This window comes from Peromyscus californicus, unplaced genomic scaffold, assembly GCF_007827085.1.
Source record: "Peromyscus californicus insignis strain IS unplaced genomic scaffold, ASM782708v3 Scaffold_7__1_contigs__length_154581171, whole genome shotgun sequence".
Lineage (NCBI taxonomy): Eukaryota > Metazoa > Chordata > Mammalia > Rodentia > Cricetidae > Peromyscus > Peromyscus californicus.
Window position 1 is genome coordinate 101,651,872 of NW_026294595.1, and position 116,536 is coordinate 101,768,407.

General features: G+C 46.8%; 4 protein-coding genes and 1 long non-coding RNA gene across 7 annotated transcripts; 3 read left to right on the plus strand and 2 right to left on the minus strand.

The window, feature by feature from the left end:
* Positions 1 to 401: 401 nt before the first annotated feature.
* Positions 402 to 31,266, plus strand: Snrnp200 (small nuclear ribonucleoprotein U5 subunit 200). The gene is made up of 45 exons (XM_052724472.1): positions 402 to 568; positions 992 to 1,155; positions 2,178 to 2,349; positions 3,840 to 4,032; positions 4,665 to 4,720; positions 4,984 to 5,082; positions 6,055 to 6,207; positions 6,378 to 6,477; positions 6,742 to 6,878; positions 7,307 to 7,390; positions 7,469 to 7,642; positions 7,986 to 8,123; positions 8,498 to 8,653; positions 9,211 to 9,381; positions 11,376 to 11,569; positions 11,768 to 11,891; positions 13,470 to 13,619; positions 14,032 to 14,142; positions 15,062 to 15,193; positions 15,349 to 15,537; positions 15,883 to 16,080; positions 16,689 to 16,841; positions 16,957 to 17,037; positions 17,384 to 17,467; positions 17,864 to 17,970; positions 18,481 to 18,599; positions 18,885 to 19,039; positions 19,129 to 19,318; positions 19,489 to 19,662; positions 21,085 to 21,245; positions 21,866 to 22,093; positions 22,391 to 22,582; positions 22,677 to 22,855; positions 23,014 to 23,165; positions 23,966 to 24,074; positions 24,757 to 24,865; positions 25,256 to 25,445; positions 25,537 to 25,701; positions 25,876 to 25,997; positions 26,221 to 26,364; positions 26,460 to 26,636; positions 26,909 to 27,069; positions 27,152 to 27,233; positions 28,169 to 28,261; positions 28,363 to 31,266. Exons 1-45 carry the CDS (start codon positions 524 to 526, stop codon positions 28,504 to 28,506), a joined length of 6,411 nt encoding a protein of 2,136 aa, XP_052580432.1. The 5' UTR covers positions 402 to 523; the 3' UTR covers positions 28,507 to 31,266.
* Ciao1 (cytosolic iron-sulfur assembly component 1) lies at positions 29,428 to 35,994 on the minus strand. The gene is made up of 7 exons (XM_052724474.1): positions 35,699 to 35,994; positions 35,231 to 35,379; positions 34,845 to 34,956; positions 34,657 to 34,745; positions 34,265 to 34,466; positions 33,211 to 33,298; positions 29,428 to 31,682 (listed from the first exon to the last, which is right to left on the minus strand). The coding sequence occupies exons 1-7, from the start codon at positions 35,835 to 35,837 to the stop codon at positions 31,442 to 31,444; spliced, it is 1,020 nt and encodes a 339-aa protein (XP_052580434.1). The 5' UTR covers positions 35,838 to 35,994; the 3' UTR covers positions 29,428 to 31,441.
* Positions 35,995 to 36,152: 158 nt separating this feature from the next.
* On the plus strand, positions 36,153 to 49,938 carry Tmem127 (transmembrane protein 127). 3 transcript variants are annotated; one of them, XM_052724477.1, is made up of 4 exons: positions 36,153 to 36,300; positions 36,627 to 37,010; positions 45,037 to 45,201; positions 46,160 to 49,938. In XM_052724477.1, the coding sequence occupies exons 2-4, from the start codon at positions 36,767 to 36,769 to the stop codon at positions 46,465 to 46,467; spliced, it is 717 nt and encodes a 238-aa protein (XP_052580437.1). In that variant the 5' UTR covers positions 36,153 to 36,300; positions 36,627 to 36,766; the 3' UTR covers positions 46,468 to 49,938. The 3 variants fall into 3 exon arrangements, with proteins under 3 accessions (XP_052580437.1, XP_052580436.1, XP_052580435.1); XM_052724476.1 differs by having other exon boundaries at positions 36,693 to 37,010; XM_052724475.1 differs by having other exon boundaries at positions 36,153 to 37,010.
* On the minus strand, positions 48,042 to 58,631 carry LOC128101401 (uncharacterized). The gene is made up of 4 exons (XR_008215083.1): positions 58,519 to 58,631; positions 56,195 to 56,380; positions 50,281 to 50,458; positions 48,042 to 49,882 (listed from the first exon to the last, which is right to left on the minus strand). It is a non-coding gene; the product is annotated as an uncharacterized LOC128101401 (long non-coding RNA).
* Positions 58,632 to 59,161: 530 nt separating this feature from the next.
* Stard7 (StAR related lipid transfer domain containing 7) lies at positions 59,162 to 87,081 on the plus strand. Its single transcript, XM_052724473.1, has 8 exons — positions 59,162 to 59,763; positions 71,554 to 71,762; positions 72,035 to 72,084; positions 75,857 to 75,967; positions 76,047 to 76,129; positions 76,653 to 76,752; positions 83,572 to 83,656; positions 85,257 to 87,081. Exons 1-8 carry the CDS (start codon positions 59,465 to 59,467, stop codon positions 85,439 to 85,441), a joined length of 1,122 nt encoding a protein of 373 aa, XP_052580433.1. The 5' UTR covers positions 59,162 to 59,464; the 3' UTR covers positions 85,442 to 87,081.
* Positions 87,082 to 116,536: the final 29,455 nt, after the last annotated feature.

Consider the following 116,536-nt stretch of genomic DNA (forward strand, 5'->3'; position numbering starts at 1 on the left):
GTTTGGGGTAGGTTGAATGGGACAGGGAGCATTTCCCCAATTTCTCAATACAGAAGAAAAATCCAGGCAGTTATTAGACATGTAAGTTAAGTTTCTCCTTCAGCTTCCTTATCCTTAATAAACGGAGCTCCTAAGCTTCCGTTTGTCTGCAGGTGACGGCGATCTGAGAAAGCAAAAAGTATTGCAGAAAGGGTCTTTTCACATCACACTGAAAGGCGTTTCGGCCTTGGCTTCGCAATACGTATACGTGCTTGGAACCATAGTCCGCAGGAGCGTGTGTCTTGTCGGTCCACGGAACCCGTGACCCGGATGTACTATTGTCCGCAAACTCCGCCCAGAAGCCATGCGTATTCACCGGAAAGTATCACTTTTAGCGTGCGTCCCGGAAGCGGAAGGAAGTCCGTTTCTTTTCTCTGTCCCGTACGTTTGTCCCGCGTCGCTCCTGCTGGGCCGGAGCTGTTTGTCGAGGCGGTTCGCAGCGTGTGGAGGAGTGGAACCCTGAGTTCCCGCAGCATCGGCCGCCATGGCGGATGTGACTGCCCGTAGTCTGCAGTACGAGTACAAGGCGGTGCGTGAAGTCTCGGAGGAGGGCTGCGGGCGAGGGAGGCCGTGGATACCCACAAACACGGAGGGGAAATCAGATCTGGGTGAAGGCTGGATTAAAACACGACGGAATAACCCCAGTGGAGTTTAGGGGTTTTTTTTTTTGTTTTTTGTTTTTTTTTTTCACAGTCTTCTTAGCGCTAAACCCGTCCCTTCTACTCGTTATCCCCAATCTGCTCAACACTTTACCTAAATGTGAGTTATTATGGATACTGTTAGGAACGTTGATCGTTCACTTTACCATTCCAGTGCTTGTACATAGCCGTTATATGATACTATTTCTTCTTAAGGGGATTATTCTTTTATTCCGGTATTTTTCCATCTTCTGGTGTCACTGTGGTAACAGAAATCGAAACTTTACATATTTGATAAAGTGTGATCTTTTCAGAACTCAAATCTTGTGCTCCAAGCTGACCGCTCTCTTATTGACCGTACCCGCCGGGATGAGCCGACAGGAGAGGTTCTGTCCCTGGTTGGGAAGTTGGAGGGAACCCGTATGGGAGATAAGGCTCAACGGACCAAACCACAAATGCAGGAGGAAAGACGGGCCAAGTAGGTACCAAGGGGATGTTATATTTTCCTTCTAATCTAAAGCTCATCTTTAGCATTTATTTGAACAGTAGTTTTGTTGAAGTTCCCTTGGAGGATTAGCGGCGTTTGTACAACACAGGGAAACCTCTGCAAGGTTTAAAACTTCTTTGGATTTGGATTCAATGAAGTGAAACAAAAATCTGTTGATACCTTTTGTTTCTGATTCATAGATGTTAATTTTCTTCAAGCTAATTAAAAAAAAAAACTTGTTTTATTTTTAATTATGTGGGTGGGTGGGTGGGTGGGTGGGTGGTGGTGTAATTTGGACATGCATGCAAATGCCTGTGGAGGTCAGAAGATGGTTTGGGATCCCCTGGAGCTAGAGTTTGAGGCAGTTGTGAGCTGCCCAGTGTAGCGACTGGGAACTGAGCTCTGGTCCTCTCCAGAAGAAGAAGTTAGCTCCTAACTACCTGAGGCTTCTCTCCAGGCCCGTCACCAGCTGTTGTCAAGACCCTGGTTAGTCCCCGACTCCTTCCTGTGGTTGCCACTTCCCGGTGCCCTTGTTTTGTTGTTCCTCCTCTTTTCATCTTGGTCGATTCATTTCGAAAGTTCCATGTCCTCTAACTGTGTTTTCTTTCTCCTCTCTCTTTCTGTGGAGTCTTAACAGTCCCCAGGCCCTGTGTAGTTTGAGTGGTTATAATTGAGAAGAGTTGTTGAGATTTGAGAAGAAACATTGTTCCTTGGCCCTTCACTCAGAATCTGGCTTCTTTTCTAGTCATTTACTAGGAGTCACTAGAAGTAGATTCCCCTGGAGCCTAGCTTCTCTGGCTAGTAAAAGGTTAAAACAGTAAAAACTAGTCGAAATACTATTGTATAATCTCCTCCTGAGGATAAAGAGATGCTTATTCAAGTGATTAAGGTCAAGTAGGAATTACTTATTTTGACTCATGTTCCTGCCTGCACATGTTCGATGTACAGAAAGGGTGAACTTGGCTTGGGAAAGAAAAGTTCTCCCATTCAGCATCATATTATGTGTCCATTAGGAGAAGAAAGCGTGATGAGGACCGGCACGACATCAACAAGATGAAAGGTTATACCCTGCTCTCAGAGGGCATTGATGAAATGGTGGGCATCATCTATAAGCCCAAAACTAAAGAGACTCGGGAGACCTATGAGGTGCTGCTCAGCTTCATCCAGGCTGCTCTTGGAGACCAGGTGAGGCTGGAACCAGAAGATGAGACCTTTTGTTTGGAAAGAGAGAGGGTGATAGCATAAATATGTTGGTTAAATTATTAGTTACATGTATTCTGTGTGTGTGTTACTGCATGCATGTGGAAGTCAGGACAACTTTCAGAGTTGGTCCTTTCTTAACTCTGTGTGGGACTCAGAGATCCAACTTAAACTGCTGGGCTTGGTGGAGAGTACCCTTACCTGCGGAGCCATCTTGCTAGTCCAACCAGAAGAATCTTAATCTGGATTTTCCCAGCAGGGAACAGAGCAATATCATTTTTGCAAAACTGGCTAATACTTCCTGAGCACTTATTGTATACAGGACAGACAGAACGTTAACTGAATATGTGCTTTTAACATTCATTTTCAATTTTATAGAAGAGAAACATGAGATACCTAAGTCAAAGAGATAGCATTTGTCAGTCAGAACGTGAATCCAAGTGGTCACTATCCAAAATCTGCCCTGAACCATTGCACACTTAGGAATAGTTTGGAGCCTTTATGAGTTCTCTTGTGAGGTAGGGAATAGAGGATGTGTGAACAAAGAATTAGTGCAAGTGTGACAGGATAGAGGAAGGCTGCCGAGTGCCTTATTCTCATAGAGGTGTGTGGCAAGCTGTTGTGGAAGTTTGTTCTGGTTCTGAAGAACACCTCCCTACCTAGTGTCCCTCCCCTCCCCACCTCCTTTCTGGGGACTGACTCTAGGATCGCAAGCATTTTAAGTACATGTGGTACCACTGTGCTAAATCCTCAGCAGCTTCCTATAGTCTTTATTTTATTTTATTTTTGTTTGTTTGTTTTGTTTTCAAGACAGGGTTTCTCTTTGTAGATGACAAGGTTTCTTTCTGTAGCCCAGGCTGGCCTCAAACTCAGAGATCTCTTGCCTCTGCCTCCTGAGTGCTAGGATTAAAAGCTGTGTGCCACCACTGCCCAGCTGTCTTTTTAAATTTTATTTTGTTTGTGTGAGACAAGGTCTCATGTAGCTCAGGCTGACCTCAAACTCAATGTGTATTCAAGAATGACCGTGAACTTCTGGTTCTGTTGCTTCTTCCCAAGTGCTAGGATTACAGGCACATGCCACTGTGTCTTGTTGATGAATGTGGTCAAAGCCTGGGATACTGCAGATTTTCTTCCTTTTCTTTTTTTCTTGTTCTTTAAGTTGCTTTTCATGTGTATGACTGTTTTGCCTACATGTATATATGTGCACCATGTGTGGCTGGTGCCCCCGGAGATCAGAAGAAGGCATCAGATTTCCTGGAACTTGAGTTACAGTTTTTTGAGCCATCATGTGGGTGTTGGGAATTGAACCTAGGTCCCCTGCAAGAGCAACAAGTGCTCTTAACTTTTGAGCCACCTCTCCAGCTCCTGTAGTTTTGAAGATACATGCTTCTTTATTTCCTATATAAAGTCACAAATCTGGTCAGTTTCCTTCTACATATCATTGTAGTAAATGTTGTTTGTATTTTTTTCTTTAGCCTCGTGATATCCTTTGTGGGGCAGCTGATGAAGTTCTGGCTGTCCTGAAAAATGAAAAGCTTCGAGACAAGGAGAGAAGAAGGGAGATTGACCTGCTGCTGGGTCAGACAGATGATACCAGATACCATGTGCTAGTGAACTTGGGCAAAAAGATCACAGACTATGGTGGAGACAAGGAGATCCAGAATATGGGTACTTGAGCCCTTTGTGTCCTGATCATATTTTGTGGTTGTTGGCCTTTCTTAATGAGGCCATCAGCATCATTGTTAAAATTTCAGAATAGCATTGTTTTTATAACCTATTTTATGTTGCTTGAAGAGAATGGCTAATATGCCAGATGTGTTGGCACAGCCTTATAATCCCAACAAGTCAGCCTGGTCTATATAGCAAGTTCTAGGTCTGCCAGGGCTCGATAGAAAACCTCAGCTTTAGAGAGAGAGAGAGAGAGAGAGAGAGAGAGAGAGAGAGAGAGAGAGAGAGAGAGGACTCACTGACACTAGAATCCCTTGATTCCAGCAGCCATTTCTTGGTTTTGGTTGTGAGCCTAAGCATTTAATGGTTGAGCTATCTCTTCAGCCCTGGAAGCCATTTCTTCTTCTGAGACTTACTGTGTAGAATGTGGGAGAGAGCAGGGAGGGTTTAGGAGCTGAAGAAGCAGAGTAGGGCAGAATCCAGGTTGGCAGGTTGGAGAGGCCTGGGGGCTGGCTTTCATGTTGTTTATGTCTGTGTTTCCGGCCTGAGAATAAACAAGCCAGGCAGTTGAGGAAATGGGTTCAGGTGTCTGCTAATCACTGCCTTCTTTTTGTGATTCCTTATCCCCTCAGATGACAACATTGATGAGACCTATGGTGTGAATGTACAGTTTGAGTCTGATGAGGAGGTGAGTGATGAAGTAAATGTACCCCATCTGTTTTGTGACGTTACCAAGGTGATGGGGGCCTGTCTCATGTACTGAAATCCCTAGCGTAATGAACTACTAGTAAATTAACAGTGTATAATAAACCAGAGAGACCGGAAAACTGGCGAAGGACTGAAAAATGCCATCCTCTGGGCACAACACAGCTGTTGCAGTCATGAACTCACAACAGCTGCAGTTACTACTCTGGGCCTGTAGTAAGTCCGAGATTGGGGTTGTCTCCATAGGAAGGTGATGAAGATGTGTATGGGGAAGTCCGAGAAGAAGCTTCTGATGATGACATGGAAGGAGATGAGGCTGTTGTGCGCTGCACCCTCTCGGCTAATGTAAGTACAGTCTCTGTCCTGCTGTAAGCCAGCTAATTTCTGGGTGTAGCACTTCCTCCTACTAAAAAACACACTGGGCTATGCTTGTTTTTTGTTATTTTGTGGGGGAGGGGGCAGTACCGGGGATTGAACCCAGGGTTTGGGCATGCTAGACAAGTGCTCCACTACTGACTGATTCTCATCTTTTTGGGTTGTGGAGCCTTTTGTTGTTTTGAGACAGGAACTTGCTCTGCAGCCCAGACTGGCCTCAAACTTTTGATGTCTTGTTCTCAAGTATTGAGATTATAGACATGCCCGTGCCTGTTCCAGATTTTCTTTTGATGGATATTTGATTTTTTTAAATTTGATATGTAGATAATACTGCAAAGACAACAATATTAAAGTATTTTTGTTTGTTTGTTGTCCTGGGGTTGAACTTACTGTCTTGTGCATGGTGAATGCTCCAGCAGTGAGTTACACAGCTCCAGGCTTTAAAGAAACTTAATTTTTTTTCTTTTATTTTGAGAAAGGGCCTCACTAAGTTGACTAGGCTGGACTTAACACTTACCCATGCAGGCCTGGAGCCACTAACCTGAGGGGCGTGTGTGTGTGTGTGTGTGTGTGTGTGTGTGTGTGTGTGTGTGTGTGTGTTGTTTTCTGAGATAGAACTTGATGGACAGCTCAGACTGATCTGGAATTTGGAATCTCCTGCATCAGCCTCCTCAATACTGGAATTACAGATGTTCTACCAAGCTCAGTTTGAGCCTTAAACATTTAGCATTTTCATTTTCTTAGGATTTTAGTCAGTTGTTACTCTTCCCAAATATGTGGGTTAATGAAATCTTAGTATGGTGTGCGCCTGAATTCAGTGTAATAGAGCTGTTTCCTTCCGGAAAGGCCTTAGAAGGTAGCCTGTGGGATGACAGGTAAGGTTGTTGCATGATGTTAATGATGAAGAGACCTAGTAAGCCCAGTGCCTGCTTTCCTTGTAAGCTCGTAGCTTCGGGAGAACTGATGAGTTCGAAGAAGAAGGATTTACACCCTCGGGATATTGATGCATTCTGGCTGCAGCGACAGCTCAGTCGTTTCTATGATGATGCCATTGTGTCGCAGAAGAAGGCAGATGAGGTGTTGGAGATTTTGAAGGTATGGCCAAGATGGTATTTCTATTCCGTGTATCTTTTCGGAAAGGGTCAGTGTTTAGAAGATAGCTGTCCTTACCACAGTACCACCAGTGCAGGGCCACCAGTACAGGGCCAGTGTTTGAAGTAGCGGGTGGCTGTGTTCTTACTGTTGGTGTTATTCGCTCTCTCCAGACAGCCAGTGATGACCGAGAATGTGAGAACCAACTGGTTCTGCTCCTTGGTTTTAACACTTTTGACTTCATTAAAGTGTTGCGGCAGCACAGGATGATGAGTGAGTAGACAGTGCACTTTTCTTGCTTGCTCTGTGTGTGTGTGTGTGTGTGTGTGTGTGTGTGTGTGTGTGTGTGTGTGTACATTCAGTTGTGGCTGGATTGTGTGTGGGGGGGGCACAGGTCTGTCCGTCCACACATTCAACTGTGAATAGATTGTGTTGCTTCTTGGACTTCAGCATTTAATGACCTTCTTTTTGCTCAGGAATAAACGTTATTTCATTCTCTCTGTCCCACTTTCTCTCTTTCCCTATCGTGTTTGGCAGTTTTATACTGTACCTTGTTGGCCAGTGCTCAGAGTGAAGCTGAGAAGGAAAGGATCATGGGAAAGATGGAAGCTGACCCAGAGCTTTCCAAGTTCCTCTATCAGCTCCATGAGACTGAGAAGGAAGACCTGATCAGAGTGAGTCCTGGTTTGTTTTCTCACTCCTTTCAGTGTCTGGAGGTAATAAAGCCTGTCTTTGGTTCCCTGGAGTTTGTCAGGTGTAAAGTCGAGTCAGCACACGCATCGTTATGGTTGTGGCACTGTCTTCTCCTAGCACCATGGGGACCAGGAAAGGAACATGCTTAATATAGAACTTGAACTTCCATGCCTTGGGTGTAGCCTTGGTGGGTAATTGTAGACTGTCTACCTCTGACATCCTGTTTAGAACATTGTACCTTCATTGTGTTTTTTTCCTTTTTTTTTTTTTTTTTTTTTTTTTTTTGTGGTATCTTTGGGTTTGGGGACACAGGTAGCACCTGTGAGTGAAACCCAACCCAGAAGGGACTAGAAGGGACAAGAACCCAGGGGAGTGATGATCATTGTGCTTTTCTCTTTCCCTGCTTTAGGAAGAAAGGTCCCGGAGAGAGAGAGTCCGTCAGTCCCGAATGGACACAGATCTGGAGACCATGGATTTGGACCAGGGTGGAGAGGTGAGTGCTGGGCTATTCCCAGGCTGTGGTGGATGGGAAGCTCACCTGCTCAGCCTGTCACTGTTTCCCTGTTCATAGGCTCTGGCTCCACGTCAGGTTCTGGATTTGGAGGACCTTGTTTTTACACAAGGGAGCCACTTCATGGCCAACAAGCGCTGCCAGCTGCCTGATGGGTCCTTCCGACGCCAGCGGAAGGGCTATGAGGAGGTGCATGTGCCTGCTTTGAAGCCCAAGCCCTTCGGCTCAGAAGAAGTGAGTGAACTGCTTTTCTCAATTCTGTTCTGTCTCTTCTTTTCCAGTTTGGCTTTTAGCCATGGACTAAAAATGTTATCTTGTCTCAAGGATAATACATTCTGGAGGTGGAAACTGTTCCAGAGTTTTCTGATTCTGAGACAAGGAAGTAATAGTGATCTCTCTGGACAGCTTTATAATGGAGAATTCTGAACAATGATTGCCAGGGAATAAAGTTATGGGGAATCACAAAATGATATCATAGTAATCTTACAAGAATGGTAATTTTATAAGAAATCTTACAAAAATGAACAGCCTGCTGGAGGATCCATAGCATAAAGTGTGGGGACATTTCTTCCTCTAGCAATTGCTCCCTGTGGAGAAGCTACCAAAGTATGCCCAGGCAGGATTTGAGGGCTTCAAAACACTGAACCGGATCCAGAGTAAACTCTACCGTGCTGCCCTGGAGACAGATGAGAATCTGCTGCTGTGTGCTCCTACTGTAAGCATTGTCCTGCCGATTTTTCTGTCTTGGAAAGTTTGGGTGGCAAGTCGAATCTTAATCTTTACACTAGGCTTTATTCTTTGTGTTTTTTTGAGGTAGGGTCTCACTATATAGCCCTGGCTATCCCAGTACTCACTATGTAGAACAGGCTGCCCTTAAGCTCACAGAGGTCTGCCTGTCTTTCTCTGCCTCTGCCTCCCGAGTGCTGGGATTAAAGGGGTGGCATACCATGCCTGGCTATTCTCTATTCTGTTGTGGAAGACATGGGGCAATCCAGCGGTCAGTTCTCTCTCTGGTTTGGTGCTAGCCCGTGGAAGTCAGGCCAGTAGCCATAAGCAGATGAACAGACCTTGTCTCTGACCTGCCTCTAGGGTGCTGGGAAGACCAACGTGGCCCTGATGTGTATGCTGCGAGAGATAGGGAAACACATCAACATGGATGGCACGATCAATGTGGATGACTTCAAGATTATCTACATAGCTCCTATGCGCTCCTTGGTGCAGGAGATGGTGGGCAGCTTTGGAAAGGTAAGTCGCAGCTTTTTTAGAAGATACTTGCCGAAGATGTCCATGAAGTGGGGAGGGGTCTATGTGTCACTGTTTCTTTGGTTAGGGAATCTTTGGGTATTTTTTGCCATTTCCAGGTAGAACTTGACCCAAGTAATTTCTGAAGCAAAAATATCTTGGCCTCTCTTACATGGACTCCATCTTTCTTTGATCATCTCCATAGTGGTTTTGGAGTCATTGTATCTTAAAGTAGTTCTGGCACATGGATATGGTCAATAGCTTGTGGGTTGTTACTCCGGTTCCATTTTCCTATATGTGTCCATTTTCCTGCTTCATGTAGGACTCCTAGAGATCCTTTGCCTCATCTACCTGAGTGGAACTGAACTTGTTTAAATAATATTTGTTCATCTTTCCTTATTCACCAGATACTTAGCTTCTCCCAGTCCCCAGCCCAGAAGCTGCTGCCAGGCCCTTCAAGCACCATCTACCCGACTTTGCACACATTAGTCAAGCCCCTGCCACTGAGCTGTACTTCCAGCCCCATCATTTGTCACTGCTGATGATCCTTTCTTCCCCAGCGACTGGCCACATATGGCATCACCGTTGCTGAGCTGACTGGAGATCACCAGCTGTGCAAGGAAGAAATCAGTGCCACACAGATCATCGTCTGCACCCCTGAGAAGTGGGACATCATCACACGCAAAGGCGGGGAGCGTACCTATACTCAGCTGGTGCGGCTCATTGTCTTGGTGAGTGGGGAGAGTGAAGGGAAGGAGAGACCAGCTGTGGTCAGGGAGTGTTTGCTGCTCTTGTGGTGGGGTGAACCTGGGAGAGCAGGGCCTAAAAATGAGGTGGACTAAAGTCTCCTGCAACAGCCAACTTTATTCAGAGCATCGGGCAATTTATACTCTGAGGGTTAAGAAGATTCACCTGAGTAAGGTGTTCAGTCACAAGGACAAGCCATACATGGCAAAAACGTATTTCCCCTTAGAGACACATGACCAACAAGAGTGGAAGTCAACTCACTCCTGCCCACTACACCTGGGAGGAGCACAGAATACATTCCAAGAGCAGTTCGGTGATTTTGAGGAAACTGAGGTCACCAGACTCTTGTTTTCTCATAAGCGACTCAAAATTCTCACACAACTCCATTATTGGACTGTATTCTGACAGGGGAGGATTTGCTGTTTACCAGTTCTGTTTCTCAAGGCCTTTCTCTGTGCACTTTCCTTCATAAGAGCCATTGAGAGCTTTACTGTTACCATTAGCCCAGAATCTGAATGGCCCAGAAGCTTCCCTCCCAGGCAGCACGTGATATTTGCCACGTTCCACTTACCTCACCCCCCCCCCCCCCCCCCCCCCCCCCCCCCCGGTGTTTCGAGACAGTCCTACCTGTAGAATCTGAAATATTTTGAATCAAATGGAAACACAAAAAAATAGTTTTGTCCTCCCAAGAACATTGAAATGCTTTATGAACAACAATCCGTTGTCACACAAGACAAGTAAGGAATTGGGTCACTGCATTCCATGTACATAGAAGCAGCCACAGGAAATGGACTTTGAGCCAAGTGTTGATTGTTTTGTTTTGTTTTTTTCGAGACAGGGTTTCTCTGTGTAGCTTTGGAGCCTGTCCAGGAACTCACTCTATAAACCAGGCTAGCCTTGAACTCACAGAGATCCACCTGCCTCTGCCTCCCGAGTGCTGGGATTAAAGGCGTGAGCCACCACTGCCCGGCTGATTCTTGTTTTTTTTTTTTTTAATTAATTGCATTTGTTTGTTCTCTGTGATATTGTACTGTGTGTGTGTGTGTGTGTGTGTGTGTGTGTGTGTGTGTGTGTGTGGAACACACATGAGTGTAGGTGAGAGTACAACTTGTGAGAGTCAATTCTCTCCTTCCACCGTGTGTGTTCTTGGAATCAAGCTCAAGCCATCAGAGTTGGCAGTAAAGTACCTTTACTCACTGAGCCATTTCACCAGCCTCTGAGGGTTGATTCATTACGGTGTCTAAGAAAATAGTTCATGCTGTGTTCAGAGTGGGAGGTGGCAAGCTGTGGCATCACATTTTTGATTCATTGAACACAGTCTTTTTGTTTTATTGAACACGGTCATGTGGACTGGTTTCTGTATTATCTCTAGCTACTCTTGTCCTGTGTGTTGCTGTGGCAGAACTGAGTATTTGTAACAAGGGTTACGTGGCTCACAAGCCTATGGCATTGCGTGTGCGGTACCTGAGGTCCATTAGAAAAGTTTGCTAACCCTTCTTTAGAGCTTTGCTCCTCCATGCCTCTCCTACAGCATAGCTGCTCCCTAGGAGTGCCGAGTCCCTGGCCTGCCCACATCCGTGCGTTCTATTTACATTTCCACATGTCCAGGTCTTCCAGTGCATACTGTATGTGAGAAGCACTGCTGTCGGCAATGTGAACTTACTGTAAGTGAAGCCTGGTGAAGTTTTTGTTCTTGATGAAGAGACCTTCCCAAAAGTGAAGGCTTGATTGATACAGCCTGGTCAGAACCATCATATATTTGTAGGGAGATACATGGTAAAGTGGAGGACTGCCTCACAAGTGTCTAAGCAGTCAGTGCTAATTCCTACTAAAAGCTGTCTTTGTTCTTTAGGACTCTGGCGTGAGGCTCCCTTTTTTGTCTTCATTAGGGTCTTAGGCTATATATACTTCTACAACAGACTAGTCTCAAGGGAGGAGGTATAGCTGTGGTACAGTTTGCTGTCTTTCGATTCCTTAGGATGAGATCCATCTTCTACATGATGACAGAGGTCCTGTCTTAGAAGCTTTGGTGGCCAGGGCCATCCGAAACATTGAGATGACCCAAGAAGATGTCCGACTCATTGGTCTCAGCGCTACCCTCCCCAACTATGAAGATGTGGCTACCTTTCTGCGTGTTGACCCTGCCAAGGGCCTCTTCTACTTCGACAACAGGTATAAGAAGAGACTGGAAACTTGTTACCAAGGTGTCTTCCTTTCCTCTTCCCTTCTCTAAGGAGCACACTAAAGGAGTTTTAGGGGTCCTGTGTGTATTTTAAAAAGCATTATTGCTTCTAGGTCAATGGAAAGTTACTTTTTTCCCCACAGTATTCTCTGCTGGAAATCTCATTTGTATAACTCTTGAACTTCTAGCTTCCGCCCAGTGCCTCTGGAACAGACATATGTGGGCATCACAGAGAAAAAAGCTATCAAGCGTTTCCAGATCATGAATGAAATAGTCTATGAGAAAATCATGGAACATGCTGGAAAAAATCAGGTTTGTTGATGCTTCTTGAACCTTTTCTGTTTTTGACATAAGCAAAATTGACAAGATAATAGCATGACTTGCCAATGGTCATAAATGACATGAGTTATTACTACAAAAATTGCCTTAAAATATAGACAGGAGCTGGGCGGTGGTGGCGCACGCCTTTAATCCCAGCACTCGGGAGGCAGAGCCAGGAGGATCTCTGTGAGTTCAAGGCCAGCCTGGTCTACAGAGTGAGTGCCAGGACAGGCTCCAAAACTACACAGAGAAACCCTGTCTTGAAAAACAACACACACACACACACACACACACACACACACACACACACACAGGTATCAAAAATAAAGCTGCAAATTAAAATCTAGTGAAAGCAGTCCAGTGAGATGACTCTGCAGGTAAAGTGCTTGTCCCTAAGACTGGTGACTTGAGTCTGATCCCCAGAAACCGCATGGTGGAAGGTAACTCCTCTGACCTCTATAGGTGTGCTGTGGCATGCACGAATGTTACACACACAAAATAAATAAATAAGCAACAAAAAAACCCAAACACACTGTGGGGCATGATGGTGCATGCCTTAGAGTTCAAGGCCAGCATGCTCTGCATGGTGAGTTCCAGTCTAGCCAGGGATATATAGTGGAACCCTGTCTCAGACAGAACACTAATGAAAGTACATTTTGTTTGGAAGTTGAACAGAGCTTAGGCAAGAGGTGTAAGAGGTTATGCATTTCTTTTTCTGATGAAAAGCACAGGAGTTTATAGGACAAGACTTCAGGACTAGATCTTAGGAGGACTATATTCCTTATAATATGGTGCTAGTTTCAAACTTACTCCCTAAATCTTTTTTATAAATAACGTAATTGTTTTGCTATTTTCTTTTTTTTAAATTTATTTTTATTTTATGTGCATTGCTCTTTTGCCTGCATGTATGTCTATGTGAGGGTGTCAGATCCCCTGGAACTGGAGTTACAGACAGTTGCAAGCTGCATGTGGTGCTAGGAATTGAACTCGGGACCTCTGGAAGAGCAGCCAGTGCTCTTAACTACTGAGCCATCTCTCCAGCCCCATAGTTTTACTATTATCTTACAAACACATCTTTATTTGGCTTAGACTTGGTAGGCCTCTGAACATAGTCTTAGTTGAGGTCTCTGAATCGTCATACACTGCCTATTTAAGTTTGCTGTTCAAGGTAGAATTCTAGGGTTAGATTAGTTTCTCAGCTGTAAGACCGTGTCACTATCCTTGGTAAATTCCTTTTCCTTGAGTCATTCTGTTTTGTTCTTTTGAGACATGATTTTGCTGTGTATCCTGGGCTAGGCTTGAACTCTCTGAGTAGTCAGACTAGCCTGGCTTAGCCATAACCTACAGTGCAGGAATTATAGGTGGAGTCACCATGCCCAGCTTCCGTTTGGGTAGCGTCAACCTTGTTAGACTTTTTTCCAATCCAGCATGTGTTTTTGCCATCAACTCTTTCTAAATCATGGCTTCCAGTTAGAGTGGAGCAGCCTCTGCTTCCTGCAGCTGGTGCCCTGGTGCTGTGTGAGCCGTTGCTGAAAGCACATGCCTTAGCTATACCCCAATTCTCCTTAGGTGCTGGTGTTTGTCCACTCTCGCAAAGAAACTGGGAAGACAGCCAGGGCAATCCGTGACATGTGCCTGGAGAAGGACACCTTGGGTCTGTTTCTTCGAGAGGGTTCTGCCTCCACTGAAGTCCTTCGTACAGAAGCAGAACAGTGCAAGGTAAAAAGGGGCTACCTGCTTTTCAGGCTTGTGCCTGGTGACTGGGTCCGTATTGCCGGATAGATTCCTTTGGGACTGTACGCACCAAGTGCTACTGTTTCAGATAGGTTAAGAGTAATTGGGGGCTAGGGGGATGACTCAGCATATAAAGGTGGTGCCTGTTGCCAAGACTGATGGCCTGAGTTCAATCTCAGGGACTCATATAGTGGAGGGAGAGAACTGACTCCCATGGGTTTTTCTCTGACCTCCACATACCTGCCACACACAAACATACATACAAACATAAGTCCATACATTTTTGTAAAAAGTGACTATATGTAGTTATGGGGGCTCCTGTGCAAAGGTCTCCTTTGGCCCTGGAGGAGTTCCATAGGGAGGCTGGCCTCACTTTATGACTTTTTTCTGTTCACAGAACTTGGAGCTGAAGGATCTTTTGCCCTATGGCTTTGCTATTCATCATGCAGGCATGACCAGAGTTGATCGAACACTTGTTGAAGATCTTTTTGCTGACAAACATATTCAGGTGAGGAGCGGCAAAACTTGAAAGAGCAGGCGACGTAGACTTTAGAGCATCTGAAATGTCAGTAGCTCTGCCCTTAGTGGGATCCTTAGACTTTTTTTTTTTTAACATTCATTTATATGTATTGTGTGTGTGTGTGTGTGTCTTGCATGAGTTTATGTGCACTATATGCATGCAGGTGCTTTCTGAGGCCAGAAGAGGGCACTAGATCCCCTGGAGCTGGAGTTACATATTGTTGTGAGCAGTTTTGGTTTCTGGGACCTGAAGCCCAGTCCTCTGCAAGAGTAGTGCATGCTCCAACCACTGAGCCACTCTCCATCCCTAGACTTTTTGGTATCTGGACCAGCTAGCCCAGGCTGGAAGGTTGTGGTAGTTATGCTGTCTCTCCCAACACTTCATATACTGCATGAGGGATGATGGATGGGTCATAGAACTCTACACTATAATTCATGGGGTCAGGACCACATTCTTCCCTCTTCCAGGATGGTGGATTTCCAGTATCTTGTAACTAAGTTGATTAATACAAGTCTAAGTTTCTGACCTTTAAGTGTCTCTGGAACCTTGGTATATTAATTAATTAATTAATTTTTTTTTTTGGCTTTTTCAAGACAAGGTTTCTCTGTGTAGTTTTGGTGCCTGTCCTGGATCTTGCTGTGTAGACCAGGCTGGCCTCGAACTCACAGAGATCCACCTGGCTCTGCCTCCCGAGTGCTGGGATTAACGGTGTGCGCCACCACTGCCCAGCACTAATTCTTAAATATAGAAGGGACTAAAGCAACTCTTTTTTGCTCCAGTGTCACACTGAGCACTGAGGGATACATCTACTCCTACCTCCAGTTAAGTTCAGAAGCCAGATAAGCCAGGGATGTGACCCTGCTGTGGTAGTGTATGTTTTCCTCATTGCCCTCCTTTGCCTCTCCAGGTTTTAGTTTCCACAGCAACTCTGGCTTGGGGTGTAAATCTCCCTGCACATACAGTCATCATCAAAGGCACCCAGGTGTACAGTCCAGAGAAGGGGCGTTGGACAGAGCTGGGAGCACTGGATATTCTGCAGGTACAGAGCCTCTGAGATGATTCCCAACAGGATGAGCATCCTGTGCCTGGAGCACAAGGATGTAGGAAAGATGGCAGATCAAGGCCAAGTTCTAAATGTGTAGACTCTTGTCAAAAGCTCTGCTATGACATTTTCTTTTATTGATTCTGACTTAGATGCTGGGCCGTGCTGGACGACCTCAGTATGACACCAAGGGTGAAGGTATACTCATCACGTCTCATGGAGAGCTACAGTACTACCTCTCTCTCCTCAACCAGCAACTTCCTATTGAGAGCCAGATGGTATCCAAGCTGCCTGACATGCTCAATGCGGAAATCGTGCTGGGGAACGTCCAGAACGCAAAGGTAGGGCAGGCTGTGACTTGGAGCTTATGCTCTTCCTCTGTGCCTCAAGAGACTTGGAGTGTGTGCCTCCTGTGAGGATGCTGAGGGCCAGCAGCCGTGTCTCGAACTCTGAACCACACACCTCATGCAGGGCAAGCTTCTTGGCTTTGTGACAGATAGTTCGTTTGTGTTTAAGATACTTGAAAAGGGTTTTTTTTTTTTTTTTCTTAATTGAAATACTGAAAACATCCAGAAGACACTGTAAATTGTGTCCTTGTGCTTGAAAATTAATGTTCAGGCTATTTGTGGGGCTTTTCTTTGGAAATTAGCAGCTCTTCATGCTAAACTCCATGAGCTGTCTTGCAGGATGCGGTGAACTGGCTGGGCTACGCTTACCTGTACATCCGAATGCTCCGGTCCCCGACCCTCTATGGCATCTCTCATGATGACCTCAAAGGAGATCCCTTGCTGGACCAGCGCCGACTAGATCTTGTTCACACTGCTGCTTTGATGCTGGACAAGAACAATCTGGTCAAGTACGACAAGAAAACAGGCAACTTTCAGGTGATTAGCATGTGTTTTTTTGAGAACATTTTAGCAAAAATTGAGGCATCTGTGTACTGCCTGTCTAATTACCTGTTGTCCTGAATGGGGATTAGATTGGGCTCTTTGAGCTATCAATTTAACTTTCAAATTTCTACTTACTTTTAAAATTTTACTGTTTATGTATGTGCATGAGTGTTTTGCCTGTGTGTTTGTCTGTGTACCTCAGCTGTGCCTGGTCCTCACAGAGGCCTGAAGAGGGCACTGGCTGCTCTGGGACTGGAGAGGATTGTGAGCCACTATGTGGGTACTGGAAATTGAACCACAGTTCTGGAAGAGCAGCCATCCCTCACTCAACCATCTCTCCAGCCCTTAGATTTTAAAAATGGTACATAGTTCTCCAAGTTTGAGTTGAGGTAGGTCATTCGGCCATTTGGTTTATGTGAACATCAGCTCTCCATAGGTCATTTTCTTGTTCCATCTTTCTTTTTGTGCCCGAGTCACTTGTGTTGGGCAGGCAGTTGTACCACAAGGAATTCATCCACTTGTCGTCTTAAGACAGTCACTTGATGCTAGAAGTTGGGGGCTGATCACTGGTCAGCCTTGTACTGAGTCTTCCTTCTTTCTAGGTGACAGAACTTGGCCGGATAGCTAGTCACTACTATATCACCAATGATACTGTGCAGACCTACAACCAGCTGCTGAAGCCTACTCTGAGTGAGATTGAGCTTTTCCGAGTGTTCTCCTTGTCCTCAGAGTTCAAGAACATCACTGTGAGGGAGGTGAGCCTATGAGCATGCCGGGACAGGAGTTGGGGTCCCTGCCAGGCTGCTGGATGGCTTCTTTCCTTGACCCTTGCCCTGTGGATTTTCTATGGCCTGTCTTTCCTTGTGGCAGGAGGAGAAGCTGGAGCTGCAGAAGTTGCTGGAGAGGGTGCCCATCCCTGTAAAGGAGAGCATCGAAGAACCCAGTGCTAAGGTAAGTGCATCTTCACTTTCAGATATGAATGTTCAGTTTCCAAAGGATGGACTTTGAACTTGGTTTCATACTTGGAAATTCGTGTATGAAGTACATGCACAGTTCTCTTTACTCTTTGGAGGGTGTTAGGGTTGACCTATCATGTGCTGTACTACTGACTGTGCCCCACTCCCCAGTTTCCTACTCTGCTGCCTTCCCACGTATGCTTTATATGGAATAATAATGATTTAACATGGAAATCAAGAACTATGGAAGTCCTGTTTGGCACATGCAGTGGAGCAGAAATGCAACTCCTTTCTCAGATTGTCAGTGACGGGCCTTGCTAGCTGTCCTTGCTTCTTTGCAGATCAACGTGCTTCTCCAAGCCTTCATCTCACAGCTGAAACTGGAAGGCTTTGCACTGATGGCTGACATGGTGTACGTGACACAGGTGAGGGCCAGGTGCACGAGTGATGAGCTGTGGGCCTTGAAGAAAGGTCCTTCTGCTTGTCCCAGCGGGCCAGCTGCTTGCCGCCACTTCCCCTGCTGAGCTTGAGTGTGTGGGAAGGACAGGCCTTACAAAGTGCTAAGAAGTTCTGTAGGTGCTTGTAGAGAGATCCACTGGGCACGTCATCTTCTCCAAGAAAAATGACTCCCCATTGTAGCTGTGGTGTTCATAAAAAATGACAAAATATTTTATTGATTACTCCATCTTGACCTGGAAGGGTAGGAGACAGAAACTTTTGCTTCTGAATTGGTCTGAGTGATTGCATCAGATCTTGTGATGGTCATGCCGTGGTAGACAGGCCACAGAGGTTTCACAATGGAAATACTTGTCTTTCCTCAGTCTGCTGGCCGCTTGATGCGTGCAATCTTCGAAATTGTCCTGAACCGAGGTTGGGCACAGCTTACAGATAAGACCCTGAATCTCTGCAAGATGATCGACAAACGCATGTAAGGGCTCAGAGAGCCAGAGGCTGTTCCCTGTGAGTTTGGGCCTCAGTGCATTTGATGTCCAGTCCTGTTGGCCAAGATGTGGCACGAACCTGGGTGAAAGTTGAGAAGGCAGTGCCCTCTAGAATACAGGTCTGGGGAGGTGGGGGAGAATAGCCAGGATTGGTTGTCTGGTCTCTCTCCTGGCAGTTTCCGACATCTTTCTTTCTTTTTTTTTTGGTTTTTTGTTTGTTTGTTTGTTTGTTTTTTTGAGACAGGGTTTCTCTGCGTAGTTTTGGTGCCTTTCCTGGATCTCACTCTGTAGCCCAGGCTGGCCTCGAACTCACAGAGATCCACCTGGCTCTGCCTCCCGAGTGCTGGGATTAAAGGCGTGCGCCACCACCGCCTGGCCCAACATCTTTCTTTAATGATAGGGTCTGTGTGGTTATTCTAAAGCGTTGGAACTGATGAAGGCGGTCTGTCCACAGCCCTAGAGAAAGAGTGAACTAGCTGTGTCTCCTTTCTGGATAGGTGGCAGTCCATGTGTCCTCTTCGCCAGTTCCGTAAACTTCCCGAGGAGGTAGTGAAGAAGATTGAGAAGAAAAACTTCCCCTTTGAGCGGCTCTATGACTTGAATCATAATGAGATAGGTGTGTAGAGTTATTGTCCTGTCTTGTAGCCCAGGCATCTTTCTGTCAGCCTCCTGCTCCCCAGGTCCTAGACCCTGGGCACTGGTACCCCGGGCTTACATCCCACTCTTGTACCAGCTCCCTCTTCAACTCAGGACTTTGAACCATTAGTACTGCACTGAGGCTAAAGCAGGGAACCTGTCTGCTGGTGTGGAATCCGCTCCTTTTCCACAGTTGCCCTACAGCCCTGTTTGCAGAGTTGCTGGACTGGCCCGACAGCAGCCCCAATGCCTTTACTTCCTCTAGGTGAGCTTATCCGAATGCCAAAGATGGGGAAGACCATCCACAAGTATGTCCATCTCTTCCCCAAGTTGGAGTTGTCCGTGCACCTGCAGCCTATTACACGCTCCACCCTGAAAGTAGAGCTGACTATCACACCAGATTTCCAGTGGGATGAAAAGGCAAGGTTTTGTTGGTTAGGGAGGGGGAGGGGGAGTTGCTGAATCCCCTCATTGGCGCATTCTGATTTCACTGGTGCTTGGGTTGGCAGGTCCATGGTTCGTCAGAGGCATTTTGGATTCTAGTGGAGGATGTGGACAGTGAGGTGATTCTGCACCATGAATATTTTCTGCTGAAGGCCAAGTATGCCCAGGATGAGCACCTTATTACGTTCTTCGTCCCAGTCTTCGAACCGCTGCCCCCGCAGTACTTCATCCGAGTGGTGTCTGACCGCTGGCTCTGTGAGTGTCTCCTGAGTCCCCTAGGAACATACCCTCCAAAGATAGTAGTGGACTGCTTGCCTCTGTGGGGAGAGGGATACAGACAGAGCCTAAGGTCTCTAGTGTTCGTGGATAGCGCTGTGGAGGTCTGCTGGAGGATGCTCCCTAACCTTCCATTTCTTCCCTGACAGCTTGTGAGACCCAGCTGCCCGTCTCTTTCCGGCACCTGATCCTTCCAGAGAAGTACCCCCCTCCAACTGAACTGTTGGACCTGCAGCCATTGCCGGTATCTGCTCTAAGAAACAGTGCTTTTGAGAGCCTTTACCAAGACAAATTTCCTTTCTTCAATCCCATCCAGACTCAAGGTAGGTGTCTGAGTCTCAGATATTTGCTTCCCATGCATGCCTTTTTTTCCCCTCTCCTTTTCTCTGCCCCCATCCCCAAGACAGGGTTTCTCTGTCTAACAGCCCTGGCTGTCCTGGAACTCACTCTGTAGACCAGCCCACTGGCCTTGAACTCATAAGAGATCAGCCTGCCTCTGCCTCTAGAGCGCTGGGATTAAAGGTGTGCGCCACCACAGTCCAGACCATGCGTACCTTTTAGGGTTGCCTAGTGATAAATGTCTTGTGCAGCTGGCAGAGAACCAGGCACTTAGTGGGCCTGGACCTTCTCAGCCTGCTGTGGCCTGCCGGAATAGTTTTCTCCCTACAAGTCCTGTTGACTGTTAGATTTGCTTTGCTGCTCTGCATCTCTCCCTAAGGAGGGTCAGGAGAGTAAGGTCTTTCCATGGTGTGCTGGCATTACTCCTGCTCCAGGTGTTGGTGCTGTTCCTGATGCTCCAGTGTTGAACCAGCGTGTGGCACTGATTGAGACCTCACTTCCTCATTAAAAATAATGACTTGTTCACAGAGCAGGCACTGTTCTAAGGACTTGGCTGAGCACAGGACCAGCGTTTTCTTTCCTCCTCCACCAGTCCTTTGAAAGGGTTACTATTTAGTGCATTTCATGATGAGGGAACCGAGGCATAGGAAGGAACTCTAATTAAATGAACCAGTAAATAGGTGAGCTTGGGTCTTTAACCCAGTCTTGATCCCAGGGCCTGGGCCTACCTTCTGTATTTGAGTACTTCTAGAGAATATAGGAGACTGCTGATAGGGCAGAGAAAGGTGTCCTGTCCTCTGTGTGTGTGTGTGTGTGTCCTGTCCTGTGTGTGTGTGTGTGTGTGTCTGTGTCTGTGTGTCTGTGTCCTGGTCCTTGAGGGGCAAAGATGCTGGATTTCTTTTGCTTGTTTTTTCTTGCCACAAATCTCCAGATCTGAACCTGATCTTGGATTTTTCCCTTCCCTGGTGAGAGACAGCTAGACGGGCCAGTGTCCCAGGCTTCTCTTTGTATTGCAGCTGGTTGACTGTGTCTCATGGTGTTCACAGTCTAGACCAGCCAGTGTTCCAGGCTTCTCTTTGTACTGCAGCTGGTTGACTGTGTCTCATGGTGTTCACAGTCTAGACGGGCCAGTGTTCCAGGCTTCTCTTTGTACTGCAGCTGGTTGACTGTGTCTCATGGTGTTCACAGTCTAGACGGGCCAGTGTTCCAGGCTTCTCTTTGTACTGCAGCTGGTTGACTGTGTCTCATGGTGTTCACAGTCTAGACGGGCCAGTGTTCCAGGCTTCTCTTGTACTGCAGCTGGTTGACTGTGTCTCATGGTGTTTACAGTCTAGATGAATGATCTGTTTAATTCTCCCCCCGCACCCCCCCCCCCCCATGTTCACTCTGCATCTTTTGGTTTCCAGTTTTTAACACCGTGTACAACAGTGATGATAACGTGTTTGTGGGGGCCCCCACGGGCAGCGGGAAGACCATCTGTGCCGAGTTTGCCATCCTGCGGATGCTGCTGCAGAATTCTGAGGGGCGCTGTGTCTACATTACCCCCATGGAGGCTCTGGCAGAGCAGGTGTGTAATGTGCTGTGGAGCAGGTGTGTAATGTGCTGTGGAGCAGGTGTGTAATGTGCTGTGGAGCAGGTGTGTAATGTGCTGTGGAGCAGGTGTGTAATGTGCTGTGGAGCAGGTGTGTAATGTGCTGTGGAGCAGGTGTGTAATGTGCTGTGGAGCAGGTGTGTAATGTGCTGTGGAGCAGGTGTGTAATGTGCTGTGGAGCAGGTGTGTAATGTGCTGTGGAGCAGGTGTGTAATGTGCTGTGGAACTGTGAATTTCCCAGAAGCCGTTCCACCTGTGATTCCAGATGCAGGTTTTCGCATATCTGACAACTGCATATCATTTCTTAAAGAAAAGCTGCCCCCCCCCCCCCCCCAAAAAAAGCTGCCCTGTCACTTAAAAGCTGGTGTGGACCATACAGTATTATGAATAGAGTATGGTGATACATGATTGTCATCCCAACTGCTTAGGAGGCTGAGGCAAGAGGTTCACTTGAACCCACAAGTTTGAGGTCAGCCTGGGCCCCCATCTCAAAACAGAAAAAGTAGTGTAAAGTATCTGGCTTCTCAGTTCTCCTCCTAGCAACTGAGAGATGCAGACATGACCTGCTGTTTTTGTCTCCCTCCCCTGCCTGCCAGGTGTACATGGACTGGTATGAGAAGTTTCAGGACAGGCTCAACAAGAAGGTGGTGCTGCTGACGGGGGAGACCAGCACAGACTTGAAGCTTCTGGGCAAAGGCAACATCATCATCAGTACCCCTGAGAAGTGGGACATCCTCTCCCGGAGGTGGAAGCAGCGCAAGAATGTCCAGAACATTAACCTCTTTGTGGTGGATGAGGTCCACCTTATTGGGGGCGAGAATGGGGTATGCTTGACTTTGCAGCATGGAGGAGGGGTGGGACCCACACAGTGACTTTACATTGGGCTTGGAGCCAGGGACTAGGGTCATCACAAAGATTTCTGCCTATCGCCTTATTCCAGAAGGTGATCTGAGCTTTTTTGGATAGAACTCTTAAAGAACAATAAGGTGAAGGTTGTCTCTTGGGGCAGGGGAACCACAGACAGGAGAGCCTGTAATTGGGACAGGCAGGTGGTTCACAAAGGGAAGCTCAGGCAGAAGATGGAGAACCCGGGCCTGGAATGACTCCTTCCCTTTTCCCAGCCTGTCTTGGAAGTGATCTGCTCTCGGATGCGCTACATCTCCTCCCAGATTGAGCGGCCCATTCGCATTGTGGCACTCAGCTCATCACTCTCCAATGCCAAGGATGTGGCTCACTGGCTGGGCTGCAGTGCCACCTCCACCTTCAACTTCCACCCTAATGTGCGCCCTGTACCTTTGGAACTGCACATCCAGGTAGGACCCTGTCTCTACTCCTCCATGGCCTCAGGGATCCCTCCTTCTTCAGGTCCAGTGACCTCAGTGTCTTGTCTTCTCCCTTTGTTTTCAGGGCTTCAACATCAGCCATACCCAGACTCGCCTGCTATCTATGGCCAAGCCTGTGTACCATGCTATCACCAAACACTCACCCAAGAAGCCTGTCATCGTTTTTGTCCCATCTCGCAAGCAGACCCGTCTCACCGCGATAGACATCCTCACTACCTGTGCAGCAGACATCCAGCGGCAGAGGTGGGGTGTGCTCTAATTTCTGGGGTGGGTAGGTGCACGAGGATCATGTTTAGTGAAGCTGCCCCCTGCTCTGGGTGTCCTGGGTGAGGCAGGGACTGAGGCTGGGCCCACTACATACTGCAATGCCTCTGACCTGTGCTTGTTCTTGTTCTGCCCAGGTTCTTACACTGTACTGAGAAGGATCTGATCCCTTACCTGGAGAAGTTAAGTGACAGCACGCTCAAGGAAACACTGTTAAATGGGGTGGGCTACCTACATGAAGGACTGAGCCCCATGGAGAGGCGCCTGGTAGAGCAGCTCTTTAGCTCAGGTAAGAAAACCTCATGGCAACCAAAGCTGTCCCAGTTGTATGTATTAAACTTTAGGATGTGGATGGCATTTCTCTTTTGAATAGTATTCATTTCACAGTGCTAACAGACTACTGTATGTCTTACCTCATTAGATTCCTCTTAAACGCGTATGATGTAGTTGAGAGAGATACCCCTCCTTGCAAGGTTAGAAAGCAGGCAGGCACATAAGCTGGTCCCATTTCAGAACCTGGTTTTCTGGGGTTTGGGGCCACTGGCCAGTAGACCTTAGTTCTGTGTGGATACAAGACTGGTGGGGTTAGAACTCGAGATGGCTGTGGATTTGTGATTCTTCTCTGGTTGGTTGCCTCTCGTCTGCTGCCCTTTGTTGACCTGTGGCATTTTATGCCTTGTTCACTGTTCTGGCGCTATGTGGCAGAGCCTTGGTGTAGCTGATCCCGCCAGTCTCTCACTCTTTGAATCTGCCTGGTTTGGGTGTGCTGAGAGTAAGTTTGGTTTTGCTGTCTTTGGCTAACTTACCATGATTGGGTTGGTGTTAGCTTTCACCATCAGAGGCTGATCCACCAGGCAGTGCGGGTCTTGCTTTCCCTGGGTTTGAGTTCTCTAGAATTGCTTTGTTTCTTCTAGGATAGTCAATAGTGTGGTGCTGCCTTTCCCCGCACTTCATTAGTGTCAGACCTTGTTCCTAGACAGCCTCACTCAGAGCTTTGAAATGGAGCACAAGGTTGGCCGCTGCCTGCCAGTGAGGCAGATAGTTTCTGGAAACCCTGTCCTCAGTCTTCCTCTCTCTTCCCATGCTTAGGGGCGATCCAGGTGGTGGTGGCTTCTCGAAGTCTCTGCTGGGGTATGAATGTTGCTGCTCATCTAGTGATCATCATGGATACGCAGTACTACAATGGCAAGATCCATGCGTGAGTATAGTTGCTGTGGACATTAACAGCTCCCCCTCCTAAAACCAGTGTAAATCTACAGACACAGTCTAAGGAACTAAACATAGTCTAGAGTCCCTGTAGATCAGGGTTAATTTTGGGGTCCCAGGAGGTAGACTTCTTTTTAGTCATTGTACCTCTATCTCAGCAGTTTGGAGAGAAGACCTTAGAGACAGCAGGAAAGGGGGGTTGTTAACCTACTTCCCACAAGGTCACACCTTTGTCGGTTTGCTGTTTCTCACAGCCTGAATAACTTTTTTTTTTTTTTCCAAAAATGCAGATTATTTTGAAATTAGTTTTGTGAGTTTAAAATGTCTGAATCTGGTTCTTGCTTTGGGATTTAGATTACTTTTTAATCTGAAACACACAGCCCTTAAACTTGACTTTAAGTGTGGTCCTTTAATAGGATGTTATTTTGCTTCTGGCCTTAGGTAGGTTTGCGGCTTTGGTTCAAGTTCATTGAGTAACACATGCATGACTCTTTCACTTAGAAACTAAAATAATGTGTAGGTAAGCAAATGAAATGCATCACTAAGCACACAGGTTCAGGACCAGTTTTGCTTTAGTTTGACCTTCTCTCCCTGCCTTCATCTTCTGTCCCTGTGGCTGAAGACAGACAGGCAGGCCTCCTGACATGTTTCCTGTTTCTCTCTTCTGCCCCCAGCTATGTGGACTACCCCATCTATGATGTGCTTCAGATGGTGGGCCATGCCAACCGCCCCCTGCAGGATGACGAGGGGCGCTGTGTCATCATGTGCCAAGGCTCTAAAAAGGTCAGTTAGGAGACCTTGAGCCTTTGAACAGATTCTCGAATCTTTTCTGAAATGTCTTTAATAAACTTTTCAGTCCTTTCTGTCAGTTGCTTTTGTAACAAGCTGGAGCCAACACAGAATTTTGTTCTTTGTTTTTGCTCCTGCTGGTGATTCCATGTCTCCACCGGTTAGTTGTCTTTCTTCATGCATTGCTTCCTGCTCCAGCTATGTGGCTTGGCGTGTCCCACTCCTGCTCTGTATTACATGAACTGTTTTCTAAGTGTCTCTTCTATTCGGCTGTTATATACATAATCACACAGAGGCCATTCATTCCCTGTTGGGTTGCCCTTCATCCTTTATGATCATGTTGTCATCGATTCTTTTTTAATGTCCCCCTCCCCCAATCCACAGGATTTTTTCAAAAAGTTTTTATATGAGCCATTGCCAGTAGAGTCTCACCTGGACCACTGTATGCATGACCACTTCAATGCTGAGATAGTCACCAAGACCATTGAGAACAAGCAGGATGCTGTGGACTACCTCACCTGGACCTTTTTATATCGCCGAATGACACAGAACCCCAATTACTACAACCTTCAGGGTCAGTGAACTAAAGAGCACACACTGCCCTTGGAGGTTTTCACAGCTCTTGCTAGGCAATATCTTGAGACTTCCCTCTTACATCTCCACAGGCATATCTCATCGTCACTTGTCTGACCACTTGTCAGAGCTGGTAGAGCAGACCCTCAGTGACCTGGAGCAGTCCAAGTGCATCAGCATCGAGGATGAGATGGATGTGGCCCCTCTGAACCTGGGCATGATCGCTGCCTACTATTACATAAACTACACCACCATTGGTGAGGACCAGTGGTGCATGGGCTTCTGAGTCTGTTGGGATGAGATGTGATAGCCAGTATTTGTCAGAGAGATGAAACTGCAAGAAAGCAGTGCCGCCAGGCAGTTGATTCTTGTTAGTCTGTTCCTTTCCCCCTCTCAATTGGCTCTTCCCACATTCTCTCATTTTCTTTCAGAGCTCTTCAGCATGTCTCTCAATGCTAAAACCAAGGTTCGAGGACTTATTGAGATTATTTCCAACGCGGCAGAGTATGAGAACATTCCCATCAGGCATCATGAAGACAACCTGCTACGCCAGGTGAGGGCATCTGCTTTAGAAGACCATTCAGGAGTAAAAATTTGGCCCATATACCAAAGCACATGGCTTCCTGTCACAAATACCCTCATACATTTCTCTTACCTCTCTCAACCTCATACAGCCTTCCCTCTAGAGTCGGGCAGGGCCACATGGTGTGTTTGACCTGAACAGGTCTCAGGTAGGGTCCTCTGTTTATCACCAGCTTTTTTTCTTTCCCATCTAGTTGGCTCAGAAGGTTCCCCACAAGCTGAATAACCCCAAGTTCAATGATCCACACGTGAAGACCAACCTGCTACTGCAGGCTCACCTGTCCCGAATGCAGCTGAGTGCCGAACTGCAGTCAGACACTGAGGAAATCCTTAGTAAGGTAATGTGGGTGGGGTTTGGAGGTTCACTGGCCAGTGGGGGCCTCAGAAGACTGGCTTCCCAGCCCACCTGCTCTTATATTCCCTCTCCATACAGGCAATCCGGCTCATTCAGGCCTGTGTGGATGTACTCTCTAGCAATGGGTGGCTCAGCCCTGCTCTGGCAGCCATGGAACTGGCTCAGATGGTCACCCAAGCCATGTGGTCTAAGGACTCCTATCTGAAGCAGCTGCCACACTTTACCTCAGAGCATATCAAACGTTGCACAGATAAGGTGAGCTAAGACCTAGAGTGCTGGGTGATGAGCTTGAGAACAGAAAGTCCTGATCTGCAGGTAGATTGTGGGAGGCAAGCATTAGCAGGGGAACTGGTTCCTTTGAAGGAGTCCCATCTGAATCGAGATGCTGAGAGGGGCCAGAGTGGTCTGCATTCTTTCTAAAGCTGTTTTTAGATGACTTGGCAGTGTGGGAGCAGCTCTTTAGAGCCAGTGGTACTTGCTTGTGGCATGTGTTCTCTGCTCCCCTGACCTCAGCATACCCACTATAGGGAGTGGAGAGTGTTTTTGACATCATGGAGATGGAGGATGAAGAACGGAACGCATTGCTTCAGTTGACTGACAGCCAGATCGCGGATGTGGCCCGCTTTTGTAACCGCTACCCGAATATTGAACTGTCCTATGAAGTGGTGGATAAAGACAGCATCCGCAGGTGAGACAGGAAGTGCCAGGAGTCCTGCCCTGGGGTCTCTGCCCACAACCACAGCGCTCATATATTGTTTTGCTTTCACCAGTGGCGGGCCAGTTGTGGTGCTAGTGCAACTGGAGCGAGAGGAGGAAGTCACAGGCCCTGTTATTGCACCTCTCTTCCCACAGGTATGTCCTAGCAGCTGGCTTTGCCACAAGTCCATTTGAGGCCTTGTTCACTAGCTAGGTCGTAGGAACAGGATACATTTCCTACCAGCCGAGAGGAGTCTGGGGGTAATGAACTCACAAGGCTGAGTATTCATCTCAGAACCATGGATTCTTTTTCTTTTTTTTGTCTTTAAACAATTTAGGTGGCTGGTCATTGTTAAAAACATCAGGCAGTGTTAGTATCTCTCTGACTTGTAAGATTACGTTTGTTTCTACAAATGGCCCCAGGACACTTGGACTTTTCTACTTGGTCTTCCAGTTATATTTCACTCAGGTTCTACTTGCATATTTGTTTTTAAATCAACAGGAAGAAAGTCTCATCTTCTTTATGTGGGAGCATTGAAGGTTGGGTGCAGCTGCTAGATAAACTTCATGTACTTCTATAGACAAGTTATTTAGGTTTCTAAGGAAAGTGCCACTGGGGCATATGGGCTCTACTGTGGCCAACAGAGAGGGCTTCTCCAGAGAGAGGATGTCAGGAGAGGTCCCACGGGCTTGCTTTGTATTCTCTCTGCTGCAGGTTTATCTCCACATTACGATTTTTCAGTTAGCTTGCCTCGCACCTAAGTTTCTTAAGAACTTTAAGTTTGTATGCCTCAAGGCTAAATTTCTAATAATATAGTTTAGATTCAGTGACAAGCGTTAAATAAAAAAGGTGCCTTAGGTAATGGAAATGAGGTAGAACTGAAAAGTTAGTCTAGCTGCTTATTTGAAGAGTAAGTCCTTTGGGGATATGTTTAGACTGCTTAAAAACTCTTAAGTCTATCAAGTTGTGTTTCAGGAAGCAACTGTGGAGAGCTTTAATCTGAGTTTTGTTACTGTTTCATAACCATTCTCACAGTTGATTGTAGTCATCAAGTTTTCTATGCTTAAGTTCTTGGCTTTGATCCCTGTAGAAACGTGAAGAGGGCTGGTGGGTTGTGATTGGAGATGCCAAGTCCAACAGCCTCATCTCCATCAAGAGGCTGACCCTGCAGCAGAAAGCCAAGGTGAGTGTGTGCACTCAGTCCTGCATCTATCCCTGGGGTTGGACAGGTGGGTTGCCTCCTCCCAGGTCCCCACTAACTTGATTTCTGCCTGTTCTCTTTAGGTGAAGCTAGACTTTGTGGCCCCAGCCACAGGTGGCCACAACTATACCCTGTACTTCATGAGTGATGCTTACATGGGATGTGACCAGGAGTATAAATTCAGTGTGGATGTGAAAGAAGCTGAGACAGACAGTGATTCAGATTGAGTCTGAGGCATTCTCTCGTGTGTGGGGACACTGAACCTGGAAACAGGAATATGGACAGTTCAGGGGGAACTGGTTTTGGAAACCAGGTCTGTCAGCCTGAGGTCTGTCCATTCAGGTTGCTGCTGTTCCCAGTTACTTTCCTACTCTGGACCAAGCAGTTCAAGCTCTGGGTCTAGTATTTTCAAGTGTCATGTCAAGCATAAACTATGTACAGTAGTTGGAGGCTTTTTTTTTTTTTTTTTTTTTTTTTTTTGTAGTTCCTTGAGTCACACATTCTAATAAATTGAAAAAAATGTTATGTCCTAAATTTTTTTCAACCAAACGTCCTGGCCAGAAAAACTCATTTTAGCACTGAATCTTCCTATCAAGTATGTGGAGGACAAACTTGCCCTCTACTGAAGGACAAAACAATGTCAGACAGCTAACTCCTGGGTCATGCAAATGACCTCAGCCTCCTTTATAGGTGTTGCAAAGTTAGCGGCATGGCAGTAGGAGCTGACTCCATCTTGGCCAACAGGTAGGGCTTCTCATGACCTGTGTTCTGAAATTCTTCCCTCCGTGGTTAAGATGCACTAGGCAGGGCCAGGCGGTGGTGGCACATGCCTTTAATCCCAGCCCTTGGGAGGCAGAGGCAGGCAGACTTCTGGGAGTTTGAGGCCAGCCTGGTCTACAGAGCTAATTCCAGGAAAGTCAAGGCTACCCAGAGAAACCCTGTCTCAAAAAATAAAACAAAAGATGCACCAGGTAGATATGACTCTAGTCTCCTTAAAATGTCCTCTTACCACATTCTCACACCTACAACTTCAGATGTTTGCTTTCTGTTCTTCATGAATAACCATGAATCACTGTGATTCATTTTCTAGGCCAGCAGTTTTCAAATGATGATTTCAAGACCCCTTACCCTTCAGAAAACTAAGAGCAGAGCCTCAAAAGCTTTTATTATCTAGGTTATATTCATTGATACTTGTTATAATAAAAATTAAGGCAGTCCATTTCAAAATAACCTCATTAACATATTTTAGGAAAAATAAATTCTTGAGGAAGAATAGCATGGTACAGTGTTGCAGTCATTTTACATCCTTTACATAGAAGCCAGTTAGGATCTTTAGCCACTTCTATGCCCATCTATTGTGTGCTCGAACTGAAGCATGTCAACTTCAGAGAAAAGAGTTTTCAAATAACTGGCTCTCCATTGCTACTATGCAAAACTGAATGTGAAAGTTTCCTAGAGGCAATGTAGGGTCTACAGCTGCATCCATGCATCTTATACTATTAAACCTACTACCCCATCTTAGAGTCACTGTCCGAATATAACATTTTCCAAATGACCCATGTAACACCAGTACATGGGTCATTTGGAGAACGACCTATGAAATTCCACAGATCTCAAGATGTTCATGCAGTTCACTACTCATTTGCTAATTTCATTACCACTAAAGTTTGTTACAAGTTTTCAGAAATTCTGTCTTTTAAACATTTACCATTAGCAGTGAACACTTAGTGAAAGGTTCAATGTGTTCATTTTTCAGAAACACAGCTAAAGAGCCAAGCCTAAATACTGTAATTTCCTAGTTCTGGTAAAGATGGCATGCCATGAATAGCTAACTTGGCTTGTAACAACGTCCAACTGCTTTTCCTTAAGACCATCTTACTTGTAGAGGGGCTAGATGGAATTTTCTCATTTGTCAGTATGAGAAGTGTTCTCAGGGGTCAGTGTTTAATAATAATTAGTCCTCTTTCTTGTCTAAGAAGCTAGCTCCGTTCCTACTGTGGGAACAAGACAGCGAAGACTGATGGCTATCTAACTGGTGCCACTCCTGGACCATGTAAGGTGTTGACCCTGCAAGGGACCTAGGACTCACAGGGATCTGCAGATTACTCTAGCCACTACTGTTCTGGATACTGTTTCTGCTGTCTTTCAAAAAAAAGCTAGTCACAATTGTACAGTGCCAAAAATTAAGTGAAGGCTCCAGCTTTGGAGACAACCCTCACCACTCTTTAGAAGGCTTATTAGACATTAATTACTCTTTTCCCTGAAAAACACCACATTGGCAGCACACACATGCCATAGTCTTTTACTTGTTTTTTTTTTTGAGACAGGACCTCTGTCTACTTGGCTGTCCTGGAACTCATTTTGTAGATCAAGTTGGCCTCTGCCTCCTGAGTGGTAGATTATAGGTGTGTGTCACCACACCCAGCCTGCTGATGTTTTTTTAGAGGGCCACAAGCTATTGTCTAAATGTTTTCTGCCCTTTACTGAAAATCAATTCTCTCTTTAGGGGAGTTCAGTTGCCACCACAGCATAATGTCTCAAGAGGCATATGAGGGTTTCTAAGGAAGAGCAGAGGTGTTCTTTTACTCTGAACAAACTTTGAACGTAACTGTTTTTTGAGAAAGGGTCTTGTATAGTCCAAACTAGTTTGAAACTTGTTATGTAGCCAAGGATAACCTTGAGCTTTTGATCATCCTGTCTTTGCTTGAGTGCTAGGAAGACACCATAACTGGCTTGCATGTCTTAAATGCAGGGACTTCTCTTAGAAATTGGGAAGGAGGGACCCATTTAAACAGTGGAATTATAAATGATAAATGACCTTATTTATAAAATAGGAAGTGGGGCACAGGTGGATTATTTCTATAAAGCTCATAATTTCAGAAAGCTTTCAAACACATTTTCCTATATACATACATAGTGATTATAAATACTCTATTTACCCCCCAAATGTAACACCATGCCCTAAATAAAGCAAAATTTGTAACACAGCGTACTTCTGTTCCATGGCTCTGTCCCATGGCTCTCTCACATCAAGGAAGGGAAACAGTGAATGGTCCTGTGGCTTCTACACATCCAAACAGAAGGCATAAAGCTAAATGAAGATTAAGGATCCTTCAGGTCCTCTTGATGACTAGGAAAGTCTTGGCCAAGTCAAGCTATAGCTCAGAGGCCTGCAGGTTGGTGATATTCCCAGAAGGCCACCTCCCCATCATCACTACAAGAGGCCAAGAGTCCTGGCTCCTTGGGATTCCAAGCCACACAGTTGACGTCCTGGGAATGGGCCTGACGCAGATGAGCCGTCAGAGAGAAGGTAGGCTGCTGTGGATCTGAGCCTGGATCCTCCTCAAACACTCGGATGGCATCATCCCCACACGCTGTAGCCAGGGCCCCTGTCAGCTGACACCTGGGAGGAACATACATGTCACTGGGTAAGCAAATTAGGGAGAAGTGTTCCACAGTCCCAGGCCTACCTTCTTCCCAAACCTAAGGCCTCAGCTAAGCTGTTTCACAGAAAAGCTTTCCTAAGCCATCACACCAACAAAGGCCCTCCTAGTCCTCAGGGGTTCCCATCTGGTTGCCCCAGCTACAGATGAGACCAAATCACACTTTCTCCACTTGGCGTAAGCACTTGCCCATGTCACTGCATCCTTAACCTCCTTTTAACACTGACATTAACAAGTTTCACCATAATTTAGTAGAACTTACTTTAAAATAAACATTGAAGATTCCCCAATTGCCCATCACTGTATAAAACTTGAATCTGGAATGTTCAATTGCCTGTTAGTAAGTTAAAACACCAGCAAAATTCCAATTGCTTGAGTGTTGTTTTTTTCTTCAAGACAGGGTTTCTCTGGGTAGCTCTGGCTGTCCTGGAACTCACTCTATACACTAGATCTGCCTGCTTCTACCTACTGAGTGGTGGGATTACAGGTTGCACCAGCACCACCCAGCAGGTTTTTTTTTTTTTAAAGGATTTTTTTTAATTGTTGTAAGATTTATTTTTCTTTTATAGGTATTTTTGCCTATATGTATGTCTGTGTACCATGTGTGTATAGTGCCCACTGAAGCCAAAAAGGGTGTCAGATCCCTTGGAACTAGAGTTACAGACAGTTGTGAGCAGCCATGTGGGAGCTGAGAATTGAACCTAGGTCCTCTAGAAGAGTAGCCAGTTTTCTTAACTGCTGAGCTATTTCTCCAGCCTCAAATAGGTCTAAATTTTTTGTTGTTTTGATTGCTTTTTTTTTTTTTTTTTCTGAGACAGAGTTTCTCTGTGTAGCCCTGGCTGTCCCAGAACTCACTCCGTAGACCAGGCTGGCCTCAAACTCACAGAGACAAGTAAGGTTAATTTTAAGCGGTTAAATACATATCCCTAAAAAACCAACCAAACAAACAAAAAACCAACTCCTTAGCTAAAAGTAAATTTCAATTTCTGCCATAAACTTAATGCTTGGGGGTAGGGTGGGGCTAATTCTCCATAAAGTCAAAATACTTGAGTCCCATTTCATGGCATAGATATTCCCAGACATAAAGCTTAGATATATCACAGATTTTTCTCATGGTTGGAATTATTTCTAAGATCTAAGACTCAGGCCCAGAGTGGCCTTTAACCTCCACTCTTCTAAGAATGGGGCAGCTTTTCTAGTCTCCGTAAGAATCAGTTACTAAAGCACAAAGTCCACAGTTACAAATGCACATATTCTATGATATCTCAGGATGTCGCAATGCTATGTAAATTCTAAGGGTTGGTGCTGCCCTCAAAACCTGGGATCTTATCCCAGAAACAGTCTTAGGTATAGTCATCTTCCTGCTCCTAGAACCCCAGGCCAGCCAGTTGTAAACCAGAATAGCAGGCCTAATCTGAACAAATGCAGAGCAGCACAGGTCATGCCATCTCTAAAACCCCTGCTATAGGAATGTGACTGAGGTCTTACCAAGCAATGTCGTAAATGGTCCTGGTGTGGAAGCCTGACAAAGTGCAGATACATTTCCAGGTGGGGTCAGAGCCACTGCATGCCACCCCTGTGCGACAGAACTTTCTTAAGTCCAAGGCATTCTGTGTCCTGAGCACCCCTACTATTGCAAAGGAGAACCTAATGTGCCCTTCCTCATCCCACTGCCAATCAATGAGCCTTCGTTCCAACTGTGTTCCCACCCTCCTTGTCTGCCTTACACACTGTTGTCACCCAAGGATTCTGAGAAGGAAGCACCCCTATTCCACTACAGGCTGTATCTAACCAGTTAATCTGCCTTTTAAGGCCACTCACTAGCCACCCACCCAACGTCACTCCTCCCTTCTAGTCCTCTGCCTTGCCTCAAGGAATCCTGTTCTTCACGTTGTTTAGATATTCCCACCATCAGTCAACTCATGCTGCTGGGTTTTCTTTTCTTTCTTTTTCTTTTCTTTTTCTTTTTTTTTTTTTTTTATTTTTTGAGTCAGGGTCTCACTATGTAGCTCTGGCTGTCCTGGAACTCACTATGTAGACGGTGGCCTTGAACTCAGAGATCTCCCAGCTTCTGCCTCCCGAGTACTGGGATTAAAGGCCTATGTTACCACCATTTGGCAGCTTTTTTTTTTGGTTGGGGGGTTTGCTGCTGGGCTTTCAACTGAGAATCTTGTGTTACAGTCTCCTGTTAAAAATTCTACATGCCAGCTGGGGGCGCACGCCTTTAATCCCAGCACTCGGGAGGCAGAGCCAGGCGGATCTCTGTGAGTTTGAGGCCAGCCTGGGCTACCAAGTGAGTTCCAAGACAGGCACCAAAACTACACAGAGAAACCCTGTCTCGAAAAACAAAAACAAAAACAAAAACAAAAAAATCTACATGCCATCTTCAAATTTGGTTAGAAGGCCTTGTTCCACAAAGCTATCCCCAGTTCTTTCAGTGCTTCCCTGGAGATCTCCTGTGACCTCATGAACCCAATTTGTGATTCATGGTAGACTATAAAACTCTAAGGAAAGTGGTCTCCTTTGACTCCTGGACCCTCACCTTGCTCATTGCCTGGTAGATACTGGCGCCAAATGCGCACAGTACGGTCATCACTGCAAGATGCCAGACGCTGGCCACTGGGGTCAAAGGCCAAGCTCCATACAGTGGACTCATGACCTTCAAGGGTCGCACAGCAGACCCAGTCGTCCCCTTCTTCCTGGTACAACTTCACTGTGTCATCATAGCTGGCAGAAGCTAAAAGCTGAAAGTGGAAAAGAGACCCAGCATTTGTCTGTATGGCCCAGGAGGTACCCATGGTTCCAGTATCAAACACTGTCTGGACAGGACAGTCCCAAAGATCCCTATGGAAGTGAGGGTGATGTTGAAGAGTGCAGGCAGGCCGGGCACAAGCCTCCACATCAGGGTTCTTTCCTACCCCGTCTGATGCTCACCTCCTGGCTTGGGTGCCAAACCACATGCTTAACGTCCTGTGTATGAGAGTTGAGGACACTGACACATTCATACTCATCCTCTTCGTCAACTGTGGGAGAAAAAAGAACCAAAGAGCTGACCCTGTCAGGAGCAGAGATGAAAGTCAGTGAGCTGGTTTTCCACTGTACCTAGAGACGTCTGGACTCACCTTCCCAGACCCACACACTCTTATCTCTGCTGCAGGTAGCCAAGAGGTTGCCAGATGGGGCCCAGGCCACTGACTTGACCTCATTTTCATGACCCTCAAGAGTGGTTACACACTGGAAAGGGAAAAAGATTGTGAATTAATGACAGCCAGGAGTCCCAGTAAAACATCTAAGATCACAACCTTGCTGCTGAGACAGCCTAGACGAGCTTCGACTTGTGGCAGTCCTCTTGCCTCAGTGTCCCATTGCTGGGATTTGGTGTCATGAACTACCATACCCAGCTACCATGTCTATGGTATAAACATTAAGTAAAGGCTGTCCTCAAAGGGGCAGGTTGACCCAGCTGTGGGGTGCAGACAAGTAATTTGCTTCCATCCAGCCTGGTTACCTCAAAGTCATTCTGGTTCTTCTTCCAAATGCAAGTAGTAGCATCAAAGCTGGCAGAGGCCAGGTAATTTCCACAGGGGGACCAGGCCACTTTCCGAACAGTGCGCTGATGGCCTTCAGAAAGGACAGACTTGCAAATCCAGCTGTCACCTACAGGCAGAGAACAGGCTAGGCTCTGGAGCACCATCAATGCCATTCAATAACTGGTACTGAAAGTGGAACCCTGTCGGGTGACAAACTCAACCACCATTACAACGATGCAAGCGACTACTTCCTCTGGAAGGGGTCTTAAAACCGTCCAATTGCTATTCAGACTACTTTTCTCATTTTTCTTCCTCAACAAATATCCCAGTTCCCGCAACAATCCCAGACTGTCCGCTGACGCTTGCACACTCCTTCCCCCGACAAACCCTTTTCAAGAGTAGCGTCTTCCTCGGCACCAGGGTCACAAAGCCAAGCCAGGCCTTACCCTCGGTGCCCCAGATGCGGATTTTACGGTCGCCGCCGCACGAGGCCAGCAGGGTCCCCGTGGGGTTCCAGGCCAGGAACCAGCAGCGGGAGTCCGGGTGCGCCGGGACGCGGCTCTGCAGCACCAGTGCATCCTTCATGGCAGTGGCCTCGGGGTGAGAAAGAGGACGCCGAAAGCAACGTGCAGAACGCGGTGGCCACGGTAGGACCCAACGGTCGCCAGATGCCCCGCTTCTGCCACTGGGGTCGCCCTGGGAACTGAAGCGCCCGCTGCTGAGGCCGCACGGCCTTCTGGGACTTGTAGTCACTCCCCCTCACCTTCCACAACGGGAAGCCTCGCAGGACTGTCCCGAACTACGAGTCCCCTGATGCCCCGCGCGAGAACAGGCGGCGCGCGCACACAGTGACGCAAAAGGAGGGCAGAGCGGTGAGCCGGAGGAGGAGGAGAAGGGGGTGGGGTGCGGCTGGAGGAAGCCGGAAGTGCATCAGCCCGGGTCCGTCTGGGCGTTGCGGGATTGGGGCCTGTAATCGCTTGGCCCGGGCAGCTGAGAAGCCCGTGACCGGGCAGAGCGGCGCCATCCCGGCCCTGAGGCCTACTGACCGGTGAGGAGCAGGGACTAGAGTAGGGAGGGTCACTGTGGCTTAGGTCCCACCTCAGAGTGCGGGTTCCGGATCCCGGCGGCCCAGCCGCATCCTCCGCCCCTCAGCAACCCTCTGCCCAATAACCCCAGTCTAAGTCTCCTCCGCCCCCCGCGCCAGTAGCTGACCCCCTGTACCTCCGCCTGTACATCCTGGCATGTCCACAGCCCACCTAGTCCCCTGTCCTCTAGGAGTCCTAGTCCAGCACCCTCATCCAGAGCCCTCGGTCCCCGCCCCCCGAGTTCCCGCAGTCCTTTGGTCTGTGCTCAGCCCTGGGTCCCACCCCGCAGTCTCTGGTGCGGACCCTGACAGCTCCCGGCCAGCTGCCCATCGCTTTGCTCTCCACCCGGGTACAGACAGGCTCTGCGCACCCCGCTGAGGTCGGCGGCCATCAGCAACGACCGCAGAGCTACAGCGGGCGGCCCCGGGCATGTATGCCCCTGGAGGCGCAGGGCTGCCGGGAGGGCGCCGGCGGAGGAGCCCGGGAAGCAGCGCTCTGCCCAAGCAGCCGGAACGGAGCCTGGCTTCGGCCCTGCCTGGCGCCCTGTCCATCACGGCGCTCTGCACTGCCCTGGCGGAGCCCGCTTGGTTGCACATCCACGGAGGCACCTGTTCCCGCCAGGAGCTGGGGGTCTCGGACGTGCTGGGCTATGTGCACCCGGATCTGCTGAAAGGTGAGGGCTCTGATCTCCTGCTCTCCCGGCTTGAGGGGCGGTGTAGAACGGACACGGGACTGGCATAGATAATCAGCATAGATAACCAGAGGCAGTCATTTGTAAAAGGCAACAGCCCCGTTCATACTTGGTGTTCATGCCCACCAGGTGGCTCTGTTTGGGGGGTCTAGCACCTCATCAATTCTGATGTTATTCAGCCAAGCACTTAATTCTCACCGTCATGCTAATCCAGAATGCTGCTATTTTAGGTTCTGCCAGAGAAAGGGCACTTTATAGATAGAAGAAATAGGGTGTTAGGTATCACAATTAACCACTCCTTTCTAACAGACCTGTGAGATGCAGAAAAGTTGTTTGGGGGCAGCTTGATTGATGGAGAAAACAGAACTGTTAATATGACCAATTGTAAAAGATATTTTAGTATTCTTTGATAATTGGACTTACAGTAGAGAGTACTTGTGACATCCCAGATCATCAGACGTCAGTTCCATTGCCACACTCAACAGTTGGAATTTGGCTTTCCATGCCCTTACAGGTATACCTGACTGAGATGGTTGCTTTATTCATCAACGAATTTCCCAGACCAGCAGGCAGAAGAAAATATCTATTCTGTTTACTGATCAAATAGGAGTCCAGAGCTTAGCGGAGCGCCTGTCTCAGGAGCCTCATAGCTCCTCCTCTGTTCCTAGGAGTGAGGATAAAGGCTGTACCATGTGAAAGCAGGACTGTACTTACTGAATTTTAATGTAAAAATGGCCAGTGGGCCCCAGATGGTCCCATCTTGTTGTCCTCAAGTCTTTTGAACTAGTCTCAAAAGTCTTCACGTTTCTTCTCTGCCCTCTTTAGTTCTGGTACATTCCTGTTAGACATGAGCAAGGTGTCTCAGGGAGGGCTCAAGCCCTGGTGAAAAGGTCAGCGCCCCTCTGCATTAAAAAAGACACTGCTATAGGTCTAAGATGAAAAACCTTATTCTGTCACCTAGTGTTGTCTTGCTTGCTGAGTTCTCTCTCTCTCTCTCTCTCTCTCTCTCTCTCTCTCTCTCTCTTTCTCTCTCTTTTTTCTCTGAGACAGGGTTTCTCTGTGTAGCTTTGTGCCTTTCCTGGAACTCACTCTGTAGCCCAGGCTGGCCTCGAACTCACAGAGATCTGCCTGGCTCTGCCTCCCGAGAGCTGGCTTAAAGGCGTGCGCCACCAGGCCCGGCGAGTTCTCTTAAGTTTGCTTCTCTTTGCACATTCAATGCTTTAGGATGATTTTTATAGAGAACAGGGTGGAATTTTCTGGTTTGAGATTTTTTTAATCCCCTCTCTTCCTGAGTTTGTCCCTTTAAGATCAAGGTTATGCACTGGATGGAGCCCTCCTGATATGCAGGCCTCCTGATATGCAGCGTTGTCTTAGCATATACCTGATAGCACAAAGGCTGTGGAGTTTGAGTCTGGATGCTTTCCCATTTCTTTGCACTCACCTTCATTTGTGCCTTTTGCGTTTGATGCCGTGGTTCTTGTGTTTTAGGAGTTGAGTGTCACACACAAACTGGGAGTTTATGATGACAGTCTTTTGCAGGTCATCCCTGGGGTGGAAGAAGGGTCATAACATTCACATGGTGTAGAGAGAGGCAGATTGATCTTACATCCTTGTTTCAGAGATCCAGGAAGGAAGTGAAGCGAGCTCCCCAGGCTTGCCCTCCTAGGTGGCATCACTGGTACTGCCTCCCATCTGTTGATGCCAGAAAAAAATGGTACTGTCTCCTTAATTATGTTTATCCTTTGTTTTACTTTGGCTGTTGTAAAGAAGGATCTCATGATACCCTGTCTTGGTGTACATCCCTGTCAAAGGCATGTTAAAATAAAAATCAGCTCTTGGTTCAAGTTTTTGTTTGTTCACAGATGTATTTGCCCTTTCTAAGAAATTATTCAGACCACATTTTGTCCTTTTCAAACTTGTCTTAACCTTTATACTGCATTTGCTGTGTGTTTAGATCTCTTAGCCCATGTGTGGTTTGCCTGCTCTGCTCGTCTCCTTGGCCACTGTAAGCCAGGATCACTTAGCTGCTGTCTGTAAATAGAAGCATTGGCATTGGGACCTTGTGAGCCATTGCAGAAGGCAAGGAATCTGGTCTCTTGTAGCTTCTCTTCTGCTCTCTACCTGTGATTTTGGTGCCTTGTGGGCCTTCAGGCATATGGTATCCTGTGTGACTGTGCTGATTTCTAGGTCTACCAGACGATCTACCCTGGAAGCCTGGAATAGTCCAATCCCAGGAGGAAATAGAGATGTGCTGGGCAAATATGGTGCTTATAGATACTTGCAGAGGGAAACACCCCTGCTAGGTCTCTGCAGGGAAGAGAGAGTGAGGTGGGCCAGAAGGCTCCGAAGCAAGCCTGTGTACCAGGCATGGAGCTAAGCACACTTCACATCTGCTTTAATTTGATCCTTATTTACAAAGGCCCCCAGCTCAAGGAGAGTAGGTTGTCTACTCAGAGACACAGCTGATCCAAGTTGTGACTCCGAAGTCCATGCTTTTATTACCACCACTCCTTAGTGCCCTCTGAGTTTCTTTTCCTTTCTGTTAGAGCTATGTGAAAGTTACCATTTACTATTCTGATTGAGTCTTTTGTTGTTGTTTTGTTTCTCACCAGTAAAAGTAAGCTTTTATTGGGGTGAGGAAATGTACACACACAACAAGGCACCAAAGAAAGACCCTTTGCAAAGCAGAAGGGAGATTTGGGGAGCCAAAGCCTCTCTGGTTGTATTTTTATCACAGACTCAGCCAGAGCTGTGCTTTTTAGTGCCCACACTGTCTCTCAGGCTTCAGGCTCGGCTTGGTGAACCTGAGGCAGAGCCGCTCACCCTTGCTCTGTGACCAGATGCGCGAAGGCTTTAGCAAATGCCAGCTCAACAAATTCTGTTCTGAATCCTCTCACAGAGCTTCTCTGGGCTTAGGTCCAGAGAAGGCTTAGAAATGCCCAGACTTTTAGTGTCTGCAGTAGAGACCCTGAAAGCCCTCTCTTCCTCTCTAGTGTGGCCAGCAGGGCAGCCCCACCACCAGCTTCAGGAAGCAGTTTTGAAGAATGAGTAAGTTGGGATTTGATGTCAGTGACTCACGATTAACAACAGCCACTGGAGGACCAAGGATGGAGGGCCTGTGCACCTGATGGGTTGTGACAGATGCTGATGCAACCACCAGGCCCTTGGGGGCTGTTCTTGGGTGGCTTGACTGGCACCATTGATATCTGTAAAATGATCCATCTGGACACTAGTGTACCCTGTTGGTGGTCTATGTCAGGTCTGGCTGAAAGCCAGGAGTTCCAGTGAAGGGGTGCAGAGCTGAGGAGAAGGTTCTCGGAGAGACTGGAGCAGTGGGCTAGCCCACAGGACCCCTACTGAGGAAGGAGGAAGGGGGAAGAACAGCAGGAAGCTGGTCTGAAACCATTTTAGTTTTTCTGTCTTCAGCCCATATAGGTCAAGAGGGGGTCAACCACAGACAGGTAGACTGGAAGAGCCAGAGCATTCAAAACAAATCCAGCCCTGTGACTCACCAATGACCTTGGTCAAAGTCAGTTCCTTAGGATCTGATTACATAGCAGCTGCCTTCTTCCCTGATGACTAGAAGGGACAGTCAGGCAGTGTTTACCAAAATAAACAGGCCAGAATACAACTGGAGGGGAGGATAGGATATGCTGTCTGTCTGGAATGTAGTGTACCAAACCACTTGACCAAATTTAAAGTCAAGATCCTGCCCCACACGGCCTTTTTCTCCCACAGTAAGTCACTCCTACCTACCTAGCCTTTGGGGCATTAGTGTCTCTGGAAGACCTCTTGGGGAAAGGAGTGTTATTTGCCCTCTCTGCCATAGTATTTAGGAAAGGAAGCCAGAGACTTGAAGATCTCTGGCCCTAGGAGATGCTCTTGATCAGGGCTGTCTTCCTGTCTTACCTTATGTTAAGACACTGCTCCCCTGCCGTCCCTCTCTGGGAATGTTAGCACCACCCAAAGGGAAGTTCACATTTGGCTTTCCCCTTGAGCTAGTGACTGTCAACATGTGGATTGCAATCCCTGTGGGAGTCCACCGACCCTGTCACAGGGGTTGCCTGAGACCATTGGAAAACACAGATACTTATTTACATTTCAATTCAGAACACTAGCAAAATTATAGCTATGAAGCAGCAGTGACAATCATTTTATGGTTGGAGTCACTACAACATGAGGAACTGTATTAAAGGGTCGCAGCGTTAGGAAGGTTGAGAACCACTGCCTTAAGCACTGTAGCTTTGGAGTAGAGAAGGGCAGTAGAAACAAAACATGCTGGAATTTGGTATCAGAAGCTCTTCCTCTGTCCAGAGTCACTATTCAGTCTGCGGAACAGGTAACTGCTTTCCCTCCTAGCACCTGTCCTAGGTGGGTGAGGCAGGGGCCTTTAAAACAGGCCCTCTAGTGACTTGCTAAAGATTGAATGGAGCCTGGGGCAGACCTGGCATTTGACTAGGTATAGAGTTTTTCTGGTGTCCTAACTCCTGACCAGAACTGTGCTCAGATGCCCTCGGTGCTGCAGAGGGCAGGTTTAAACACCATCTGAAGCCAGTTTTGTCCTCAGACCCTGTGTGGACACTGCTCGTCACTCAGCGAGCCACACCTTTCTTGCCCTTTGTTGTAGCTGCTGCTTCTGGAATCTGAGTCCTCAAGCTGCTGCTTCATGAGCTCAGCAGCTGCTGTCTTGGACAACGTTCCTACTAGTTCATCTCACCCTTTTTTTCAGTACACCTCTGTAGAGTTTGATTGATTATCTCCATCAAGGAAATAATAAAAGCTGCCAGTGGGTGCTTACCAGTTTCCAGGTAGCACAGTGCAGTGTCTGGGGGTCACTGTGTGACCTGGAGGAGGTCACTTAATCTTCTGGAGCTTCTGACTCCTCATCCGAGCTGTGTGATGACTTCGAGGGTGGCACTCAAGCTTGGCAAAGATAATGCTGGACCCATTTGTGTGCACAGGCTCCTGCACCTTCAGCCATGTTTGCCTTGGGAAAGGCAGGTGAAGGGGGGCCTCTTTCTTGAAGCTTTTTATCATGTGCATATCTTGCCTATTAAAATAAAAGTATTTTAAAACATAAAGCACATAGGTGTGGATATATCAGGTGCACATTTTCAAGGATATTATGTTCAACCATCATCAGAAGAAACAAAACCCAGTGTTTTTAAAGCCTCTTGTGTTCCCGTCTTCACACAGTGCCTGGCTGCACAGGGTAATGCAGGTGAACTGCTGCACAGTGGCCTATGATGTCAGCCCTTCCACCCTGTCTTTGGCAGGCATTCTTGGTAGCACTGGAACACTTGAGTCTCCAGCATTCTCACATGCCATGCAGACCCCAAAAAGAACTGATTCAGTTTTCAGTAATGTTCAAATCAGAGCCAGGAGTCAGCCCTTGCTCCCTCAAGCCTTTGTTCCTGGGCCCCTTCAGAATTCCTATGCTGTCTGGAGTAGGCAGTGCTGGATGCAGTGAGGGCAGATGCTAGCTTCTGGCAGAACTCATGGACAGCCAAGCTCCATGGCAGTAGGTAATCACCCAAGCTGGATGCTAGGTCCTCTGCAGTTAAGATCATGACAGATAGCTCTGAAGGCAGCCAGATGGAGGCACCTGAGTCTTGTCTGGGCTTAGCCAGCATATACCTGGAGAGTTTTGAGTCTGAGACTGAGTACATATGCCAGTCACAAAATGCTTGGCATTTCCCACTGCTCAAGATTCCATCATGGTCAGCATCTGCTATACTGAATCTTTTTTTGTTGGCAGTGGGTCCACCGCTTAGCTTCTTGGTCTTTCCTCCATCTGTCTGCTTTCCTCTGGTATCTAGGACTGGTGCTTTTGGGGACTGGAGACTTGGACTACTTGTATGGGGATTTTCTGTGCTCCCAGACCCTCTAGGAACCTGGTACATGATTGCAGCAGCACCTTGGTAATCGGGATGTATGCTAGAAACTGAAGATTGTCACCTTCAGATTCTAAATTTGACATCAAAGCTTAAGAAAGGAGCCTGTAGCCTCTGAGTGTGATCAGCTCTATCCAGTTTTTCCTAAATTACTCAGTGACCTATGGCCTAAATGAAAGCAATAGCTGAGGCAATAGCTGAGGAAGAGGAGGGAGAGGAAGTGAAGACTTGTTTTCTTCTTTAAACTTTCTTGGTTTTTTTGGGGGGGGTTTGTGTGTGTGTGTGTGTGTGTGTGTGTGTGTGTGTGTGTGTGTGTGTGTGTGTGTTTAGCCCTGGCTGTCCTGAAACTAGCTCTGTAGACTAGGCTAGCCTTGAACTCATAGAGATCTGCCTGCCTCTGCCTCCCAAGTGCTGGGATTAAAGGCATGAGCCACCACCACCTGGCCCTTTTTTGGTTTGTATTTGTTTGTTTGTTTTTTAAGCAGGTTCTCACTAGGTACCCCTGGCTGGCCTGGGACTCACTATGTAGACTAGCTTCTAACTCAGAGAGATCTCCTTCTGAGTACTGGAATTAAAGGTGGGCACCAACATGATTTTGATCAGCCTTTATTCCATTCTGTGCTTCAGGAAGCCATCACAGTTTCCATAGCTATCAAAGGAGACTGACAGTATTGTTTAACTGAAATCTTTAGAAGAAGGTATTTAAATACTGCAAGGATACAAGTTGCTCTGTTTTGGTGCATGATTATCACCCTAGGGACTCCTTGAATGCTGCTCTCCTGTTTTAGCACTCCTGTTCCTTGGTTTACTCCCCCATTTTGGTAGCATGTACATGCTGTCGTTGCTGAACTTTCCAGGGCTCTTGCGGTGTGGCTTCTAGCTTTTCCGCCGCTGGCTTGCCTGTCAGCTGTCTAGTCCTAATCGAAGTCTTCTCCCCTTTGTTTGTAGGGGTGCAGTTGAGGTGGTGATTGAGACAGGCTCTGGTGAAGCCCAGGCTGGCCTCAGGTTTGCTAAGTAGCAGAAACTTGCCTCGAACTCCTGAAGCTCCTGGACAACACCTCCTTAGTGCTGGGATTACAAGGGTGAACCACTGTTCAGTGGCATATTTGCCTCATTGTTAGTCTTCACCACTGTCCATTCCCAGAACTCTTTCATGACCCCAAACTGAAAACTCACAGTCAACTCACACCTTGCCGTCCCTTTCTTCGGCTCCTGGCAGCCACCATCTGACTCCTCTGGCCAGTGGTCTGACTTCTCGGCATTTCATGAACAGAATCACAATAGTTGGCCTTCTGTATTGGACTTAACTTACTTCACTTAGCTCAGTGTCTCTAAGTTCAATGCCTGTTTTAGAATGAAAATGGAAGGAATGAGTGGATAAGTAGAGAATGGGATTTAATTGACCTCTGACCTTGGTCTCTCTGGCTGTTTCAGCTCAGAAGTCAATGGCCTTTCCCTGCTGGCCCAAAGCATCCTTTAGCAAAATAGCTTAATATGCTAGCTTTGTTGTCAGAATCTTGAAAAATGGTTTGAAGCTAGCTAGGTCTGGTGGCTCGCACCTGATTGAAATACTCAGGAGGCTGAGGCAGAAGGATTATGAGTTTGAAGCCAGCCTGGGCTACACAGTGAGACTGTCTCAAAAGCAAAGTGAATGGAAGAAAGGGAAGGAGGGAGGGAGAGACGGATGGGTGGGCACTGGGCATGGTACTCAGTTTGTAGAGTACCTAGCATACAGGAAGCCCTGGTTTGTGCCATTAAATTATGTGTGGTGGTGCATGCCTGTAATTCTAGCCCTCCAGAGGTGGAGGCAGGAATATCACAAGTTCGTTATTCTCCACCCCTACTCAGCAAGTTTGAGGTTAGCTTGAGATACATGAGATCTGTCTCAAAAAGAAATATAGAAGAAATATACAGTCACCCTAGACTAGTCTTGTTGGACAAAAAGACTTGAAGTGTAGAGGTGACTCCTGTTTGCCTCTACAGAGCAGCTGGTGGCAGGAACTCAGACAGTGCCCTCCAGGGCTTCTGGCTCCCGGAGACTGGGGGAGGAAACCAAGATCCTTGCCTGCCTCAGGGTGTTTCTTGGGCATGAAGCTTCCATTCTTTCTCCACAGATTTCTGCATGAACCCCCAGACAGTGCTGCTCCTGAGGGTCATTGCTGCCTTCTGCTTCCTGGGCATCCTGTGTAGTCTCTCTGCATTCCTTTTGGATGTCTTTGGGCCCAAGCACCCAGCTCTGAAGATTACCCGTCGCTATGCCTTCGCTCACATCCTCACTGGTAAGGCCAGGGTCTACTCATGTAGGAGGGGACTGCCCTGAGGCATATTGGTACCTGGGCTTGTTTCTCTGTGGAGAGCTGTGTGATATGCTCTAGCCTTTCAGGGGTGCATTAGGGTTGGCTTCTGCCATTTGTGAGTAATTTGCCTAGGATTAGAGGGAATGTTAGAATTCCACAGGAATCTCACGGCTCTCCAAACATGACAGTTACATCATAGAACCCCAGGCCTGGTGTTAGCATGGAGGAGTCGGGCTGTCTTACCTGGACTGGGGTGTGTGGCCAGTTTCCCCCCCTGAGTACCTCCCAGCCAGGTCCGCTTCTCTGCTTGGATCCAGCCACTTCCCTCACCAGGCCTGGGCTGCTGTCAGTTCGGCTTTCAATAGTGATTGACTTCAGTTCCAGCTCAGTCTCTAAAACTTCATGATTTGGTTTTGTTTTGTTTTTGTTTTTCCCAGAGACAGTGTAGCCCTGGCTGTCCTGGAACTCACTCTGTAGCCCAGGCTGGCCTCAAATTCACAGAGATCCTCCTGCCTCTGCCTCCTGAGTGCTGGGATTAAAGGCGTGTGCCACCACTGCCTAACTTTAAAACTTCATGATCTTATATGTTTCTTCTCAGTACACAGAAGCATCCAGGGGCCTTATTATCTAATTGTAAATTCCTTCTTTCTTTTCTTTTTCCCCTTTTTTGGAGGGGCATGGGGTGGTACTGGGCATTGAATCCAGGGCCTAGTGCATGTTAGGCAAGCTCCTTACCATTGAACAATAATTCTTAAGATAGACCCTGTCTAGTCAGGATGGGTCAGATAACTGTCCTCGGCCCTAAGCCAAGAATCTTATAGCCAAGAAAGTTCTTGGCCCTGGGCCAGGCAAGTCCTCCGAGAACTGGGTGAGAGGCTGTGATTGATTCCTTAAACGTCCTGACTGTTGATCCCCCTTGTGTGCTGTCCCTGTCTCCCAGTCCTACAGTGTGCTACCGTCATTGGCTTTTCCTACTGGGCTTCTGAGCTCATCCTGGCCCAGCAGCAACAGCATAAGAAGTACCATGGCTCCCAAGTCTATGTCACCTTTGCTGTTAGCTTCTACCTGGTGGCAGGAGCTGGCGGAGCCTCAATCCTGGCTACTGCGGCCAACCTCCTGCGCCACTATCCAACGGAGGAAGAAGAACAAGCGCTGGAGCTCCTATCCGAGATGGAAGAGAATGACCCCTACCCAGCAGAGTATGAAGTCATCAACCAGTTCCAGCCACCCCCTGCCTACACACCCTAATGCCAGCCAGGGCTCTCTTCCTCAGCAGCCCTTCCCCCAGTGCCACAGCTCCTCTTACACCCAGAAGAGCCACTTCCCCCACAGGTCTCACCGGTAGGACCCTGACCATCTTCACCAAACCTTCCCCAGGTGACACTCTGCCTTTAGGGTTGTCCATTTGTCCCTGCTCCGCAGAGCTGGGATGATTTTATATAATGCACTCTTTCCCCTCCCAGAACCCTCTGCTCCTTTCCTGTTCACTAGCTCCTTCCAACCAGGGATGGTCAGATAAGTTTCCTCCCTCCGTGGGCCATGTCTTTGGGACTGGAACTTTCCTGGGTTGCTGCTGTAGTGGACAGTCCCTGAGAGAGGTGCCAGCAGGGCACAGAGGGAAGGGGCTGTGCCATGCAGGTTCACTCTGCCAGGCCCAGCATTTGTGCCACATCTGTATCTGGGCTGACTCCCTCATTCCTTCTAGAGTGCCCTAGGCCCAGCCATCCACTTTGTGGATTCTCTGCACTTTAGTCTCTGGGCCACTCCCCATGTGTGTTCTGGTTTTCTGGAGAGAAGGAATTGCTGTTGGGGAGCAGAACAGCTGCTCTCCTGCCCTGCCCTGGCTTCCTGTGGTTGGAGCCAGGCAGGGAAGCAGAACCAGGCAAGACACTGATCCTACGGAGGACCCCAGTGAAGGGAACTGAGTGCCCCAGCCCCTTCGCCTTTTAATGTGAGTGGTTTAAAATGGGAAACAGAACCAAACCAAGCATTAGCAGCCGTGTTCTCTTTCTAACACAGGGACATGGCTGTTGTTGTTCAGAAACGGAGCCTATACCTTAGACTCTGCAATATTTTGGACCATAGCTCCCTCTAAGCCTATAGTCACTTCTCCCAGTCTCTCTAACAGAATGCAGGCTTTCTGTCCTGACTCCTTCTTACAGGCAGCTGTGGCTCCCTGGGGCCTTTCTGTGGAACTAGGGCCACATGGCCCCTGCGGGGCTGAGAACTATGGCCTGGCTGGCTGGCCAGCGTGGTGCTCCTCAGAACTGTGGCACTGAGATGTAACCTGGCCTCAGTTCAGGCACAGGGGCCGAGCAGGGCAGGACCCTCCACTTTCCACAATAGTACTCCACCCAGAGGCCCATCAGGTTGGTGTCAGGACCCTGTCAGATGTGCAGGCCTGGCTGTAGCCTTCAGAGTCCGTGTGTCCCCTAGCCTGTGACTTGGGGCTACAGCTTGCTGCATGCCCCTCTTCCCTCTGGAATGTATGCTGGTCTTGCAGTGTGCTACTGGGCTGTTACTCTAGCTATTCTGTTTGCCTTGGGTCCAGTTTTATTGTTTGTTTGTTTATTTTGTTGTTTTGCGTGGAGACCTGGGGCATAAGGCAGGTGGGACTTGAGAGGCCTGCAGCTTGGATGCAGATAGGCAAGCTCTTCTTGTTCATTTATGAGCTTCTTTGGAGTGAGAGTCTAGTGCTAGCTGAAAGGGAGATGAATTCCAATCTCCCCTCACCCTTAAGACAACAGACATTTTGAGCAAGAATGGAGACTCAATACAGTCACTGAAGTGTGACTACAAGACTGTCACCTCCTCATTCTTTGGCCAGAAAGAGTGGGGCATATGTGGACAAATGCCCATGCAGATGAAGACCAAGTGTGCCCATAAGAAAGCATCTGCTTGGAGCTCCCTGCTGTGATGCCAAAGTGTGCCCCAGTATGACTCTCCCATTCTTCCAGACCCTTCTCTGAAGCAAGAAAAGCTGCCAGGGGATACCTGAGCACAAAATCAAGGAGCTAAATTAAGACTACCTTTCTGTGAAGTCCTGAGCTCATCATTGGCAGGTTTCTGAAGTATGTGGCCAGCTCTCTAACATGACATCTGAGGGAGCAGGCCAGAAGACCAGGCACCAAACATGCATGCCAAAGTGAATGAGGACTTGACCCTGTGGACTGTTCCTTGTGGTTTGGAACCCACTTTTACTAGCTTCCTGGTCCTCTGGCCTTTCTTTCACTTTTCCCTGCCATTCTGATACTGATAGTTTGTCATATAAATTCCTCTGGTTGTGTTTTTCTTTTCTAGGAAAAAAATTAAAAGGCAAAACAAAAACCAGAAACTACAAATGAGAACACAAATGCCAGTGGCTGCCTCTCATTTTTGTCATAATTTTCCAGCTGTTCTCTTCCTCCTTCAGTGATGGAGCTTGTAATGGAACAAAGTCAGGAGGAACTTGGCATGCGCCTAAATCACACATGACATTTTGATCCTTGGGAGCCTCCCACTCCTGACGTCTTTCACAGAGGAAGTTCCCAAAGCTCACAGCTAGAAACAGTAGGTGCCTCTGCCCAAGATACCAACTACAGACCTTGAGCTGCCCCTCTCTGCATGTCCTGATTAGCTGCAGAAGAGCTGTTTTCAGATCTCTAGTGGTACTTCCTGGGAAAAGCCTGAGAATGCAAATGGTTCTGGGAGCAAGGTTTGCAGAGTTGTTTTTCCAGGCAGTTGATGGGTGGAACCTTGATGGCTGCCCACACTCTTAGTTCATTCACTCTCAACCCAGCTTGGGGCCCCAAGTATATACTTGGTGAAAACATTTAGAGCTCTCTTTGGGAAGTAGTCCATTCCTAGCAGGATGCATGTCTTTCCTAGAAACTGATAATCTTCTCATTTCGTGTCCATTAGACATTTCTGTGAAGGGTCCATTGGATTATGCACAAAACACTGAACCCCATGAAAGAAATAGGATGTCTGACAGGACCTTGTCTCCCAGGATTGTATTTCTTTAGCTCAGGAGACAGATTCCCCCACAGGGAAACAGTGAAGTAAGTAGTCTCCTGGACACCTTGGGAAACTCCTATGCTTGAGATGGGAGGCTGGTTCTAACCAGAATAATTATCAACAGCTTTCTGGATGGAACAAATAGAGCTGGTTGATGTGGGAGAGCATTTGGGGAAGGGGTCACTTCCTCTGAGGGAATGGCATGGTGGCCAGGATATGGTGCAAAGTGAGATGGTGAAGGCCCACCTGACGTTCCTCAGAGCAGTAGGAAGCCACAGGAGGGTCTGAAAGCAAAGGGGATCCAGTTTTATGGACTGCTGGTAGTGTGGAGGGCTGTGATGTCCCATAAAGCACCAGAGAGTGTGGGAATTGGGGGACAGGTAGACACTGTGTGGAGGACCCTCAGGCCTGGCAGAAGCGGGAGAGAGCCCAGGAACTCCAACTCTGTCACAATGCACTAGGAGATGGGATCAGGCTTGTAGCTCAAGAGGGCTTCAGAAGAGAGGCTGTGTTGTGTGAAGGACAGCAAGGAGAGGGAGGCCTTGGGGAACAGAGTGGCTGTTGTACCTGAAGGAGGGCAGTCCTTTCCAGATAACCTCAGAATCCTCAGCTGGTTTCTCACTCAGAGGTGCCAGTGCCCTGGGCCATGACAGTATGGAATACGTTTCTGTGGGGAGACAGAAAGGAACTAATAAACTTTATAGCCTTTGTTTTCAAACAGTCTGCAGTCTTCCTGTACCTTTCTGTGGGAGTGCCACTGGGATGGGGGCCAGGCAGAAAAGATGACTCCTGAAGTTAGGCAGGAACTCTTTTTTTTTTTAATTATTTATTTTTATTTTATGTGCATTGGTGGATGTTTTGGCGGCATGTATATCTGTGTGAAAGTGTCAGACCCTCTGGAACTGGAATCAAAGACACTAGTCAACTGCCATGTGGGTCCTGGGAATTGAACCTGGCTCCTCCAGGAAGAACAGCCAATGCTCCTAACCACTGAGCCATCTCTCTAGCCCTGAGGCATGAACTCTTAGGGACAGTGGTTTGACAATTAAGATGCCACTTCCTCACCTATGAGCTGTGGGGAAAATGCTTGACTTAAGTGCTAGAGGAGAGGGCTCTTTCCTCAGGAGAGATTCATCGTGGACTGGTCTGTCCATTCTGCCAAGGAGGAAACCCCAGGTCTGGTGAGGGGTCTTTTCCAAAGATGTTGAAGGGAAGGTAGAGGCCTCCTCTGCCAATCATGTGTCTGAGGAGTTAGAGAACAAAAGAACTTTGAAAGAGGCAGTTTCCAATCCACTTTTTACATAGGTCTTTCAGAGTTCAGGGCCTGTTTGAACCACCTTGTCCTGACTGTTCTAGAAGATGGCAACTGGTCCCCTAAGAGAGCACTTTGTGGTGAGACGGGCCATGTACCCCATATGTTTGCCTGTTCTACCACTTTCTTGGAGATGGCATCTCTAACTTGACTACTTGTGTTGGGTTTTTCTTTTGGAAAATCCTCAGGGTGGTGGGTGGCTTTTGTGTGAATAATGAGGATGCCCCCTATTCTTCCTACAGTCTATCAAGAGAGCAAAGAAAATTTGTATGTGTATACATATATATTTCTGTTTTGTTGATAGGTCCAAGTTGTGAATTCATTAGACCAAAAGGGCAGACTTTGTGTGTGTGTGTGTGTTTGTGTGTTTTGAGACAGGGTTTCTCTGTGTAGCCCTGGCTGTTCTAGAATTAGCTCTGTAGACCAGCTGGCCCAAAACTCAGTGATCTGCTTGCCTCTAGCTCCTGAGTGCTGAGATTAAAGGCATGCCCCCCAGCTTTTTTGAGGGGAGGTGTCATACATTTTGTTGTTTAGTTTGTTGTTATTTTCTAGAGCATTTCATGTAGCCCAGGCAGGCTATGTAGAAGAGATGACCTTAAACTCCTGATCATCCTGCTTCCGCTTCTGAGTGTTGGGATTATAGGCTGAACACTTACTTGGTTTTATGTGGTACTGAGGTCAGATCCAGGACTTTGTGCATACTGGGCAAGCATTCTACCAATAAAGCTATGTTCTCAACATTGATTGATTGGTTGATTGATTGTAGACAGGCTCTTACTATTAAACTCTGGCTGGAACTCAATATCTAGACCAGACTGACTTCAAATTCACTAAGATCCACCCACTTGTACCTTCCCAGTGCTGGGGGGTTGTGCCACCATGCTTGGCTCTTTTATTTCTTGTTAACATTAATTAGGCAAATACCTGTTTTGTGGAGGATACAAAGATACTAACCCCCAAACAGGACATAGTTGGTAGAGAGCTTGTCTTTGCATGGACAAAGCCCTGGGTTTGATCCCAAGTACCACAAGTTATTAACCCACACAGTCTTGTCCCAAAGGCTTTCTAGACCAGCTGCCAGGAAAGAGAAAACCTGGAGATCAAAACCTGACAGTCAAGAAAAGCTCTACCCAGTGTAGTGACTCAGCCCTGTGACCCCAGCACTTAGAAAGGAGCCTGAGGCACAAGAATTGCCACAAGTTTGAGAGCAGCCTGGGCTACGTGGGGATTTCCAATCCAACCTAGGTTGTAGGGTGAAGCTATCTCAAAAGATGAAAGATAAGTGAAAAAGGAAGGCTTCCTGAGGAAGGGACTTCAGGTTTTGAAACGTGATTAAGCTTGATGAGAGACATCTATTGTCGGATGGCAAGTGTGAGCTGGAAAGGTGTGCTGAAAACTGAGTGCTGGTCCTCTGAAAGAACAGGTGCTGTTAACACGGAGCTATCCCTCTAGTTCTCTTACTCTTTTTCTATTTAAGAGAGAAGGTGATTAGAGATAGTCACTGTTCCTTATATCCTACCTACAATGCACTTTAAAATGTATTTATGTGTGTGTCTTTGTGCAAATATATGCCATGTGAGTGCGACTGCCCTTAGAGGCCAGAATTCAGAGCCCCTGGAGCTGGAATTACAGGAGGTTGTGAGTGACCTGATACGGGTGCTGAGAACTGAACCTGGGTCCTCTGCAAGAACATCAAGTGCTCTTAACCTCTGAGGCATCTCTGTTGCCCTCAACGATGTACTTTAACTTACATAGTCTCATTTGAGCCTGACAACCCCAAAACACAGGGCTGTATCATTAGCTGTATTTCGGGCCTTAATTACAGTGCTTTAGAGGAGGGATGTAAAATAAAAAATGGAAGATCCACCACAGAATGACTGTCCTCTCACCATGCAAACAGTAAACCCAGATTGACACTGCTATGCCTGGCAAGCTCCTTCCATGTGCCCCTCTGCTCTTGCTAGCTGGCCTAGATCTCTGTCAGTCAGTTAGTTAGGTCATAATCTAATTGCAGCTGTTGTTCCTGATGTGATTTGGTTGCTGGAGCAAATTTGTGCATCCCCTGATCAGTGTGTAGTTAGTGATCTGATGATTGTCTTTGCCCTCAACAACTTTCAGTTAAGACCATCTATAGCTGGAGTTTTCCTATGTCCACCCAGCTCCTGCAGCCACTCAGACCCAAGTAAACACACAGAGGCTTATATTACTTATAAACTGTATGGCCGTGGCAAGCTTCTTGCTATCTAGTTCTTACATCTTAAATTAACCCATTTCTATTAATCTATAAGTTGCCATGTGGCTTGTGGCTTACCGGTACTTTCACATCTTGCTTCCTCTGTGTCTGGCTGGCGACTCCTGACTCAGCCTTCCTCTTCCCAGAATTCTCCTCTCTCTTTGTCCCGCCTATACTTCCTGCCTGGCTACAGGCCAATCAGCACTTTACTTATTAACCAATCAGAGCAACACATTCACAGCATACAGAGCGATATCCACAGCACTTCCCCTGTTCTTTTTTTTTCAAAAAGGAAGGTGTTTTTGTTGTTGTTGTTGTTGTTTTCGAGACAGGGTTTCTCTGTGTAGCTTTGTGCCTTTCCTGGATCTCGCACTGTAGACCAGGCTGGCCTCGAACTCACAAAGATCCACCTGCCTCTGCCTCCCAAGTGCTGGAATTAAAGGCATGCATCACCACTGCCCGGCTTTCAAAAAGGAAGGTTTTAACTTTAACATAGTAAAATTACAATGTAACAAAACAATTATCAAGCAAGAATTACAGTTACAATATCTAGTCTATTTATAATATCTAGTCTATTTGTAGACTTCTTTAATTTGGCAAAATTAAAGAAGATATCCTATCTATCCTATATTTGTGAGTCTAAGGTTTCATATCTAACTTATCTTTTATTATAACTAAGGAAATTATAACTATCTAGTCTTCAACTACATCAAAGACCTCAGAAGGATATAATATTACCTGAGAAATGGGAGAAGGATGCAAGCAACTTTCAGGAGTCTTGGAAGAGTAGACAGAGACAGCTGGCAGCCTGGACAGTCACCTAATGTTCCTTTGTAAAGTTGGGGCATCTGTCTTCAGCCCACAGACCTAGAGTCTCTCAGTCATTTCTCTCTGTGTCCTGTAGAATATCTGGCAGTTTCCTTTGCAAAGCAGGAACCTGAAGGACCATTTTGCCAAGCAAAGTTCAGTGGTCACCATCCTATGGGTCCTGCATGTCCAGCCGATCAAGCAGTCCAGGCAAGAACAGTTTCTTGCCCAAATGGCTATTTTTGCCAAGAAGATAAACTCTATATAGAGTGTCTTCAATGCCCATCCTCCTCTCTGAAATAAATCGGTGCTGCCAGGAGCAGACACGTCTCACTGTCTAGAAAGTCTAAATTTTTAAAACATTTTAAATGTTATATTCTGTAGGTCTTTGAAGTGTTTGAAGATTACCTATCTATCTGAAATATATCTACGTATACCTGGAAAACTAAACTAACATGACTATAAGTTTGATTATCATAGGTGATTAACCAATCAGAGCAACACATTCACAGCATACAGAGCGATATCCACAGCAACCATCAAGAACTGTTTGCTCCTTGCAACTGGTAGGACCAGAAAGGCTCATTCTCACACATAGGACTCCATCAACCCCTGTACCTGTTGCTGTTCTTATTCTCTGTGCCACACTGGTCTAGGACACTGGTAACAGATTGATTGGAATTAACAACTATTCTAGCTACCTTGATAAGAAACGTATGCTGAAAGGGGAAATTCCTTGAGAAGCACAAGACTTCTAGAGTCCTAATGGTCTAGGGTAGTGGATCTCAACCTTACTAATGCTGCGACCCTTTAATATAGTTCTTTATGTTATGGTGACTCCCCAACCATAGTTATTTTCATTGCTACTTTGTAACTGTGATTTTGCTAATATTATGAACCATAATGTAAATATATTTTCTGATGGTCTTAGGCTACCCTAGTGAAAAAGTTGTTGGACCCCAAAGTGGTTGCAACCCACAGATTTGAGAACCAGTGGTCTAGGGTGTAGTGAGCAATCCTTCTTTTAACATTTTTAATTATGTGTGTATGTGTGTGTATGCGTGTGTGCCATGGCACGTGTGGTTGGAAGATAACTTTTAGGAATCAATTTTCTCCTTCCTCCCTGTAGTTCCTGGGCATTGAACTCATGTCATCAGGCTTGGTAGGAGGCATTCTTACCCACCAAACCACCTTTTTTGTTTTTCATGACAGGGTTTTTCTGTGTAGCCCTAGCAGTCTTGGAACTTGATTTGTAAACCAGGTTGGCTTCCAACTTAGGTAGATCCACCTGCCTCTGCCTTATGAGTGCTGGGACTAAAGTTGTACACCACCACACCCAGCCCCACCAAGTCATCTGAGCTATCCCTTTCAATGTAAAAGACAGGTTACTGTGCCCCTACCCCCACCATTAAGAAAGAGGTACAAAGCCAGGCAGTGGTGGTGCACGCCTTTAATCCCAGCACTCAGGAGGCAGAGCTAGGTAGATCTCTGTGAGTTTGAGGCCAGCCTGGTCTACAAAGTGAGTTCTAGGACATCCAGGACTGTTCCACAGAGAAACCCTGTCTTGAAAAACAAAACAAAACAAAACAAAACTACACAGTGTGTAGTCAGACTTTTTTTGCCTGGCCAGCCAGCTCCCAAATAACCACACGGAGGCTTCTTATTAATTAGGAAAGCTTGGTCTTAGCTTAGACTTGTTCCTTACCAGCTCTTATAACTTAAATTAACTCATATCTTTTAACCTATGTTCTTTTATGTGGCTCAGTTACCTTTACTCTGTACTGCCCATGCTGCTTCCTCTCCATCTGGCTGGCAACTCTCCGCCCTTCTCACCATCCTCTCTGCTCCCCAAATCCTGCCTAGCTACTGGCCGTTTAGCTTTTTATTAAACCAATCCAAGTGGCAAATCTTCACAGTGTACAAAAAGATTATTCCATAACAGTGCCTAGTGACTTTGGATTTGGAGGCAGCACACAACTCATTGGATTCTTCTCTGATCCATTTTCTGAATACTCCAAGTTGTCAGTTTTGAGTGGGTCCCTGAACAGAAGGCAGCATTCTCATAAGTTCTGCCTGCCCAGAGGGCCGCTTGGTCCACTACTATTTTATGTGTATAGGTGGTTTGCCTGAATGTATGCACGTGTACCATATGCATGCCTGCTCCCCAAGAAAGCCAGAGGAATGTGTCAGATCCCCTGGAACAGGAGTGACAGTTGTGAGCTACCATGTGGGTGCTGGGAACCAAGCCTAGAAGAGCAACCAGTGCTTCATCCACTGAGCTCCTCTCCAGCCCCTCAGTTTTAATTTTTTGTTTAAATTTGTGTGTCTGTATGAGAATATGCCATATGTGTGCGAGTACCACAGAAGCCATAAGATGGCATCAGATCTCCTGGAGCTGGAGTTACAAGTCCTTGTAGCCACCCAGTATGGTGAGAACTGAACTCTGGAAGAAAGCAGCAAGCACTCTTAACTGCTCAGCTATCTTTCTGGCTTCCTCAATTTTTAGTTCTAAAACTACTGGGATAAAGTATCAAGTATCAGTGAAGCCCTTGGTGCTAGAATAAAATTATTTGGAAATTTTAAAGAACTTGTTTTCCATCTTAAAAGATTTTTTAATTTTAAAGAACCTTGTTTCGGGCATGTGGTCTTGATGGCTGTAATCTTGAATAGTGGAAAACATTTTAAGTGTTTAGCTGCTAAGATTATCCTCTTCTATGGAAGATGCATGTTCTGGAGGTAAATACACTCAGCACTTGCTAGTTGCAGTTGCAGTATTCTCTTGATCTCTTACTCCTCGTAAGACCCCAATATTCCTGGAAAAATATCAAAGCCAATTATGTAGGAGGTTTTTCAGAAGAGAAGACAACTTTGTCTTTCCAGAGGACAATTCCTCTCCACTTTGCTTTATGAGGCAGATAGCAACCCCAAGCCATAGATAGGTTGGGGCTTTTGCAGACCTCAATGGTTCCTGTCAATCAACAAAAGCAGGACAGCAGCAAAGTCCAACCTTCTCATTGCTCAGGAGGCCACTACTATTTTCTATTACAAATTTCTCCTTAATTTGCTCTCAAGAAGAAATAAACACAATACCAATTTCTAAACTAACTTCAGCCCAGATAGAGCAGAAGAGGCCTAGCTTTCAGTCCCCAGAAAACATCTTTCTCCCCCAACCTTTGGAGAAAAATTTATTTTGGTACAAATATCTTAATACAGCACTGGTGAGGGTATAAGTAAAATCCTAAATCCGGTGTAAGGAACAGTTTCTTGTTTACAGGCAGGGAGAAGCTGCTGCGCCCTGATGGCAGCAGACTACTGGAGGGCTGCTCAGTCCATCTCCTAGCCAATCTGAGTAAACTTTGCTCCTTGTCTGTTAAATTCTTTGCTTCTAGGCTGTGCTCCCCAACAGCTTTGCTTTGTGTCTTTTGCAACAAGGTCTCACACCACAGCCCAGGATGGCCTAGGATTGGAAGCAGTCCTTCTGAGTGCTGGGATTGGTTACTGGCAGGAGCTATTACACCAGACTTCTCTGCCATTTTAAAACTTGTTCTGTGAGGAAAAGCAGGAGTTGGCATTACAGGAACATGCCCACCTACAGACAGAACGGCAAGTGTCACAGTATAAATATGCAAGTGCCCCCCACTCCAATTTCCCTTGTTTGAAGTGTCTGGACAAGGCACACTTTGCTCTTGATCAAGAGGGTGCAATCTGAAGCAAACACACATAGGAAGTGCATTTGGTTTTTATTCTAACTCAGGTGGCGGCTGTGTCTGTTCTCCATTGGCTGAGGGCCAACCTCACAATCTCGTGCAATTGGCTAGTCAAAAGAATTGGCACACAGGAAAAGCATGAAGGGGAAAGGAGCCCCTGTTCCTGGACTAGAGCAGTGGGCCTCTGTGTAAACAAAGGTTTTACTGGATGCAGAGGATTAAAACGTTTGTATGAAAGTCTGCCAAGGTGGGGGGAGATAAAAGGTTTTAATTTCTCGTCCTAAATACAAGTTTTATTGTGTTTGACCGAAAAGACTCTATTTTATATTTCTACATCCTTTACCAGCTCCAAATAGGTCTCCAGTTGGCTTTCCATTCACCATGGGGCAAATTGTGTTGTGTTAAAACCTTTTTTCTCGAGACAAGATTTCTCTGTGTAACAGCCCTGGCTGTCCTGGAACTCGCTCTGTAGACCAGGCTGGCCTGAAACTCACTGAGATTCGCCTGTCTCTGCCAAGTGCTGGGATTAAAAACGTGCACCACCACACCTTGGCGTGTTAAAACCTCCTAACAATATTTGTTGTCAAGGTTTTGTTTTGTTTTGTTTTTCGAGACAGAGTTTTTCTGTATAGCAGCCCTAGTTGTCCTGGAACTCGCTTTGTAGACCAGGCTGGCCTCGAACATACAGTAATCTGCCTGCCTCTGCCTCCCGAGTGCTGGGATCAAAGGCGTTCGTGCTGGGATTAAAGGCATGTGCCACCATCGCCCACCTAATAAGATTCTTAAGTATAAAGTTTGTTTTTTTTTTTGTTTTTGTTTTTGTTTTTTTTTTTTGAGACAGGGTTTCTCTGTGTGTAGCTCTGGCTATTCTGGAACTCACAGAGATCCACTTGCCTCTGCCTCTTGAGTGCTGGGATCAAAGGTGTGCACCACCACCGCCTGGCTTATAAATTTTTTTTAAAAGACGACACAGAAGCAACTTAGTGGAAAGCTTCTTGGGGGATAGCTATCCCTATCACTTTAAGATTGGACACAGACATTTTATTTAATTATTTACTTTTGAGACACACTGTTGCCCAGGCTGGCCTCGACCTCGAAGCAAAGCTCCCATCTCAGCCGCCAGAGTACTGGGATTACAGGCAGGAGCCATCACGCCCCATTTTAGAACAGTGATTTATCCAGAGACTCCATTTAGAAACCATTAGGTTGCACATGGCAAGGTATGTTTTGGGAAACTTGCTTACTTTCCCACCCTGTCGCCTCCTTCGAGTCAAATGGAGACTGGAGAGCAAGGACTAGCGCATTTTCGGATTGCAACAGGTCACCTGCTCGTGTGGCGTTCTCTGCCAGGTGTTCCTCGGCCCTAAGGATGGGCCACTGGTCCTCTCTCTCGAAGCCGGAACCCAGAACCGCGTCCCAGCTGCAGATATTCAGGAGACTTCGAAGGATCCCGACTAGGAGACCCTGGAAGGTTCCGGCGGCAGGTGACCCCAGGCCTGTGCTGGGTGCTGGTTCACGCAGGGCATGCGCCGCCCTCCACCCAGCGCAGACCCGCCCCTCCCTGGACTGTAGAGGCGGGTCAACAGGGCGGGCCTCTCAGCACAATGGAACATCACACCTGACCGCACCTCTCCGCCAGGCAGGATGGGACGTCTCTGAATGGCGGCGGCGCCAGGGTCCGAGGGTCACTCTGCGGGCGCCCTTGACGGGCCATCGTGCCGTGCCACCTAGCTTGCTAACAAGCGGCCGGGAGCCCCGGCGGATGAACACTTTGCCCTGGCCAATGAGCGCCCAGGTTCCCGGGCTGTGTCCAATCAGAGCGCGGACAGAGGAGACAGGTTCGGTTGCGCGCGCGCGGCGCGAGGGGCGGACACGGGCGCTCGGGACCTCTTCTGCTGCGGCCCGGGACGCCCCCCTCTCTCCTTCCCGCGCACCGGATGCGGGGACCCTAGAGCTTCCGCCGTCCGCACAGACGAGCGGGTCGCCGGAACCGAGGAGGCCTCGTGCAGCGGCGCCTTCCTCAGAATCCACTCTTGCCTCAGCGGCTTCTGCAGAGAGGCATGAGGGGTGGCTCCCGGCCTCGGGAGCGTGAGGCGGGCTCGGGGTCGGCCAGTTAAGGGGACTCCGCGGACTCCCCAGCTCTTCCTCTCCGGGGCCTAGCGGCAGGCGAGGGCATCCACAGAGGCCGGTATGTTCCCGCGGAGGCCGCCGGCCCCCCTGGCCGCCTGGCTGGCGGGCGCGCGGGGCGGGGGCCTGCTGGCCGTGCTGGCCAATCAGTGTCGCTTCGTGACGGGCCTGCGCGTGCGGCGAGCTCAGCAGATCGCGCAGCTCTACGGCCGCCTGTATTCGGAGAGCTCGCGCTGCGTCCTCCTCGGACGCCTCTGGCGCCGGCTGCGCGGCCCCCCCGGCCATGTCTCTGCCTTGATGGCGGCGCTCGCCGGTGTCTTCGTTTGGGACGAGGAGAGGATCCAGGAGGAGGAGTTGCAGAGGTGAGCCTCTTGTCTGCAGCGGCGTCCCTGTTCCGGAGAGAGTGGTGGGCCTGGGCGAGAGGTTGGTGGGCGCCTTGGGTCCTGCCCTGTCGTCAGTGTCCCGTTTGCCCAGTGGTCTTTTGAGTGACGATGCAATAGATTGAACTCATTTTAGCACCACGCGTTATTGCCTCTTTGCCTGTTAATTCCATTTGTCATGTTAAAAACAACTGGAAGTGGATGGGGGGACGACGGGGTGGGGGACGGACGACGACTTCTAATGGGTAGTATGGCACTAAAGAAATATTCCAAAATCAAATTAGATGTCTAAGGTATAGAGGCCATTTTTCTGGTATTCAGCACACCCAGAAAAGTGCACATTCAAAACGAGCCTTAAAATAAGCTCAAGGGTGTGCGTGTGTGTGTGTGTCTGTGTGAGATATCTTGCCATTTATAAAATGACTGCAATCCAGATGGGACTCGGGCTTTGCGCGGACAGCCTCTGTTACTGTGACTTGTGTCTTGGCACATTTAAGAAACTGGGAGGGGTTTGCCTGTTTGTGCAAAGCAGTGGCCCGGACATTCTAACCTGTAAGAGTTAAGTTAAATTTTTGCTGCTTTAGAACGCTTCGACTACTGTGTCATTAGGCTTTGTCTGTGGAAAAGCCTATTGGCGTTTATTTTTGTTAGTCTAATTCTGAGACTTCATAATTTCCAGATAATCTTAGAAAGTAAATGCTTTTGCATTACAGTGTTTCTATATTCCTTTTAAACAAACTCTCAAATTAGGCCCCTCACCCCACCCCCCTCCCCACTTCTAAACTGTGATTTCAGGAACCAAGGCCAGTTCCCTCCTCTCTACCGGAGAGTCTGTTTCTTCTAAATATTTCTAAAACAGGGAGAGAACCTGTTTTACGTGGGTTTTTTTGTTTTGGTTTGGTTTTTTTGTTTGTTTGTTACATTAAAAATGAGAACAGAGCAGTAAAGTTTATACTGTGGCCTATTTGGGATACATAATACCCAAATGCCAAGCAGTAATTTGTGCAATACTGAATTGAGAACAAATGCTAGTCTCTCTTAAGAACTGAGACTATGTTCCTAGCTAGAAAGATGGCTTTTAAAAAGGTCGAGCGTGTTCAGGATAGAATGGCTGCAGACAGAAGATGAATTTTGTTTTGTTTTGTGTTTTTTAGAAGCAGGGTTTCTCTGTATAGCTCTCACTTTATAGACCAGACTGGCATCAAACTCAGAGATCCGCCTGGCACAAAAAAATGGCTTATAAATGCAGTTTAAAGTTGTAATGACAAACGATTCTATTTATAAAAACGTTGAGGAATGAAAACATGATAGCTATTTTGGTAATTCTTTTCTATTTAGTCATTTGCGCCCCTCCTCCGTTTTTTGAGTTAGGATCTGTCCATTTTTTGCCCAGCCTTGAACTTTTGGTTCTCCTGCCTCAGCCTTCCCAGTCCTGGGATTACAGGTGTGTGCCATCACGCCTGGAGCTGCAGCTTGTGTTTTGTGTTTTTCTTATGTGATTTGGATTCTGTTTAATGAGGAAAGAGTGGTCTTGCTTCCTAGCCTTTCGGTGCTTAAGAACCTCTTGCAGATTGGGTGTGGTGGCACATGCCTTTAACCCTCATTTGGGAGACAAGCAGAAAGATTGAGTTTGAAGCCAGCCTGGTCTGCATGGTGAGGTCCAGGACAGCCAGGGCTACATTGAAAGATCCTAGCTCAAAAGAAAAAAAAAAAAAAAAAAAAGAAAGAAAACATCTTACCAAATCCAATCTTAGTATTTTTTTTTGTTTATTTATTTATTTTTTTAATTTCTTTTTGGTTTTTCAAGACAGGGTTTCTCCATGTAGTTTTGGTGCCTGTCCTGGATCTCGCTCTGTAGACCAGGCTGGCCTCGAACTCAGAGATTTGCCTGGCTCTGCCTCCCCAATGCTTGGATCAAAGGCGTGTTCCACCACCTCCTGGCATTAGCTATCTTATTTAACCTTTTTTTTTTTTTTTTTTTTTTTTTTTGGTTTTTCGAGACTGGGTTTCTCTGTGTAGCTTTGCGCCTTTCCTGTATCTCGCTCTGTAGACCAGGCTGGCCTTGAACTCACAGAGATCCGCCTGGCTCTGCCTCCCGAGTGCTGGGATTAAAGGCGTGCGCCACCACCGCCCGGCCTTATTTAACCTTTTGAATCATTGCTACATCAGACGCAGAAATCATTTTGTTAGTATCTCCCCACCCCCACCCCGACAGGCTCTTACTCTGTAGCCTAGGCTGTCAGAAACTCACTATGTAGCCTACAGTGGCCTCAAACTAGGAACAGTCCTCTTGAGTGCTGGGATTACAGGTATGAGCTACCATGCCCAACAGAAATAAGATTTCTCTTTTTATATTTTTTTTTGTTTTTCGAGACAGGGTTTCTCTGTGTAGCTTTGTGCCTTTCCTGGATCTCGCTCTGTAGACCAGGCTGGCCTCGAACTCACAAAGATCCGCCTGCCTCTGCCTCCCGAGTGCTGGGATTAAAGGCGTGCCCACCACCGCCCGGCTCTCTCTTTATACTTTTATTACATTTATTTATTTGGGTGGGGGTGTTGCTCTTAAACACTCCAGCCTTTGTGTGGAGGTAAAAGAGCAATTGTGGGAGTTGTTTCTTCTGTCGTGTGGGACCCTGGGATCAGTCTCGGGTCCTCAGGCTTAGGGGCGATCCCCTCCCCCAGCCATCTCTGGTACTTCAGATCTCTCAGTACTTGTTTAGTATTTTCATCCAGTTGCCTTCTTAAGCAAAATTACTGTGGACTGTTATTACTGGTGCTAGCCAGCTGCCGTTCTGTCAGACTGGGGCAAATCCCATGGAAAAATACAGCCTTTCTTTTTTCTAAAGTTACTGAAACAAAAAGAGGAAGGATGTTAGGAAATATGAAAATAAAGGGGGGAAATGTTCCATTAACCTCATTTGAAAAAAAGGTACAGTTCACTGCTTTAAAAGTTTGAGTAATTCTGTTTAATGAGAAATGAGTGCTAGTAAATGTTCACAAGGAAAATTGATCATTTTCCCATTTCTTTTTGGGGCATTTAGAATTCATTAAACTTTTCAGTGTGTTATTAACTAGTGAAAAATCCTTCTGGCTTAAAAGAACTTAATGACCACAGTCACATTGGTGTATCGTACAGACAAAGCTCTTATGTCAACAAAACAACATAAAAGGGACTTGAGATTTGTTGAATTTATCTGTTATTTTACCATTAACTAGCTGCTTGTCCAAAAATACCATGAATACTTTATGTCTTATTTCAAGAGATGTCTCAAATCAGTAGTAGCTGAAAAATCCTTAATTCTGTTTTTGTTGTTTCCGTTTTGTTTGTTTGTTTGTTTTGTTTTGTTTTTAAAGACTGGGTCTCACTATGTAGCCCTGGCCGTCCTGGAACTCACTATGTAGACCAGGCTGACCTTGAACTCACGGAGATCTACCAGCCTCTGCCTCCCAAGACCTGGGATTAAAGGCCTGTGCTACTATGCCGAGCCAGAAGTCCCTAATGTCAACAGTAGTTTGGAATTTCAGGAGGCTTTGGTAGGTGAAGCAGTTGTTTTGAAATCCCTACTTGCAGGGGTGGCCCTACCAGAATTACTTTGGAGTCTGTGGTAAAGGCAGCACCCCGGCTGAGTCATGTGTTGGTATGCTTACTCTGTTTTCAGTGTGTCTTCGGTTTCCTTACTCTTCAGTCCATCCCTTTCCCAAATACTGCTTTGGAGAGAGGGAAGCATAGACTGTCTCTCCTTGATCCTTGTACTAATGTAATCTGCTGATTTTGTTACTATTTCAGGAGTAATCTCTAATGCCCTTTTCTCTCTCTCTTATTAAGTCTTCTTAGATGGGAAGATTTAGACATTTATCCTGCATCAACGAGATTAGACACATAGGAAAGAAGTGTTTCCTTTCTCTCCATGCTATCTATGATACTGTTTGTGCTCTTGTGTGCTTTGTCAGTTTTATTAGCATTTGGAAGTTGAAACCCTTCAGGGCAGTAATGGCCAAGTCTTGCTCCATCATTCATAATTATGCTTTTCCAAGAGTACATATATACTGGATGCTGAAGCCCAGTTGGCTTTGAACTCACTATGTGGGTAAGGATAGCCTTGAACATCATAATCTCTTGTTAGTACCTCTTGAGTGCTGGGATTACAGATATATGCCTCTATATATGTGGTTTATGAGGTGCTAGGGAGTGACTCGGGACTCACATGTTTGTGTGTGTATGTTGGACAAGAATTCTATTAACTGAGCTGTATCCAGCCTTAGCCCCTGTTAGTAAGAAGTTTTACCAGGGATAACAATTTATGCTTCTCTCTCATATTCAGGAATGGTGCTTGGTATTTAAGAATGCATTTTTTGCTGGGCGGCGGTGGCGCATGCCTTTAATCCCAGCACTCGGGAGGCCAGCCTGGTGGTATACAAAGTGAGTTCCAGGGCAGGTACCAAACTACACGGAGAAACCCTGTCTTGAAAAACCAAAAAAGAAAAAAAGACTGCATTTCTAAAGAACATGCCTTATTTATTTATTTATTTATTTATTAAAGAACATGCCTTTTTAATCCCAACACTGGAAGCACAGACAGGTGGATCTCTGTGAGATAGAGGCCAGCGGTCTACATTGCAAGTTCCAGGACAGCCAGGGTTCCATAGAGAGACTGTCTCAAAAGAAGAAAACAATGCTTTAATCATCAAGAACAGTGCCCTTACTTGTTGCCTGGCCAGGCTGGAATTGTCCTCTAGGCAGTTGGTGCTGTGACTGTGCTCTTGTTCTCTTCTGCAGCTCTAATTGCCTGCCGTTAGTAAGATGCTGCCATATTTCTATACTTAGACCTTTGCAGGGCTGGCCTTGAATTAGTCTGCAACTTCCAATTTAAAATTTTCAAAAAATAATGAAGCTTCCCCCCCCCCCCCCCCCAAGACAGAGTTTCTCTGTGTAACCCCAGCTGTTCAGGAACTCACTCTGTAGACCAGGTTAGCCTCAAACTCACAAGATCTGCATGCCTCTGCTTTCTGAGTGCTGGGATTAGAGGTGTGCACCACCATGGTTAGTCTTGAAACTATTTCTGTCAAAACATTCGTACTGGTCCAGGTTCTTGGGTGTAAGTAGTGAAACTGCTCTTGGTTAACTCAAAGCAAAAAGAAATGAACTAGCTGAGTCCTTGTTAGCTGGTTGTTGAGAACATTGGCAAGAGTACAGGCTGGCCCAGAGAATGGTCAAGGCTTGCTATAGGGAGAGTCTTCATGCAGCTGCCTTGTAGGGATTTTCACTTTTTCGTTGCTCTAGACTGCCTGGTGAGCAATCTGTAAACCTCCTGGGCCTTTGCCCCTCCTAGAAATCCTAAACTTAAATTAGCTGTGCTTAAATATGAGAGGTGGAATAGTGTGGGTTTGCACCCGCCTAGTATGGAGACATAAATAGGCAGGGATCTAAGGCAATAAAATGACAAATATCCCCCCTCCCTTTGGGGGGGTTCGAGGCAGGATTTCTGTGTGTAGCACTGGTTATCCTGGAACTTGCTCTGTAGACCAAGCTGGCCTTGAACTCAGACATATACCTGCCACTGCCTCCCAAGTGTTGGGATTAAAGGCGAGCACCACCATGCCCAGCTCAATATAATTTTTTTTTTAACCTAAGTCTAAAGTTTAAAAAAATCTAATAACTTGGAATTCTAGAGATAATAAGAACCTTTAAGAAAAGCTGTCTTGCTGGGTGGTGGTGGCACACGCCTTTTTAATCCCAGCACTAGAGGCAGAGGCAGGGTGTCTCTGAGTTCGAGGCCAGCTCTACAGAGCTAGTTCCAGGACAGCCAGGGCTACATAGAGAAACCCTGTCTCCAAAAACCAAACCAAACAAACAAACAAGAAAAAGAAAAGATTTCTTCACTTTACGTGAATTATTTGGTATTATACAATTAGTTGGTATTAGAGCTAGGACTACAACAAATCTCAAGGACTGTTAAATTGCTCAAAAATTTAGTCTTGGATTGCCAGTAATTTAAGTTTGAATTAGTTTTTTTTTTTAAACATCATTTTATGTAGCCCTAGTTGGCCTGTGGTCTAAAATGATCTTGATCATTATAATCCTTCTACCTCAGTTTCCTTAATGTTGTGGCGTATGCCACTTGCTCCCAGTGTATTTTTTGCTTTTAAAGCAGCATATTAATATAATATTTTACTATAAAAATTTGAATTATTGGGGTCTACTTCTGTATTTTCATTTACTCAGTTTATTCAATAAATATTTGTTGACTGTTTACTCTTCCCATAGAGATACTAGGAGTTGGAACTGTGGTTAAGAGATTCGTAGTTTAGTAAAGGAGGCAGATATAAAGATTTATTATAGTATACTGTGATTTGTCTCTGAGGGGATAAAAGAAAATATGTCATTAACTCTGTAGGAGTTATTTCAGTATGTTAGTAATTGCCATTTTCTGTAGTCTTTTTTGTTGTGCAGTCCTGGGGATCAAACTCAGGGCTTGTATGTACTACATAAGCATTCTACATCCTCAGACCCTGGAATTTTTTTTTTTTGTGTGTGTGTGTGTGTGTGTGTGTGTGTGTGTGTGTGTGTGTGTGAGAGAGAGAGAGAGAGAGAGAGAGAGAGAGAGACAGGAGAGACAGGGTCTTACTATGTAACTTGAGCTGCCTCAAACTTTCCATCTTTCTGACTGCCTCCCAAGTGCTGTAATGCAGATCAGGTGTGTTCGGCCACACCCAGGCTGGTGGCCTGAGTTCTGAATTGCACCCTTTTATGTGCAGCCTAGTCAACCAGCAGGTTTTCTTTCCTATTTACTATTTAAAGTTATTATAAAAATAAAAATAAATAAATAAATAAAGTTATTTGTAAAATACAAGCCATGTTTTTCTTTGACAACTTCAGACATGTATACAGTGTGTCTTGATCATACCTATTCCAACCTCTGCTGTCCTGTTTCCTCTAGAACCTCCTAGAATATCACTTCCCCCCCATAACCCACTAAGTCTAGTTAGTGCTGCTTGCCATGTACATGATTGTGAGACCATTCACCAGAGCTTGAGCAACTCCAGAAGAAAACGGCTCCTCTTGCCCCAGCAGCCATAAACTGCCAAAAGCTCCTCAGCGAGGATTGGGGCTTCATGAGTTCCTACCCCGTCCATGCTGGAATGTTGCCTGGCTTGACCTCGTGCAGGTTCCCGTAGCTGTTGTGAGATTAGGAGCAGAGCAGTCACGCCCTGTTGAAAACAGCATTTCCTAACTTCCTGAGCCTTGTGTTAGAAATAAGTCATGAGTGGCAAAGAAAGAGACCACCACTCTAATTAGGTGTCTCTGCAGTAGAATTTTACTCCTCATCATGAAGGTGCACTGCTCATCAAAGCAGAAGAGCAGGCACACCGGGTCAGGAAGAGTGCGTGGTTCTTGTATTCTAACACAGTTGGCAACTGTATCTTCTTCCCACTGACTGGGGTCCAACCTCACAGTCTTTCCAGATTGGCGTGTGTGGAATGGAAAAGGGTTTACTGATCCAAGGAGAAAGGAGTCATTGCTCTGAGGGGAATGGGGTCACCGTTTCAGGCTATTAGGTTCTTGGAATGCAACAGGAGCCCTTGTGTACTGGGCAGCGAAGGATCAAAACATTTGCATTTAGGTGGGGAAAACAGAAAAGACTAGTATCTAGTGTTTCTTACACTTGTGATACATTTAAGGCTGAGCACTCAAGTTGCTTTTCTCAGCACTTTGAGTCTTTAGCTAACTGCCGCCCACTATAAAAGCTGCTCTGACCAGACTGAGAGCAGCACTGCTCTGTGGGTATAAGCACAAATAGTTACCATTTAGCAAAACTGTGAGTGGTCGATTCCCCCAGGGCCTATGTGCTCCCCAGGAGCTTTTGACCAGTTTTGTAGTATCGTGTTAAAAAAATTAATCATTTTCATAAAATGTTTCAGATATAAAAGGTTTAAAGAATCGAAGATATTAAATATAACACTTAAGAAATAAAACCAGGCCTAGATGCCCGCAACTCAGCATTTGGAAGGCTGCAGCAGGAGGATCAGGAGTTTGAGGCTACCCTCTCCTAAAAATAAAACAAGCAGCACCATCTACAACCTAAAAAAATTACAATAGAAATTCTGTGCTTTTTTTGTGAATTTTCCTTACCCCTAGAGATATGCCCATAATCCTACTTTGTTGGATATTATACCAATTAATGTCTTTATTCTTAAGCATTGATCATCAAGCAATTATATAATCATACTATGTAGTATCACGTTTTAGGATTTTATAGCCTAAGCGAAGTAATAAGACTGAATCCAACAACATACAGAATTAATTTATTATGGCACATTAGTGGAATAAAAATAGAGGAGCTGGGATGTAGCTCACTTGGTAGAGGGAGCATGCACAAAGCCTAGGAGTGATTACCATCACTATATAAACCATGTATGATAGCACAGTCCTGTAATCCCAATGTTCAGGAAGTGGAGACAGGAAGATTAAGGTCATCCTCAGGTACATATTGAGGCCAACCTGAGCTACATGAGACTCAAAAAAGAGAAAAAAGGGTCTGGAGAGATGGTTCAGTGGTTAAGAACACATGCTGCTATTCTAGAGGTCCCAAATTCAGTTCCCAGCATCTACTTTGGGCACCTCACAACCCCCTAAAACTTGCTCTAGGGGATCTGATGCCCTCTTCGGGCCTCTGTGAGGACTAGACAAATATGTATATACACACATTGAGACAAGGTCTCTTTACTGTGTAGGAACTTTAAAGTCACAGAGGTCTGCCTCTCCTTCCCAAGTACTGGGAAAGAAAAAAAATTAGAGAAAAAACTTAGAGAAATAGCATTTGGCTAATTCTATCCTCATTTCGTGATTTTAAAAATCACAGGAGCTGGAGAGATGACTTCATGGTTAAGAGCACTGGCTGCTCTTCTCTTCCAGAAGATCTGGGTTCAAGTCCCAACCACCGCATGATGACTAACAGCCATCTATAACTCCCGGTCCAGGAAATCCAGTGTCTTCTTTTGGCCTCTGAGGGTACCAGGCACTCAAGTGGTACATAGATAAAAATATGGGCAAAAGTACCTACATATATAACCTTTAAAAAAATAAAAAGCACTCAACAGATTGGGAATTAAAGGGAAATTCCTCAGATTTATAAAGGGCATCTAAAAATAGCTCCCAGCATGCTGAGAAAATGCACCTTCCCCTAAGGTCATCAACAAGACAAGCCACTGCTCTCCCTTCCTCCTCTGAATGGTGTACTAGAGCTCATAGCCAGGGCAGTGAGGGAAAAGAAAGATGAAAGGTACCATGACTGGAAAGGAAGAAGTACAACTACAGCAAATGTTACCTTGTGGATTGAAATACCAAGGGATTTTTAAAAACTGTTAAACCTGATCAACTGTTCATACTAATAAGATTGCAGGCTAAACAATCAATAAGCAATGAACAATCTGAATATGAAATGAGTAGGGTTCCATTTACAACAGCATCCAAAAGAATAAAATTGTGTGTGTGTGTGTGTGTGTGTGTGTGTGTGTGTGTGTGTGTGTGTGTGTTGCAACAGGGTTTCTCTGTGTAACAGCCCTGCCTGTCCTGGAACTGTAGACAAGGCTGGCCTTGAACTCACAGAAATCCGCCTGCCCCTGCCTCCTGAGTGCTGTGATTAAAGGTAAGAGCCACCATCGCCCAGCAAGAATAAAATTCTTAGTAAACTTAAGAAAAGCACAAGAAACTTCTTAAAACACTGAAATCTATAAAACATTATTGAGGTTGAGTGTGGTGGCACACACCTTTAAATCCCAGTACTCAGGAAGCAAAGGCAGAGGATCTCTAAGTTCAAGGCTAGCCTGGTTTACTTAGTTCCAGGCCAGCCATTGCTACACAGTAAGACTTTGTCTCAAAAATGAAATACTGAGTTTTTTAAAAGGCAAATGGGCCAGGGATTTAGCACCTTGAGTGCAAGCCTAACAGCATGGATTTGATCCCCAGACACACATTTTTTTAAAACGCCAGATGTATCCACATTGTAATCCTAACATTCCCACTAGGAATTGAGAGTCAGAGTCAGACTTGGCTAAAAGTTCAGGAGAGCTAGCCAGCCAGGAGCAGAAATGAGAGACTCTGCCTTAGGAACAGGGTGGAAGGAAAAACTGATTCCTAAAAGTTGTCCTCTTGCTTCTACACATACACAGTAGCACATGAACACCTGTAAGAAAGATCAGTTTAAAGAGCCAGATACAGTGGGACACACCTGTAACCCCTTGGGAAGCTGAGGCAGAGAGATTACTAAAACCGAGGCCAGCAGGCAGCATAGTGAGACCTTGTCTTAAAATAAAAACAAGGGAGATGATAAATGTTGACAAGGTGGAGTAACTGGAATTTTTATGTGTCTGTGATGTGGATATTTAAATGGTACTGCTGCTTTGGAAAACAGTTTAGGGGCCAGATAGATGGCTCAGTGGTAAAGGTGCTTGCTACTAAGCCTGATGACCTGAGTTCATTTCCTGGAACTTACATGGTGGAAGGAGGGGACTAATTTCCACAAGTTGCTTTTGGACTTCCACATATGAGCCATTGACACACATCTCTTCCCCCTACCAGTAAATCAATGTAAACAGACAAAGATGAAGTAAAGTATTTGAAAGTTCCTCAAAAAAGTAAATGTAGGGTCTGGGAATGTAACTCAGATGGTAAGAATGCCTGCCTAACATGTATGAAGTCTTAGAGTCTATCTCCAGTACCCCTTATGGCTGGCAAGAACAGAAAGTGAGGGAAGTGTCTGAAAATAAATAACCAGGTTTTTGGATAGTCTAATAAAAAGCACTGAATTGTACACTGCAAAGGGGTCTACAATTCTGGTATGTAGATCCTATTTCAATTTGAAAACAGGGAGGAAAAATAATATAGGAGGAAGACAGTCTACTAAAAAGTGGGGCAGAAAGACTTACCCGGTGGTGTATTCTGTAATCACAATACTCAGGAGGCTGAAGCAAGAAGATGGGGTAGTTCAAGGTCAGCCTGGGCTACATAGTGAGATCCTGTGTCACAGGAGGGGTAGGAGCATCAAAGGACATATCAGTTACAAACCTTGGTGGTTAGTATTTGAAGCTGGCTCAGCTTCTCTGTCTTCCTTGATACATGTCGTCTCTGTCTCACTTTGCTGCTTCCCAGCATGATTTATAGTTTCTGACCTGCCTTTAAGACCTGCCACTCCTGGACTTGAAGTGCAGTTGGTGACAGGAATAAGGCATCTACACATGTGTACTGTGTGCATGCAAAATAAAAATACCCAAAATAAATAAATGTTAAAATGCTTTAAGTTGTTTGAGGCTATGTGCCAGGTCTTGAACACTTTTTTTTGGGCGGGGGGGGGGGGGGGGGGGGGGGGGGGGGCTTTTTCAAGACAGGGTTTCTCTGTGTAGTTTTGGTGCCTGTCCTGGATCTCACTCTGTAGACCAGACTGGCCTTGAACTCACAGAGGTTGGCCTGCGTCTGTCTACCGAGTGCTAGGATCAAAGGCGTGCGCCACCACCGCCCAGCCACTTTTTTTTTTTTTTGGTATGTTTTACAACCAGCTTGAGATCGATACTATTATTTTGTGCATTCTATAGATTTAGAAATGGGAACTGGTTAAGTAATTATTCTAATCGCAGGTGTTAGGCTAGCATTCAAGCTTAACAATTCAGATTTTATTTATGGTCATTGAGATAATATGCTGTTTCCTACCACACCTCTCATTTTGTAGGTCTTTGGACACTTTTATTTCATGGACATCATGCCTGTTTGTGTCTTTCCAGGTCCATTAATGAGATGAAGCGGTTGGAGGAAATGTCAAATGTATTTCAGAGTTCTGGAGTTGAGAATCACCCTCCTGAACCAAAGACCCCCGCAGAAGGGAATGAAAAGTCGAAGGACAAAGAAGAACCATGGGAAATGGTGATGGATAAGAAACACTTCAAGCTATGGCGGTGCCCAATTACAGGCACCCACCTTTACCAGTACCGAGGTGAGCCATGACTGCCGCCTTTGACCTGTGCCCACAGTGCCCAGGCATGCAGCGCTTGGTTCCTTGTACTCCTAAACTGTTCTGCCCTGGCTCTCTTTATTTTGTTTATTTTCCTCTCTCAGATGACAAGCTTTTCCTATTGTTTCCTGATACATGTCCTCTCTGCCTTGCTTTACTGCTCCTGGGATGGTTGTAGGTTTTGATCTTGCCTTTGAGACCTGTCAGTCTAGGGACAGAGCGTGGCAAGCCCCCCTCCCCTCTTGTCGTTCTAGTTTTTGGAACATACACAGATGTGACGCCTCGGCAGTTCTTCAATGTTCAGGTGAGTTCATTTTCTTTCCAGATTTGGAGCTTCCTGGCTCCGTGAATACCTATAATCTCAGCACATGGGAAAGTAAGGCAGGAGACTTGCTGCAAGTTAGAGGCAAGCCTGGGTTGTGTAACAAGTATAAAGCTAGTCAGAGCTACATAGCAAGACCCTGTCCCAAGAGTTAAAACAAATAAATGAATTAAAAATAATAAAAAAAAGTTGGGTGTGGTGACACATTCCTTTAATCCTAGCACTTGGGAAGCAGAGGCAGGAGGATGGATCTCTGAGTTCAAAGGCCAGCCTGGGCTACACGGCTAGTTCCAAGACAGGCAGCCAGAGCTACATAATAAGGACCCTGTCTCAAAAAAAAAAAAAAAAAAAACCAATGAAAGTAAAACAGAAGTGAGAGAGGAAGATGGGATCACCCAAAGTGCTAGCTACATAGAACTTTCTTTCATGATAGTTCCATTTTAAAAATTTAATTTAATTGTTAAAATTGGTATACAGCTGAATGTGATGACATGCACCTTTAATCCCAGCATTCAGGAGGTAGAGTTTGAGGCCAGCCTGGTCTTCTACATAGAGAGCCCCAGGATATCAAAGACTATATAGAGAGACCCTGTCTCAAAAAAAAAAAACCAAAAAAAAAAACCAAAACAAAATATAAAATAAGATAAGTATACAAAGTACTAGGCTGCTTTATGGCATTTTCAAACATAATTTGTTTTGCTGGTCCTCTTCCTCCCCCTGCCTTCTCCCTCTTCCCTCTGTCCCCTCTTGTATATCTCTACCCCTAGTAACCGCTTTCAACTTTGACGTCACACGTGTTCTGTTGTCTTCCCCTCTTTCATCAATACCTTTTCCTTTTCCTGGACTCCTCTGGTGTCATGACTTACATATACACTCACACCCACATATTTATACATATATGAACATTAAAAGCTAGGATCTGCATATGAGAGGCATTTGTCTTTCTGAGTCTGTTACTTTGCTTAATATAACTTCCAGATTCTTCATTTTCCTAAAAAGTTTTATACTTTTATTTTTCTTTATGGCTGAATAAAATTCCGTTGTATATAAGTATCACATGTTTACTATCTGTTCTTTTGGTTTAATTTCCTTGCTTTTGTGAATAGTGCAACAGTAAACACTTATAGTAACAGACAGTATATAGGGTATATGCCCAAAAGTGATGTGGTTGGGTGATATGGTAGTTCTATTTTTAATTTTTTTGAGAAACATGCATATGATTTTCATAATGGTTGCACTAGTGTATAATTCCACTAGCAATGTAGAAGGGATTCTTCTTTCTCCACATCCCTGCCATCCTTGTGTTGTGATTTTTGCCAAGCTTTCAGTAACTAGTTTGTTGGTTATAATAATATAATATCCACTAATGCCAAGCCTGTTGGAATAGGCCTGTGGTCCTAGCTATTTGGGAGGCTTCCTGGGACATCGTGAGTTCAAGACCAGCCTGGTCAACTTAATGAGCCTGTCTTAAAAAGTAAAAACAGGACTGGGAAATAGAACATTGAGCAGTATGTGCTCTGGGTTGAATCCCTAGAACTGCAGCAACAGTACACCCACCCCTAAGGATATGCAAGTGTGCTTTGACCTAGGCATTGTATTTCATTAGTGTTGTTTTGTTTGTTGCATACTATACATCTGTATTTGAAGTTCCTTAGTTACTTGAGATGCTAAAAGATGAGAAATGTTTCCTGAATTTCTATGCATCAGAGATCTGTTCATACTTTAAGACTTTCTTCTGTTTAAGGTGATTTAGAATTATCTTTACACATTATATGCTATGTTTTCTCCACACGTTTCCTTTTCTTTTTAAATTTTTTTATTGTTACTGTGGGGATGAGGGCACAAGTGAGGTTTATGAAGGCCAGAGCACAACTCTGTAGAGTCTTCACCTCTCTCCTTCCACCCTTATGTGGGTTCTGTGTATTGGATTCATGTTGCTAGGCTTACATAGTCATTGTTGTAGTTTCATTCTGTTGCTGTGATAAAACTCTTTGTCCAAAAGCAAGTTAGGGGAGGAAAGGGTTTATTTCAGTTTATAGGTTATAGTCAGTAACTGGGGGAAATTGGAACAGGAACCGTGGAAGAATACTGTTTATTGGCTCTCTTCCAGGCTCATGTTCAGCCAGCTTTCTTATATAGTCCAGGACCACTTTCCTGGGAATGATATTGTCCATAGTGGGCCCTGTCCACCTAGTCAGTTAACAGTCAAGACAGTCCCCCATAGACATGCCCACAGGCCAGGCTTATCTGGACTTCCCTTTCTCAGGTGACGCCAGGCTGTGTCGAGTTGACAGTTAAAGCTAATGACTAAAGGTGGGAAACATGGTTACCCACTGAGCCATCTTGACAGCCCCATTCCACAGACATTACTATTGCATAGTTTTTGTGTATGTGCCTGCATATACACACATGACAATAGATAGGAACTGAACATGGGCTATCAAAACTTGCTAGACAAGTAGTCTAACCACTGAACTACATCTTCAGTCCTTTTTTTTTTTTTTGAGAAAGATAGTCCAGTGTTGCCTTGAACTTTTGATCTTTCTGTTTCTACTTCTTGAATTGCTGATGTTTACAGGCATGTGCCTCAAATGTCTGGTTGCATTTTTAAGACTCCCTGCAGGGGGCTGGAGAAGTAGCTTAATGGTCGAGAGCACTGTCTGCTCAATTGGACAACCCAAGTTCCCAGCACCCATGTGCTGGCTCATAACTGTACCTCCAGTCCCAGAGGATCTAAAACACTATCTTCTGGCCTCCATGGCCACCAGGCAAACATGCTGTAGTGTGCAGACAGGCATGCAGGCAAAACATTGTACACATAAAAGTTAAAAAAATAAATTCCCTCACAGGACTTGGGGAATGGTTCAGCAGGTAAAATGCTTGCTGTTCAAGCATGAGTTCAGATCCCTCTGTCACCCATGTAAAAGCTGAATATGTATGGGAGCATGTTTTTGTAAGAAACTCCAGCACTGGGCAGATGGGGGCAGATGGATCCCCAGGGGTTGCTGACCAGTCAGTGTAGTGAGAGAACCTGTCTTAATAAAATAAATCCAATCACTCAGCCGGGCGGTGGTGGCGCACGCCTTTAATCCCAGCACTCGGGAGGCAGAGCCAGGCGGATCTCTGTGAGTTCGAGGCCAGCCTGGGCTACCAAGTGAGTTCCAGGAGAGGCGCAAAGCTACACAGAGAAACCCTGTCTCGAAAAACCAAAAAAAAAAAAAAAAAAAGAAAAAAAAAAGAAAAAATCCAATCACTCAAGGAGACAGAGGCAGGTGGATCTCTGGGTTTGAGGCCAACCTGGTCTACAGAGGGAGTTCCAGGACAGCCAGGGTTACACAGAGAAACCCTGTCTCGAAAATTCAAAACAAACAAAATACAGTGGAGAAGACACCCAGCATTGACCTGGCCTATACATGCACAGATGCACACATGAACATATACGTATGTACACACACACACACACACACAATCCCCTCAATACACACACACACACACACATACACACACACACACACACACACACACACACACAATCCCCTCAATACACACACACACACACACACACACACACACACACACACACACACTCCCCTCAATGTATGTAAGAATCATAAGAGAAACATCTAATGAACAGCCATGCCTCTAAATGTTGGCACTGTTGAGTTAAATCACTATTTCTCCATAATGTCCTTAAGTCAGAGATCCAGCCTCCAGAGAATCTTCTGCATCTCTGTTTGGATCTTCCCTTTTGCAGCTGGACACAGAGTACAGGAAAAAGTGGGATGCTCTTGTGATCAAGCTGGAGGTGATTGAAAGAGATGTCATCAGTGGTTCTGAGGTTCTTCATTGGGTAACACATTTTCCTGTGAGTACTTTTACTTTGGCTTTATTTCTCTCAAGTCTGTAATGCAGAGCACTAATCCTGCCCCACCCCCTTTCTTTAGTATCCAATGTACTCGAGGGATTATGTCTATGTTCGTCGGTATAGCGTGGATCAGGAAAACAATGTGATGGTCTTGGTGTCACGGTATGTATAACTACTGGAGCCCTCATTAAGCTCCATTAGCTGCACCTTCTGTACCTTTAAGCTTGCCTTCATTGATGCCCTGCAGACTTACTAGCAGCCAGTTCCCATTCATCTCTTATCCCAGCTGGGGAATAGGTGGATCTACCAGGGAGGCTGAATGAATACTTTCAAGCTTTTGCAGGGAGGTGGGAGTGGGTAATGAGGGTACAAGCTAGAGCCTTACTCATGCTAGGTAAGCATGGTACTGCTGAGCTATTGCTCTGAATTTAAGTTTTGATTGAGTTTTGTGAATTTCTTAATGCTAGTGATTTTAAAAGGTAAAACTAGAAATACAGCCTGTGAACTATGTATTATAATATCAAAGAAACTTATTTTCACAACCCAGGTTGTATTCATTCATCTCACTGACTGCTTGGTTTTGTTGAGTCAGTGTTTTAGAGTCTTGCCCACTCCCCACCACACACCCCAGCTTTCGCTCACCATCAGTTAATGCAAAGACAGTCACCCCCTCTTCCTCCTACAGTGCAGTGGAACACCCCAGTGTGCCAGAGTCTCCGGAGTTTGTCAGGGTCAGATCCTATGAATCCCAAATGGTTATTCGTCCTCACAAGTCATTTGATGAGGTGAGTTTTACCACATACTAGAGATGAGTGCTGTGGCTTTGAATCTTTTCAAGGAATGTCTTTTTCTGAACTGGGGAAAGGTGAGTTGCCGGAATGCAGTATGCTGGAAAAAGGTATGCATAAAGATCAGCCTGGGTATATTGTGGGCCCTGGTCTCACTTTCTTGTTATTTCAAGGATGGCTAGAAAATACTTTAAAATATAAAGATTTAAATTTAATAAATCTCTAAATAAATTCTGGTTGGTGTGGTGGCACATACCCTTAATCCCAGCACTTGGGAGGCAGAGGTAGGCAGATTTCTGTGAATTTGAGGCTAGCCTGGACTACAAAGTGAGTTCCATGATAGCCATGTCTACACAGAAACCCTGTCTCGAAAAACCAAAAATAAATAAATAAACAGATAAATTCTGAATTTTAAGGAATTTAAATGCCATAAACAATTGACTTTATTGTTGTGACTTGTTTTTGAGACGGTCTCATTATACAGCCCAGGCCAGGCTGGCTTGGAACTTGAGGTGTAGTCCAGGCTGACCTCTAACTTGCAGTTCTCCTGCCTCTGCCTCCTGAGTGTCAGGATTACAAGTGTGAATGGCTGCACCTGGCTCGTTTGTCAGTTCTTCCTGTTTTCTGGGCTGTTGGAGTTTTGTTCTGAAAGTTCTTGGTTGTGCTAGTATCTTGGGTTGTTTTCCTCTAGCATTTTCAAAATTTCAGGTCTTCTATATCTTTATGTCTGTCTACCTACCTACCTATCTGTTTTTAGATAGGGTCTCTCTACTTAGCCCTGGCTGCCCTGGAACTTTCTATATAGACCAGGCTGCCCTCAAACTCAAAAGACGTCGACTTGCCTCTGCCTCTCAAGTGCTAGGATTAAAGGCATATCCATCGTGCCCAGCTTGAATAGAATTTTGTATAGGGTGAGACCTGAGGTATTAGTTTCATTTTTGTACATGTGGGTATCCAGTTTTCCTAACACTGTTTGTCAAAGAGAATGTCTTTTCTCCATTGCATGTTTTTGGTATTTTTGTTGAAAATCAGAGGACGGAAGCTGCACGGTTTTATATGTAAGTCCTTTATTCTGTTCTTGTGCTAACACCATGTTTTTGTTAATATGGCTTCGTAGTATGATTTGAAATCAGAAACCATGTTAACTCCACCATCATTGCTTTTTGTTTATGCCCAGGATTGCTTTGGCTAGTTAGTTTTTTTGTTGTTGTTGGTGGTGGGGTTTTTTTTGTTTGTTTGTTTTAGGGTTTTTCTTTTCCACTTCTATAAATAATGTTTTTTGGGGGATTGCATTGAATATGTACATCTTTTAGTATTTATTGTAGCCATTCTTCTCCCCACTCCCTAAGACACACGCGCGCGCGCGCGCGTGTGTGTGTGTGTGTGTGTGTGTGTGTGTGTGTGTGTGTGTGTGCATCTATGACCATGTGTGCACAGAGGCCAGAGAAAGACATAGGTACCATCACTCTTCTTTCTTATTCCCTTGAAACAGGATCTTTCACTGAACCCAGAGCTTTTTGGTAGGCTGACGGGCCAGCAAGTCCCAGCGATCCTCTTGTCTCTGCTAACCCTCTCATCTCATCCTCTAGTACTGTGGTTACAGGCACATATACCATGAACTTTTTTACTTGGGTGCTGGGGATCTGAACTGAACTCCTGTGGCTGTACATTTTAGCCATCTCCCCAGCTCCATGTAGCCATAAACATTTCACAGTGTTCTACTGGTCTGTAAACATGGATGTGTTTCTATCTTCTATTGTCCTTTCCTATTTGTATCTCCCCCCCCAACACACACCCTTGCCTTTCCTTGCCTTACTGCTAAATAACACTTTGAGCACTATACTGAGTAAAAATAGACAGTGGTATAGAGTTTTCTTTTTTGTTAATGTTCTTATCCAGTTTTGGTATCAGGATAATGTTGACTTTATAGAATGGGTTTGGTAGTGTTCCTTCCCTTTCTGTTTTATGGAGTAATTTGAGGTCTGAGACTCACACCTGGGTCTCTGCAAGTGCTCTTAACCACTGAGCCATCTCTGTAGACCCTCCTTTAAAATTTTTTTGTATTCATCTATTGTGGGTGATGAGAGGCATGCAACTTGCCCTAGAGAGACTAAGGTGGTCAGTCTTGACAAGTGCCTCCACCTACAGACCAGCTGTCATGCCTCAGAAAATTGTCATCTATTACCTTAGTTGAGGTGGGATAGAAGACCCACCCTGAATGTGGGCAGTACTGTTTCATGGGCAGACCACAGAACTGTGTTAAGAGTGAATAAGAAAGCTAGTGTAACAAAAGCAAACAGGCAAAAAAAAAAAAAAAAAAAAAAAAGCCAAGCAGCAGTGGCGCACGCCTGTAATCCCAGCATTCAGAAGCCAGGCAGATCTCTGTGAGTTCGAGGCCAGTCTGGTCTACAGAGCGAGATCCAGGACAGGCACCAAAACTACACGGAGAAACCCTGTTTCGAAAAACAAAAAAAAACAAAAACAAAAAAACCCTAAAAGCAAACAGGCAGCCTGGGTGCATTCATTCCTCTCTCTTCTTGACTGGATATGGTGTAACCAACTCTCTCAAAGATCCTGTCTATGGGGAATAAGATAATTACACAAGCAAGAGACTAGTGAGAACAAAACATCTTCAAATACACCCTTCCGCAGAAAGGGATGCCAGTGTAGAGAAAAGGTAAAAATGGCTGGTGTGCTGATTTGGTTTAAGGCAGTGTAGGTTGTTTTTGTTGTTGTTTTAAGTTCTTCAAGATAAGGTTTCTCTGTGTAGCCCTGACTGTCCTAGAACTCACTTTGTGGACCAGGCCGGCCCTGAACTCATAAAGGTACCCCTTCCTCTGGGATTAAAGGCGTGAACCACCACCGCCTGGCTAAGGCAGTGTTTTTAAAGTTCCTGATCACAAGAAATTCCTGTCTTCCTATCTAGTAGTGCAGGATTTGCCCCTTCCCATATTTTCCATCCTATTAGTTTAGGATACAAAACCTTATCTAGTGACTAAGTTGGGGGCTTGAAACTATCCATTTTTCTGATCAGGGGCTCTGTCACATAGGATACCGCCTTTAACTTCTCAATTCTCCATGTTGAGACAGCCACCAGCTAGAGGCAAGAAGGGCCCAGCCCCTCCTGCTTATTGTAACTGAACTCTTGGCAGATCTCATAGTGAAAACAGACCATAACTATTTCTTACAGTTTCTTCCACTTATTTTCTTTTACTTATTTTAAAAAGCATCTTTTCGGATTTGCTTTTACTTTTGTTGTTGTTAATTTATTGGCAAGGAGAGGTAATCCTTCAAGGGCCATGGTTATTATCACATCAGAAGCTATATTCTTAGGTATAAAAAGTATAACATTGTCCAACATGCCTGACACAAGAACCTGCCTTCTCTGTAAGTGTAATTTTTTTTTTAAGTTTATAGCATCTTTTCAGGAAATATTATATACTATACAAGCTATTCAAGTGATACAAAACCAGTTTTCAGTGTCTTTTTTTTTTTCCCCCGAGACAGGGTTTCTCTGTAGCTTTGGCGCCTTTCCTGGAACTCACTCTGTAGACCAGGCTGGCCTCGAACTCACAGAGATCCTCCTGCCTCTGCCTCCCGAGTGCTGGGATTACAGGTGTGTGCCACCACTGCCCGGCTCCTGTAAGTGTAATATTAAATGTGATTCTGTTCTCTGAAGCCATTTGGCTGATGGCATCCAGCTGGGTAGACACTCTTTTAAGGACATCCTTGGCATAATTGATAAATCCTTACTTATTAATTAAAAAAAATTTAAATTTATGTGTACATTGCCTGCTCTGTACTTACTGCATATTTGTGTACCTGTTGTCCACAGAGGTCAGAAGAGGGTGTCTAACCTGTGCGAATGGAGTTAGAGATGGTTGTGAACCACCATGTGGGTGCTGGGAACCAAACCCAGGTCCTCTAGAAGAATAGCCAGTGTTTGTAACCACTGAACCATCTCTCCAGCCCCTCATCAAATTTATAACAAGTGGTGATGAGGCTTTTAGTTACACTAATCACGGAGCTAATAGGAAAAGAATGTTAAACTTTTTTTTAACCTGAAAACTATTCTGTACAATTTTACTTTACTTTTTTTTTATTTTATTTTTTTAAATAACACACCTTAGATTCCAATAGTTAAGCAAACCGGGGATACCATCAGGAAATGGGGAACCTTGAAGCTAGATTGGTTCACTCATTCTTCTTTCTGAATTCTGGACTAGAAGTATTCTTTCAGTTAGAGGCTTTTGTTTCACAATAACACAAGCAAGTGATATGCAGCATTTATCACAAGACAGACGAACTGAGACAACTATTTCCTTTATGTAATGAGGTTACAAGTCCTCTTTAGGATGGACTTCTAAAGCTCCCTGGCTGACTCTTGTGTTTCTCTCTGAGCTTCCCTTTTGGATGCGGGAGCCTCTTTGATTGGCTTCTTGACTTGGGACCAGTTGTTCCCAGCTTTTCAGCAGCCTGTACAGTTGTGTGGCAGCCAGGGGTGTTGGTTAAGAACCCTCTCAGGTGTGCTGTCGTCTCTGCAGGTTTTCATCAACAACACACCCTTAGCCTAGAGCTCCTGACCTGCAAACCCAAAGGTGTGCCTGTCATTTCGTGCTCAAGATACTCAGCTATGCACAACACGTTGAGTTTTAAAGCCACCTGAAATAGGTCTTGACTTTGTAGTTTTTCCTACCGGCTCAGTTCCAGTTAGGCTGCTTTGTAGTAAACAAATAGTAATGTGTTCGTGGGGCACCACATGACAGTGGCATGGCTGTCACCTTGGGCATTTACTATTTCTTTGTATATCTTAGCCTCGTCTCTTAACTGGAACACAGAGGTGGTAACTGTGCTGTAAGGACAGTAAGTAGCAGTTACCTTCCTGTCCATCTGCATCTCTGTAGTGTAGCTGGTGACCATCCTCCACATCCCTCTGTCCCCTCAGATCTTTATTTTCTACTTTGGGATTTTGAGGTAATTGCTTTTTAAATCTTATTTTGTTTGATTATAAAAGTCAAACATTTATTTCTAAAGTCAAATCTACACATAAGGATATTCAGAGAGATTTAGATCATATCTCAGCTCATTCTACTTCGCTTCTTCCTACAGAGGTCATTATTTTCAGTGTGGCTTCCTATTTACAGTATAACAGTAATAGATGAGACTCCAGGTCTCTTGACTTCCCAGGCTCGGTGTTTTGTAGATGGAATAATTTTTTTTAAAGTGTGGGTGGGTGTTTTCCCTGCTTGTATCTCTGTGTACTATGTTCATACCTTGTTCTCTTGGAGACCAGAAGAGGGTGTCAGATTGCCTGGCACTGGAATTCCAAATGGTTGTGAGCCACCACGTGGGTGCTGGGAATTGAACCCCTGTCCTCTGCAAAATAAATGCTCTTAACTGTTGAGCCATCTCTAGTCCCACAGATGGAATAACTTAAAGTTTTACTTGCAGGATCTTATTTTGTCATGTAAGCCACCTTTGGTGGGTCTGGTTGTGTTTTTATCGTGTGGCTTTACTTCTCCTTTTGCACACTTCCACAGTGCTCATGTGGATTTTTGTTAGGGCACCTTTTATTTTTTCCTCAGTCCTGCCTCTTGAACCCAGGACTTCACACATTTGAGGCAAAGGCTCTATCACTGAAGTGTAGTACCAGTTAGGACAATTTAATCTTCATAATCAGATGCTCCTGAGGGCAAGGACCAGAGCTGATGTGTTTGCTCTGCAGCACCTAGCAAAGTGCCAGACACAGCAGACACTGAATATATGCTGAGAAAATGAACAACAACTTAATAGTATACTTGGAGCAGGGGTGGAAGGGTAGGTTTTGCTGTGTGTGGCTAGAGCATTTGCTCTTCAAAGAGAACACAGCTGCTCCAGGCTTCTCTTGGGGTCAAGACATTTTGTGTTTTGTTTGCTTTGTAGTCTAGTCTCCTGCCTCTGCCTGACAAGTGCTGGAACTACAGATGTGTGCCATCATACCCAGCAGCATCAGGACCCTTTAATCACCTCAGTAATCCTGGGTCTTTTTTGGTATTAGGTATGAGAGGGCTGAGCCAAAGAACAGTACATATGTAGGCCTGGTGGTCAGATTTCCCTTTCTCACTTCTTTGTCCAAGCTGCTCATCTGTAAAGTGGAGGAGGGGAGTGCATTATAGGCTGCAAGGACCTAAGGCAGCTCCAGCTGCAGAGTAGAGTGTTCTGTAAATAGTTATTAGTAGTACTTCGAGCAAAGTGGAAGGTGAGACCTTGAAGTTGTAAACATTGGACATCTGTATTGGGGTCTTCAAGGCTACTCCCACGTTTGAAGATTTGCTAGGAAGACCTTCAGGACTCAGCAAATAGTGTACTCCTAGCTCTTTAGGACAGTAATGTAGTAGGGATACACAGCTGGATTATAAAGGAAAAAGACACAGAGTAGTCTTGAGGCTTCCTTCTCTAGCACCAAGATGCAACAGTGTGTTTAATGTTTTGGCTAGCAGCCTGTTAGAGACTTGGTGACTGGAGTTTTCTCTAGAAGCTGGTCCCACAGCACCCTCTGTTTAACATGTAAGTTTTGTACCTCCATGAAGAAAATCCATCTTTCACAGAGGTTACATGATATTTGTTATGATTTGGGCACAGGAAACTTCATTTACCAGGAACAAGATAGTTGAGGGCCCTTGTGTGAACAGCGGCCTCTAGCCTTTGCTGTCCGTTTTTTTGTGCATAGGCTATTGCATTCTTCACTGCAGTACTGGGTCATGGTTATTCGGTACTGGTTGTGGAGTTTCTGTGAGAGACCCAGGGGCCCTCATCTTTGCTGTTCTTCTTTTCCAGAATGGCTTTGATTATTTACTGACGTACAGTGACAATCCCCAGACAGTGTTCCCTCGCTACTGCGTCAGTTGGATGGTTTCCAGTGGTAAGTAGGAGTATGCATAGGGGGCCTGAACCTGAGCTGAACCATTTGTTTTTCTGTCTTAATAATGGCAACAGGAGGGTTGGTACTTAGATTTTGTAGTCATGTTGGGGGAGATTTGAACAATCTTCCCATTTTATTATAGCCTCTAAGTGGGATTTGAAGGATTAAGCACAGGAGTTCCAGAAAGGATTCTTTTTACCCAGAGGAGTTTTTAAGACACTCATTTAGATGCCTTACATATAGATGTGCGCATTGATGTATTTACAGTAGTACTGAATGGCTAGGTTGGTGGTGTACACATTTGTAATCTCAGTAATGGGTACAGGGGCTGAGTCAGGAGGATCAAGGCCAGTCTAGGTGACGTCTGGTAAAGCCAAAGTGTTGAAGGATATGAGATCTGGCCAAGAATACTTAGTTGTGGGGCAGTTACCTAGGGAAATGGCTATTCCCTAAAAGGCTGTGTGTCATAGTCATAATCACACCCCCACTTTTTAAAACCTTGTCTGAGAAATCATTCTCACATGAGTTTCATTGTTTTGGTTTGGAAATTTCTTTTGGATTGTTTTTGAGAAGATCTTGTGTAACCCAGGCTGGCTTTAAACTCTTTTTTTTTTTTCCCCCCTGTTTTTTCAGACAGGTTTTCTCTGTGAAACAGTCCTGGCTGTCCTAGAACTCACTCTGTAGTCCAGGATGGCCTCGAACTCAGAGAGATCCGCCTGTCTCTGCTTCCTGAGTACTGGGATTAAAGGCGTGTGCCACCACCGCCTGGCTTGGCTGTAAACTCTGATCCTCCTACTTCAGCATCTCAGTGTTATAATTACGGGTGTATGATACCATGCCTGACTCCTCATATAGTTTAGTTTCTTCTGATGCTCTAGCATTTCCTTGCCCTCAGTAGGGGGATGGGAGATTAGATATATCTGTGTTCATTTATCTGAATTAAATGACAGTTGTGACTATGTCATAAGTGATATTTTAATCACCTAAAAGAGACATTTGGGAATTCAGTGGCTTGATGAAAAGATCAGAGTTGTGGTAGCTTTCACAACCTGTGCAGAGGGAAGCATTATTCTGGGAGGCAGATGTCACTCATGGATTTTCATTCAGGCTGTTGTTTGCTTACCATTAGAGAGAATGCTCTCTGTTTTTGAGCCTGTTATTAGCTTGTATGGCAACTGTTCTAGTTTGCTTTCTGTTGCTCTAATGAACACTGTGACCAAAAAAAAAAAAGCAGCTTGGGAGGAAAAGGTTTTTTTCACATTTAGCTTATGTCCATCATGAAAGGACGTTAGGGCAGGCAACTGAAGTGGAGGCCATAGAGGAACATTGCTTACTGGCTTGCTCTCCATGGTTTGCTCAGCCTGCTATTTTGTACAACCAAGGACCACCTGACTACGTAGGTATAGTACTACTGGGGGCTGGGCCCTCCCACATCATCATTAATCAAGAAAATGCCCCCACATACTTTCCTAGAGGCCAGTCTTACAGAAACATTTTCTCAACTGAGGTCCCCCCCTTCCCAGATGACTCTAGCTTGTGTCAGGTTGTCGAAAAACTGACCGTCACAGCAGCTTGACCACATTCTTCTGTGTCCTCATAGGCATGCCAGATTTCCTGGAGAAGCTGCACATGGCCACTCTGAAAGCCAAGAACATGGAGATCAAAGTGAAGGACTACATCTCGGCTAAGCCCCTGGAAATGAGCAGTGAGGCCAAGGCCACTGCTCCGTCCTCAGAGCGGAAGAGTGAGGGTAGCCGTGGCCCAGCTCGGATTGAGTATGCTTAAGGACCTTTGGGATAAAGGAGAGACGGGCACTTCCGGTCCTGCCTTGCTCCCTCAGCTCTGCTTCAGGACAGGGACGAGTCACATGTATTAGAAGACATCTGCTGTAACTGTCAGTGGGAGAGAATTAGAACTGGAGTTAGATTTCATTTGGAGCCCTATTGCTCTTTACCAAACAGAAGGACATGACATCATGGAGTCGTCATGTTCTCAGGCCAGCTGTTGTGAAATCCGGTATTATGCTGAGCTAATCTGGAGCAGACCTCTCACTTTAGGCCAGAAGGGGATGACTCCCATCTGCCTCCTCGGAGAAGCTTCCTTGCTGACATTCCAGATGCCACCATTGATTGGGCAGCGCTCTGGATATCCTTCGGTTCTCTAGGTCACTTGGAAAGTGGTTGGCCCTGGGTTCTCACTAAGGGTTCACTACGAGTGCTCTTGGTAACAATCCTGTGGTGATGTGAACACTGGCTGAGCTAAGTGCCTTGTCCTCACCTTGCTTTAGCATTAGAGACGTGAAGTTTGTACCAAGGGATCCTTCCCCCTGCAAAATACCGTGACACCAACTCATCCCACTCAAAGCCGTTCTCATCCTAACTGGCCCTCGGTGTGCATGGGCTGTGCTCGTTGGACCATGGCCTCTGCCGTAGCCTTAGCCCATTTGCCAGGAGCACCAGAGACAGACCCTTTAGACAGGAGCTTTCTATTGATGCCACCAGTGTTTTGATAGGGTCAGTGGAAGTGTGCACAAAACTTCTCACTTCAAAATCACTAGGTTTCTTTTTAACCCCGTATCGAAGTGGAGTTGCAGATGAGAGCACAGCCCCTTCGTAGTCTTTCTTGTTCAGGCGCTGTTTTCCCACTGCAGGTCGGCTGGGCCTTCCTGCAGGGCTCAAGGTAGTGCATGGTGGTTGCATTTCCTAGAACTTTCAAAACTGTAAGCTGCCATGTGGGCCAGCAGATGAAGTCTTGCCCCATACCAATATGGTAGGGATGTGGCTTATGTGACCCTCTTGACCCTCTAAAACGTTTCTCTCCAGAGCTGACACAGAAGTAAGGCGCACAGTTTGGATAAATAAGATCACAACCAGATGATAGGGACCTGGCCTTGCTGGTTTCTTTATTGTGAATAGGGATCAAGTTTTAAATTTTACTCCCTCCCTTTTTTTTTTTTTCTGGAGTTTATATAGCTGAATTTTTCTTTTCTTTTTTTTCCTGCTTGCTACCCTGTTGTGGTGTTGAAAAAGGAAACTAAACCCAAGGTGAAACTTAACCCTTTTTAAAAAAATGTTCTTGTTGCCTACTCAGTTCTGTGCCAAGGAAACCACTAACTCCCCCAGTGTTCCATGTCTTCTCAGTTGTTGGCGGAGTAGAGAGATGCATTGAGCAGTCCCAATCTTTCAGTGAGCATTTCTCCCTTCTCCCCAGGACCTGACAGAAACCTTTTCTCTGAATTTAGCACCTGTAGCTGAATGTGTGTGAGTGTATGCTGGGCTGCGGGGACTAAGCAATTGTGGTTGCCCTTTGTTCTGACTTAACGGTGATTTGACTCTGTGCAGTTACTTGGTCATCATAATGAGTTTGCTCCTAACTGTGACATTTTTATCAGATGTGTGAATAAATGCATAAAGATTGGTACAGAAGAGTGTTTATGTTTGGACACACAGTGGGGAAATTGTGCGTGTTGGGCTCTTTGTCATCCTGATCACAAAGTTGGCATAGGGCATTGGTGGGCCTTGTTCTTTCTTGGCAGGTCGTGGGTGATACAAAGTTAGCCTCCTTGCAAAGACTGTGGACCCTAAGTGGCCCGCTTGGGAACTGAAAACAAAATGTCTTTACTCTAGTGTCTTGATCTACTAACTCGTAGATTGAGTAAGAACAAAGTCTCATTAAGAGACTCAATGTTGCTGGGTGGTGGTGACAGTGGCGGCACACGCCTTTAATTCCAGCACTCGGGAGGCAGAGGCAGGCCTGGTCTACAGAGCTAGTTCCAGAACAGCCAAGGCTACACAGAGAAACCCTATCTCGAAAACAAAAGAGAGAGAGAGAATCAATGTCAGAGCTTCAGTAGACAGGCTTGGTAGAAGATGGGTTACCTTATAGCCTCTTCTAGGACCCAGATTTCTTCAGAGGGAGTGGTATGTTTGAGAAGTTTTGGAGCACTGCAGAATTTGGGCTTGTGTGTGGTTTTGCTTGTGGGTAATGCCCAGTGAACAGACAGGTGTACCTGGCTGAATGGAACTGTATAGACATTCAAGGAACATTCCCTCTTCCAGGGTACAAAGCTCTCTGTCTCATTTCACAGGACCAGGTTCATCTTTGTTGTAAGCTGCCATGATGCCTGGCCGTGCTGCTATCCCTCCTTTTACTCTAGCTTACGCTTCATCTTTATCACCATATTCCCTCCTACTCTCTTCCTCTGGCCAGAGAGTAGTAGGCAGGCCAGTGGGCTCCTGCTGGCAAGTTACAGGCTTTTTCAGAATGAATTAGTGTATTCCTTACCCATTGGTACGTATGAAACTGCCACTGATTTGGTTTATCATAGTTTTTGAGCCCATTTTTCCATAAGTCCTGTAGGTTTGTGTTTGAGTGTTTTATCCACTTATTTATTTACCCATTTGTTTATTTTGTATGTGTGTTGGCTAGTTTTGTCAACTTGATACGGGCTAAGAGTTATCGGAGTTGATTCTCAATTAAGAAAATGCCTCCATAACATCAGGCTATTAATTGATGTGGGGGGCAGCCCTAAGCTGATGGTTCTGGGTTCTATAAGAAAACAGAGGGCTGGAGAGATGGCTCCATGGTTAAGAGCACTGGCTGCTCTTCCAGAGGTTCTGAGTTCAATTCCCAGCAACCACATGGTAGCTCACAACCATCTAAAGTGGGATCTGATGCCCTCCTCTGGCATAAAGTCGTACATGCAGATAGAGCACTCATATACAAAAAAATAAATAAATCTCAAGTGTAGCACCAATCTTAAAAGGTCTTATTAATAAAATCAAACCGGTGCCAGTTATTGGGGTGAATGCTGGAAGATAAGAGAAGCAGAACAAACCACAGCCACCTTACCTTGCCAATTTCTCAGCTGATCCTGTTTCCTCAGACTGGAAGCCTCTGAGTCCTTATCCAAATGGATCTCAGCTGAACTGTGCTGCTCAAAAGCCTAAAAGCTTAACCAGGCTCTAGTTTCTGGTCCTCATGCCTTATATACCTTTCTGCTTTCTGCCATCACTTTCTGGGATTAAAGGCGTGAGTCACCATGCCTGGCTGTTTCCAGTGTGGCTTTGAACTCAGAGATCCGGATGGATCTCTGTCTCCAGAATGCTAGGATTAAAGGTGTGTGTGTGTGTGTGTGCCACCATTTTCTGGCCTCTATGTCTATCTAGTGGCTGTTCTGTCCTCTGACCCCAGATAAGTTTATTAAGGTGCACAATATATTGGGGGACATAATATATCACCACACGAGAGAGAGAGAGAGAGAGAGAGAGAGAGAGAGAGAGAGAGAGAGAGAGAGAGAGAGAGAGAGAGAGAGAGAGAGAGCAGGAGGAGCACCCTTCCACAGCATCTGCATCAAGCTCTCTCCCGCCTCCAGGTTCCTGCCTGTCTGAGTTCCTGCCCCGATTTCATCAATGATGGAACAGAGATGTAGAAGTGTAAGCAAAGTTAACCCTTTCCTCTCCAACTTGCTTTTGGTCATGGTGTTTCATCACAAAATTAGTAACCCTAATCAGGACATATGTGTGTACGCCTCTGCATGATGTTCCAGCAGCACTTTCCTCAAATTGAAGGACTGTGGGATAAGAATCCAGAGAACTACATGCACTTACTCAGCCGTAATTCAAAAAAGATGGCTATAGTTCAAGTGTTAGTATGAGCTTTTTACTTTTAAAATTTTAATATGTGTTTAAGGGTTAAAAGAATTTTTAGAATTACTTTGTATCTAATGGGTTGTGGCTCGGTTGGTAGAGTGCTTGTCTAACATGGATGAAGCCTTGGGTGTGATCCTCAACATTGCCCAATGTTTATCCCAGATTACAGGTGGAGGCCGGAAAACCAGAAGTTCAAGGTCACCCTTGGCTACATAATAAGTGAAAGGCCAGCCTAGGATACACGAGACTTTGTTACTTCTGTCATGGTTGTGACGAAATACAAAAACAACAACAACAACAAAACAATTTGAGGAAAGGAGAGTTTATTCTGCCTTACGGTTTGAGGGGGTGCATTTGCCTGGCACGGAAGGCATGGTGGCAGGAGGAGAGGCCTGCTGGCCGGATTGCCTCCCCAGTCAAAGCACACAATGAACAGGAAATGGGGCTAGCCTGTAAAACCTCAAGGCCCTCCCCTAGTCCCACTTCCTCCAGTGGATTTATGCCTCCTAAAGGTACCACAGCCTTCCCAAACAGCACCACCAACTGGTGACCAAGTGTTCAAACACTGATGTGGAGGACATTGCACATTCAAACCACAACAGACTTCAGAAACCTTGAATCACTCTTCCCTTAGGCTAGCAAGCTGCTGGGAGTACTTTCTCTACATACACTTTTCCAGGACCATTTGAGAACAAGTAGCAAGTACACACCCCCACACACATAAGAGCACGCTTTCTTTTAGTTCTGTTTCCCAAGTGCTGGGATTAAAGGTGTGTGCCACCACTGCCTGGCTTTCTCTTTTAGACTTTGTTAATCTTGTATAGTCCAGGGTGACTTTGAACTCACAGAGATCCACATGGATCTCTACCTCCCAAATGCTAGGATTAAAGGTGTGTGCCACCACTGCCTGACCTCTTTGTTTAATCTAGTGGCTAGCTCTGCCCTCTGATCTTGAGGCAAATTTTATTTGTTAGAGTACAAACAAAACATCACCACAATTATGTGTTACCTTTGTCTTTTTACCCATTAAAAAATGTGGCATTTATTGTGGTGGTGGAGGTTGTAGGTGGGGTTTTTCATTGGGACTGTCAGCCAGCTCCCAAATAACCATGCAGAGACTTACTTTTATAAACACTCAGCCGATAGCTTAGGCTTGGTTTTAACTAGCTCTTATAACTTGAATTAACCCATTTTAATTAATGTATGTGCTTCCCTGAGAGTCGTTTACCTAGCTCATGTACGTACTTCTCACCCTGCTTGCTCTGCATCTCATGGCGTTGTCCTCTCCAGCTTTCTCTCTGCCTCCAAATCCTGCCTAGCCATCGGCCAGTCAGCTTTTTATTAACAGTGAGAGGAGCACACCTTCACAGTGTGCAGAAGGATTATTACACAGCAGGGGGTCACATGTCCCACAGCATGCATGTGGAAGACAACTTGCAGGAATCAGTTCCTCAGTCACGTGGGTTATCAGGCTTTTTACCCACTGAGCCAGCTAGCCAGCCAAACTTCACCCATTTTTAATCTAGAACAGTTGCCTACCCTTTGTAATGTAACATCACTTCAAACTTGGCTGCACCTGCTAATGTTTCCAAACTCCCAGAGCCGAGGCAGTTATCTCCATCCTGCCCCCAACCATCAGCATCTGGGATGAGTTCACTGTAGCACCTGGTATTCTACTGTAGCGTGCCCTGAAAGGCAAAGGCAGAGCCCTCCCTAGACTGTGCACTTCCATAGCAATGTCACACTGGTGGCTTACAGTAAATTCAGAGTTGGCCAACATCAGTCATCTCTAAGCACCTGGTGTGCCAAGCACTGTGCTTCACGCTTTATTCTAAGTCTAGTGTGCCACTAGCCCTGTTCTACAGATGAAGAACCATCCTCAGATTATGCAATTAATTGTCTTGCTCAAGGCCACACAGGAAGTAGTGATGGAGGCAAGTCTGACCTGACTGACAACACAGATGTCTTGATGGCATAGCTTAAATTTAGATTCCTTTCCCCAGGGCTCTGACTTGTTCTGAGGCATCCATTGTAGCTGTTCTTTTTAACACCTACAATATTCCACCCAGGACAATGGCTTGAGGTTGCCCATGAGGTCACCTGTATGCTATTTCTGTGTCTGAAGCACTGGAAGTCACTTCTCATAAAAACCTCAAATACACATACCTTTAAGGGATGGATGAGGGCACTCTAGGGACAGTCTTAAAATACCATTTTGGAGCCCAGTCATGGTGACATGCCTTTAATTCCAGTATTCACTCTGGAGGCAGAGGCAGGTAGAATTCTGAGACTTTGAGGCCAGCGTGGTCTACATAATGAGTTCCAGGCCAGCCAGGACTGTCCAGTGATTAAAACACAACATAAAATTTGTTTAGGGCTGGAGAGATGGCTCAGAGGTTAAGAACACTGGCTGTTCTTCCAGAGGTTCTGAGTTCAATTCCCAGCGACCATGTGATGACTCACAGCCATCTATAATGAGATCTGGCGCCCTCTCCTGGTGTACAGGCATACATGGAGGCAGAATCTTGTATACATAATAAATAAATCTTTTTTTAAAATTTGTTTATTTCTGCTTTATTTTGAGACAGGTCTATCCATCTAGCCCTAGATGGTCTGGAACTCACTGTGTAGATCGGGCTAGCCTTGAACGTTTAGCAGTCCTGCCTCTGCCTCCTGGGTGCTGGTCCTACAGGTGTGCATCAGTGTGCCCAGTAACACTTTCTAAAAGTCTTTTTGTTTCAAAGTGGCTAGTCTCTGTCCTTAGCATGGTAGGGTCCAGATAGTGAAAATAGAAAATCTAAGATCTGTTACTTCCAATAAAAGTCTTAAAAAATGAATATGTGGATAAAAGTGGTCTTAATGCAAGACGTTCCGTTCCCACAAACCTCAGCAGCTGCCTAGTGTATCATGCAAGCAGAACGCCCAGCTGTGTACTGTCCAAGATGTTTTTCTGGAAGTAGGGTTAGTTATGGCCACAGATGAACTTAGGAGATAAGGTCTGACTTTACATCTACATAGCTTAACCACATCTAAAATTGCAGGATGAGAGTTTAAAAACAGTAATATTTGAGCATTTGGACAGTTCATACACTTTCATGTCTTAAGGCTGTGCTGTGCAGGTTAGGATTGTGGTTTCATGGCAAAGGACAGGAAGACAGCATGGCTGAAATCAATCTCCCATTGATCTCATGGGTGCGGCCAGTCCACTAGTACAGTGGTTCCATGGTCCCCCAGTCTCAGGCTCCTGTCCTCCCTTGGGGTGGAAACAGTTACCACATTTTAGAGGTGGGACCCAGCATCTTGTTTTACATTCCCAAGAGTCCTGTATAATATCTGGAAACACTAGTGAGATGTCTATAAAGTGTGGGCTCTGGAGTCCGAGCCAAGAGCTGCATGACCTTGGGTAAATTAGACCTCTGTTTTCCTCATCAGTGAAAGAGTGAGGATGCTTGCTTATGGTATGCTGTGGAGATTAAATGATACCCTACAATTTGGGAACAGCCTTGGAGGTGGAGGCATTTAACCTCCATATGGTTGATTCCCCATCTTTCAGAAGAGCCACTAAGAACCTGCTCTTGGCTGAAGCCTTAACTGGTAACAGCTGCTGAACACATCTTGTGTGTTGCATCCATGTGGAAAGCTTGGGGAAGGGATCTTTTGACTGTCCTAGGGGATTTTTTTTTTAGAGCTAAGCTGCTTAGGGTGATAACTGAGGCTTTCAAAGTATAGAATATAGGGCGAGGGCTGGAGAGATGGCACAGTAGTTAAGAGCACCACATCAGGTGGCTCACAGCTCCAGGGGACCCAACACCTCTGGCCTCTGAGGGTGCGCGCGCGCGCACACACACACACACACACACACACACACACACACACACACACGATTTAAAATAAATATTAAAAATAATACAGGATGCTTAATTTTATGTGTCAAGAATTCAAACTGTAGCTTTATGTTTGTTTCTCCTCTACAAATGACACTGCATATTCTGCATTTGTGTGCGTAAGTTTGATAACTTTCAGCTTTTTAGGGGTTTTTGTTTGTTTGTTTGTTTGTTTCTTGAAACAAGGTTTCTCTGTGTAGTCCCAGCTGTCCTGGAACTCACTCTGTAGACCAGGCTGGCCTCAGACTCACAGAGATCTGCCTGTATTTGCCTCCTGAGTGCAGGGATTAAAGGTGTGCGCCACCACTGTCTGGCTAACTTCCAGCTTTTTATAATAAATTTGTGTGTATCTTTTGTTTCTGAAGACATCTTCACTATGTAGCCCTAGCTGGCCTGGAACTTGCAGCGTGAACCAGGCTGACCTCAAGCTCACACAGCTGTGCCATCCTCTTTCTCCAAATTCTGGGACTAATGGTGTGTGCCTTCATATTCAGCTATTTGTGTTTATCTTACTAATGATTGATACTGTTTGTTATCTGCATAACTTCTTATTTTTTTATGTTCCTTCCTGTGTCTGTGAGTGTAGGTGCCCATAAAAGCCAGCAGAGGGCAGCAGATCTCTTGGAGCTTGAGTGTGTGAGCAACCTGATTTGGGTGTTAGGGTCTGAACTCTGATCTTCATGATTAAGTGGCAAGTGCTTTTAACTTCTGCCCAATCTCTCCAGCTCCCACAATTTTTTTCTTAATATTTTCTATGTTTCTAGGCTACAAGTTTTATTTGTATTTTTCTTTTTGTAGTTTTAAAAAATCTCAACAATGACAAATCCACGTATAAGTGGACCTGCAGAGTTCAAACTCAGGTTGTTCAACTGTCCTTACAGTGTGCTGAGACAGAGCCCAATCCATTCCATCCATCTTGTTTTCTCCTGGTTATATTTCTGCATATACTGTAGCATGTCGGTGCACTTTCTAAGCTGTAGTGTTCAGGGTTGGACCCCATGTGCTCCCACAAGGAAGCTGCTGCTGCTGCTACTCTTGGACCCCTGATGACTCCTGCTTCATTGCCAGCTTTCTGTCTGGTTGGAGGCAAGGAAAACCAGTGACATGCTCTTGGTCTGAGGACAATCTCCTGAGTGCCCATCGTTTCTTTCCATAGCCTGACAATCAGAATTTAGTCAAAATACCCCACTGCTTCTGGGACATAGACTCTAAATTCTGAGCATTTATGAACCCATTCAGAAGTAACTACGAGGGAAGCAGGAAGACTGGGAGTGGGAGACAACCAGCAAGCCTCCTAAAAATTATAGCCGCCTAGGATGCATTTTATATCAAAAGGTATTTTATTTATTGTTAGTGTATTGTATTGTTAGGGGGCACACTTGGCCACAGCATGGGGGTGAAGGCCAGAGGACAGATAGAAACACAGGATAGCTCAGGAGGGCCTGGATTCTAATCCACCAGTCCTCACTGTCTCTTCTAAAGGGCTTTTTATAGGAATGCCAAGGGGTAGAGCAAAGACCTCCTCCTAGCAGAGCCAAGTGCAGATCCTTCCAATCACCTTGTAACCATGCATGTGGTCAAGCCATCCTCTAATGCAGCCCTGCTGGGTAAATCAAGCTGAGATCTCACTAGGAACCTTTGTGGGCCTCCACAATTCCACTCCCTGGTGACTAAGTCTTCAAGTATATGAGCCTATGCCCCCCCCCCCCATTTTGTATTTTTTTCAAGACAGGGTTTTTCTGGGTAGCTTTGGCTGTCCTGGAACTCACTCTGTAGACCAGGCTGGCCTTGAATGCACAGAGATGTGGTGATATTTTATTTGTGCTGAAATGTGGTGATATTTTATTTGTATGTTAATAAAGTTTGCCTGGAGATCAGAGGACATAGCCAGCCATAAACAAAAGGCTGGGCGGTGGTGGCTCACACCTTTAATCCCAGCACTTGGGAGGCAGAGGCAGGCGGATCTCCTAAACAATGACAACTATTCCAAACCCAAAACCCATAGAAATACCAAAAACCACCCGCCCCGCCCCACCCCACCTCTTTGGGAATGGAGAGAGTTAAGAGCACTGGCTGTTCTTCCAGAGGTCCTGAGTTCAATTCCTAGCAACCACACAGAGATCCTCCTGCCTCTGCCTCCCAAGTGCTGGGATCAAAGGTGTACACCACTACAGCTGTGCCAGAAGCCATTTTTGTTTAAATCACCACACTATCAATGGCCAGATCTTCTCTTTCTTGGTATATTCCTTAGTGGTGCCAATGAAGACGAGACAGGATGTAATGCTGGAGTCCCACCTCTATTGGCTAATTCATCCAAATACAGAAATGTCAGTTGGAAACATGCATGCATGTACACAGGAATACATACACACAAGCAAGAAAATAGTGTGTGGGGGGGACAGGAGGAAAGAGGACCATCAGAGGCTAAGTTCAGGTGATTGATTATCTGAGTACCAACTGAGCCAAAGGAATGAAAAAGGTATTTCAAATGATGGTGCCTAGCAAGGACAAGGCCTAGGCTGGCCTTGAACTCCTGGACCCTGGTGGTCTTCCTTCCTACCCTCAGAACATGCTAGGCAAGCCCTCTGCCTTGGGTTACCACCCCAGGTCAACAGAGGATTGGTTTGTTGTTGGTTTTGCCCCCTATGAGGTTAATGATGGAGCCCAGAGCCTTGTGCATGGTAGGCAGCCAGAGTCTGTGTCTGTATTTCCTAGAATCCTGTATGAATGGAACCTTTTATATATATAAAAGATGTATATTTTATTTTTATTTACTTTTATTTATGTGTATGTGTTTGTGTCTCTGTGTGGGTATGTGTTCCTGAGTATAGCTGCCTGAAGAGGGCATCTGATCCCCTGGGACTGGAGTTATAGATGGTTGTGAGCCTCCACATGGGTGCTGAGAACCAATCTCTGGTCGGAAGAGCAGCTAATGTTCTTAACTGTTGAGACATCTCTCTAGCCCCCATATGTACTTTATTTAATATTTTTTGAGACAGGGTCTCTATAGACCAGGCTGGCCTTGAACACTGCCTGCCCCTGCCCCCCTACCACTGGAATTAAAAGCCTGCACCACCGTGCCCTGCTCTATATATTGTATTTAATCTGTATGGGTTTTCTTTTCTTCTGTGTGTGTCTGTATACCATATGCATGCCTAGTAGAATGTAGAGGCACAGACTCCCCTGGAACTGGGGTTGTGAACCTTCCTGTGGGTGCTGGGGATCGAACCCAGGGCCTTTTCCATGCCAGGCAAGCACTCTGTCAACTGAGCTACACCTCCAGCTTAATTTTGGATTATTTCTAGGGTAAATACCCATAAATGGAATGGCAAGATAGTATGGTGGGGCTGCTTTTAAATACTTTAAAGGCACTTCCAAACGGTCCTCCAAAGTGTGGCACCATTGTATGTCCCCCTGCAGAGCTTGAGAGCCCCAAGACTCTTACCTCCTTGCCTGAACCTGCCCCCAGTCCTCTCACTGTGGCTTTAATCTGCATCTTTGATAAGCTGCTTCCATTTTCAGAGGGTGAGTGCACGATCGTGGCAGGCAGCGGTGTTGGAGCAGCAGTACCTTTTCCAAAGTAGGAGGCAGAGAGAGCTAACTGGGAAAGGCCTGGACTTGGGAAACCTCCAAGCCCACCCCAGTGTTGGACCTTCTCCAACAAGGCCAATCTTCCCAATCCTCAAAGAGTTCCACCAACTGGGGACCAAGCACTCAGATGTCTGACCCCATGGGGGCCATTCTCCTGCTCGCCACCACACAAGCCATGCGTGTGGTGTTTGTGCCCAGCTTATATCATTTACCATAAGTTCTCAAGGTTCATTCACCGTCTGTCAGCACTTCATTCCTTTTATAGCCACATAATATTCTATTATATGGATATGCTACATTTTAATCTATTCATTCCTGAGTTGCTGGGCATTTGGGTTATTTCTGCTTTTTAGGGGGAGGGGAACTGCTTTGACTGATACCCTTCTGAACACTCATGTACAAGTGTTGTGTGGACCTCTAGTTACAGTTCTCTTGTTTGTAACTAGGTGTAGAATTGTTGGATCATGTGGTTATTCTGTGTTTAACTTTTAGAGGAACCACGAATTTTTTTCCAAAGCAACTGTACCATTTTACACTCATACCAGAAGTATTCTCCTGCTGGCTCCACATCACGACTTGTTTTGTATGAAGTGGTATCTCACTGTGGTTCTGTCTGATTCGCACTTTCCTGATGCCTAGTGACATCAGATGTCTTTTTGTGTGTTTGCTGTTTCTGTAGCTTCTTTAAGGAAGCTAACCACAACCTTTGCCCATCTCGAGAATGTCACTTTGGTGTCAAGTTGTGTGTTGATGTATTTTGAATGCATGTCCTTTGCATGTGTGTGTGTTGATAATATTCTTTTTTGTCTGTGACTTGACTTTTTAGTTTTTACAGTCTTTTTCAAAGAACACAAGATTTCAATTCTGAGGGAATCCAATTATCAATTTTTACTTTTTTTTTTCAAGACAAGGTTTCTCTGTATAGTCCTGGTTGTCTTGGAACTCACTCTGTAGAACAGGCTGACCTCAAACTCAGAGATTCACTTGCCTCTGCCTCCTGAGTTCTGGGATTAAAGGTGTGTGCCACCACACCTGGCTCAATTTTTACTTTTATATATGTTTTGTGTCCTAATAAACCTTTGTCTAGGTGCTGGAGAGATGGGTCAGCTGTTAAGAATATTTGCTGCTCTTTCAGAAGACCTGAGTTAGATTCTCAGTACTCATGTAAGGCAGCTTATAACCTCCTGTTAATCCCAGTGCCAGGAGACCCAATGCCCTCTTCTGGTCTAATTTAGGCACATATGGAGGGGGTGTGTGCAATTTATTTTACAAATAAAAGTAAATCTTAGCTGGGTGTGGTGGTAAATGCCTTTAATCCCAGCACTTGGGAGGTAGAGGCAGGCAGAGCTCTGTGGGTTCAAGTCCAGCCTACAAAGTGAGTTCCAGGACAGCCAGGGCTAAACAGAGATCTTATCTCACCACACCCTAAAAAAAGTAAACATTTTTAAAAAAGAAATCTAACCAATTGTGGTGGCACATGTTTTTAATCCCAGCACTTGGGAGGCAGAGGCAGGTGGATATTTGTGAGTTCAAGGCCAGCCTGGTCTACAAAATGAGTTCCAGGATAACCAAGGCTACACAGTGAGACCCTGTCTTAAAACAAACAAAACAAAACAAAAAAGAAGCTTTTACTTAATTCAGGTTTCAGGTATCTTCTCCTTATACAGGTGAACTTGATGACCGTGGCCTTGCTGTGGTCAAGATCAAGACTCTTGAGGAGAGCTGCTTAGACATAGGGACCTGCTTACATTACAGGCTGGGTGTGGGCCATAACCTATGCACTTAGCCAAGATCAAGGGAGAATGAGAGTGGGCAGAGGCTCCTAAAACAATAGCAGCCAGAATCGGGCCTCTCATCAGGACCATTGGCTTGTCCTGCATGGGCTGGCTTTGAGCTAGAAGGTAGGGTGAGCAAGTTAGACATGTCTAAGCACTGAAAGCTGGGTACAAGCTCGGTGTCCTGATGGGGGGTGGCAGCCACTCTTCAATGTGACTTCAAAGGTGGGAGTTGCAGACAGATGGGCCAAGGACGTAGAGAGTGGTCTTGCCTACCGAGAGACACATGGAGCTCTTTAGGTGAGACAGACTGGTGTCCTGTGGATGGGCCACCAGGAGACCATAGGAAAAAATCCATCCTCATGACAGCTTATATCTCGTGCTCACTGGTGAGCTGGAATTAGTCACAAGTTTTTGTCAGGAAATCTAGGCAGGCTAGAGCACTGTTCACTTAGCAAGGAGGAGGTCTGAGACCATCAACAATCAGCCATGCTCAACACAGGCCTGAGCCCAGTCAGGGCAGCTTCTCCTGTCCTGCTGTGCTCTGGAAAGAGAGAAGCTGAGGAGAAGAGAGATGCAGGCCCTGAGAGGGGCTGGTGGAATCAGCCAGTGGGGAGAAGGGAAGAGAAGGATCGACCCTTCTGCTGCCTGAGGACCACAATGGGCACTGTCGAGACTCCTGCCATGCCTCCTCCCAGGCCTCCTGGGACAACGTCAGGCCTTAATTCCCAGTCATTCCCGTCCCTTCCTGTCTCTTTGAACTGAGTCAAAGGGCTTGTGTGAGAGGGAAGTGACTCCACAATAGCCTGAGGGAGGGATAGTATGGATGGATTTCTACGGATGTTGTGCGGTAAAGGCAGGCAGAGATAGATTTGAAGGCTCCTGCCCTGGGGCCTCAAAGATGTCTCTGGTCTACCTTGTGGATTCCCTTATTTGAGCTCACACCAGGAGGTCACCCCTGCAGGACTCTGGAAGACCAAGAGGAGCTCAGCCTGCTTAAGGATGCTGATTGAAGCTATCCAGCATCTTGGTGGCCCTTAGCTTCCAGCCAGGACCTCCAGCCTTAACCTGACTCTGGGCCTCCTCACTCCTCCTCAACCTGAACTGTGGCCTATGAGGACGATACCCCAAGAGGCTACACTAGACACCTTTGAGACTGTCTCCTCAGGAGTAAATTCCTCAAGCCACCAAGAAGCTTAAAAACAAGAGATCTGTGGCTTGCCTTCACCTCAGAAAAGCCATGTGAAAACCCAGGAGGCCAGGTGGGGGCCCGGGGCGTGGGGCCCATCTTTGTCAGAGGGTCGGAAACAGGATGTGAGCAGAGAGGGGGATGTGAGAATCAAGGTGGCTTTCAGCAGAAGCGGCCACTTGGCACCGTGCGTTCTTAGCTGTGGAAAAAGACCCTGGGCTGTGTGGGTGTCATCATATCCTGCTGCTTACCAGTCTCCCCCAGCCCTGCTCGCTCCCTTCCGGGGCACAGTCTGACCCCTGAGCTGGGGGTGGCTGGTGAGGGAAGGACAGGATGTGACCTTTCAGAGAGATGGGATTGAATGTTAACTAGTATTCCTGACTCCACAGCAAAGCTTGGTACTCAAAGGTGAACCTGAACGTGAAGAAGGAACAAGGCAGGCAGAGTGGCCCGTCTGTCCACCCAGTGGGTGGACGACAGTGACATTCAGGCACTAGCTGGGATAGGGAAGCAGAACTGCCCAGGCCCAGCCCCTAATGTCAGGGAGCCCTGGTGGGTGGACACAGAACAAGGCCTGCCATGGGCAGAACCCGGGCTCGGGCTGGCTCAGGGACAGGGCCTTGAGTCAGCCTGGACATCTGCTGAGGAGTTTCAGAGGATGGGCAGGGGTGTGTGTGTGTGTGTGTGTGTGTGTGTGTGTGTGTGTGTGTGTCTGTGTGTGTGTGTGTGTGTGTGTGTGTGTGTGTGTAAAGGTGAGGGGACATTATGAGCCTGTGTGTGTGTGTGTGTGTGTGTCTGTGTCTGTGTCTGTGTGTGTGTGTGTGTGTCTGTGTGTGTGTGTGTGTGTGTGTGTCTGTCTGTCTGTCTGTCTGTCTGTCTGTCTGTCTGTGTCTGTGTAAAGGTGAGGGGACATTATGAGCCTGTGTGTGTGTGTCTGTCTGTCTGTCTGCCTGTCTGCCTGTCTGTCTGTGTCTGTGTAAAGGTGAGGGGACATTATGAGCCTGTGTGTGTGTGTGTGTGTGTGTGTGTGTGTGTGTGTGTGTCTGTGTCTGTGTCTGTGTAAAGGTGAGGGGACATTATGAGCCTGTGTGTGTGTGTGTGTGTGTCTGTCTGTCTGCCTGTGTCTGTGTAAAGGTGAGGGGACATTATGAGCCTGTGTGTGTGTGTGTGTGTGTGTGTGTCTGTGTGTCTGTGTGTCTGTGTAAAGGTGAGGGGACATTATGAGCCTGTGTGTGTGTGTGTGTGTGTGTCTGTCTGTCTGTCTGCCTGTGTCTGTGTAAAGGTGAGGGGACATTATGAGCCTGTGTGTGTGTGTGTGTGTGTGTGTGTGTGTGTGTGTCTGTGTGTCTGTGTGTCTGTGTGTCTGTGTAAAGGTGAGGGGACATTATGAGCCTGTGTGTCTGTGTGTGTGTGTGTGTGTGTGTGTGTGTGTGTGTGTGTGTCTGTGTCTGTGTCTGTGTCTGTGTGTGTGTCTGTGTAAAGGCGAGGGGATAGTATGAGCCTGTAGTGTATGGGTGGGTCTGTGTCACAGGGGCTTTTTGCCAGCAAGAGTCCACCTCTTTGACCTACTCTGTTTTTTTTTTTTTTTTGGTGACACAGCCTCCTAACCTGGCCTCTTCTCTTAGCTGAGGGGTTGCCCCTGGAGGCTTGGCATGGCTCCCCAAGTCACCATCAGCCATCTGATAGACTAAGGTTCCCACTTGGCTTATTACCAGACGCTCCCACCTAGAACACTTGCTTAGTGTTCTAGAAAGAACTCATACTAGAACTAGAGTTCATACTAGAACTCAACTTAGTATGAAAGCATTGAATCTAGCACTTTCTCTTTTATTTATTTTATTATTTTTGAAACAGCATTGGTTGTACGCTATGACCTTCATTTGAAGCATCCTTTTTCCACTTTGGCTTGGAATTTGTTTTGTATCAGTAGTCCGGGTAACCATCCGATGAGCCAAGCAGCCACTACCTTGGGGAGTTCAACTGTGCCCCCTTACAGAAATGATTACCCAGCAGACTGTTTATGTCCTCCCATGGAGGGACAGGGAAGGTCATGAAACCTCCACTGGAGGACCCAGTCACCCCCTACTGCCTGTTATATATGCAATTCTGCCTTAATTGACGTGGTCTCCTGGAGGGCCTAGAGTATATGGGGGTGCTTCATCTACGCAGTTAGGGAGAAAGTCCTCATCCCTGCTGGGCAAAGGCTTTCTAGGTAAGGCATGTTGGGTGAGGGGCACACACTCTTGTAATCAACCCCTCAACTATGGTCCATAAGGAAGCCCACTAAACTTCTTGCTTCCCCAGAGTGAACTTTGGTGGGATGGTGCCTCAGTTTGTTGTCAGGACCTTAGGAGCAGGGGTAGACACTGTGTATGTCTCTCCCAAGGAAGGAATGTTAGCAGTAAGTAGGTATCAATTCAACATTATCCTTATTGTTATTGTTATTACTGTTGTCGTGCATGCGTATACAGGTGTTCACACACCAGCTCTCACCCGCTTGTGCTTGTCAGATGACAGCTTTGTGGAGCTGGTTCTATCCTTCCACCACGTGGGTTCCTGGGGTCGATCCCAGGTCCTCAGGTTGGCAGCAAGCACCCTTACCTCCTGAGCCATCTCGCTGGCCCTCATCATCTCCATTAGAGCCTCACGAGAACTATAAAGTTGCTTTCCATTTCTCCCAACACAGACCATGCTAAGTTGGAAGCCTCCCTAGGAGTTTCTGCCTTTCCAGTGTTGGTGTCCAGAAGAGGAGCTGTGGGACAGACAGGTCTCACCAAAGTGCTTTCTGGAAAAAAGTTCCAGTGCACACCCCTGGCAGGGCCCTGATTTCTCATTTGCCTGCCCCTCCCAGTGTCTGTGTGCTTGCCATCCTGGTGGGTGACACACTCACCTCATTCAGTGGGGTCAACTGGCATGCTTGCACCTTTTGGCCTGCGGCTTCTACACTCACAGGAACACAGTATGCTTGACTCTTCACTTTTTTAGGGATAACTCACATCTTTACTTTGCTAATTTATACCCACTTTCTTCTTCAAAGTTCACGTAGCTCCCAGAGTTTGGAAATATCCTGAACCTTCAGAACCTCAGGAGGTCGGTGGGCCTTTGAAGGCTATAGTTGGGCTCTTTGCTTCCTAGTGGCTATTGTGGTCAGCTCTGATAGAAGGAGCTTCCACCACACTGCCCTGTCCCATGATGGCCTCAAAGGCCATGTTCCAGGCATTGTCCAAAAGTGCTGGAAACTTTAACATGAACAATGATTAAAAACCTGCTCGCCCATGCCAGGCAGCAGTGGTGCACAACTTTAATCCCAGCACTCAGGAGGCAGAGTCTTTAATCCCAGCACTCAGGAGGCAGAGTCAGGTGGGTCTCTGTGAGTTCAAGTCCAGCCCGGTCAACAGAGTGAGTTCCAGGACAGCCAAGGCTGCACAAAGAAACTCTGCCTGTCTTGAAAAACCAAAACAGACAAATAAAAAGCTGTTCTCCCATTAATTGTTGAATGAATGAGTGGATGGAAGGATGAATTAGAACCTTTACTTGGTTATGGGTGCTTTGCCTACATGTATGTGTGCCTGGTTCCCACAGAGGTCAGAAGAGGGTGTCAGAGCCCCTGGAACTGGAGTTATAGGTGGTTGTGAGCTGCCATGTGGATGCTGGGAATCAAACCCAGATCCTCAGGAAGATCAGCCAGTGCACTTAACTGCTGAGCCACATCTCCAGCCTGAATTAGAACCTTTAATCTGTCTTTTTTCTTCCCAATTATTTTCCCCTGTTCTAGACTTGCTGTGTAGACCACACTGGCCTTGAACTCACAGAGATCTATTTGCCTTTGCCTCCTAAACACTGGGAATAAAGGCGTGTGCTACCACACCTGGCTGTATATTTTGTTCTTATTTCCAATTATTATTATTTTTATTTCAAATTATTTAATCCGTATGGATTGTGGTAGTTTGAATGAGAATGGCCTCCAGGGGCTCATACATTTGAATTCTTGATTCCCGGTTAGTGGAACTGTTTGGGGAGTATTAGGATGTGTAACCTTGTTGGAGGAGGTTTCAAAAGCCAACACCAGGCCCAGGCTCTCTTCTCTTCCTGCTGCCTGTGGATCAGGATGTAGAACTCTCAGCTCCTCCTCCAGAACCATATCCGCCTGTATGCGCCATGTCCCCCACTATGGTGATTACGTACTAAGTCTCTGAAACCATAAGCAAGCCCCATTTAAGTGCTTTATATTTTAAGACTATGAGACTGGACATGAAACAATTCTCTTTGTCCTCAGCTCTGTTTACCCTGCAGTCACATTGCAGAGCTCTCCGAGTACAGCTCTCACATATTCCTTTGGGGGCTCAGCCTCAGTTCTGGTGATAAAGTTTTTTGATCATCATTTCTCATTGGTTTCCCTGGGGTGTGGGAAAACAAAGATTCGTGTGTGATCTCAATTTTGCTTACATTGCCGACTTCTCTCATGAGTTCTGGTATTTGCTAGACACTTCTCTTGGACTTTCCTGAGAGGCAGTTCTGTTTCCCCATCTTTTCCTCATCATCCCTTCCTTCTCCCATGGGCCAGCACTCCCAGAACAGGGAACCATAGTTATTCTTGGACGTCTTGCTTCTCCCTCAAGGAGAGCGTCTCTAGGCAGTGTGGTGGGCTTGGGCATTTTCAAGTTTATGTATTTCATGTCTAAGATGTCTAGTATTCTGAGAACCCTGCTTTCCTATGACCTTGCTGGGCCTTGAGTGTTGTCAGTCTTGCGGCAAGCTTGCTGGGCTGACAGCTGTGTGCATAGGATGGCGCGGCCCTCCTTACAGCCAGGTGTGGCTAGGTGATTATGGTCTGGACATTGGGGTATACGCAGAAGTGACAGTATCCCTTCCTGAAAGCTCCTGAAGAAAGGTCCTCCTTTGCTCCTTTCTCTTTTTTGTTAGCTGAAATATGAGTGTGATAGCAGGAGCTGCAGCAGCCATTATAGACTTGGAGGCAAGCGTGGAAATGGGTGCCCTATGCTGCAGAGAGAGGTAAGGAGGGGAGGAGTCTGTTCTTGGGAACGTTGAGGTGAGCCCCATGCCACCCTTCAACTCCTACCTAATGCTCGCTACTGTCCCCCAGTAACTGTTGAAGAATGAAATCTCTCCACAGTGGTGTGAGTGTCCTACTTCTTCTCCCCAAACTGTGCTGGCCCTTTGACTCCTCAGGGCAGCGGCGCTGCGGGTAGGAGTCTATGGGAAGTATGTGAGCCATGGAAGCCCTCATGAATGGATTAATGCCTTCCTTGTGGGGATGGGTTAGGTATGGTGCGAATTCAGTTCCTGTCTCACACACCCATTTACCCTTCTGCTTGTTACCATGCGTTGAAGAAGACCAAAGCCCTGTGGCTTTCCGGCCTCCAGAATCATGAGCCAACGTTAATCTCTCTACTTTATAAGATATTCTGTTATAGCAATAGAAAATGGACAGGTTTCAAGCAGAGGAGTGACAAGAAATATAATTCAGAAAGTTAATTCTGGATGCTGGGGAAGGATGAAGGAGGCAAGAACCAGGCTGGAGATGGTGTCTGTCAACTCCTCCACCAAAGAGGACCAGGGCCACATCTGTGGCTGAACAAACCAGACTTATCTACAGCATGGGAGAGCATGTCATACAGGAAAGCCACGGTGTCTCCGTAAGGGTGTGGGAAGGAAGCTGCTGCAGGATTTGGGCTGTCACTGTGACTTTTTAAAGAAGGTATTATCACTGGGGCTGAGGTGATGGCTCACTGGCGAAGCACACACATTGACCTTATAGTTCAGTCCCCAGCCCTGCTCCGGTGGCTCACAAATGCCAGTCCAGGGGACTCCAGCTCCAGGGGACTCAAACTCCTCTTCTCCTGGGGCACCAGCACACATGTATGCGCACATGTGCGTGCATATACACAGTTACAAATGTTTGTTATCAGTATGTGTGTGTGTGAACATGACGAGGTATGCTGTAGGGGTCAGAGGACAACTTTTCAGAGTTGGTTCTCTTCTGGGGATCGAGCTCCGGCCATCGGCCCTGTGTGGCCAGTGCTTTACCCACAGAGATATCTTGCCAGTTCCCTTGTGACTTGTTCGGGCAAAGTGTGGTGAGTGAGGCTCCAGTCTGGGTGGGAATGTATCAAAATGGCGTGGGTGTTTTGTACTGCCCCTCAGAGCATTCATACACTGATGGGCACAGGAAAGACAGGACAGTAGGACATCGGAGCTGGGGCCAGGCAAAGGCAGCTGTCCCCGGGAGACTAGAGACCCAGGAAAGCCAGCTACTGCCACACACGAGTGCTGGGGTGGGGCTGGCACATTAGCCCAAATGTCTGTCTTCTCTGCCTGCCCGAGCCTGCTGGCCCAACTCCTGGGAAGAAGCAGAGAAGGGAACTCGGCTGGGGCTGGAGGGTCTAGAGCAGGGAGAAAATGGGTCTGGGAAGAGCGAGTGCCCAACAACCGGCCGGGACACCCAGCACACTCACAAAGCTGAGGAGTTGCCTGGGCTTTAAACTTGTTCCAGAACCACAGTGTCCTCATCCTAGGCTGTATGCTGCTCTCGGGGAGACTTCAGGTGGTTAAAAGAGAAGTGACTGCCAGGTGTGGTGGCGCACGCCTTTATCCCAGCACTCGGGAGGCAGAGGCAGGAGGATCTCCGTGAGTTCGAGGCCAGCCCGGACTACATAGAGAGACCCTGTCGAGGGAAAGAGACAAAGACAGAGACAGACAGACAGACACACACACATACACAGAGAGAGGGAGGGAGGGAGAGAGGGAGAGAGGGAGGGAGGGAGGGAGGGAGGGAGGGAGGGAGGGAGGGAGGAAGAGAGGGAGGGAGGAGAGAATTTATTGCAGGCACCAGTGAGAAATGGGACCCAGGACAGAGTAGACGCCCCCATCCCCCATCCTCCACGTACTCCTGGCACTTACAGTCATCCCTGACCTGACCTAGCTCCCCAAGGTGTGGGGCAGGATGGGACAAACCTGACTTGCTGCCTTGCTGGGCCTCTCCAGCTGGAGTCTGTCTCCTGTCCCGCCCGGTCTCCTGATGGGGTGAGCCTTCACTGGCTGTGTGTGAAGCAGCTGCCCTTGAGAGTTCTTTCAGGAGCAGGGGACTGACAGCCTAGGACAGGTTTCCTCCTGGTCCCAGGCCTGTCTAAGCACATTCGTGCCTCTGCTCCCAGAAAGCAAACGCTCAGAAAAAAGATTTACAGAGAAGGATCAGCTAGGCTGTGGGGTTGGGGGGAAGGGGGCGGGGGGGGGGGAGTGGAGGGGGAGAGGGGTGTGGAGGGTGGAGTGGAGGGGGAGAGGGGTGTGGGGCACTGGCTACCTGTAGACCCTGCCTGGGGTGGACAACCATGAGGGCCTCTTCTCTTCTCTCCGACTGCCTTCTCTTGCCTCAGGATTCAGGAAGTGGGGCAGGGGACAGGAGATTGAGGGACCAAGAACAGAAGAGCCCTGAGGGAACAACTGTCCTCAGCTGGGGGAGGACACATAGGACAGAGGCAGCCCCGAGCATGGGCAGGATGACAAGCTTGGGATCTCCATGGAGATGGTTTCTGTCCTTGTCCCCAGGCCAACTGACTTTCTTGAACTCATGTATCTGCCGTCCCTTAATTATTTAAATCATTTCCCCATAGACAACCTTTCATGGTTTCCAAAATGCCTTCCCGGATGGCGAGGCTCGCTGAATTTCCACAGCCATGTGGTGAGGTGGCCCTGCTTTGGCCTCAGTGAGGCTGAGGGGACATGACTCATCAGAGGGGTGGCCCAGCGTTGGCTGGGAAGGGGAAGGTGCCTTCTTGATGGCTCATGAGCAGTTTCTAGTTCTCTCATTTGAGGGGCTGTTGAACCTCTTCTCTGCTGGGATCTGTTACTCACACTGGACTCGGCACTCAGAAACTACCCCTGCCCTGCAGGGTTGGGTGTGGCGAGCCCGGTCTTGCCTTATTTCAGGGCTTCAAGGCCTCTGGACACCACCTTGCTGGGTGTCCCCAGAATCACCCCCATACATGCTTTCGTCCCTTGGCCCATTAACCAGTGAACCTCTCCTTCCTGTATTTCCTCCCTCTTCTCAGGCCCCCAGGGCCCTGGATGGGGAGACAGGCTTTGCTAAGGCCAAGCCTCCCCCCCAATCCCAGCCCCCATGACGATTCCTTCCTTCCCACCAAAACCAAGACTGGTGGCTTTCCAGAGCAGGGATGCTGATTAGCTCTAGGGAGGAGGAGGGACCGGCCAAGGCCTGCAGAGAGATGGGGGTGGGACAGCCCCTTGCTCAGGTCTCCCCAGGCCATGACTCATTTGCCTTTCTGGGTCTCAGATTTCTCCCATGAAGGAGGCCTGCAGTGAGGACGGAGGAGGTGACTGGGGAGAAGTGAGGGTGGGTGGTAACAGCTGTGTGCACCCTGTGCGTCAGAAGATCAAGCCTCTAGGGCTTCACAGCGCTGGGGGCTAGGCACTCAAAAAGCAGTCACTGCTCTTCACTATGGCAAGCTGGGAGGCTGCCTGGAGGAGGTGGTATAGGTGCTGAACTCCAGCAGGGAGCTTGGGGCATTCTGAGTCTGTCTGGGCTCTTCAGTGAAAAGGTCTGCTGTGAGCAAAAGGGGTGTGGGGATCCAGGGAGCTTCATGATAGGGAAACTGTTAGGCTTTGCCACAGAACATGAACCAGAAAAGGGAGGAAGAGATGATAGCCTTGACTGTTCTGCTGAGGGGTTCAAGTTCCCCTCAGAGGCACCAGTGGGACTCCGCTGGGCCTGATGGCCTTCTTAGAAAAAGTGATTTTGACGGGAGTGTGGAAGCTCGATGGAACTGGGAGGCAGGCGCCCGATGCCTGGGCATGAGGAACCCTTATCATAATCTGGTTAGGGCTGAGAGCAGTAGCATTTGTCTGAATTCCCAGAACCTGGGAGGCTGAGGCAGGACGATGGAGAATATTGAGGCCAGTCTGGGCTATCTAGTGAAATACTGTTAAAAAAAAAAAAAAAAATCTAGCCGGGTGGTGGTGGCGCATGCCTTTAATCCCAGCACTCGGGAGGCAGAGGCAGGTGGATCTCTGTGAGTTCCAGGCCAGCCTGGTCTACAGAGCGAGATCCAGGACAGGCTCCAAAGCTACACAGAGAAACCCTGTCTTGAAAAACAAAACAAAACAAAACAATCTGGCTAGGAGGTGACAGGGCCTGGTTAATTCTGAAACGACTGGTTGGTTTAACAGCCCTCTGTCACAACCTGGCACTGGCCTCAGAACAGTTTGTTCTGTCTCTTGACGCACCCACGCGGGCCGCGTGGGTGGCCGGTCCCTGATCGTTTCACACCACGGTGTCAAGTGTTCTGCTGCTTTCTGGTTAGACGGTGTGCACAGGCTGCGGGCATCACTCAGCTGGTAGAACACTCTGCCCATAGTTTACACAAAGCACTGGGTTCGAGCCCCAGCACTGTCTAAAACTAGGCACACCTGTAGTTCCAGCTCGTAGGAGGTGAAGGTTGGAGAAGTCCGTGATCATCGTGCCGTGCTGTGCTTGGAGATGGAGGCCAGCTGGCAGCCTTGCATACATGTATCGCAAAACCTTGGATTCTGCATAAAAAAAAAAAAATTACCAACCAAACAAATAAAAAACCATGAAAAACAAGCAAGCAAACAAGCCTTGCTCTTCACCCTCTTTCTTTGTGTCCGCATTCCTAACAAGTTCTGAAGACTCAGGTAGATGAACTGGGGAGACGGTTCAGCAGGTGAAGCTCCGACCTCACAAGCCAAGAAGATGGAGGGAGAGGAACAGTTCCACAAAGTTGTACTTTGATTTCCACATCCATGCTGTGGCATGACATCTCTCTCTCTCTCTCTCTCTCTCTCTCTCTCTCTCTCTCTCTCTCTCTCTCTCACACACACACACACACACACACACACACACACACACACACACACAGCACACTTTTTTTTTTTTTTTTAAGCATAAGACAGACAGGTTTATGGGGAAAGAGTTCCAGCCCTTAGGTGGGATCTGGCCACATGTGAAGTCACATGCCCCAGGTCCTGGACAGACATCTATCTCTATTCTGCCCCCACTAGGTGGGGTGTAGGCAGGGCTGCTTGCAACCCCAGAAGCTGCTGGGGGCAGAAGGAAGAGCTAGCAAGGCTGCGTCCATCTTTGAGAGCCTTTCCCGGAGGCCTAGGCAGGAGTGCCACCCTGAGCACTGCTAGCCACTGGAAAGGCGGGACAGGTGGCTAGGACACAGGGGACATGGGCTGTTCCCACCTCGACGCGGCCCACGTTCCGGGAGATCCCTTGGTCTGTAATGGGGCTGGCGATTACTGTCTCTCGGAGGGATGGGAAGCTGAAAGCTGGCTTGTGGTAGTCTCAGAGTACTTGGGATTGTGAAAATGTGGCCAGGTGGTTCTGATTTTCAGCGGAAGGAGGCAGCACCATTGGACAGGGGCTGCTGGAGTGGAGCCAAGAACCCCTCAGCTCCTGGAGCCTGGGCCACTGCAACTGGGCTTGTTTATTTTTGTCAGGGATGGTCTGGTTCCAGGATCTAGGGGCTCTGGTGGTAGGGATGTATGTGTGGGGGATCTTCAGGTTGGCCCGTTAAGCAACTAGGCTAGGATCAGAGCCCCAAGCATCATGGCCAGGCAGGTGAAGGATGCAAAAAAAAAGTGTATGTGAAAGTCACCAAAACTCTTTCTGTACTTGATGGGAAGAATCATGAAGGTCATGTTGGCCATCCCCCTGCCTCAAGGAGGCCTCAGGTCCCACAGGGAAAAGACTCTGGCTGGGGGCAGAGGTGTCTTCAGAATACTTACCTTGGTCCCGCACCTTTTTTTTTTTTTTTTCATTTTTTAACATACCAACCACAATTTCCCCTCCGTCCTCTCTTCCTGCTCCTCCCCTCAACCCCCCCCCCCCCCCGCCCATCCACTCCTCCTCACTTCAGAAAGGGGCAGGCCTCCCATGGGAGTCAACAAAGCATGGCATATCAAGTTGAGGTAGGACCAAGCTCCTCCCGCTGCATCAAGGCTGAGCGAGAGGCATCCCAACATGAGGAATAGGCTCCAAAAAGCCAGCTCATGCTCCAGGGACAGGTCCTGACCCCACTGCCAGGGGACCAATAGACCAAGCTACACAACTGTCACCCACATGCAGAGGGTCCCTCATCTTGTAGTCTCCTGTCTCCCTTATTTCTGCCCCAAGGGACAAATACTTGACACTGAGGGTAGACCTGGTCTGGGTTAAGCCAGGATGTCCATGTCCCTCCTTAGACCCAGGGCTCAGGGAGGTGGCACTGAGTGCCAACTCTGGTCTCAAAGTGTGTGCTCCAGTCTGGGGCTGCCACTGAACTGGGCAACAGGCAGTGCAGAGGAAGTCAGCGGGGTCAAGCTAGGATGTGTGGAAAGTTCCACAGCCAGGGTGCAGCCCTCCCTGCTGACATCGCAAAGAACAGCAAGAGCAGAGGTCCAGAATTTGGGGTGCAGAGAGAATGAAGTTGTGTGTGGAGTTCTTTAACCGTGACTAACAGGAGGGAACCGGGTCCGTACCATCCTGAGGCTTTGAGCAGGGGGAGACAGGCTCCAGTGGGTGGGTGTCAGGGGCTCAGCCTTTACGTCCGCAGAGGGAGGCTGACGTGGAGAGGGACTTGTCAAGGCATGCGAGGACTGGGCCCCTACCTCAGCAACTGCTCAGGCTTCCTCCCCACATCCTGCTGAGGGCGTGTGTGTGTGTGTGTGTGTGTGTTTGCGTGGAGGGTAGGACAGCCTAAAGAGGGCTAGGAGAGAGGGGCTGAGGAGGAGGGGTGAGGTTGGCAAAGAGTGGAGAGAGCAAAGCCAGACTGAAGAAAGGAGAAGGCACTTCCCATGGCTTTCCAGGCCCGAGGGAAGGCCGCACACCTTCCCTTGTGTTGGGTGTCCTGTGTTCTTCCCACGCCCTCAGCAGGGAGGAGCCTCAGCAGGGGCTCTGGTCTAATGACTGTTGTCTTTGGGCCCTGAGGTCTGGGGCTTCCCCCTCCCTGTCTTGAGCCTTTCCTGGGAGATCTCAGTCCCAGCCAACCACCTGGTGACGGCTGGCACATGGGGTATGCCTGGTACCTGTCGGTTCTGTCCCAGCAGCTAGGTGTAGGTCATCACAGCTCCTGCCCAGTCTGGTCTGGGAGGCCCTGCCTGGCCACTGGGAGCCACCTCTCCAGAGATTTTCCTTCTGCAGGGTAAACGTCCTGTGTCCCGCCTCTCTGCACTGGGAAGCTGAGGCAGCTGCTCCTGGCTTAGGTCCTGCTGTGGGTGAAAGGCTGGGAGCAGGGACAGACGGCCATCTGGCCAGCAGCTACACCCTGGAAGGACAGGAAGCAGGGGACAGAGGGTGATTTAGTCTCACCGTAGTGCTCCAGAAGGTCCTGCTAAGCATGCGGCATAGCGTGATGCATCCACAGCACTGACTGGACTGCCTCACCCCAGAGCGGAGGGCTTCAGGGTTGCATTGCTGTGATGAGAAAATTCATCTCCAGCTGGCAGTACAGTGTTCCTGGGGCACCCAGTATGGCACCTAGCACCAGGACCAGGGAGCCCTACTGCTAAGATTGCAAATCAAACACTGATGTCATGAACCAAGTTGACATCCCCTCTCAGACCAGCACTGATGATGGAGGTGCGTGCATGTGGGAAGGATGTGTGTTAGGGGTGTGGTTCTTTGGCTCTAAGCAATGTGGTGTGTGTGTGTGTGTGTGTGTGTGTGTGTGTGTGTGTGTGTGTGTAATTGGTATACATGTGGGTATGATGGAGTGAGGTATATGCGATGGTGTGTGTGTGCGTGTGTGTGTATGTGTAATTGGTATACATGTGGGTATGATGGAGTGAGGTATATGCGATGGTGTGTATGTGTGTGTGTGTGTGTGTGTGTGTGTGTGTGTGTGTGTGTGTGTGTAATTGGTATACATGTGGGTATGATGGAGTGAGGTATATGCGATGGTGTGTGTGTGTGTGTGTGTGTGTAATTGGTATACATGTGGGTATGATGGAGTGAGGTATATGCGATGGTGTGTGTGTGTATGTGTGTGTGTGTGTGTGTGTGTGTGTGTGTGTGTGTGTATGTGTAATTGGTATACATGTGGGTATGATGGAGTGAGGTATATGCGACGGTGTGTGTGTGCGTGTGTGTGTATGTGTAATTGGTATACATGTGGGTATGATGGAGTGAGGTATATGTGATGGTGTGTATGGTACTGTTGTGGGTGTCAGTACCTATGTGAGGAGAGGGCAGAAACCAGGCCCCGAAATGGTCCTTAGCAGTCTGACAGCTTTGCTCCTTCCCGGGCAGCTCAGAGGAGGTAGCACTGGCCAGTGAGGGAAGGGGACTGTCACTCTTCAGCTGGCTGAGAAATGGACTAGAGGATTTGCATCTAGGCAGGGACAAGTTCCGTGTTAGAAGTGGGCAGGCACTTATAGAGAGTGTATTGTCTCAGGTGAGGGGTGATGGTGTGTGGGCTGCAGAAGGATGGGCGGGAGTGTGTGAGGAGTTGGTCTGTGGACCCGGGGTCTGGCTCCTGGGGCCACGGTGGAACCTCTGATGCAAGGTTTCTGTGGGCTGTGCTGGCACTTGGGAGGCCACATCATGGTGGGTGTGTTCAAGGGCACTGTGGATTTGAGGACAGACATGCCAGTAGGGCTGTGTAAGCATGAGGGTACACGTGTGAGACTGTGGGCACACTCGACCCCCGGTGTCTGGGGACACTCCATGATGACCTGCAAGGCTGACTGTGCACATCTGTGTGTGGGCACATGCGACCCCCGGTGTCTGGGGAGAATGGTTGGGCTTTTTCAGGAACTGCCATCTGCAGGAAACATCTTATCTCACTCGAGCATTGATCCTGCCCGATCCTCCCAGGTGCTTCCTCTCTGGGGACCACCCACAAGCTGAGCCCCTGTCCCTGTATCCTGCTGCGTCCACCCCCACCCCCACTGTCAGTCCTTTTGGACCATGGCTTGGATACCCTCCTTTCTTAACCTCTTTACCTCGGCATTGAGTGGGCAACCCTTTTCCAGTCATACAAGTCTGAGTTGGGGGTGCACACACGGCAGGCCCTGTCTGGCTGGGCTCAGGCTCAGGAGGGTGAGAGCAGAAGGCTGGGCCTCATCATGCCCTAGGAATCTGGCCACCGCAAGAGCCCTCCCCGCCCCTCCTCTCAGTTACCCCCTCCAGTCTGCTCAAAGTCCTTGCTGACTCTTTTCATTTGCGACCTAGGCTGACGTCACTGTCCCTGTCCCTGAGCCACTGCATTAGCGTCTGACCTCACTCTGTGGCCACTTCATGCTCTACCTGTTCACCTCCCACAGCTGAGTGCCACTCCGATGGTTCCGCACCATCAGAACCGTTCAAGGGTTCCCACTGGCCTTTCAATAGGGTCATATCTTCACGGGAAGTAAAGGACCTGCCAGCCAGCTGCTCCCATGACCCTCTGCTTGCCCTTCTGCCTCTTGCTTTGGTCTGGACTACCTCCTCTGGCTGGCCTCTTGCCATCCCCCCACGTTACAGCTAAAGGCGACATTCGGTGGAAGCTTCCTCATTGCCCCCTGCCCTCTCACGGCCCTCTGAGGGCTTACCGCACGCAGCCTCTGCTATTCTGACATGATCTTACTAATGTATGCACAGTCCGGTCTCAGCTCCCTTGGAAGGTCACCCCAGAGAGGACAGAAGCCTTGTCTGTCTCACTCATGGTCATATCCCCAGCACCCAGAACAGAGCCTGGCACCCTATAAATACACCTGGTGAGTCACGAGTACTGGGACATGAGGAGATCTCAGGCAAGTGGTTTGCCCAGGGTCACCAAAGTGGGAGTGGATGAACTTGCCCTTGAACCCAGGACACCTTGCTCTTCATAGAAGTGATGATGGGCACTCGCTGATATGCCTGGAGAGTTTGCTTTCTGGAACCACCCACTGCTTTGAGGACCTCAGGACAGTTCTCCCCTGGAGCCTGGGGCATGATGGGAATAAGGGCCAAGACCTATGTCTAAGCATAGCTGCCAGCAGAGAGGCCTCAATGCCCAACCCAGACCTGGGCACTGTGGGTTTTTTGTTTGTTTGTTTGTTTTTGTTTGGTATGGAGCGCAATGGATTTTTGGTGGGGCGTAGAGGCCTGTGTGTCTGCAGCTCTGATATATTTGCAACTGGTCTGGAAAATAGCACTCCAGCTCCTGAGACAGCCAGTACTTCCAAGATGGGAGCCTCAGTGGCCAGGACTTAGAGAGAAGAGGCTGTGGGCAGAGCAGGGCATCTGGTAGGAAGGACCTGGGCAGTGGATCTAGGGCCTGGATCCTGGGAGCATGGTAGGAGGGGAACACAACTTAAGTTCCAAGTATGGCTCCACTCTCTGCAGAGAGCTTGGGAAAGGTATATAACTTCTCAGTGCCTTGGGTTCCCCTACGCATATTTGGTGCAGCACTCTTTCTGGCCTTTGATGGCTTTGGGGATTTAAAACTGATCGTTTTTAGAAATGGGACAGGGCAGGGCCTATGGAAAGCACAATGTAGTTGTTGTTTGAAGAAAGGCATGTGGGTGGTATGTGTCCGGGGGAAGGGATGAATGCAGGACAAAGGCAGGTCCCTGTAGACTCTTTCTAGAGACAGGGAAGGCTAATGGTTAGAATCCAGGCTCCAGTATCCCATAGGCTGGGTAGTTCTCCTAGTTAGGATTACTATTGCTGTGATGAAACACCATGACCAAAAACAAGTTGGAGACAAAGGGTTAATTTTGCTTATGCTTCCACATCCCTGTTCCATCGTTGAAGGAAGTCAGGGCAGGAACTCAAACAGGACAGGAACCTGGAGGCGGGATCTAATGCAGAGGCCATGGAGCGAGGGGTCTGCTTCCTGACTTGCTCCCCATGGCTTGCTCAGCCTGCTTTCTTGTTTTTTTTTTTTTTTGTTTTTTTTTTTTTTTTTTTTTTTTTTTTTTTTTTGGTTTTTCGAGACAGGGTTTCTCTGTGTAGCTTTGCGCCTTTCCTGGAACTCACTTGGTAGTCCAGGCTGGCCTCGAACTCACAGAGATCCGCCTGGCTCTGCCTCCCGAGTGCTGGGATTAAAGGCGTGCGCCACCACCGCCCGGCTCAGCCTGCTTTCTTATAGGACCCAGGACCACCTGCTCATGGGTGTCCCCCACCCACAATGGGCTGGGCCCTCCCCCATCAATCAACCTTTAAGAAAGTGCCCTTTAAGCTTGCCTACAGCCTGATGCTATGGAGGCGTTTTCTTCGTCGTCGAGGCTCCCTCCTCTCGGGCGACCAGCTCCTATCAAGTTAACCTGAAGCTGGCCAGCGCAGCGGCCTCGGCGCCTCCACTGGCATGCCTTTGAACTTCGGTTCCTGTCTCAGTTCACTTGTGCTGCTGTGATCAGATGCCCGGGGCTGCACAGTTAATGAAAAACAGGGACAGAATAAGAAGACAGTTTGAACACACAAGGGTGGGCATCAGTGGAGGGCCATCTTACTGTGATGCTGGCTGTGATCATTTCCACAATACAGGCACCAACCCTTTCCACCCTCTTGGCCTAGTCACCTCTCATTAGGCTCTTCTTCTTCTTCTTTTTTTTTTTTTTTTAATTTTATTTGATTTAAATAACATTTTTTTCATTTATTTTACATACTGACCGAAGTTCCCCCTCCCTCCTCTCCTCCCGTTCTCCCCTGCCCCTGCTTCGCTTCCCATCTCTCCCCCTCTCCATCCACTTCTCCTCGGGCTCCCTTCAGACAGGGGCAGACCTCTCTTGGGCTTGAACAAGGCATCAAGTCGAGGTAGGTAGGCCCTTCTTCTAAACCAGTGCTT

Coding starts and splice junctions, on each gene's coding strand:
- Snrnp200 (XM_052724472.1), top strand. CDS start 524: ATGGCGGATGTGACTGCCCGTAGTCTGCAGTACGAGTACAAGGCG. Junction 16,081..16,688: donor AGAAAACAGGCAACTTTCAG/GTGATTAGCATG, acceptor CCTTCTTTCTAG/GTGACAGAACTTGGCCGGAT. Junction 18,600..18,884: donor CTTGAATCATAATGAGATAG/GTGTGTAGAGTT, acceptor TACTTCCTCTAG/GTGAGCTTATCCGAATGCCA.
- Ciao1 (XM_052724474.1), bottom strand. CDS start 35,837: ATGAAGGATGCACTGGTGCTGCAGAGCCGCGTCCCGGCGCACCCGGAC. Junction 35,380..35,698: donor CCGCATCTGGGGCACCGAGG/GTAAGGCCTGGC, acceptor CTCTGCCTGTAG/GTGACAGCTGGATTTGCAAG. Junction 34,746..34,844: donor GAGTGTGTGGGTCTGGGAAG/GTGAGTCCAGAC, acceptor TTTCTCCCACAG/TTGACGAAGAGGATGAGTAT.
- Tmem127 (XM_052724475.1), top strand. CDS start 36,767: ATGTATGCCCCTGGAGGCGCAGGGCTGCCGGGAGGGCGCCGGCGGAGG. Junction 37,011..45,036: donor GCACCCGGATCTGCTGAAAG/GTGAGGGCTCTG, acceptor CTTTCTCCACAG/ATTTCTGCATGAACCCCCAG. Junction 45,202..46,159: donor CTTCGCTCACATCCTCACTG/GTAAGGCCAGGG, acceptor CCTGTCTCCCAG/TCCTACAGTGTGCTACCGTC.
- Stard7 (XM_052724473.1), top strand. CDS start 59,465: ATGTTCCCGCGGAGGCCGCCGGCCCCCCTGGCCGCCTGGCTGGCGGGC. Junction 71,763..72,034: donor CCACCTTTACCAGTACCGAG/GTGAGCCATGAC, acceptor TTGTCGTTCTAG/TTTTTGGAACATACACAGAT. Junction 76,130..76,652: donor GTGATGGTCTTGGTGTCACG/GTATGTATAACT, acceptor TTCCTCCTACAG/TGCAGTGGAACACCCCAGTG.